Consider the following 108,268-nt stretch of genomic DNA (forward strand, 5'->3'; position numbering starts at 1 on the left):
CAAATATATTCAGTTTAACCCACCAGGTCAGTGGTATTTCATTCACTGGTAGTACACAGGCTTCTATTACTAGGATTACATATGCAGCAGTGGGCTGCTGCGGTACTTATGTCTGGGTGCCTTGGTTAGTGTGAAAACCATACTTCCATGCACAACCTGACATTTTGCATTTTAACAAGGGTGAATTCTACTAAAAGCTTCGACCCCTCTCCACTCAGTGTGGATGTGAGACGGTCCTTGATGCCAAGATTGGTGTAACTCTTTTAAGATCCCACTTTCAGAGCACCAAACTCTAATGCTGTTCTTGCCTTAATAGAATAGAAGGAAAAAGAAAAAACCCCACAAACTCAGAAGCAGCAGCATTATAGCAAATTCCAAGACAAAGAGTAGTGAAAAATAGTCCCATTTATTTGGAGATCTGTCAATAACAGGTACACATTAAGAAGCAAACCAAGCCCTAGCACAAGTTGGAATAAAAACAACGATTACTTGAAGGCTGAACTTGACCCTAGAAACATTCCTGTAAAAATCTGTGGCACTTCAGCTGCTTGCCTGGGAAACGTAGAGGGCATTCACAAACAATTTAAAAAAAAATAGTTGCATTTCTTCAACTCAGTTCCACTCTTATGTACAAAATAGAACAAGATGACTTAACTAAGTTGTTAGGAAAACTCTACGAATCTAAGTGTTTTGCCAAGCCAATAGAGAATTCTGTCAGTTGAGGTATAAGGTTGTTTTTCTTCATTGGTTTGACTCATCTATTCTCCTTCGACAGAACGGACAACAATTATGCTGGAGTACGAGAAGCTCATAGTCTTCTGTGTGAAACATCTGTTAATTAGGAACAGATTTAGGGACAAGTTAGCCTGTGACTAGCTCAAAGAAAATGCAAACTGAGCTCAACGGCTTCTCCATGGCACAGACATTCTGAAGCTACCATTACAAGAGAATCGTTCCTCTTACTTCCAATTGCCTCAGCGTGCTGTAACCTGAGGCAGAGCAGCAAACATTTCACAGACCGCTGCCAATGTTGCCAAAAAGGCACAAACCAATTAATTAGTTTTGCAGAAGGAAGGACAAAAGTTACAGTTTCTGTGTAAGCAAACCTGACCGAATCCCAGTATTTCCAAAAGCCATGCCTGAGAGAGGGAAGCAGAGGGAGAGGGACTGAACCACAAGCTGAGTTACTGACTGATCTTCCCTGCTGGACCAGGCTGAAAGGCAGAGGGGCAGAGCACAAGGAAATAAATACAAATCGGCATTTGTTGCTCAGCCAAGGTTTGCTTGAGGCTCTGACTTGCTGTCAGTGCAACTTCTCAAATTCAGCTACCTCAAAGTTTCAGAAGGCAGCTGCTCCTCTGTGCATCGCACAGATTTTTTGTTTTCACTGCTTTCTCTGTCTCTACACCATTCAGGAATTTGTTGAATACATTTTAAAGTATGAGGCTTGAATGATTAGAATTGTTTCGGGTGCAGGGTTCCCAGTAGGGTTTGTTTGTTTGTTTTTTAAGCTCTCCATGAAAACACTACCTGAAAACATGACGGACACATGGTAATGGAGGCATCTGGTAGCAGGGAGCGGTAGTACTGCCACCGCAATGGCTTCGGCCAGCGTTTGATCAGGACGTCCCTCCGGCTCATTGACTGGAGAACAGCACGATTCACAATCACTGGAACAAATTCTGAGCCTCCTTGCTGCAGGAGAGCAGGTTTAGAAAGAATTACTGTTACCAACTGCAAAGCCCTCTGAGGATTAATAAGATCTTGTAGGAAGCAAAGTAAAATTCAGTAGAAAAAGCTAATATAGCATTGGCCTGAGTCTAGTCCCACCAAACTCAGTCAGTTTTATCAGTACCTTCAGTGACAGCAGCATCTCTAACTTGGTTTCAGTGAGCTTCCATTATTCATTTTAACACAATTCCTTGTAAATAACACCCATGCCCACAGCTTTTATTAAAAACTCACAGTAACGACTCTTTTATAGGTTTACTGCCTAGACAGAAATACCCTGGGGGGCAGGTCCATGGTATCATTTTATTATGATAAAACCAAATTCCAGGTATGTTTACTTTAAGATCTTTGTTGTTTTGTGTGAGGTTTTTGTTTGTTTGTTTTTGGCGGGTTTTGTTGGGTTTAAAAAAAAAAAAGGAAAATAAAAAAGAGAGGCATTAACTGGTAAATCCCTTTCTGTCTCAGGTTCCATCCCTCTCTTCCAGTCCCCTGCTTTGTAACTCTCTTGTGGTAGTCTTTGTGACACATTCACACCAGGCTCTTACCTCAAAGCTCAGTTTTGCTGTAAAGGGATCATCATCTTCAATATCTGCATTGTCATCAAGCCTCAAACTCTGTGCATCTAGACGCATTAAGGATGAAACAGAGTTCCTACAAAACCAGCTGTCCTCACAGTGGCTAGCACTCACAGAACAAATATGAACGCATACCAGCAGGACTGGTGGTATCCTTGCTGCTCCAGAGGGCCGAAGTACTCCCAAACTGCCACACTGCCTAGATTATTATAGAAGGTACTAGAGAAGGGCTTGCTGTGATTCACAGTGACTGGGGAAATTTACCATTGCAGCTGCTGTACAATGGCAAAACTGACCACAACCAAGCATGACATCAGCTCTGCCTTTCCCTCTCTGCCCCCTTCTGACAGATGACAAAAAGCAAATGAAGGAACCTGTGTAAATTACATTTTTAGCAGGTTTGGTCAGAGATTGTGCTTTCTTATGCATTACGTGGCACCTAATATTATATGGTCCCCCCAGCAACTCGGAGCTCTGGATGCCAAAGCATTATGAAACAGTTTCCAACAGGAATGGTTGTGATGAACGGCAACACTGGCTTCCCTTGGCTAAGAGAAGGCAGGCTCTGACGCATGCTGTTATTGGAAGCAAATAACACAGTTCAGATTCTCCCCATTCTTTACAGAAAGCAGCTAAAACAGAATAGGTGAAGTGTGGTATTCCATTGTTAAAAAGAAATATTTTACAGGATTAGAAGCAAATTTTCCTGATGAAAAAGCTTTATGAAAATATTAGGTTTAGTTAGTTAAAACATCACTTTGGTTGTTATACTAACTTGAAAAGGAAACACGATGCAATTGTACTCACACCAGTCATAGGACAAAAAGAAAATTTTAAACCTAAGGGGGGAACATTTAAAATTGTTGCTTTTTTCCCCCTAAGAAAAGGGCTGGAATCCAATTTTAATAGAAAGGATACGGTCACTCATCATCTCTTGCCATTTACTCTCTCTTTTATTCAACCTTGGAGCTTCAAGATCAATGAGAGCTACAGCTTCTTCATCTGTGATGCCATCTTCCAAGTAGAACTCAACCAGATGCAGTACTTCTACAGGGTGTGAAAAGCAAGGAGCGTTTGACCTGCAAGAACTCAGAAAATGCCTCCTACAAGACCCCGTGCCCCTTCAGAAATGATCACCCTCTGGCTTCTAGGACAGTGGTGTTCTGCCCACGTGTTCTCATGAAGCAAGTAAATAAAATAAAATAAAAACAAACCCAAGCCTCCTCAGCTTCTCAAAGGACTGCACCTGTGTTTATGAAACACTTTATACAATCCATGCCTCACAATAACACAACGCTTTACGACTACTATCTTGCCATGAAACCCAGCTATCCCCGGGACAAGAAGCAGCCGCTTGGTCAAATCAAACAACAGTAAAAGGAAAGATTTTTTTGTCCAAATAACATTGCAGAGAGAACAAATTATGTACTAACTTACTCTATTCAGTTAACATTTATCTACTTGAAAAGCACAACCAAATGTGATGTTCCAACGCACCATAGGAAGAAGCAGAGAAGACGAAAGGTTGTCTGCAGTTAACACAGACGTTCCCCAGGTTATTTAGCAGAGGGTTGTTGGTAGAGCACCTGTAACACAAGGGCACAAGCTCCTGCAAGAACACATACAGAGCACGGTAATCGTAAACAGATCAGCACATCCTGAACTCTTTGTTTTCAATTAAATATGGGCTCCTTGGGTTTAGACCACTGATATTACATCACTGCTAATCTGGAGAAATACTGCTGTGAAATCAGATCCTTTGACATCTGAAAATGCTTTCTCTTTTTAATAAAACAGCAAGTTTTCACATTAAAAATAGCCATCTTCACCATTCTAACAATAAAATTCTCACCTTGTCTTTGCAGTAACAGAAGCAGAATTCTGCATAAAGTACAGAGTGACAAAAGAAGTCGAAGAGAAGGTTACCAAAGCAAAGTTTTTTTGCTCTAAGGTTTGGCCAAATTCAAGTTCTCCAATTAATTCATCTCTCCTTTTCAAGAGCACAGTTATTTTAGGCAGTTCTTAAGATTGTATTTCTATTATTACAGGTGGCCAGGTGCATGTTCACTTGCACAATGCAATTTATTTTTAGTGAGTACTCCATAAGACATAGCTTTATAGAGCACTGCAGAAAGTCAGGCTTCAGTTAAAGAAGAAAAGGTGTTAAAATAAGACTTAAGGAAGGAAGGTCATTCAAGGGATAGGAGGAGGAGGGAAGGAGTGCTAGGAGTGGAACAAATGCAAGTGACCTCCAGCTGGAGAGAGAGAGAAAGACTGCGGAGTAATTGCATGTGGATCGGAGAGAAAAAGGCTTGAAAGAACTAATAGGCAGAGAGGAAGGTAGATGCAAGACAGGAGAGGGAGGACGGAATCTGCCCATAAAGAAAGGACTGATTTTAATTTGTTCTCGGGAGCAAAGGGAAGTCTGACCTGAAGAATGACAATATAAGAACTGTGTTTACAGCAGAAATGCAATTATATCACAGAGCTATGCATAATGTATTTCAGATTTTTTTGTGCATACAGCAACTCAGATTCTTGGATTAGGCCACATATTAGTGATTGACATGAAAGACATCACAGCTTACTTCACTGTCATGGAATGGCTTGGATCGGATTGTCAGGCTGCCCAGCTCAATTGATTTCTGGAACCTCGCTGGGATCTGCAGTCCCTGTAACTTGTCATAGGCATGACGAGCCAGTTTATATGCACCAAGAGCTTTACTCTGTTTTGCCAGGGCAAATAATGTATTGCTACGATTTAATTAAGGAATAAAAATACAAACAGCATTTAGGAAAAAACTGCAGTACTCTTTCTAATCAGAGAAGTTGTGCAATGAAGCATATCCTACACCGCTACCTCAAACAGGGTTTAACAAGAGAAATCTATTTGCATAACTCCATTTAAAAACAGTGTGAAAGAACTATCAAAGTGTCTGTGGGCAATTATTAGCAAGGTAAGGAACTGACCCTACATAAACATTACCTTGGTTAAATATCCTGACTCCATTTACAAAATTTCAGTAATTTTAGGGTGAATGGATTTTCCCAAAAACACCCTACCTCCCCCGCCACCCCCCAAAAAAAAAGATCTTAACCCACCAGCAACCCACGGACACCAACTACATACACATGACCTTACTGGAAATAAAGCATATGCTCTGCATCGTTGACCAAGAGTTGTCTTTCCTTTCATCAGTGTATAACAGTAACAGCTGTTTAGAAAGTCACCGATCACAAGGCACGTTATGAAAGACTTTATGAAAGATTATACATTTATAAGTGAGGAAGTTGCAAAAAGGAAAGCTACCATCCCATCCGAAGCCATCAATGAAGTGAAAACAAGAAAATTAAGCCTCCCTGTGGCACCCAGTAACCCTTCTTGCTTTCTCTTACAGATAGCTGCCTTTCCACAGGGTTCGCACAGGGTGCTTATGAAGTACTCTCCAAAGACGCAGTACGTTCTAACAAAGCTGTGCAAATGTTAGCCTGACAGACACTACACAGCTACACCAGCCTCATGCGAAGCAAAAGCTCCTGGTTTTTTTTTACCCCTGCTCCTGTCTCAGCTCAGCCTCCTTACAACAACACTGTCAAGATTCAGAGCCAACATCCTGTTGCAGTGACTGATATCCTAGAACCTACTTCTCTGACAAAGGTGATGCACCAGACTGGGTGGGTGGTTTTCAGAATTACATGTTAGTTGATTTGTACAGCTCTCCAAAACTATTAAAAAAAAAGGTAGCACAGTTAAAACACACAACGGTTTGAAGATGCTGATTGTTTCCTTAGGGACAAAAGTCAGTTCCCATTAACTATAACCAACAGCTGAAACTGAAGATACCCTATACAGGAGATCTCTGCACTGCGGATCAACATCAATTATTCCTTTCATGTATCTCACCAGATAAGTTCTAGATTTTATACTGTATTGGAAGGATACACTTTTGAGATCCCCAAAGGAGTTTCCTTTGTTAAGCTGTGAAGCAGAAACCTGGAGATATTGAAGAGTGTTTCAGGCAAGTGGAAACTGAACGGCTCCTCCTGCAGTATTAAAAATACAGACACATATTTCTAAGCTGGAAAATCAACAACTCTTATCACTAAGCATCACAGCACTAGGCATCTCAAGTACTGTGTTTCTTTCATACAGTTGCAAAAAGAAGAGGTGCTGACAGAATATAGCGAGTGGATTTTGCATGTCTTTATCACCAAAGCTCATGCCTGCTACACGCAGAAAGAGAGAGAGAGAGAATATCTATGTAGCTAAAACAGAATCTTTAACAGGCTATTTAAAAATGAGGCAGCCTGGCCAGCAGTAGTGTAGAGTTTCCACCCCATAAGGTCTGAAGCATTCTGACCAGCAAAGATCTCCATAGCACAGAGTCTTCTTTTGGGCAAGGGCACGAATCAAGGGTTCTCAGATGTTTTACAAAAGGTATTTTCATCAACGGTGGCAGCAACATTACTCTAATTGCTGGAAGTAGCAGGAGCTCCTCACTCATGACTGCTTATCATTTTGGAGTAGTTTACACACATCAGTACTGATACACGTAGCACACTGGGAATCCCTAAGCTAGGTTCAGTCTTGTTTTCCCGTGATTAAAGGAAAAGCCGACCGTAGCCTGTGCAGGACCAGAGGTTCAGGTCGCTGTGGAACCAAACCAATATAGCTAGCAAAAAAGGGCTGGGGGTGGGAAGTCAGTCATCATCATATTTTCTACCCACACTGAGACAAGCACAGACTGCACTGCAGTTTTTAGGAACTATGACAACAGAAGTTCTTGCACAGTACAGCAGAAGGCTGTATAATAAAGTTAAAGAAATAAAGTCATTATACAGTATCACTAATCTACACTCAATATTTAATTGCCTGAAAAGTCATTAATTATTCCTAGTTATTTCTGGACTCCCTAAGGAAAAATGCCCAGGAAGCATAAATACACAACTTCTGAAGTGAATATCTTACAGTGTATCTTTGAATAGAGTGATAGACATGGTAAACTTCTGCCAAATGCTGGAAGTGATGAAACTTCTGCAACATTTCAGTCTTCTGTTGTTCATTCTCTGCGGGAGGCAAAGGCATTAGTGTAAGTCTCCAAGACAAGTCTATGAGACTCAGCTGGAAGAAAACAGCATATTATGATTTTAGTGCCAGCACTTCCCGAAGAGGTATGTCCCAGTCCAAGTGTGTCCCATCTACCTGTGCAAACCACATGTTATACAGACTCGCCATTTTCCTGAGCAAATTTATGGTCTAAAATAAGCATGGTGAAACAAAACAGTTAAGGCAATGGCTTTAACACAGCCAGAAGCTATACCTTAATTAAAGGTAGAAAATAGTAGGCGTGCATCACTGGAAGCCTCATCCATAACTTCAGAGTTTACAAGTAAAATGAGCTTTGAATGATTTATTTCATAAATATTAAATACACTGCTAGGCCAATTGGAAAAGTTTGCACCTCAATAAAATACCTGAGGGGGTAACAGGTCAGCACTATTGTGCATCAACTGAACTAAAACCAAAAGGCAGTATTGTCAGTCTTTTGTATTCATTATTACTAAATTACACCTATTAACTACTGGCTCCACCTCTCTCCCAGTGAAATGCATTCAGAAGACAAGATGACAGCTACAATCAATCAGTTTTAGCTCTGTTGACAGAAATAATTTGTAAAGTACCTCTGCAACCTATGTTCAAATACTAGACATAGCTTACACTCCAATATCATCTTATTTATTAGTATTTTAACCCTCCAATCACGTCCCTAGTTAAAGGGCGCTGTGGGAAGGTACATGAGGATACGTGGCCCCAGGAGACACGATTTTGATTCTAGGCAGATTTCAAGAGGAGGCCTATGCATGCTGCTGTTGCCGTTTTGCTTATTTGTTTTAAATAAGCACATGGGAAAACCAGGGGGACTACAAAAATAGCACAAGCCAGTTATGCACAGCATTAAAAAAACAAACACAAAGCCACACAACAGTGAAATGGTTGCAGCAACGCTATCACAATTCAGTAGTTGTTTGTCTACATGCAGAAGAAGGTAACAAACATCCTTTCCATTACTCACCTTGGGCTATATCTAAACACTGCATGGAAAGCATCCAATAATAATAGGCTGCATCGTTAAATCGGCTTTCAACCACAGCATTGTGTGTTAGCTGCTCCAGCACTCTTACAGCTTCACTCTGCCTGCCAGCCTTGTGAAATGCTACAAAGGAGGCCAAAACAAAGAGGATTTTACAGTGCGATTATATCAATTAACTGAAATTAATGTTTTTAAATTAAGAGCAGCCTATTCAGCCAATATCAATAGCGGCACTAATGGAACATAAGAAGCATCTGTAGGTATTTTGTGGCTTTTGCACTGTCTCAGCAGCTCTTGAGCTCATAGACTTTGTACAACACTGGATGCTTTTTTTTAAATACAGAAAAGAGCAAAAACGCTATGATGATTAGATCTCTATACAAATAATGGCAATCTAAACACTGCAAATCACAGCCTCATTCAACACGACAATAAATTAATGTTTGAAGATAGTGCTCTGGTTTGTAATGCTGAGTATTTTGAAAGAGTACAGAATTTACTATATCCTTCTGTTATTTAACAGCATTTATTTATCTGATGCTCAGAAGCCAGTATAAAGTAAGGTCCTGAATTCTCACTTGGTAAACATGAATTTGGCAAACACAGTCTTCACATTGGGTAATTGGGATGGGAGGGAAACCAACCCCAAAAAACCTAACCCCACAGCACATTGCCTCCTGACTTGAGCCAGCTCAGGTGTAACTGAATCCTCACACTGCTACCTGATGACCTCCAGCTCACCCAGTTCTGGGGCACTGACATTTGCCAAGCCACAGCAGCGGAGCTTCGTGGCACAAACTGGAAACACCACACCTATATTCAGAGAGTTCTGTGTGCGAGCTACCAAACTGCCCTAGCACCAGGTGCTCAAAGGTTTGGCGCCGAGACGCACAAGCTACTTTTGTGTGGAGACAGATCATGCCTGGCATGTTGACTAGCTTGGCCCTTATAAGCAAATGCAGTTATACACTGAGATCTGAGCTGGCTCTGGAAACAGCAGATGCAACAGTCACACGGAGCTGCACCTGAGAAAAGTAACTGTTCTAAAAACCTGCTGGCTCCACATGGAGCTTGCCTCTACATCTCCTTGTCCCTGGAACAGTTTATGAATTAAATTTTAAGCTTGTCCACATGATGGAAAGTTGACAGTTCTCTTTAAAGGTGATTTTATAAGCCTAACAAAATACATGAAATTTCTTAAAGAAACAGGAAAATTTTACTTGTACAAACCCACCATTACCTAAATATAAGGAAAAACTATGCTTTTTACTCGGGTTTATAAGGTGGATTCTGTGATACTGTGGATACTGTGAATTATACTGTGATAAAAATATTAATAAAGACAGTTCAGATTATATGCTACATGCTGTTGCCGTGTGCCACACTTGGATACAGAATGTGATGGAATATCTGGACCTGTATTTAGATGCCATCATTTTTGGTAGACCCATCACATTTTCATCAAATAAGGAGACCTCCAGCTACTTCAAGAACAGTATGAAAACTCAGATTCTATTTCGGTTTGAATCCCACTGATAAGAAACCCTGCAGGGCAGAGACCACATATTCTGTATTGGAAAATATGCATGAAAAATAGAAAATACTGGAAAAGTATGGAGTAAATTTTGAGTGACCAGTGATCTGTCACCGGCATTCTTACCTTTTTGGGCTTCTTCAAATCTATCATTCTCTGCCAGCCACTGAGCATAAGGGACATAGACATCATCTTTGAATTCAGGGTGCTTTTCACTCAAAGCAAATGCCTGAGGTAAATAAAAAAATTCATTTTTAGAATTCTGCATGGTTTAAACGGTTAAAGGGTTTAGAATATTCCATGGGACCAATCCTTTAGCTCTATGTAAATTCACAATAAAATACATACACAGAGAGTGTAATCCATATTTTCTCCAGTATGAAACTAATGTATTTTAAGACAAAATGCAATCAACAACAAAAGAGAAGAAACTAAGCATAGTAACAGCCTGGTTGTTGAAACAGGGAAACTTGAAAGTGATTATGCAGGAAATTTAGTAGATTTCACATCAAGAGCCAAAAAATATTTTTATTTTTACTAAATATATCTTCTAAAGAAATTGAAGTAACACTACAAATGCAGCTTAGATTCACTTTCTAAACTTGCTAACTAGTCAATATAGGACTAAGTCTACAATCTTCCAGAGCACCCATATAATTGGGGGAGGGAGGTCGTCAACTGCAGCAGCACTTTGAAAACATTTCCTGAAGAAACTACACCTGTCAAAAACTTAATGTGAAGGAACAAGACCAAATTAATGGTGCTCCCAGCTGTGAAGCAGGTGGTACTGGCAGATCCATGATTTTATGGAAAAACACAGTGAAGTCAGAACTTTACCTAATCAGAAGCATAAATCCAGTTATAGAGTGGGGTCCACACTAACACAGCTCACATTCATCAGATCTAAATTATGTGCACAGTGTTCTCGCTCAAGTGTGTCCAAATCATAAATAATAGAGTTCAAAACAGATCTTCCCATGATATAATAACTATTTATTCTTTCTGATGGACCAGAAGCATCCCATGGATTACCATAGGAAGTGGGCAACTACTCATCAGGCAAAAAAAGTGCTCAGAAGTGAGAGCATGAAATATTCAGCCAGGAAACTTAAACAAACAAACAAAAAAAAAAAACCCATACCACTCCAAACCAAACCACAAAACCCCAAAACTACCACCAGGCAAACACTGAGCATACAAAATTAACTTAAATACTCTGAATCACATGCTGCAGAAGCCCCCCTCCCTGCCTCCCCCTTCACTGCAGTGGTGGTGGGGGGAGCCAGGTATTTGTCTCTCTTTCTTGAAACCGGTAAGAAGCAATGTTTTAAACACAGGCATCAAGAGCACACTTACTTCTTCCCAGCGATGAGTCTCCACATGGAGATGGACCAATGCTTTCAGGTCACCGACCTTCATGTAGGTTTCTGCTGCATAGCCAGGGTTATCAAGTTTCTTAAAATAGAAGGCACATTTTGACAAAGGCTCACGCTCAGCTTTATCCAGTTTTCGAGCAATTTCAATTAACCTAGACCCAACAAAAAGAAGCCAGATGTTTCAGGTTCTGCCTAGTTTTGCTTTTTGTTTGATTATTGTAACAACTTCATCTTTAATCAGTTATTATTTAATAAATATCATAATAGTAGTACCATGCAATACTGTTTAAAGAGTTTTCAGTAAACATTCCAAATTCTTTTTTTTCCCTTTTACAAGCTGGAAACCTGTTCCTTCAATCTTTACTCCTGTGTGCAACTCCCTATCTCAGACTCCGCACAGCCATGAATATGGAGGGAGGGAGTAGGTCCTATGTGACTGAGTGACATGGGACACTCTTCCTCAACCCTGACCTAAACAAAAGACTCCCGAACAAACATTACCCCCTTTGCCACACAGCAAAACTGAGGGAAGGCAGAGTGACCTGTCCAAGATCTTATGGCAACTCCACAAACAACCCAAAGTGTCACCTATCACAAATCAAGGAGAATTTGACCAGTGGCAGGAGTAGCCCCAGAATTTCTAGGGATTCTGTGCTCCAGTTGTCTTCTCTACCCACTACATGATTACCCTTAACAGCTTAAAACAACAGAAGTAGGCTATCACATATAAGCACTGCTGTGATGATTACCCTGAAAAGCTTAAGGCATGCATATCTTAGAAGACAGTTTCATACTACAGATGAACCCATTCATTCTCTTTACTGTTGTAATCCATTTGTTCTCGTAACATATTTATGTCCCTACCCCCTAAACATATGTAACTTTAAAAATATTTTTAATTGTAGATGTGCTTCAAATACTCAATCTGATATAAAGGCACAACAAATTTTGTCTTATTTTAAAACTATTCAGAATTCATAACAACTGATTTAAGTTTTCATTATATATTATTTCTAAGATGGAACTAAAACCTACATGTCAACCCAGCCATGGTCCCCGCTGATCTCTATGGCCTTCATGTGCTCGCCTGCAGAGAGGTACATCTCCACTGCTGCTTTTGGTTCATTGATATTCTTGGCCCAATCTGCTTGTTTTTTTATGAGCATCTTTGTGTCTTTGGGGTCCCCAGATCCCAGAAAATCCTGAAACAGTGCAACACAAAAGTTTGCGTTACCTTCTAGTCACAAACGTTGTTATAGTCCAAATTCTGAAATACATAAAGGCTTTTTAAATTACTCGCGTTATGCCTCTCAAGAAAAGAAATACTGCATATGGAGCAACGTGAACTGATCCAGCAGTCAGCAACTAATCATCAAGATCCAACATTTGGTAGGAAACAAGTCTCCCATTTAGACAGTTTTCAATTTAAAAAAAAAATAAGTGTGAGATTCTGGGAGGGCCAGAAGAAGGACGATACAGATGCCTCAGAGGTAACAAATATGTCCCCACTTTACTTCTTGGAAAACCTGCGCTCCGTTGAGCCTGTTTAAGTGGATACAAATTATGATTTCTGCAGGTTTTTCAGGAACATGCCTTTCCAAAACAAAGCAGTACTAATCTCAAAAACTGTAATAGATCAATTGCAAAAGTTTCAGATTTTCTTTTGCAAGCCAAGAAGGCAGGGTTTCATTCTCAAAGATGACCCAGCCCCACCCCGTGCTTAGCTAACGATAGTATAGCCACTTAATCATACGTTAGCATCAGGATGCCCAGCCACAAATCAATTAAAGGCTGAAATTTTGTTTTCTGCAAAGACACTTGATAATTATATTGCAATATATCAAAGAAGTTCTTTTATAAGGATGGAATGACAGCTGCTCAAAAGTGAGAGTGACTCTGAACTACTGGTTGGACTTCTGCAAGGAATCAAACACCAAGCTGCGATGATGACCCATTTGGAAATATTTCTAATGGTTTGTTCAGCTTCTTCTGCCAATACCAAAGCCCTGGCACCATACGGTTCACATCTGTTGACATCGTATGCCAAGGGGGAAAAAAAGTATGTCAACAGCAGAAGATCGATTAAGGGCAATTTTGTCTGCTAACAGAACAGGCTACTGTCTGTTGAAACAGCTTCTACCAAACGCAAAATTAGAACAGAGGAGAAATGGAAAAGTGAGAAGAGTGGAAAATTACCTTATCGCCTGTGTTTCTGGTAAATTCCGATTGAGGTTTAAAAACCAAACCAAAACAATGAACAGGCAAAAAACCCCCACAAAAAAGCACCCACACAACAGATCTGTTCCACTACCACAATTCACCAGTTTCCCTGATGCAGCTAGCTGACAGGTACAGAACCATACCCCATCTCTACGTCAGCTCTCAGATCAGCTCTATGTAGGGTTTTGCTCTAGCATTATCTGCTGCAACACAGCCCTGATTCAAGTGAATAACTATAAAGATGTCATTATAATCTTTGAATATGAAAAAGTGAAGCAAAAGAATCCATTTGAACAATATCTTTGACACAACTTGTCTTCCATCTTAGGTCACCAAAACAAGCCCAAAATAAAAAGCTCAGCTTCTTACAGTATAAAGAGTTTTTTGTGAGTTCTCAGTGATCTGTGAGATATATATATCTGGTATATAATATCTGGTACTGCGATAACAAGCCTATGACCAGATAACAAAGGACTTCCTGACCTCTGCCTCCAGTCTGGGCTCTCTAGTCAGAGCTAATCAAAGTCAAGCACAAGCAATTAGATTCTGTAAGGGTCCCTTTGTGTAATTCTGGCAGCATTAAAAAAACAACAACAAAAAAACAACAACAAAAACCAACCCAACACAAAACCACCCACACACCCCCATATATTTTTCCTTGGACAAAAAACTGCCAAACAAGGGGTTTTACATATCCTTCCATGTATTGTGCACTCCCTGCACAAGAAGCTTCCTTCATATGCTACGAAGCACCTTTATTTCCTCTGCATGGAGTTACTCTCAAGGATAGGAGACACAAGACCTTATGCTCTCTGCTAGTTAAATATAGACATGACTACGGCCAAGAATTAAAAGATTCTTATGAAGACTTATGGGAAAATTTTCATCTATGAATTACATTTATGTTCAAGAGGAGCCAAAACACTGAGGCTAACAGACTCATCAGCCAAAAATAGTGGAAGTCAGGCTTACATCAGCAAAGCCCCGAAGTATTTATATTAAGCTCTTGGAAGAAAAAGGTCTCTCTGTAGCACAGTTTGTGGAATCTGTGCTAAAACAGTTTATATGCATGTCATGGTAAGTCTTTGTCCTGTATTGGGCAGATGAGTGGCGAATGAGACTGAACAGTGCATGCATTCTCAGGGATTTTGATAAGAAAACACCACAGAAGGCTTAAAAGCCAAGTAATGCTTTCTTATCACCATATAGAAACATCACTGTTAAAAACCATATTCAATTTATTTCTACATGGAATCAGAGTTAAAAAAAAAATATCAGACACAGTGAATCTTGGGAAGAAAATTCTCTAGTAAACAAAAACATACCAGGTTAGTACATTATATACTTTATAAAATACATTAATGTAGAAGTAACATACCTATTTAAGTTCAAAGTCTGAAAAATAATGTTTTTATTATAATACAGAAGTGAATTAAATGCATGGTGCACTCGCCTCCACTTTGCATGTGTACTACCTTATCAGCTTTGGAAGACAAACGAAATAAAAAGGGACTCTTGAGCAAGACAAGGGGGAGGAAAAAGTTGTAAAATTGAGATTTTTAGTTTTTAAAAAAAGGAAAATTACTATGAATATTACAGTATAATCACAACAGAAGAGTCACCTTTGGTGATGTCCAACAAAAAAATCCACTGAAAAGCCTGAATTCCATGAACACATTTGAGACTATACAAAACACAAGCTGCTACCTCCGTAGCAGGCTGAAGAAAAAGGCTGCCACTACATCTAGACACAGAGGACAGCCATTTTTCCCCTTATCAGCCAAACAAACTTCCCCAATTAACCAAGAAAATAAAGTTGGAGTTCAAAGCCCACATTTCATCCAATCCTTTTGTAGGGTCATTCCTTGAAAACAGTTATAGGTACATTAACATTTCTGCATTTGAATATTCAGTTGCAAACTATTTACCTTTGCATAGTCAAACATGCGTAAATCAGAGTACATATCAAGAGCGAGGTTTTCATGTCCACTCTTTTTGTACAACTTTGCTGCCTCATGGAATTTTCCCTGGTAGGCATAGACATCTGCTAGGAACAGTTCATTATTGTTTTCTCCATGCTTCTTCCGCTCCTGGGGAAAAAACCCAAAGAGAGATGCAGAAAATATTCTAGATGATCAGGACCTAGGTGAGAAATAGCCATTGACGAATTAGATTTTCAGGCTTAGATTTTAACTGTTACTAAAAACCTGTAACAAGATATGATAATTATGCCTCTCCTACATTTCGGGTGAATTTTAAATTAAAGGCTTAAATCCCTTCTTAATTAAAATTAGGAAGAGCAAAATTAAATGTCACTATACAAACCAAAGTGATGAAAAATCACTTCTCTTGATTTCACACAGGAAAATGAACACACGCTATCATTATGCTATGCTATTTTAAAAAAAGCATCTGATGGTTCCTTATTTGCTCCTGTAGAAACTCACTAGCATATAATTTGGCTAAATTAACAATATGTGCGGTGGGATGACAAACATGGAAATAATTGCTAGCAACAAGCAGATTCAGGAAGTACGTTAACCTGCGTCTGAACAGAAAAGAGAGTCACCACCACTGTCCCCACGAGCAAGAGCTCATGATTTCAGGTAGGCAGCAGTTGCTTCCAGAGCACCTGCACACCCTCCCCTGCTAACTGGAACTGCTCACTCTGTGTGGGAAGGGCGCAGAGGGCAGAGCGTGTGCAGTGCCCCAGAGCAACCCTTCACGTGGATCAGGCCCACAGAGCTACGCCGACTTCAAGAGACCAATGCCATCCATACACACGCGTACCCATGTGCATGCGCATGCATGCGTTTTAACGTGTATGTTTATATTTATCTTACATCTTGGAAACATATTACTACCCTGCTTTGGATAAAAATTATTACTGCTATTAGCCCACCTCAGATGGAAATGATTAGGAGTGAACTGAATTTAAAGATGACTGCACAGAAGGGGGAAAAGCATTCCACGAGCACACAAATTCAGTTCGCTACCGCCAAAGGAGGCAGCCATCGCTCCTTCTGGTCACACTTATTGACTAGGCTGATACTGGACTGGTGTGGAACGTTCCCTTTAAAAACTTGTTAAAAGAATAATCAGAGGAATTGTTACACCATTTTTTAAAGACTTCACGGAATCTTGCCAGATATAGAGATCTGGCAGTTATGTTTCCTGCTGTCATCAATTAGAAAACAAATGTGTCATTACTGAGAGAAAACCATCATATTAATGGCACATGTGTGCTTAGTTACAACCGTACAAGCCTTAAAAGGAATCCAGCACACCACAAGCAAGAGTAAGCAGCGATGTAGAACTCTCACTTCAGAAGCAGCATTTTCAAGAAGTCTGAAAGTAAGTTCATGCCTATTTACAAAGGCAATCTTTCTCACTGAACAGAATATAACATGACAGTTCCAGAATACCCTCACAATAGACACAGATCTGGAGAAGCATGCGTGGAAGAGGAAGGTTAGTAGTGGCCAGAGAAGGCTCTCATCCACCTATCTACTCTTTAAAGGAGAAAAAAAAGGGAGTATGCGTGTCCTAATGCAGAACTTTGCCCCACGTTAGACACCCAGAAAAGTTAACTGCAACCAGCCGCCGTTTGACAGAACCAGGACAGCTCTGTGGAAATGGAAGGCAAGGAACGTATTCTTTGAGAGAAGGAGTAAATCTAATTAGCGTGAGAAAGAGGAATCCCCTTTATGCCATCTCAACACAGATCTTTAAACTAAGCATTATCATGCAGTCTTTGTGGAAGGACAGGGTGATACCATGTCTTTTAATGTGCTCATGACAGACAGTTATTGTCTAGTGAAATTCTATCACGAAGTGTGAAGAGAGTAAGAACTAGTGATTAGAGCACAGTATGGAAGCAAGGAATCCCAAATTCTATTTCCAGTTGCCACAGACTTGTCATGAGACGTTGAGTTTGTCATGTTATTTCTCTGGGCCTGTTTCTGGATCTGCAAAGAGGAGATAATAGTAATACCTACCTCCAGGGGGTAAGGAAAGGCTTAATTAACTCATGTTTATGAATTATTCTGTACTAGGCTCTGTTAGCACGGTAGTATTCTACCAATTATTAATTGAATATTGAACATTTTCCAGTTTTCCTGAAAATAGTTTCATAAGTTCTCGTTGTCCCACATCCTCATTTTTTTTCCCGCAAAGTTTCAGTCCTGTGACTAGAACTTAAGTCATCTCTGCTAATCAGGATTTTTCACTCTAAACATATGTCCAACTGTCAGAAGTACTATCTGCACAAAAGTCCCTCCAAAATAGAAAGTACTGATTTTGGTATAGTACTAAGTGTAAGATATCTCTAATATTCTCTTACCTCTATGCTGCTGATCAATTCTAAATATCTAAGGTCTCGTACCCTCGTAAATGCCTATTGAAAAGAAAAAAAAAAAAAAAAGGCACAAAAATAATTAACTTGAAAAGCCAGAAAAATCAACAGAGTATCGTTACGCATAAATCAAGCTGTCTCCATGCAAACCGGACAGGCAGAAATACACTGAGGTGTATGTAGTCCTTAACCTGATGGGCTCTGACCACAACTGGGCCCCTGAGGCGTTACGGTAAATAAGACAAGGGTACGATCCAAAGAGCTTATCACTGAAAATAAACAGCAAAGGCAGGCACTCGCAGGTGTACGTATGTCAGTCGCTCAAGAAATACAAAATGCCATTTAAAATACTACATACTTTTATTCTCGGTATTTTATAGCTTTTCCATTTTGATGTGAGGCATGAGGCAGACAAGGAAATTTAAGGAAACTATTACAAGGTAGAACATAAAATCGATCGTGTTGCCAAAGCATACGGTATATGCTTATAGTTTTTATACCATTCTGAAAATTCAGTATTAAAGTAGCTCAGGGAGAGGAAAGGAAGTAAAAAGATGATAACAGTACTGCAAGACAGCGTAATATCTTTTGCAAATGGAAATAAATGTGCAGCCCAAAGTCTCAAGTGGCAAAGTCACGTGCAAGTTACCGCAGCTTAGCACTTATTCTTGACATGCATCAAAAAATAGGAATTTAACTCTTTGGACCACACGTTCAAGACTTCTAACCAAACTAATGCTTAAGAGGGCGCAGAATACTCTGCTTACACCAGATCAGACTAGGAACTATGAGAGCCTTTAATGTCAAGAAGCTGCTTTTGTTCAAATTAATCCGCTCTAATTCTAAGAGGGCACTACTTTAAAATTCCAAGGAGGCACTGGAAACTTCTTTTTAAGAATACCCATTTGCATAAAGCCATCTATGAAACTGGAATTATTCTGATGCCTCCACTTAAGAAAAAGAAGAAAAATAAAGCATTTCATTTCCTTTTTAAAAAAATGTGTTATTAAAAGATGCCTATCATTACAGGCCATTCCCTGCGTATTTTTAGAATGTTTTGTCTTTCATACAATATTCACAACATTGAACTCAGTTCACCCTCTCTTATTTGAGAAAAGGTGGTGAAAGAAAATAGGGAAGATTTTATGCCGGAGGAAAAAAAAAAACCCAACTCTGTTCTTCAGTATATGCCCATTTATAAACCACTCCAAAACCCGAGGCATTCCAGATAGAAAATGACTAAAATGACGACATCCCATCACCACTGCCTCCAAAGAACAGTGTGTAAATAACAAAGAATATGAAGCCTCCACATTTGAATTGAGGTTATATTAAATACTTCGGGGAAAAAAGTTTATAGCATTGCAGAAGGGGAGGGGAAATCAGCTAAGGCATTCTTTGCTGCCACCTGCTGGTCACAGCAGCACCACTGAACAACTCTCCAGTTCCATTTCTCTCGAATTCATTAATGCATTTTTCCAGCAGAAGAAAGAAACCATTTTCTTTGCATTTAACTCGAGTATAGGACATGGCATTTGTATAGAGATAAATTCGATTTCAGTTTAAAACCTCATCTCAATATACTGAGTATCAAGAGAAGCCTGAGGAGGGATCTCATCAATGCCTATAAATATCTGAAGGGTGGGTGTCAGGAGGATGGGGCTGGGCTCTTTTCAGCGGTGCCCAACGCCAGGCCAAGGGGCAACGGCCACAAGCTGGAACACGGGAAGTTCCACCTGAACATGAGGACAAACCCCTTCCCTGTGCGGGTGCCAGAGCAGGGGCACAGGCTGCCCAGAGAGGCTGTGGGGTCCCTTCCCTGGAGACATTCACACCCACCTGGACGCGGTCCTGTGCCCCTGCTCTGGGTGTGCCTGCTCAAGCAGGGGGTGGGATGGGATGAGCTCCAGAGGGCCCTTCCAACCCCTGCCAGTCTGGGATTCTGTATATAACAAACCAACATTTTCTTTGGTATGTGGAATAACATATACACACTAAAGACAAGCAAGATAGTAACCCAGGAACACCACTCTATTCCGACCATAAAACATACATCATACAGACCCTATATATATCTCTTTATATAAAAAAATAAAAAACAAGCTTTCTGCTAAATAAGTAAATATCTGCTTTACCTTTTTAGCAGTTTCAAACTCCAGCCCTTCTAAGGCTTCCATGGCCAGTTCTTTCCAGTCAGTATCAGTTACTCCTAAACACGCAATTTGATAGGCCTCTTTAAACATTTTTCGGTCCAGATATTGATACATGGGTGCAGACTGAGGATTTCCATTGAAAAACATGTATTAGAAAGCATAATACTGAGATATATTGGTGAAATTCTCTACATACACTGGGGGAAAATAAATATATTCCAACCACAGCCATTACAAGCTCCACATAGAATAAATGTATGGGGTTTTTGTATAATAGCAGAACAACATTCTGGGGTGATTAGTATTGTGTCTTTTAGACAAGCTGGGTTAATCATGTTCCAAACTCATCCATCCTGAAATCTTCAGTTCCTTGTATATTAGGAAGTAGTTAAAAATGTGAATTCTTCTGAGCATTGTACATGCTAAATATTATGTACAATGAGCTTTTGGGGTTTTTTAATACTATGGAAGCAGGACAAAGGAGGGGGTAGCACGTTCTCAAAGGCTAAAAGCATGAAAAGTGGCACAACAGCCTGGCGTGAAGCATCCCTGGAAATATTCAGACACAGCAGGAAGAGGTATCATGAGGAAGTAACCCTTATGTGCCAACCCTGATGACAAAGCTGTTTTATCAAGGCTGTAACTATTAAGCCCAAAAGACACGGACCTCAAGGACCTGCACTGAAAGGGAGTTAAAAAGAGAAGCTGTCAACTGCAGACTGACACAGATAGACTAAGGCTCAGGATCTGCAGCTATAGATCGAACCCTTTGGATGAACAGGGGGCACTGCAGCTAGATTATCTTCAGCTCTGGGTTTGCAATCAACCTAAAAATTGTATACTTTTTGGTACGTCCTCCCTCCAAAAGCGTAGCTTTGAAAAAGCTGCCTGTGTGACACTTCACAATAATTTTGTGGCATATTGGTGCCTACAGCATGCCACAGAGCCAGATGAAGAGTGTCCCAGCCCTGGTCAATCTCATGGGTGTCTGCCACATGGGACAACCCAGAGCCTAATTAGGGATCAGCATAATGCCTCAGGGGAACAGGCAGGGGTCTGCAACACAGGTATCCATTAGTTAGGAAAAGCACACGGCACTTCTGCCTTCTTCACTGACTCTCAGTTTCAAATCCTGCCCACACTTGGGTATGTAAGTCAGAAATTTTTTTTCTCCCTTTTCTTTTTCTCATTTTGTTTCTTGGACTGTTTTAGACTCTTTCATTACTTCCCATAGTGCAGAAAATAGCACTTTGTGGAAGGCAATCTCTAAATTTAGGATGTAATGACTACACATACACTATACATTCAGACTAAAATATGCAGCTTAAATATTGCTGAAACACATCTAGATGAAGCAACAATAAGAGTATTTGATGTACTCATAAGAAAACTGAAATTACAATTTGAGAAAAGGTACAGACTTCCTATTTGTGTTTAGATTGCGTGCCATTTGCAAGCAGAAAGGGAGAATTAGAAACAATCAACAACAGCAAAAAGTAAGTTAGCTTAATTAATGCCAAATAAACAAAAATAAAATAGATCATGTTATATATAACTTAAATATCAATGAAGAAAGTGTGAACTGCAATCATTCTGGTACTGGAATACGAGTAAATCTCAGAAAAGCTTCTTCACTTCTTAAACATTGATGTTTATGAAATGTAAAGCAACACTTAATGAGATTAAAGGATTACCTGCGGAACTTCAACAGCTGACATAGAAAAAACGTGAAGACAGAAGATCTTGGAGCCGTTGTAACCCACAACAAAGCCTTGAAGCTTTTGCTGATGGACAGGGAAGTTACTAGCTTTGATATTGAGGTAACCCCCTCCAGAGAAGCAAAGCATATCCTCACACTGTGTATTCCAAGCCACACTATTAGCATTGGGTTCCTAAGGAGCAAAATAACTGATGAGTACAACAGATGCGATCACATCATCTTTCCTAAGAGATATGCATGCTTCAGCTAGAACATCTGACCTATTACAGCCTGGGTGTACACACACACACTTACTGTTTATGTTTGTAATATTCTAAAGCCTAGTATACTCCTAAACAGATTTACAGGGAAATTATTTTACATTTTCATAAACAGCTGTAATTGTCTTTGTTTTGTATTTACTGATGAACTATACTATCAAACTGTAGAACATAATAAAAAATTCCACAGTAATACGCTGTTAGTTAGCTAGCACATTTAACTGATCATCTTTCTGCCCGTAACAAAAAGAAAGTTACAGACCCTATCTTTGTCGTACTTCATACTTTCTATCCAGCATTCTCTTAAAACATTTCATCAGCATTAATGAGCGAACCCTTAGAGTGACTGCTAAACTGTCAATGATGAGAGAATTATCATTATTCATTTTATAGTCTGGGAATACATGATGAAGAAGTTTAGGCTTTAATTCTGTTCGTACTAATGATAAAGCCAAAATGCTCATTAACTCTAATGCTTCAAAGGGAGCCAGAACAGAGCTCTCAATTAAACTGAAAAGGTCACATGTTTAAGTGCTCTTTATTCAGCTGTTGCTCACATACATCTCCTGTCTTCTAATTCCTGGCCTACCATCTCCAAAAGGGTAGTTTCGATAGAGAAATAGATCACAGTTAAACCCTACAAAATGTGATTAATGGCTTAAATGACAGTTATATGAATTCCTGCACAGCAACGCTTTTGGTATGTTCCGTGGTCCAAAGCACTTCCTGACTCCCCCCCCCATTTTTAAAGTGGAATTTTACCTGAAACAACAGCTCTTTGGTATGAATATCATATACTAGGCAGGTATCATTTTCATCAACCACTGCCAGCTTGTTTCGGGATGCACTCATATCCAGACAGCGCACAGCTGTGGACTGCTTCAACAGGACGATCGCGAAGACATTATCGACAAATATCTTCAGAATCTAGACATATTTGAAACCAAAGTCAGTCCATCCATTTTTGTTCCTAAAACTAGAAATAGCATAGCAGGTACAAGCTTCGGTGCTGTTTAAAGCATGTGATTGCAAATTTTTTCAGAGATAAACTGTGCATTAAGATTAAGGAAATGCTTTCAGTTTCAGGTATCTTGAAAAGACTTGTTTCCACAACACCTCTAGGTTGCAAGCCTATACAAATAAATCATATGCTATAAATCCTGGATTTTTCAATGTTCCACTAGTTAATTACATCAATATAATACTACAGGAATATACAGCATAGATACAAAAGACACAAAGGATCTCAACTTCCACTCTATTTCTGTTCTCTGTATCAATTCCTCTGGGCTCCAGATCGGAATTTTCAGCTGCTACCTGGCTTGTGAAAGAGATGGCCATTTCACCTCTAGAACATCCACACCTTCACAAGTGGTCGTCAGGAGAAGTGTACACCCCTCCCCACCCCCCACTAGAGACAAACCCTCTCTCAGTTCACCAAGAACTCCATTTTTGTCAGTTCCTCCTAACTACTTATGGACTTTAGAGGGTTAAACACGTTTGTATGAAATTTACAGCCAGAGAATGTGAAAGATAGAAGTAATTAGTTTTTAATCACAAAAGGAGACTGGCAAATAAAATTCTAGGTTGTAAAAGAGCATGCTGCTCCCAAGGTCTCCCCCTAAGCGCACGGAACAGATTTTATTTGCAGTAAAAAGACACATACCAGACATTATGTGTTACCTGACCATTCTTTAGACCAACTAAGAGGCCTTCTCTTCCTGGAGGTCCTCCAATTACTTTAATATAACGAATAAGAGATTCCATCAGCCATTCTCGTTCTTTAACGCCACTAAATGAGAGGCATTGCAACCTTTTCTCCTAAAGACACAATAACAAGACAAAATACTGCACAGATGTAAAGATAAAATCCCGTGTCTCTGATGTGCTATGTTCTTAGCTACACTAGCATGTGTGCCTACTTTTACATATAAAATCATGAAGCCAAATAGTCAATTTAACAGGATGAATTATTTAAGGTTTTTCCAACCCTGTGAACAAACAAATAAAAACAGAACCCCCCCACCTTTTTCCACTAATTCACCCCCACCCAAAAGTTCCCCTGGACTATCTGCTAATTTATCAAATTCACTACAGTGACTGTTCTACCAAAACAGAGCCACCTGTGGCACGCACAGCTCTTGCTTAGAAGTATGCCAGCGCTGCACGGTACAACAGCACGACACATTGGTACTGTGGGGAAAAACGGTACTAGATTATACAGTACAATTTTTTCCTACCAGCCATCTTAAAGTCTGAATGCACCCCAAGACTACTCTGGATTTTAAGGCACATACCTGGCATAAAATAATGTGATTTGAGCATACAACCAGCAAGTTGCATTCAAATTTTTTTGCTATCTTTTCCTTCACCCGATAATACATATCTGAAGAATCATCCGAGTATAACTCATAAATCAAGATTTTCTCTGGCATCTGGATTGCTAATCTGTTTTTGTAGATGGCAATTTTCTTTACAAGCTCTCTGCCTTTTATTCTAACTAGAGGGAAAAACACAAAAACAACACAGCATAGGCTGACATGAAGATAACGGATACAGAAATCAGGAAACTTACTAATACGTTAACACTGAATCTTTCTAAAGCACCTCTAAAATTAAAACCAGGTTCCTGCTCAGATATGTTTGTTGTTCTGCATCTACGTAATCTACTATCCCCGTGACAATTTATCACCCTCTATTATTTGTCAACAGCACATCCTGGAGCAATACTTTGATTCCTTGCCATAAAAAAGCCAGTGGATGCAAAGAGACAGCACAAACCCGTGAGGCTGCAAGTAAGGTAAAAAAACCCCAAACCTAAATATGATGTACAGTATTTTTATCTCATTTGCAGAGATTAAAACCTTATCCTAAAAGCCTTTGCCCCTCCCAATGCCCTTTCAAATCCCCACATCTTTCCTTAAGCTTGTCAGCACTGATCCTCCAGAATCCAAGTTTGCACTCTCATCCTGCAAATGGTATTCCTCAGTTTTACTGTCAAAGTGACTACAATCTGTCTGGCACATGCAGCATATATTCCAAGTATGCTGGACATATTCTGATGGATATTAATTAAAAAAAAAACACCAAAACCAAAACAAGACAGAGTAAGAGTGAAGCTTTGGCCTGACTGCAAGTATGAAATTACCTTTTTGTTCAGTGATGAGGTGCTGGACGATAACGTCAGTCATGCTGTCTCTGTAAGCATAGCGATCTTTGTAAAGGCCATGAACGGTGCTGAAAATCAGCTGATAAAAGGATATTGTTCCATCTTGGCACCCTACTGCCTGAACACAAGAAGAAAATAATTTTAGTTAGTTGGTACATTTAGGTGAGAATTGGCAAAATGTGTAGTATTTATATGAACATTATGCTCCTCTTCCTGCATAATGTATAGATTGGTACCAATTATAGCCTACTTGTACTTAAACAGTGGTAAAAATGCAACACAAAATGAGGACTGAGCTCATCATAGACCATGGAGACCACCACGCTGGGTCGGGGGGGCTGGTTTTGTTTTGCTTTTTGGATTTTTTTCCTGGGGGGTGGGGGAGGTGCGTGTTTGTTTTAAAACTCCCTCTGTATCTCTTCATATTTGTACAGTAACACAGAGGGCAGCATTTACGGCTAACAGTTGCCTTGTAGGCATTTTGCACAAGGTGTGATGCTAGAAACTCAAACAGATCTGAACATTTTCTTCCAATCACGGAATTACATTTGGTCAACCTACAAGTTATTAGCTGCCATTTTAAATCCTTTTTCCCTCCTCTTTTTTAATCACAATGCAGCAAATGCCTTACCATCTGAAAACAGCAGTTACACTCGTTTACAGCCTCTTACAGCCCAAGTTTTACTTCTGCAGGACATTTTTAATTTTGGTGGTAGTTCTAGGACCTCACTAGACACTGCTTAGGGTCTCCTGCCTCAGTAAGGATCTCTAGACTAAGCAACTGAGTGTGAAATTTATGGCCTTACCTTATATGGCAAATTGTCTGTGAAAATGTCAGAGAAATGTTCCTACTCACGACATAGTTGGAGTCTGGTTTAACTTTGCACGTCCACACCCAACTGCTTTGCTCTCCTATGGCACCAAGACGCACACCATCCTTCGTGAAGAGGGAAACTTGTTTATCTGAACCTCCCAGTACAATATACTCTCCTTTAGTAAAATAGCTAACACAGCAAGGATCAAAATTGAGGATCCTGTCCTTCCCAATCTGCAAGGGAAAATTTAAAAAAAATTCAAAATAAAAAACATTAACAAAAGGATCATTTCACATTTTCCCAAGGCAACAAGTGCCATCACCAATGCCATTCTTCTCACCTCTCCAGCCATGCACAACTTTTAAATACACCAGAGTCACTGGCTATATTAAAGGTTCCTAAAGGCAGGTCCAAGATGCATCGAAGAATCCCTCCAGTCCCAAACCAGTCTACTCAGAATGCAAGCAACTCAGAAAACCCCCTTTAACCAGTCAAAAAAAAAAAGCAAATATGTCCTCTATGGACCAGTAAACTGTATCACAAAAGTCAGCAAAGTTGTAAGGGCTTTAATACAATAATTGTAAGACAGCAGCTGAGTTGCCATGGGAGAAACAAGAGCTGAAAGAAAAGATGGTTAGAAAAAAGTAGACTCATAAAAGGCTGGGAAAACAGAATACATTTAATGTAGCTAATAAAGCACTAGTATACAAACACTTTGAACACGGGACACAAGACAGAATCAGAAATACCCTGCTGCTCTTGAACGCACTTTCTGAAACCTACCTGTTTGCCACTAAGCTGGTAAAAGGAAAGCTTCTGACCCCAGTCTGCCACAGCTAAAACATCATTGCGTTCATCTCTAACAAAAAAGAAAAAAAAATGTAGTAATTCTACAGTGACTATTATTAACAGATTTCTTAGAGCAACAGAACCAAGTAATAGGTTAGCAGAATTTACTTCATATTACTCTTAAAAACCACAAACTGAAAGGATAGCAGATACATCCTGCCATTTAAAACTGAGGACGATCAGTTGGAGACACAAAAGAAAAATCGTTCTCCTTTACAGGAATAACTGCAAAGCTTGATGTGTCACTTCACATACAGCTGCATACGCCGTGGGTTCAGGGAAGCTAATGGTCCCTTAAACAGATGAAGCACCTGGGGCCGGATTCTGGTCTTAGCTACAGTAGTACAAAGCCACCATAACATCAAAGCCAATACAGCTGAGCAAGAGCGGACTACAATCATCAGTGTAAGGCAGGAAAAAAAGAAAAAAATTGTTTGTGTGAGACCAGCAGCAGGCTGAGGAAAGGCTTCAGGTCTCAAATTTGTTTACTTTCATACTCTGACATGATCTGTTCAGCTTGGAGCAAAACATGAGAGTCACCTTCTCCACAGCTTCTTCTAGGAAGAAGGGAGATGGTAATCTGAACATTCTTCTGGAAATAATGCCTCTAGCCATAAACTGAATAAAAATGAAACAGACAAAAAACCTAATTAAAAGCTAACTGTTTAGTAAGCACCCTCCCTTTGCTCAATGCCTGATCCAGGCACCTGTGGGGAAAAGCAACATACAAACATATACTTAAGAACTATCTCAAAATGAACACATACTATCAGAGTAAATTAAGACCATACAGGCAACTATTAATCTAGAATTTCCTAACTTCTGAATATCTGATTTTGCACCCTGCATAATACTCTCTGCCCTTGCTCCTTTTTGTGAATTGCTGTTCTAGATAATATAGATATGTATGTTCCTTTGAAGTTTCACTCACAAGTTGAAATCCATAGAGGTCTCTTCTTCCTCGTGGTCGTCTTCTCCCTCTGTCTGACTATCCTGCCTACTGCCAGGCCTGGATTTCAGTACTGGTATCTCATCTAAATAGCTGTGAACTGACTCCTCTTGTTCATCTGCTCTACTCCAAAAATTCTCCCACCTTCTGCAATAGCAATTGTTTATTCACATATTTGGGACCACATTCCCCCTGAACTGAAGTGAAAACACAGCCCCCCTTTCTCTCCCCCAACCCAAACAGAACCTGCCCCCCCCGCCAAAAAAAAAAAAAAAAAAAAAGGAAAAAAATGTTTCCTGAGATCTGGCAAGGTCCCTCCTTGAATGCTGGGCTCACGTTTGGGCCCCTCAGGACAAGAAGGCCCTGGAGGGGCTGGAGCGTGTCCAGAGAAGGGCAGCGGGGCTGGGGCAGGGTCTGGAGCACAAGTGTGCTGGGGGGCGGCTGAGGGGGCTGGGGCGGTTTAGCCTGGAGAAGAGGAGGCTGAGGGGAGACCTTTTCGCTCTCTGCAGCTGCCTGAGAGGGGCTGGAGTGTGGGAGTGGGGGGGTTGGTTGGTCTCTTCTCCCAAGTTACTAGTGATAGAATAAGAGGAAATGGCCTCAAGTTGCATCAGGGGAGATTTAGATTGGATATTAGGAAGAATTTCTTTACCAAAAGGGTTATCAAGCATTGGAACAGGCTGCCAAGGGAAAGGGTTGAGTCACCATCCCTGGAGGTATTTAAAAGATGTGCAGATGTGGCCCTTGGGGACATGGTTTAGTGGTACACTTGGCAGTGCTAGTTAATGGTTGGACTTGATGATCTTAAAGTTCTTTTCCAACCTAAACGATTCAATGATTGTATGATCTAAGTGGAACTTGTTCCCAGTTTCTCTGTTCCATTAAAGACTGGCAGCAAAGCCAAAACCCCAATACATAATCACTTAAAAAAAGGTAACATACTTGGCATTAATCGGTTTCAGCAGGGATAAAAGTCAAGCCTTTCTGCAATCAATAAGCCAAGGATTATCTATTCAGCACGAAAAGAGGAAGGATGAAATTATTTACCTGGATGGATTCCAACAAATTGACCATATTGGAGATGAAGCACCCCCAGTACGCTCTATTTTAACTTTCTCTTCGCCATTTTTATTCCTTATGCTGACAATGCCATTGAACATCCCCAAAGCAAGGTACTGGCCATCATTTGTCCAGCTGATAAAACACAGACATACTGAAGAGAAAACTACTAAAAACAAGCAGCAGGAAGGTAGGATGGTACAGCATACTCAAATAGGGATGATAGATTGAAATATACTTCTAAGAGGGAGTTCTGGGAGGTAGCCAGTAATCCTACAGTTTGTTTATGCATCTAAATCCACATTTATGGCAACAGCATGCACTACAGCAAGAACATTTTATTATGTACACAGAAATAAAAAGAAATGTAGAAATAAATAAAAAAAAAAGGGATCATCTGCTTGCAATACTTCAAACATGTGCTAAGTAACAGATACATTTTTGGGAATGGCAGGGTTGGCAGTAGACCAGACTGTTTTAAAAGCCACATTTGGAACACTGATCAGATAAAATTGCATGATGCTGGGACACAGGAGACCTGGTTTCTATTCTCGTCCCTACTGTAGTTGGATGGGTGACTTTACGCAAATTAATGTACCCTTGCTTCAGGTGCCATAATGGTAATATCTCCTCCTACCAAAATACCAATGACACAGGGGATGAATAGCTCTACAAACCAAAAGTGTAATTATTTTTCCTCATTTTATTGTTATTGCACAAGATGGCTAAACAGAGGGAGAGAAGTTAAGACACTTGCTCAAGACCAGAATACCTCTCTGACTTTCAGAAAAACTCAGTTACAAGCAGTATCAAACAAAAATTAAAAAAGAAAGAAGAAAAAAAAGCTCTCTCTGGAAAGACTACACAAGAAAGAACAAATAATCTTTGATAAACATTAGTCATATTCCTACTGAAGCATTATAGACACTACTCAGGTATTTTCATGATGAGACTGGTGAAGCAGTACGACACAACGCTATCGAACAGCAAGGTGGGAGAGCCTATCTCATACTACTAGGGACCATCTCTGTATACATTGAACCACTGTAATTTTTTTCCCTTAAGCTTGCATATTATTTGGAATTGTTTGTATTGAAACTAACTTAAATGACACAAATAATCCTTAAAACTTACCTACAGCAAGTAATCTTACTGCTAGTTTTATGTTTAGAGACCGACTTCTGTTCAGGAGACCACAAGCCTTGATTAAAGCAAAGAAAAAGCCAAAACAAATTACAAGTAAGCATCTACCAGCATTCAGATTAGAAACTAACATTGTCAGAAAACTCAGTTAGGACTTCAGAGGGATCAAAGTCTCACCCACTACTAGAAGGGCTTTTAAATACATATTATTTATGAGTAAATGGGGGTGCGTGTGTGAGTGACTCCATCTAAATAATAGAGGGGGTGTTCCTCCGCAACAAAAATCACAGTAACAAAGTAGCACATTTTACCCTGTGGCACCTCACTACATAGTCCTTTCCAACTGAGTTCAAATGATGCAAGTATCTAATATTATTTAACTTTAGGTAGCTTTATATCTCATCTCTTCTGGATATAAGGAACGGTACCTATGTGCAAGTTTGCTTAGCTATACAACCTCAATAGAATTTACTGGCCTAATGGAAGAGTCACAAGGAAGAAGACATACCAAAATCACTGGAGGAGCAGGATGCCAACTGATGAGTAAGAGGATTGTATGAAACGCACTGTATGGAGTCATTATGCCTAGAATGAAGTTACAATAATATTTCAATAAATCATTCCTAAATGCCCCCTTTTCTGACTTTCAGCAAGATAGCCAAAAGGTTTACCAGATGCCAGAAATAATTAGATCAGCTTACATTACATCAAATTAATCTGCAATTACTGTAAACTAAATCAGTAATAAACCTTAAAAAAATTTGTGTCTAAGTGCCAGGATTCACTGTATTTCATCAAGAATAGCTAAAAAAATCTATGCAGATGGTGGTTTGTGAAATATGATTACAGGTTATATCCAAATTCTAAAATAAGCATGCTGGTGTGTGCTCCTAGTGGTACACCAGCTTGTGCATACTAACTAGTAATAAATGTACACGCCCATTCAGAAACAGAATTTGAAGATGCTGCTTAAGAGAGATGACGTTAAAGCAAAGCCAGAAGAAAGATGGAAATACACCAAAAGTACCAAACCTCATCTCTAGTTTGCTCTTTGAACTAGAATTTTGTTAATTTTATTATACACCGCCAGAGTCACATTGTGTTTAGTTTTATTTCAATCTATACAGTTTCCCCAGTCCTCTGCCAGCCCTCTAAATTCAGAGACTTATCTAGACTTCCCACCCTCTTTTATGCCTTTAATTGCTTTCCTGCCTCATTCAGATACTTTGACTGTTCTTTTCCTCTTCCCTCTCCTATTACCCGCTCACTAGCATTTCCTCTGACCTTAGTCAACCTTCTTCCAAATCTAACAGCACATACTCTTTGACAGCAGAAGTGCATAATCAAAGTCTGTCTGAGAGGCACAGAACTGAAAGGCGCCACTTACGTGTATTTCAGAATTCCCTCTAACTTTGAAGTCCAAATTATCACACTTTTATCAGCCGAGCCAGATGCGAAACGTTTGCCTAGGAATTAAACATAATTTAAATCCCACATATACAAGAATCACTTTAACTCCAAATAATCAAAGAGGGAGCAAGAAGTGCTTGAACTTGACAAGGCTCAAGTAATAAAGGGCCTAACACTGCAAGTGTCTCGAGGTGACTGCGCTTCTCCAACTAGGAGAGATGCCGATGGCTTTATTTTGTTACCCCCATGAGAGTGCCTCACTAAAGCCCAGCCACGCAAGCAGGTAGCCAGTCTTTCCAACACTGTCAGTCACAGGCTGGAGATTTATGTTGACAGTGTCAAGGGAAAATCGGTACGTTTTCACAGGTATCCCCTGTATCTTAAACAGTAGTGTTTGCGAGGAAGTCCTGTAACTCCCCACACAGTTGAGTCCTGGCAGAATCGGGGACAGCAGGAATCGGGGCAGTGAAAGAATCTGTAGCAGAAAAAGGCCTGTAGCATGCGCAGCAATGTGTGAAGGATTGGAAGATTAGGAAGGTTTGGGATACAGGAACTACGGCAATAAAAGTCAGAGGCAGGTGGAGCACTAGAAAGAGGGATCTCCAGGGTAAGCCTCTCCTCACATCACCCCACAAATACAAACTTAACCATGGCTGAAGTAGAAGGGGAGGGGGAGCGGGGACTACGGTTCTTGGATTGACATGTAGCCTTACATGTAAGAATGCAGTACTTCTGCATGTAGTGTTTGTATGGCAGTTCAAACTCTCCATTAAAAAAGAAACAAACAAAACACCAGCACTCACACATGTGTTTAAAATACTGTTACTGGAACAACCCTTATTTCCCTATTTATCAACTGGCTATAAGAAACAGGAGATACGCACTTTACAAACTAGACTAACAAAGCTCCCCCAAAGGCATATTTACCATCTTTAGCATAAGCCACACAGTATACCGTGTCCTTATGTCCTTTCAAAGGCTGAATTAAGGTTCCATCAGAAGTATCGTATACCTATTTAAACGGGGAAAACAAAAACATACAAAGAAACATACGTAAGAATCCTCCAGTGAAGACTAGGATATAAAATCACAGAAGGCCAAGATTATACACTTTCTTTTGCATTTGGTTTTTTGCATAGCACACAGTCCATGCAAGACAAAATGTTTTGAAGCATAGAAGCAGCTTTCCTTAACCTAATACTGCTGGGAATGAAAGAAGACTCAGTATTAGAAAGCGACATGCACAAAACCGATTTCCAAACACCTCATCTGGACAGCTTGTTTTACTTCTTTCCCTTCTTTCCCTGCATTAGATGCTTAAATGTAATAAATTACTGGAAGGGACCTTCACTAAATATACCATTCTGTGAGCACTGAAAATAATAAAGCCTGCTGTCCTGAGCTACATCTCTATAATCACGCCATCCATCCATCCATCCCTGCAGTTTCCACACCTGCCCCATCTGAAAGCTTTGCAGGAACCGTGAGCAGCGTGGTCTTGAGCTGTTCTTGCTGATGGCTTAACTGCAGGCAAGCAGACCCAGGGAACCGCAAAAAGTTATAGCTGAAGCTTCCCACAAAGTAGGGACATCAATTTGAGTTTTTTTCCCCTTTCCATGAAGATTTGCATGAAACTTGTAACAACACAGTATTTGTATACCGTGCTACTGTGCTGACTTTGGATGCAGGTTAATGGATTTCAAACCACTGGGTGAGGTACGATAGGACGAGATGATGCAAGTAACTTAAATCTCATTACTTTTGGAAATAGAGCTTAAAACTTGGTAAGAAGCATTGAAAAGCTTCAGAACACTTCACAGTTAGGCTGCATTAATATGTATGCAGATATGAGGCTGGACTAATAGAGATAAGAGGATTTTTGATAGGTTATATTCATAAGTTAATGTGAAAGAAATCACATTCATACAGCTGTAAATGCAAGGGGGGAAAAAAAAAGTTTCCCTACCAGCAGTCTATTTCCAGCAGCAATTATCAATTGAGTCCCATCCGGTTTGAATGCAAGATCATAAATACTAGAAAAAAAAAACAAACAAAAAGCCAAGAAAACCTCATATTAGTAGGCATAAAATATATTTCTTTTAATGTCAAAGATGCCACGTAACAAGAAATGTTAATTGTATACTTGAGAGCTTATCCGAGCCCTGAGACGACTCCCCGGCCGACAGGAGCCCCCGCGACCGCCTCCCGGGCTGCTGGCCCCCGGGCAAACGCGGCGCGAAGAGAAGCAAAAACAACCCCAAAAAAGCCTCCGCGTCGCTGCATCACCGGTATCGCCCGAGCCCACAGCAACGCAGCTGCCCCGGCCCGCCCAGGGGAAGGGGCGCCGCTGGGGAGGGGACACCCAGCTCAGGACCCCCCTCGCCTCAGAGCCGGGGCAGGGGCCGCCACCGCGCCCGGTGCTTGGGGGGGTTGGTGGGGGGAAAGGGGGCAACAGCCAGGCCGCAGCCGCCCGGCCTGCTCCGGCCCGTAGCCACGCCAGCGGGCGGCAGCGCGGCTCCCGCACGGGGGCCGCCTCACTGCGGGGCCGCTCACCAGTGCTCGGCCCTGTCGCGCCAGGTGAGCGCGGCCCGCATCCCCCAGGCCGGGCCGGGCCGGGCCCCGCAGCGCGGCCCGTCCCGCCTCAGCGCCGCCGCCGCCGCCGCCTCGCGCCTGTTTACAGCCGCCCCGCCGGCGCCACGGGCAACGCGCGTGCTCCTGGAGGGGGGTGGGGGGTGGGGGCTGCCGGCCCGCCGCCGCGCCAGGGGGCGCCCGCTGCTGGGGCCGGGATGCGCCTGCGCAGGGCGGGAGGCGGGAGCGGCGGCGGGGCGCGCGCACACGTGGGGGGCGGTGCCGCGGGGCGTCATGTGACGGAGGCGGGTAGCATGGCGGCGGCGGCGGTGACCGGCGGGTAGGCGGTGGAGCCGTGTGGGGGTGGAGAGCCGCGCTCGCTAGCGGGGCGGTCCCGGTCTCCGGAGCCCTGTGGGGGCCCGGGCCCGTTCGCGCCGCGGAGCCCTCCGCTCCCAGCAGGGCCCTACCCGGGCGTCTCCTTCCCCTTGCAGGCTCCCGGGCCGCAGCCGAGACGGGCTGGCGGTGGAGGCGGCGGGGAGCCCCGACCCCAGCGGCGGGGGCACCGATGCCGCGGCGGAGAGGTGCCCTGCGAGGGAAGGAGCGGCGGCCGGGCCCTGTGCCGCCCCCGGGGGCTGGCAGAAGGCGAGCAGGCGGCGGCGGTCGGGCCGGACGGCGGGCAGGATCGACGTGTACTTCGTCAGGTGAGGCCGGGTGCGGCGGCGGCGGGCCGGTCCCGGGGGGGCCCCCGAAGCGAAAGGCCGCCCGCCCCCGGGCACCCCGCTCCTCGCCCGCCCGGTGCCGCGGGCCCTGCCGTACCGGGGCTCCGGAGGGGGCGCGCCCAGCACCTGCAGGGGGCGGGCTGGCAGCTCGGGGGGGAGGGCGCAGAAACTTGGCATCGCTGTGTCAGCTTTTCCTGTCGTTTGGGGGTTTTAAACACTAGAACAGTTTTTGAAGTGAAGAGTGAGAGAATGAGTAAGTCATCACTAATTTGCTTTTCCTTCTTGCCACAGTCCTGAAGGAAATAAGATAAGGTCAAAGCGTGCACTTGCGGAGTATTTTCAGAAAACTGGGGAGGCGACACTAAAGGTAGAAGATTTTGATTTTACAGCTCCTCACCAGCAGAGTACCCGCTCGAGGACGAAAAGGTGCAGCACAAGCGCTGCGGGAACTGTTTTAGAGGGTGAGGAGGGTCACAGTCGTGTGCGAGGCTGCAGTGCACCAAGTGGTGAAGGGGATGGAATTGGAAACATCCAGGCTGGAAGCGAACACCTGGGCCGTGTTACGTCCACTCTGGAGAGCGAAGATTTGATCGTGAGAGGCATAAACGCAGAGGACTGTTTGAAAACCAGAAAAAAGGGGGCAGGTGAAAAAAGTGCTCGGAATAAGAAAACCGGCAAGAGCTCAGAAAAGAGGAATCGAGATAATGCCCAAAACAAAAGACAGAGAACACTGTGTAGCAAACAGGAAACTGAGGGCATTCAAACCAAGAAAGTCTGTAGCAAGGCAGACATGTGTGTCGCTGTCGGCCGGCACGTGGGTGACCAGAATGCAGCCCCTGCGGATGCAGGAAGAACTCTGTCACGAGTGTCCAGGGCACGGTCAGACACACCGCTAAGGTCAGTGACGGCTCGCTCGCAGAGGGACTTGGAGAGCCGAGCAGAGGTGGAGCGTGTGGAGACGGGTTCTAATGGCGCGTCCTCTGCAACATCTGAGGAGAAAACCAATGGATTGAAAGTAGGGAAGGAGACAGGTCGAGGGAATCCAGGTAACCAGGATTTAAAATCTGACACTGAAACAGATGCTAACGTCTTGCAGCCATGTGACAAGAAAAGCTTCACAGCACTTAAAGTGCCACCAGGTACTTGTGTGGTTTTGAGCAGAATATTATCCTAACGTTCTGCCGGGGCTTCTCCTAACCGTACAAGCAAAGTATTCTGTTTCAGGTCAAGCTGCTTTGATGCCTGAATCTGTCTCATTTCTTGATCCAACAGCATTTAACTTAATGCAGATTTATTCACCACTGGAACTTACTCTACTGATCTCTTTAGCTGTACAGTGTAAAACAGTGCTCGTTACCTTCGCTGCACTAACTCGTGTATTGTTTTTGCGCGGTTGGTCAGTTTGTTTCATAAAAAAAGCTAGTTTTAGCTTGTTTCGGGTGCTCGGATCTGTTTTCTCAGACTGTGGCAAAGTAACAGCTTATCTTCTGAAGATATTTTTTGTAGAGTTAAAGCACAGAGGAGTACTGGAGTGAATCTAAAGCATGTTTATGTTCTGTACACCTGCAAGAAATCCTAGTATTTCCGTCACAACATAAAGTGGAAATGGGGTATGAAATGTGACAGCAAAATACATGTTTTTTTTCAATGCTAAAGTTTTATTTATTTACAGAAGAGTCTATCCCACGAACACAAGTGGATAGGAGGAAAACAAGTCCATATTTTTCAAGTAAATACAGTAAAGAAGGTATAATATTCTTTAGGGGAATACATCTTTTTTTATGGGGGGGAGGAGTAGGATGGCTCAAGATCAAGTGATATTATGGAAAATTTCTTCCCATTTTGGACTGGCCATGCTTAGGTGGCATCAGAGAGCTCGGCTTCCTGCACCAGTGCTGATCTTGTCCTGTTTTAAACCTCGGTGGTTTGTATCTTGCAAACAGCCATTCAGGCTGGATTCGAATGCCTCGGCAGCTCTTTCGGCAGCTGGGGGGTGATGGGGTGAATGGGCTTTGGGGAGGTTCTCTTCAGACCACTGAGGTGTCCCCTGTCGGGGGAAGCCCTGTACCTGTGGCTGCTGCTCTGCACTTGGAGAGGAGCGTGGCGGTGGCTGGGGAGGGCGCCTCTCCTCAGAAAATACTAACATGGAACATGGGGGCACACGCAGGCAGCCTTGGCTCTTGCTGCAGTCTGTGCCGGGGACGTGTAGTCCCTTGCAGTTCTGTAATCTTTGTGGGGGCGCTATATGTGGATGGAGCAATGAAAATTCACCCAAAAATTTTAATCTGCTTCAAAAGGTTTTATTTTTAAATTATTTTCGTCTAAATAGGTAAATCCATCCTTTTTTGCCCAATAAATGTTCCTGTATTGCCTCTGTGTACAGCTCCCAGCCCGCCCAGACGGAAGGCCTATAGAAAATGGACTCCTCCACGTTCTCCATTTAATTTGGTCCAAGAAACGCTTTTCCATGATCCATGGAAACTTCTCATTGCAACCATATTTCTCAATAAAACTTCAGGTAAATGGAGTAATACAATTTTATGTAGTATAAATGTTGGGGTGATGTTATAGGGTCAGAACAGCTGCCATTTTATAATGGTATTAATGAATGAATAAATTAACTTGTCTCAGTGTAAAAAAAAAAAAAAAATCCCAAGCAAAACTAAAAAACCACACAAAAACCACACCCACCTTTAATTTGTAACTCTTGCCTCAGAAGAAGCCCACTTCAGAAAGCATTCATAGATAATCAGAAAAGAGAATTACCTCCACAGTCTTCTGTTCATGATTTCTCTCACTAGGTAAAATGGCAATTCCTGTGCTCTGGGAGTTCCTTAAGAAGTATCCTTCTCCTGAAATAGCCAGGACTGCAGACTGGAAAGAAATGTCAGAGCTGCTCAAACCTCTCGGCCTCTATGAGCTCAGGGCAAAAACGATCATCAAGTTCTCAGGTAGGTTTCCCTGAATGTCTGCGGAACGGCCTAACTGGCGTTAGCAAGGCCAGCGGCGTTGCTGTCAAACACTGCTCTGCGACTTTTCCTTCTCTTTGCAAATATTCGTGGTGGTTTGTTTTATGCAACTTTGGGATATGTTTGTCTTATATATGCAAACCTGCCGGTCCTGTTGTCTTAACTGAGAATGAAATAACACACCTAGTGAGTTCTGCAAGAGACCTTTGTCGGGGAGACTTCTTTGAGCAAAAAGATATCCAAACACCTGCAAGACTGATTTAGTGTTTTGCAGCACTATGATGAGGTGGCTCCGCTCTGTTTCCCATCGGGTGACCTCCAGAGGGCCCTTCCAGCCAGAATTTTTCTTATGACTCTGATATTTTCTATACTTGGAATGAAAGCATTCCTTGGTGTGTTCTGAGGAGAGATTCAGTTAAAACTCACCCTAAGTGATTTGTTTAAAAGGTGTTTAAGATATACCCTATAGGGATTCATCACCTACTTTCACCAGGAAATAGCTAAAACCTGTGTTTTTCATTTCAAATGTTCCAAAGCAGAGATGTGTTACAGCAGCAGAGAATCAGGATTTTGTCCAGAGTCGCTTTCTGCGACCTGCCTGCCTGCAGGCAGTGAAGCCTGTGACTGTACGTTGCAGATGAGTACCTGAGCAAGCAGTGGAAGTACCCCATCGAGCTGCATGGGATCGGGAAGTACGGGAACGACTCCTACAGAATCTTCTGTGTCAACGAATGGAAGGAGGTGGGTGGTGCAGCCGCGCTCCAGGGCTTGGTCCACAGCGCGCTGCCAGCAGCAGGGCTCTGTCCTTTGGGGGTGTTGGGCTCGTACCTATCGACTCCCTTGGATTAAAATAAAAAGATAGCAAATTTTATATCTTTAGAAGGCTGAATTCCCAGAATGTGCCTTTTACAAGTCCAAACCTGTAATGAATACTTGTCATCTTGATTTTTTTTTTCCTGTAATTTTCCACTTTCACCATGTTCTTGTTTCCCTGATGTGGGGATGGGAGTCTCTCCCCCGCTCCAGTTAAGAACCGAGTTCCCTACGTTTGCTGCTGGCCAGATTCCCGTCATCACGCCGAGAGCAGCGTTGGTGGGCCCGTTGCTGTGCTGGGCCCGTTGCTGTGCTGGGCCCTCTTGTGGGACGGCCCCGGGGCAGGCGAGGGGCTGCTTTGCTCTCTGGCGTGGGACCCCCTCGTGGTTCATGGCAGGGGTGGTTCCAGTGCTGACCAAGTGCCGCACTCCCTGGCTCATGCCAGCCTCAGCCCGCTGCCGCGCGGTGCTTGGCTGCTCCGGCGGGGTGTCAGAGCGGCGAGGTGTTGTAACGGGCATTTCAGTGGACGTTAAACACTGTCGCTGTGTTTTAGGTGCAGCCGCAGGACCACAAGTTAAATGTGTACCACACGTGGCTCTGGGAGAACCGGGAGAGGCTGAGCATTGACTGAAAAAGCCCTCACCGGCTCAGCTCTGTGCAGCGGCCATCTGGGCGGCAGCCTTCCCAGCGTCGAGTGCTTCCTTCGAACCGTAACCTGCTCCGGTCGTGGTTGTGATGAAGTGTTCAAAATCTCTGTATTCTTTTAATAAATGTAGCCTGGTTTTTGTAGCATTTTCTCATTCCAGGCTGTGACTAGGTGGGGCTGCACTGTTGTCATGGTGACGCTCGGGTGTGGGTCAAGGGCTGGGACAGGCTGTCTGTCCCCGGGGCTGCCAGTGCCTGCCACGGCCAGAGCCCTGCGGGGCACAGCCGTCTGCCCGAGCCGTCACCACCCGGCCAGGGTCTGGCCAGTGTCATGCGGGAGGGGGCCCTGCGGCTTTGCTTCAAGCCACGTCATCCAACACAGCCATATGGATCTCTGCTCTCGGTCTAAAGCAAGCACCTACCTGAATCCAGCTGTTCCAGCTCTGGCAAAAGCAGCTGCATTCGGACCCACACCTTTGCTCAGCAGTGCGTGATGGGAGCACGGCTTTGTGACCCCTCAGTCAGGTCATGGGGCCTGGGCCCTGCTGGGGGGGAGCCGAGGGGCTCAAACCGTGCGGTCGGGTTGAAGGTGGAGGGGCTGGACAGGCAAAAAATACACTTCTCGGCTGGCCCAGTGGGAGCCCGGGTGTTTTGTGCAAGGCAGCGATCCCGGTGCTCCCCGGGCACAAGCCAAGAGCCAGAGCTGAGGAGTGTGGGGGCCGGAGGGGTGCGCGGTGTGGGTGTCGGGGCGGAGGGAGACCCCGGCGTCCGGGCCCTGCCGGGGACTCCAGTCGCGGGCAGAAGCAGGCCGGCGCCCTCCCTCCCGCTGCCCCGGGCCCGGCACGCCCCGGGGGGCAGCGTGTGCCCGGGCCGCGGCGCCCGGGGCCGGGCGGGGCGCGCCGCCGAGCCGCCAGGTGGCGCCCGCACGCCCAGCGGGACTGGCGGAAGCAGTGCCTACGGGGGCACAGCCTGGCGGAAGTGACGTGAGCAGGTCCTGGCAGGCTCGTGTCGGCCGCGCGGCTCGGGGCGGGGGGAAACACCGATCCGTTCCCTCGGGGCGACACGGCCGGTCGGACCCCCCACCCCCGGCGCCACCTCCCGGCGGCGGCCCGGTGCCCCGCGCGGGCCCGGTGCTCGCTCTGCGCAGCCGCGGCGGCGCGGGCGCCCGGCAGGACCGCCCGCTGTCCCCATCAGCCCCTGCGCGCGGCGCCGCCTCCCTCTCTCGGCCGGGCCTGTGGCGGACGGCGCCGTCGCGCAACCGGTGAGTCCTATCCGCCTCCATCCGCCCCCTGCGGCCGCTGCCCCGGCCTCGTCGCCCCCCGCGGCCGCCCCCCCTTCCCATCCCTTCACTTCTCTCAGCCGCCCGCTTTCCCCGGGGCGCGGGGAGGCGGCCCCCTACGGGCCGCAGGGCCGGGCGGCCCTCGGCGAGGCGGCGGTCCGGGGGCTGCCCGCCGCGGGGAGCGGGGCCCGGCCCGGGCGGGCGCGGGGCCTCTCTCCCGCGGGGCCGTGCGTGGGCTGGGGGCGGTGGGGGCGGGCCGTACTCCCGGCGCTGGTCTTCGGCCGCGGGGCGATGGCGGGGCGGCGCTGAAGCGGCGAGCGTAGGCCAAACCCCCGGTGGCGGAGGGCTGCCACGGCCGGCGCGGCGCCCCCCGGGGGCGGGCGCGGCTCGGGCTGCCGGAGGATTGCCTTCGGTGAGTCCCGGTCAGCTGAGCTTTAAGAACAAACCTTGCGCGTCTGTCGGTCTGTCCGTCCGCGCTGGCGTCGGGCAGTTGGGAGGGCAGCAGAGTAACGGGTGGGGAACGCAGCGGCTGCGAACGCGGCGGCGTGTGGAAGTCTGAGCAACGCGCGACCTCCCAGGATCGCATCTGGAGAGCTTTCAGTGCTCTTCCAGCTTCGGAGGCGGGAGGGAGAGCCACTGCAGATGAATACCCATTCCCTCGCTAGCCTCCAGAGTGGCCAGCGAGCGGAAGATAGTCTGCTACACGCGCTCTAAGCGCAGTTACATGTCGCCTGTGTCTTGGGTTTCCCTTCTCATACCGGTTCTGTTTGTCGTAGGCACCATGCCTGCCCTCCGACCTCTCGTGAAACCTAAAATCGTCAAGAAGAGGACCAAGAAGTTCATCCGCCATCAGTCGGATCGCTATGTCAAGATCAAGGTAAAAAGTCACTGGAGATTTGTTAGAGAATGAATTCTGGGACAGATGGACACAGTTGTCCTGAGGGTTGATGGTGAATTAAAGCATAAAGGGTCAGTGTTGAGGCAGTGGGCCGTGCTGCTGGAACAGCCTGGCATGGTAGATCTTTCTGGAGGTGGGTTTTGGCTAGAGCTGTTACCTTGGGGCAGGTGTTTTCAGGCCTGTCTCGTTTTGTAACCGTTAAATGTTTTCTGCATTTCTTCAGCGCAACTGGCGTAAACCGAGAGGTATTGATAACAGAGTTCGCAGGCGGTTCAAGGGTCAGATCCTGATGCCCAACATTGGCTACGGCAGCAATAAGAAGACAAAGCACATGCTGCCCACGGGGTTCAGAAAGTTCCTGGTCCACAACGTCAAAGAGCTGGAAGTGCTCATGATGAGCAACAGGTAAGTCCACAGGGCCTGCATGCCGCCTGCCTCGTGCTCTGCCGCCCCCGACGGGCTGCCCGTCCCCTCAGCGCGGGGTCAGGGCACAAACAGGCAGTGCAGTTAGGGTGAGATGTAGGAAATAGAGTAATAATTAGCACCATTAAAAACTACCTCATACTGGCTCTTCCTTCGCAAGAAAGCAAGCGGAAGGGCTGAGTGGCTCTGGAGGGGAGCTCCTGCTGCAGGCCAGCACGGTCGGGCTTGGCGGCGGGAGTCGTGCGGTGACGCTTCTGTGCTCGGCTGTGTCTGGGCGCTGCCAGCGGGATGGCCCTGGAGCGCTTTGCCTTGTCTGCCGTGAGTGCCGCTGCAGCCGAGCCTGACACGCCCGCGTGCTTTCCCGCAGGTCGTACTGCGCAGAGATTGCTCACAACGTCTCTTCTAAGAACCGGAAGATAATCGTGGAGAGAGCGGCTCAGCTCGCCATCAAGATCACCAATCCCAACGCCAGGCTGCGCAGCGAGGAGAACGAATAAACTGCCTTTGCACCTGAGCTGTATTTAATAAAGTGTAAGACCAAACTCTGGTGGATGTTTTGAATGGCCAAAGGGAAAGACTCAGGGAGGGGGGTGGGGGGCAGCTGCCACTGCTGGGGTTCCACAGACGGCGCGGCTCCGCTGGGACCGCGCTGTGAGCCCGGCTGTCCGCGGTGCACTCGCAGCAGCGCGCTTCCTCATGGTGGTCACTTGTGACACGTATTGAGTTCAGGAGTGCACACAGCTTCACAAGTGTGATTTTATTTTTTACACCACTCGAACAGAATGGATGTTGTTTTACACAGCACTATAAATATTTTTCACATCAAACACTCTAACAAAAAAGGAGAAAGGAAAGCTTATTGCAGCTCCATGGCTATAAAAGTGCAGCATGGTGGCCTCGTCCCCTACATTCGCTGTTACATCCTCTCTGTCTTTTAAGGCTTTTTTTTTCCCCCCCTATGCAGAGCAGGATTTGAACACAACAGCTGCTAGGGAGTAAGTTTTCAAATGACAGAAGGGTGAGCGTGGGCTGCTCGTGTGCTTGCACCTCTGGCGAGTGACTCCCAACGCTTCCCTGACATTGAAGTACTGAATCCCGGCCTTCCTGCAACTGTCTGGGCACTGGCAGCAGCAGAGCTCGGCCTAGATCAGCGCCCCCGGGGCTGCTCACTCAACCCAAGCACCGAGCTGCTCCAAGGGGGACAGATAAGCCAGTGGTAAATGCAAAGAAAAGCTTAGTGTAAGGTTTGATGCTGTAACAATCGCGTAACCCTTCTGGAAGACGGCTGGTTGAGGTGTTTTGCAGTTGAAACTGCAAAGATGGAAGTCGAGCGACGTGGCTTCGTGCTGCCCAAATGCCGCAAAACCACTAAGCTGCAGGTGCCCGGTGTGAGCTGCACCGGGTGGGAGGCCTGGGTCGCTGGGTAACGGCCGCCCCTGCGCAGCTCCTGCAGCTGGGCTGGCACACGGCTCCTCTCCAAACCAGGGCCTATGGTTATGATGCTCAACCCTAATCAAAGACGTGACTTCTAGCTTTTAGCCATGTTATTTAGTGAAACAATATACAAATACATTCTTCAGGCAATTTGGGGTAGAAAGTGCATGTGCAGTGGTTAAAACAGTTTTAAACTATTTTTCTTTGTACTGAAGTAAGGAAGTATTTCAGGCAGTAGCTTCCATTTCTCATGGAACCACAGTAAATTTCGATTGCTTTGTACGCACCTTAAAAACTTGCCAAAAAGTCTGAATCCTCATTGTCCGACCCCTCCCCCGCGTCAGGACGCATCTCCCTTATCTCACGCATCCCGCTGCAGTTCAGCGAGGCCTCCGGAACCAGCCGTTTTCTCCTGTTGGCGCCCCGTGCCTTGCAAGTGGCTGTTGCAGCAGAGACCCGCTCGATGGCGTTCCTCCTCGGCCTGCCTGCGGCGGCTCCGCTCGGTTAATGCGTTGCGAGGGCAGGAAGGTGGCGGAGTGAACAGGCGGGTCATCTTAGCTCATGTCCATCGACTCTGAGGTGGGTAGGGTAGCAGAATCTTTCTGAATGCTCTCAAAAAGTGATGCCATTTCAGGATTGGATCTGATCTGAGATGAAAACTCAGCCATCACTGGACTTTTCTCTACTTCAGGGATGGTCAGGAGAGCAGCCACTGCTCTCATGGCGGATCGCTTCAGTTCATCCTGCTTCTCAAACTCCTGTTTCACAGAACCAGCTTTTACCTGCAAATCCAGAGTGCCGGTTTTAGTTGGCATTTAGAAAAGGGAGTGGAGGCACAAAGAATCGGGCACGCCAGCAGAGACATAGGCAAGTAGATCATTCTCTAACCAGAGGAGTGTGGGGAGCAGGCTGCTCAGAAGCAGCGAGAGGCGGCCGACAGCGTGTCACACACTGCCTCGTCTTACCTTTGTGGAGCAAGTTGCCCGGAGTGGCTCGATCAGTCGCTCCAGCCGCTGCAGCACGGCGTTGGGACAGAGCGTGGACAGCCGAGCCAGCATTATGAAAGTCAGCATCTAGACAAAGGAGGAAAGAAAACGGGCGCTGTCTCACTGCACCCTCCGATCCCCCGGGCTTTGGGCGTGGATCCTCTCTGCTGAAGCCCGTGGGGCCGTTCTCCCTGTGGGGCTGTGCTGTACCCATACCGTGGGGGGCTTCCTAAGAGCTCTGGTTGTATCAGAAAGGCCCCGCTGGCAGCCAATGTACACGAGCGGCCTGGCGGGTCCCAGGTGCGCGGGGTGCCCTGCGTGCGGGCGTCTGTAAGGGGCCGACAGCCTTGGAGAGAAACAGCGGCGCTCAGCACAGGGATGGTGCCATTCCTGCACCCACGTCTAAGCGGAGGTAAATCAAGCAGTAGCGTGAAAAGGATGTAGCACTTCCTATTAAGCCACGAGGCCATCAACAATCGCAATGATTATTTTTTTTAATATAGTGTCACTGGCCACGCCAAGCAAGGGACAATCGTAAACTGAAAGGCAGAAGAAACTTACTTTAGGCTGAAGTAAAATTCCTATAAAACCAGCTGCACCAGGGCTGCATTTTCAAGGCCACCACGGTCAAACTAGAGCTAGACAATGCCAGCTGGAAGGCTGCAGCAGCTGCAGGGCACTCTGTGCTGTGGTGACACACCAGCTCAGTTCAAGGCCAGGCCCCCCGGGAACAAGGAACACCAGTGAGGTCACCGCCCTCCGGCAGTTAAGGCACAGCACGTACCCGAATGTCGTAGTGATCCTTCAGCCCATCCTCCACGTGGTTCAGGTACTCGTAGATATCCAGCCGGTCAAGGCAGCTTTCCAGCAGCGTATACATGCATTCAAAAGCAGCCTTCCTCACGTCAAGGCCATCATCCACCGTGTGCTTGAATGGCCCCATTTCTACCTTGAACAAGGGGAAAAATACAGCTGTCACCTGATAGCAGACAGGGTGACAGCTTCGCACGCGCCGAGTCACTGCCGTACTGCACCCAAGCTGAGCTAATGACATACCTCCCGGATGAGCTCCCTTCTGACCTTCGTTTCGTTATACAGGCTGGGCAGAACCGCGTTCAGTAAATCTCGGATTAAAGAAGGTTTGTTGTGAGCAGCAGAATTAAACATGGCTAAAGCCACACGTCGAACGTTCAGGTCTGGATCCTGAAGAGTTTTTAAGAAGTCACCTGTGGGGTAAGATCACACCAGTCAGTCCTGCTGCAGTGTTTTAAAAGTATTCTAGAAGTATGTCACATGTATTTCAAGGAGCCTAGTTACGAAAGCACCTGTACTAAAATAACTCCAGAGGCGCAGCCTAAGAGAGACGTTAGAGATGCTTTCCCTCCTTTTTTTGGGATATAGCAGATGGAAGAAACACGACTTTTGTGCATTTGGGCATGAAAACAAACTGCACGATTCTAGCTACCTCATCCTAAAGTCAAATCAGCAGCTTTGGTACTCAAGGAAGTTGGGTTTGGTTTTTTTTCTTGCTCAGCTCTCATCTGCTCAGACTTCTCTGAAACAGGAGGCCCAGTTTTATACAACATATCTGAGATGCAGGCTGCCTAGATATAAGAGCCTTTTAATGTAGGTTATATTACACAAGATCCTTGTTGTGAGATGCTTGAATCATAAGTTCAAATGCAGAAGAAACTTATGCTCCCTAAAAAACTCCGCCACCAATGGAACATGGCAAGAGCAGGGTATCGGAGCATTTAACAAGGACTCACATGGCAGTGTTGCTCTATAATCCCAAAAGCAGAGAAACACAAGATGACAGCTAAGTGGATTAGATGAGGTTCACATAGGTGTGAAAATTCCCCGAGCTGCTGGTGACGCCTAACACGTCTCGTGTCCCCAGCTCACGCTGCTATTTGTGCTAGCTTACCTATGCAGCCTTTCAGGAGAGCATCAATAGGCTGAGGCTGGTCTGCAATTGTGAATTTGACTGCAGTTACCACTGTGCTCCGGGCGTGTGGAGAGCCTGTGATGAAGGTGGAAAGAAAAAACAGTGGAAGATCAAGAGACAAAATCATTGCTGTAATTTTGAAGTGCATATTCTGCTCTTGGTTACATTACACATGCATTCAAGAGGTAAGAGAACAGAGGATTTGTCTTAACCTCCTCGTTTAGTTCCTGCCCCAGCAAAGCCTCCAAGCATGGTCCCTGTTCCTAACACTCTCCTGCACCCTGTGCAACCCAGTGCACCTCTGATCCCGCCTTGCAGAGATCCCTCTTGTTCCCTTCTCGCCTCTGTGGACTGGCTTTGCTCCCCGCTGAACCCACCAGCAGTTTACAAGAGGACTTTCCAGCAAAACAAGGCACTTCCCCACTCTCACCATTACCCTCCCCATTACCTGATGACAGCTGTTTCTTCAGCTGGGGCAGCAGCTCAGTGGGATTCACCAAAGTCAGCTTCCCCAAGCATTCCGCCACCACATTGCGCGTCCCTTCCTCTGTGCACTCACAGTGCTTGAAAAGCAGAGCCCAAATATCCTCCACGTACGGTTTGAGCCCATCAGTTGGGGAGGAGCTGATGACTTCTTTTAGAGAGTGCAGCAGGAGGTACTGTCTCTTGGGCTGGCTTCCGATCTCTTTCAGCATGAAGGGAAGATACTCCTTAAGATTGCCAACACTGATGTTCCCCAGTGCGTAGGAAGCAGCGGATTTCACCTCTTCGCTGGGGGAAGCGAACGCTTCCAGGATGACAGTTTTGAGCTCTCTCTGAGCACTGAGGTTCATGGTGCGCCCCATCTCTGCCAGCGAGAGGAAAGCTAGCACTTTAACAGCAGAGCTGGACTTGGGGTTTTTCACGTCCTGGATAAACTGGTTCACTATGGCAGGGGCTTCCTTCGGGCAGGCTGAGGACAGGGCTGCCACGCACTTGGCGACAGAGTAATACGCCTGTTTGTGCAGCGTCACTGAGGCCCCGGTGGAACCCGAGGAGTGAACAGGCGCGGTCAGCTGCCTCATCAGCTCCGAGTAACCCATGGTGGGCGTCTTTGTCAGAACCAGAGCTTGGAAGAAGTCTATGATAGCGTTCAGCGTCCCTCCCTGGAGCAAAGGTGAGTGGACAAGCTGAAAGATTTCAGCCAGAACTGAACCGCTGATCTTAGAGACGCAGGATGGATAAGCCTTAGCTAATGTAGTAAGGAACGTGGTAGCCACCTGGGAAACATGCATGTCATTCTCAGTAATTAGAGCGGGGAGCTCCGTTAGGACGGACTCTATCATGGCAGGCTTGAGGCTGTCACTGTAGTTCTTCACCAGGATGTCCAGAGCAGTCAGAGTGCTCAGTTTCAAGGCACGTTGATTCTTTCTCAAGAAGGAAGCTAGAATGGGGAAACCTTCCCCTAGAATGGGTCTTAAATCTATTTTAAGTGGAGAACTAGCAATTAAGGTTAACGCTTTGACTGTTGTCAATCTGGTGATTTCATTTTTGAGCCTCTCCAGAAATATCTTCAAGGTTGGCTGGAGGTCAGTGCTTAAATGGTCTCCCAGGTTGTAAATGATTTGTCCCATGCAGGAGATAGCGCGCTCTTTCACCTCCTGGTCTATGTCAGCTGCCTTCAGTCGCTTCAGAGTACCAGGAAAAAGGTCCTTCACATAGGGCTTGGCATCAAAAGTGCAAGGTTTGTCCAAAGGCCTGATAACTTTCACAAGTTGCTGAGTAACCAGCAGAGCTTCTGAAGTGATCTTATAAAAGGGGTCTCCAATACAGGTCACCACAGGAGGTAGCAAGCTTTTGATATGAGGATGAAACACCTCCGGCTGGTGGTTGCAGAGAAGAACATGAAGGAAAGACAGTGTATCAATCCTCATGTTGGAGGAGCTGGATTTATCGGCCAAGGAGAAAACAATACCTGTGCAGAAGAGACAAGAATGATTGCTGTCTTATTTCATCAAGTGGTCTTTATCAAACCCGCTTCCCCCTCAAAAAATGGACACAATCAGAATCTGTCTTCTTTCTTTCCTCTCCCCACCCAGAAGACACATGCCATTAAAGAGAGCTACTCTCCTTACTGTGCTGCCGCTTTCCAGGAAGTGGCAATTCAGACAAAACTGCTCTTTGTGGCAGCCCTGGATGGATGGCTACGAAAACTTTTTAAAAAGTTAATTCAAAAAGTCATCCTGGGCTGAGATGAGAAGGGATGGTTAGTCAAGTGCAAGTAAGTATGACAAAATGGCGCGGCATTAAGACTGAGAAAGCTTAGTCTCAGCGCCAGGCACTCCAGGCAGCAGGAATGCCCCTTCAGGAGTTATTCCTTCATACTTCTGCGGGAAGTCTTTAAAAAAAAGAAAAAAACAAAACAAAAAAAAGAAAAGCAAAGAAGCAGGGGCTCTTATGTTTATCTTGTTTTTACAACTTCTGTTAATACTGTTTGGAACATAAGTGTGGACCATTAAAGATGGACTGCCTTTGTAGAAGGGAGGTACTTCCAAGTCCAATTTCTGTGGCACATATTTGTGCTTCCCAGAAGACTTAATGAGAAACATTTACAACAATTCTGTTTGCCACCCCTGGAGTCATACCCGACTCTTGGTTTGAATGGTTTTTTCCAATCTATTAATTCATAAGAGGGAGGCGCAAGGATCACGCCCAGAGACAAAACAGGAGACTGGTTTTTTATTTACTGTACGGTCACACCAAAAGCAAAGGCAGGACCGTAGTATCACAAGCCTTCAGCAGTGTGGGATGCTTCATTGAACCTATAGGCAGGAAGGCTCAGAGAGAAAGGTGGCAGTGCAAATGAAACAGTCGATACAAATAATTTTTAAAAAGGCCACTACATTTTGTAAAAGAAAATGTCACTTGTGTCTCAGCAGGCTAGCAGCATAATCCCAGCGAGTTTCAAAGGAGGCTGGAACAGGCCCTCCTAAAAGCATCTCTTCAGGGCACTGTAGAAACAAACTTGATTTTCTTATCCTGGGCTTCAGTGGTAGACAGAAACCAGGACTGATCTGGGAGCTGCTCAGCACATCAACATGGAGCAGAACTTCATGTGTATGTCCTGATGCTGAGCAGAGATAATATACAGGAATACACCTGGAACGTGCAGGCAAGGAGCATACATGTCAGGAATGGATTGATCCAGCCCTGCTCCTTCACCCCCAGACCACAGAAGAGTTTACCAGGGACTAGTGCAGGGATGTGAGCTGCCAGGCAACCAGGAAGAACATTGGCCAGTTCTGTCAGGAGGCTGAAACAACCCTGTCTTGATTTGATGCTCTTTTCTTTGAGCTGCTTGTGCAAGGCCTTCACGATGTTGGGGACCTGCAGTTTGGAAACAAAAACCAGAAGGAAACACATCAGTCATGCCAGCTTCCAGCGCACAGAGCTGCGCTACCAAAGCAGCTTGCTCAGCTGAGCCACTCACAGGGAGGCAGCAAGGAGCAGTGCACCTGCTCACCGGAGGAGAACGGACTGGGACAGACTACAGGACAGTGCACGTGAAGAAAAGATACACAAAGAGAAGACCCGGAGGGGACTATATTCTTCCTTTCCATATTCTACGAACAGACTCCTAAGCAGCCCTTCCCGAAGCTGGTGTTATCCCCTAACACAGAAGCAGCGTGTCAGACCAGGACACACGGCTAACAGAGCTTAGAATTCTACGATTCCTTCCTGCTCTACTGTATAGGATCTAGTCCCATCACTACATTTACACTTGGATGCCCTGCCGGTGTTCCAGTGAAGTCAAAAAACAAATCACAGGGCTGAGGTGCAAGTTACTGAAATAAATATCTTGTACATATGATTTATCAGTGATGTAATTATATTTTGGCAGGGATTTTCATCCCTCCTGCTTCAGGGACTTACCAGTCAGCAGTAACATCGGCCAGAAAAAGCTGCTCTCATGGTCATGCTACTCTATAACTACATGGTTATTTCCTACATTTGTCTTCTAAAACGGCACGTGTGGACCACAGCGTTAGCAAAGATCCTGGGACAGGCCGATCAGCACGCGTGGCTAAATTATTCTGACTGTAATTACTCCAGCATATTTCTGAATTAAAGCAGTGTGTCAGAAAAATTGCTTCCACTATTGTTTGTCTGATCAGCAGTGATGTGCAGCCTGCGTGCACCACCGCAGCAAGCTACCCTGGAAGCCACCGGCCATTTTCCCACAATGAACTGAGTTGCATGCTCTCATACACCTGCTGACCAGATCCAAACCTTACTGAGCTTCCAGTGGCTTGCTCTGGTATGCTTCTGCCACGATGTGTTCAGTGGCCGCTCCGAGCAGCAGCTGGAGTAACCGTCAGGCAACAGACTGACACCTCACCCGAAGGCTGACCTGCCTCATACAGTTTCGCACGTGCCAGAGGCTAGCGGAGGGGGGCAATGCAGGTTCACCTCAGTGCTCCTGCACTGGTTCGGCGCTCTCGCCCTGGGAATGGTGGGAGACAAACAGTAAAGGGTCAGCCCTCAGGATTTGGTCCCCTCTGGCGGCATGCCCAAGGGCTCCTTCAGCTAGCTGTGTTCTCAAGCTTCACTACTAGGCATATTAATCGGTGGCATGGCATGTACTTCATTGCTTTCCGATTTAATCCAGCCCCCCATCCCATCACACACCTGGTTCTGAAGCATTGTCAGGGGAATATCATCTTTGCCAGAGGCATCTGAAGTATGCAGCCAGCTCTGAATGGGCAGCGTTTGCTTCAGCAAGGAGATATAAACACTGAAGATGTCAGCTTTGACGTTCTCCTCCCTCTCTTTGAATCTGCTTATCAAGACCGGGGAAAGAGTTTTGTAGAAGTCCTGAAGGAGATCATGCCTGCTGCTGACAATGGCCTCCAGGCACTTCGCTGCAGACCTGCGGACTTTCCAGCTGATGTCATCATCGTCGCTGTACTCATCATCGCTTTCTGGAAAGAAGACAAGGGAAAACAAGGTGCACCGTTACGACAAAACTGGAGCTAGAGGATCACTTGTTCCTCAGAGCTTCCCCATGCAGCTGATCAAAGAGATGCCAGTAACTCACACACACCTGGGAACATGAAACTGTCCAGAATAGCCCGTCCCACAGACGTCACTTCCAGCCAATATGCTGCCAATATTACCAGGGCTGCCCTGCATCAGATTATTCTGTTCCAAGTAAGAGCTGATGGAGAATAAACCGTACCCCTACTGGCCACTTCAGCTCAGGCATCAAGGCTTTTGTTTCGAAGGGAGAATGAGGTTCCCAGATTTTAAAACCAGAAATATGTAAATATTTGTCTTAGCAATTCCTGAACGGCACAAAACAGCTTAACAATTTACTATGCTACTGGCAGAACATGTAAGATATTCTCCAGAAAGCCAGCCAGGATCTTACTCCAATTAGTATGAAAGTAAACAAAAATGCCTTTCTTCCAGGGATCTTGTTCTAACTTCTGCTCTTAGCTGCCACACTGTGTGCAACTATAAACAGAGACATGGTGAAATGTTGTCTACAGCTAACAGGCATTAACCCCTCCTATCTGACCAAGGCTCAACACCCACCTCAGAGTAAACACGATTCAGAAAATAAGTGAAAGGTCTCTTCTGAAGACAGTATCAGATTGCTTTCACTGATGACCAAGACTTTTTAGTGGTGGACCAAGATGTTTTTAATGGTGGCACTTCTGAGTGTTCAGGCTGGTAGCTTTGCTCTCTTCTGCTAAAAAGTAGTAAAAATAGCTACCTTATAGTAAAAATATAATTGCATGGCTACTATGTTTGTAGGCTGAGTTAAGTTGCCTTGAAACCATTACATCAAAATTGCAGGCTTTCATTTAAAATAGCAGTTAAGCACATACCTCTTCCTGAAAAAAGGGGGAAAAAAAAGCAACCAGCGTCTCACAAAGAGGGGCACAAGTGCAGAAGTACCAGCTCTGCAGCCTCTCGGTGACTGCAAAGACGAGCTCTGGCTGGCTGTTATGCCCGGGAACAGTGCGTATGTGTGGAAAACAGCCCAGCAGGCAGAGAGATAAGAGGAAGCAACGCAGAAAACAAGAAAAAGCTGCAGCCTGACAAAGCAGCGTGGTTCTGACAAACCCCGTCAGGGGCGCTGGCTGCGACAGCCTGAAGTGCTGCTTCCTTGCCTGACCTCTCCTGCGACCAGGGAGAACAGGAGTTCGTCCAGCCTTGTAAGTAAGTGAGACCACATCAAAGAGTTCTGATTCCTTTTCTAACCAGAGTAAGCTACAAGTGCTGGCTGCTGCCTGGCTAAAAAGGGTAACACGGCGCAATACCCCAGTAGATGCAGTAAGCACATTTCTAGATCTGCCTGTAACAGTGCTTCCTTGGCCTAACTCTCCACTAAGCTAGTTCAGAGGTCAAGTTTCAGTGCTTTCACTGTCGCCTAAGGCAGGCAGAGACCTGAGACTTTGTCAGAAAGAAGTAAAACTAACAAACTCGGAGTTACTGCTGGAACCTTGCACATGCAGCTATATTATTACCACTGGTAAAGTGAAATAACCCATTTAAAAGAGCTGACTGTCTTGAAACAGATCTGAAAAGTAGCGCCACAGGGGGTGAGAAAGCAGGAAGGGGAGAAATGTCAACCCAGTGTTCTGCCGAGCACAGTCATCCTCACAAGCAGGCACCTTGCTCTTCATCCTCCCCATTTTCAGTTTCCATCATCTCCTCCTCTTCCTCCTCCTCATTATCATAGTTGTAGTTTGGGTCAAAGGTGATGTACTTCAAACATAACCCCATCACATTAGGGATGTGAGGGTCAATTTCCTTTGGGCACCTATCACAACAGACAAAAATCCCAAGAGTTAGTAAATTAAAGACTAAGCAATTTTAAATACCCAAATAACAATATTCATCTCAAAAGGATCCCAAAATGCTTCGCAGACTACATGAACATTTTGTTAACATGAGTTAAACCAGAGCCACTCCTTCCTGCTGTGCACAAAGCAAGACCACATTCCCCTGGGGAGGATTTCTGTAAGGAAAAAAACATTGCCTTCACTACCTGGTGGAACCCTCCCTTCATGCTGAGAAAACCTCAGCAGCTCTGCAGGAATCCTTTTCCAAGACAAGCAGTAAACGTTTGATCAAACAACAGGAGAGCTGCTGAGCTGCAGCTCTTCTGCCTGAGCCCCCCTTCCTGCCTCCCACTCCCTCCACACATGAGGAGCGAGGCAGTTCCCTCTTGACGAGGAATGCACCAAGGACAAGGAAAACTCCCGCTCCCCCAGAACCAATCCAGAAACGCACTCTCACACATTGAAGTAAGAGAGCTCATAACTCAAGCCCAGTTCTACATGTAAAGAAGGGATTTCATTTGTGAACTGCCTTTCCCAACAGGAATGCGTATAGGAAGGTACTCGACCCTGGATGCTGAATGTATAGGTATTTACACTAGAGGACACTGATGCACAGGATGGTACACAGTTGTTCCTCAAAGGCACACACCTTCTCACGAAAGACTCAAAGGCCTGAAAGCAGTACTCTCTCAGCTCGTCATCTTCCACGTTACAGTACTGAACAATCAGAGGAATTATCTTCTCCAGATGTTCTCCTGGGAAAGACAAAGTAAGCAGCAGTGAAAAATCATTCCAGCCTTCATTCATCCAAGCAGCTACCAGTTCAGCCATCTGCCGCTTCCTTCGTGTGCCTGGCAGAGCATTCCTCCCCTGGACCTCGTGCTCCAGCCTTGCAGGGACTTTCAGCAGATGACCCCCTGCTCCCTGTCTTCAGCCCCTTGCTGGCGTTTCAGTCATGGAAAGAGCTGTGATTAGAAATCTTCCAGGACCTGACTGCAGCTCTGGCACAACTTTTAGACAAGTAATACAACATGCTGCTCTCTATTTCTCCTCTCATTTAAAATCGGGTGAATCCACTGACCTAATTTGCAGAGGTGTTAATTCAGACCAGGGAAGCGCTGCAAGACCTTGAGATGAAATCACTACAGAAGGGCAACCAGAGCGTTACTCTGGTGTCTCCTCCCTTCCAAGTGGAGATCAGAGAGCCAGGTCAGGACCACAGAGGGAATCAGGAAGCACAAGCCACTAATATGTTAGAAAGAGAGTGAGCACACTTCTTTTACCACTAAAAGGAGCTGCTCTAAAACACATGCATGTTTCCCAGCGTCATTTCAAGCTACTTGTCCTACCTATGCGGTGTCCAGCCTGCCTACTGATGCCAGCGACACACTGAATGTACGTCCTGGTAGTAGAAGTAGACTCATTCCTCTTCAGCTCAGCAAGCAGATGCTCTGTGAGCTCTGAGAAGATGTTTCCGCTGCAGGTCAAGACAAGATGACCCAAGGCAATGATGGCCCTTTTACGTACTGCCAGCCTGGGGCTTGTCAGCTGGGGAAGGAGGCAGTTCAGAATGGAGGAATGGAAAGAGTAGAGTGTTCCCCCTAGTCTGCAACCAACAGCACAAGACAGAAGTTGAAAGTCAAAGCCTCAGAGGAAAAGCCTTCTTGTCAGCAAAAAATGTAAAAATCCTTCAGCTATGAAGACTCCATGCATGTGGTGGGGAGAGAGAGGAAAAGGGAGGGTTTGGCGTTTTGGTCCGAACACCGACTCATTCTGTGTAACACAGGGAGAGGTTATTCGTCTCCATCATGGAGGACCTTGATTCTGACTGTGTCCTTCTGGATGACCTGGGGATTTGTCAATAATTTCCTGCATGCAGTTGACATATGACACTGTCACTCTGACTTATGTAACGAGAGAAAGAGGCAGCCAGGAAAAAAAAAACGCGTGTGTGATCAGATCACAGGGCTAAAATAAACTTCCCTAATTTGCCCTCTCCCTCCCTGCATTTGTTTGAACTGAGCCTTTGTGGGACCCATCACCAATTACTGCTATTCCCAAGCACTGAAGGGCTCAGCATGTCGTCTCTCATCTCTGCTGGGAATCTGCTCTGCTGAGATATTCCCCAGTGGCAAGCAACCCAAATCCTTCATTTTTAAGTCCTCGTAGTAGGATTAGGAAAATACAGAAATCAAAAGCAAACACATATGCAGCCCCCCGCCGTACACAGCTGCCAGAAGGAAACCCTTTGGTACCTGCTCAGCATATCTGACAGGATGTCAAGAGCCTCCAGCTGCACAGATACATCCTCCTGCTTGCCAATGGCTCCTGTCAGCTGGGCCGTGATCTTTTTGCACACATTTGCTGTCATAGTGGAGCCTGCAAGAGAGCGATTTTTCCCCACTGTCAGTTATAAAGAAGTCTTTTTACTGGTATGAACCATTTAATCCCTCCTGCATTTAAAAAAAAAAAAAAAAAAAGAAACCACTGCTGGGAGACCTAACGAGAAAGGAGTCAACTAGCTTTTGCTTGGGATGGTGGATACACACTGCAAACAGCGAGGTATCTCCCTCTGCGGTATGACGTGTTAACTATTTGGAAGAAACTTCTCTTCTTGGAGAGTGTCTTTTACCCTAAAATGGCCTGGCTGTCTCACAAGCAGCTCCCAGGCCCGTGCAATGCAGGGAGCAGGGATGGGTGGGAAGGTTCTGGCATGGCTATTTTCCCCATTTTTAACTTGAAAATGGTCAGTTTCAACATATTGAGGCTTTTTCCATAGGAATAGCAGTCTTGACAGAAACTGTTTCTCAGCTCCACGATGAAATTCAAGGGTAGAACTAGACAAATCTGTCACAAAATAATATATAACCCAGGTTCAAGAAGCTGTTGAGATTACAGCCACAGTCTAGAATCTCAACCTCCCACAGATCAATGTCTAGATACAAGTTTAGCCTTCATGCTGGGGTGTGCTGTCCCAACACCAGTTTTGGTTGTGGCTTTTTCTCAGCTGGTTCAGCGCAAAGCATAAGCAGCTTCAAATTCCAGAAACCTTTCAAAGGAAGGGACAATTGCTTCCCACCCCATTCTGAACAGCCTCCGTGATGCAACAGAGACAAAGCAGAAGCGGAATGTCCTTGGAGCATCGTTAACTGCCGTACAACACTGAGAAAGGAGCCTGCCTCAGGCACAGGCTGTTTCTTGGACTACTATTTCAAACCTTCCCTTTGCTCTGGACAACACTACAGCAACAGCAACCACATGGAGCGGGGCTTAGGGTGAAGAAAGCACAGGAGGGTATGTCCAACCCCTCCATTTTGCAGCAAACCCACACTGCTTCTCCTGCCTTCTACCCACGCAGTGTCAATCCCGTCCCTGAAGCAGGCGACTTATCTGTTGCTACCCTCAGTTTCAGTTCATGTGACGTATGTTAAAGAGTTCTGAAAAGATGGCTCACAAGAGCTTAACATTCTGCAGAAATTGGAAGACGAGTTCAGCAAGTATTTGCACACTAATTCTAGTTCTCCTCCCAACCTAAAATCCAGCCGCCTGGCAGCAGTGCCACGGCCACCCGCTGTGAAGGAATAACAGATACATGGCTGCAGAGGAAACTGAAATCTCTGGGAGCCTCAGGTGTCTCCTGAATAGCTGCCGCATTTCTGGGACACGTAGTACCGAACGCAGGAGAAGCAGCCAGGGTAGCGGTGGCAGCTGGAAGACTCAGTCCAGCCAGGCTGTGGACAGGAGGTGGTGCAGTGCTGGCACTGCTGAGACCACGCAGGGCAGTGGCATTGCTGATGTGGAGACCAACAGCCCTGCAAGACTGCCCGCACAGCAATACCTTGACGCACACTGAATGCTTTAGGATTGCTGTAAACAAAAATGGATTTCCCCAAGAACTCAGATGCAGTTTCAGACTAAAGTATCCTCGGGGTCACCAGCTCAAGTTTTCATTTCATCCCATCTTTAATTACCTCGGTGTCTCAACTTCTTCTATCTCTCCTCATTACTTCATTACTAGTCCTCTAGCAGGTAAATAAGGAATCTGTAACTTTTAGGCCCTGCAGTACACATTTTCCTCTGTTTCCCAGAGGCTGTGACTCCCAATTGCCTCAGTCTGAGAAACAGGGACAGACAATTTACCTGTAGAAGCTGGTGGCAGCTCGGAGATGACTGTTTTCAGTCCAATGCTGGAGATATCCCGCAGCTGTTCCTTGTCGGATAACATGTTTGTACACAGCGTATCCACGATGGTTTCCACCTGGTACTCCTTCACTTTGCCAACCAGTGGGCCCAGACTGTGGGAGGAGAGGCCAGTAAGAATGAATGGGAAGAGGGGTGTTTTCCACCATCAAAAGGGATGCTCAGGCTCACTCCTCCTTAAAGACAGCTCAGCCCTAAGTGCAAATATTACCAAAACATCAGTATCGAGTACTGATGTCTTGCAGCATGTCATGTCCCTAGGATTACATACCCTGGATTGTTGCCTCAGTTAACTCTCTACCAGACTTCAGTGAATTTTAGATCAGATTTGTAGGAGGACACTTCACATCAACTACTGCAAATGTGAGGCCAGTTAATATCTTACTCGAAGGAGCAGCTCAGAAATTATGACACAATTAATTTGAACCAAAGCAAGCATGTTACACAGTGTAATGGTCAAATCTACAGTCAGATTTTGGAAAGAAAAACCAAAACAACCATCAAAAACTGACTTACAGGAGGAAACCCCAAGTGGGTTTTCAGAAAAAATTAGCTGCCTGTTGCCCTCTACCATGCATGTGAAAACCTCTACCTGAGCCAAGGCTCAGAATTACAACCGAGGGAAGACCACTCTCTTTCCCCTGCATTTTTTAGAAATTATTATATTAGAAAAACTTTCTGTTAATAACCTGTGTTTCCTGCTGGTAAGTTTGTATTCCAAATTGTACATACAGTGTTTGTCGGCATTTGTTTGCAACTATTTATTTTTGTATCTTTACAAGGTAACTAGCTAAAATGTGAAGTATTAACTGTATTTCAGCAGGTCATGTCACGGCTTTCCATCCCTGACCAGCTGCACGTAACTCTTTGAATTAAGGTAATAAATTCAAAATGCACTTTTTCCCTGAATAGCCTGTATCCCTTACTAAGAAATTGCTGTTTCACAGACAGAAAATCTGGTGGTTAGAATTTTCAAGAGAAGCAAACACAGATGAGTGGAAACTTGATACTGAATAGAAAGTTCCATCTTCTTGTTTTAGTGAACATCCACAGAAAACGCTTTGAGCCCAGCCTCAACCGTAACAGCACACCACTTTTCTGCAGGCGGAGTGAGCATGCCCACGGCCCCATGACCCACCAGCGGCAGCGATCCATGCCCCAGGCCCCCGCGGCTATGCCACCCCTCCTCTCCCACTGAATGGTCTGCCCAGATGAAGAACCGGGGCCCAAGCCTGCAGGTTAACACCACTAGGCAATTCTTCATGCCCGGATATAGAAGCGCCTTTGGAGGGTTTGGGCCTGAGCAGAGGGACTAGAGCATGCTAGGGCTCCCTATGCTGCATAATGCTGGGGCAAAGCCACTGATCCCTGGGGACCACCATCGATGCGACATGTCCACAGGGCTCAAAAGGAAAGGCTACCAATTGCCTACAGAGTACAAAAAGAGACAGAGAGACCTGTAGGGCTTTCAGCATACCCTTCTTTCACTGAAGCTTACAGGCAGAAGAGGTTCTGCTCCCGACAGTCACTGGTAAAAATCCCTGACTGCAGTGGGAGCTGAAGAGCACTGTCAAAACATTGGCCTTGATGATTTACATTTTCTTAAGAGCTTGTACGAGAAGACATAGTACTAGTGCTCTACAACATTTATCGCTGGACAGAGTTTATAAAATCCTGGTACAAAAATGCATCTTCTGTCTTCTTTTTCTCTCTTCCTTTTGGCATAGCTCCAGTAATGCAAACTGTACGGAACACCTATGCACAGGTAGTTATCTCCCTGCTGGCACACCAGAATCACCCAACAGCATGCTTAACAAACGCTGTATGTGCAGCGTTTCCCAGAGTACACAAAGCTAACTCACACGCAGCCTGCTGTATATTAGACTGTTCCTAAGTTCAATAATTGGGACAATAACGGCTGTTTACAGTCTGAGTAGCTACTCTGAAATACAAGAACTAGAAAAGAAATACTAAATAATAATAAGCTTTGTGCACGTCCAGATAGTGTTCAATCTCACACTTCAACACACAGAAAAGAACCGATGGTTATCCCTGTTTTACAGACAGAGACACTGAGGCACAGAGAAGCTAAGGAACTCGCCTAATCTGGAAAAAAAAAAAATCACAGAAACAGAGCAAGTTTTTGTATGGATTTCAAATTTGTGAGATTTTTGGGTGTGAAATGTGATTTCAGCATTCCTCTGAAGAAATAAGATCATGGTTCTAGATGATAAAATCAACCGCAAGACCTCTCAGTAGTTTTCCAACTTACTCCTGAATCCTGATGCGGTCTGCACAGATCCACGCTTGGGCCTAATCCAACTGCCACTGTCCTTCAAACCATCACATTTCTCCTTCTTAGGGATCCCTGCCACCTGGCTGGGAATAACTGACTGGACGTTAACTGCTTTAAATACCTCCTTAAGTACAAAAAAGAAATATTACCGGTTCCATCTTGAGGCCTTCTCATTATCACATTCTGGATGAATTAGAGATCGTAACGAGTACGGACTTATGCCTAATGCAACCACAGATAACCAGGCAAAGAAATGTGGATGCTGAAAAGTGCCCAACCATTTTGCTTTAAAAAAAAAAATAAACAAACCCAAAGCAGACAGAGACAGGAAGAGGGCCAGACAAAGTCAGGACAGTGGGAATCAGAAAGGGCCAAAGGTCACAGGGGAAGTACAGGGATAGAAGCAATATGTAGTTAAAAAGAAGGGAGTATGAATAAGATCCACAGTAGGAAAAAATACAGGAACCCAAAGCTGTCTTTAAATGGCCCACCTTTCTGGAGCCCTGTGCGTGAACTGACCCATTCAGTTTCATTTCTAGAACGAACACTCCCATTTAGACACGCTGGGGCAAAGAGACAGGAAAGAACACGTCAGCAGTAAGATCACTTCATCAGTTGGTTCAGTATTAAAGGAACCTTCTGCCTTTTTCATTTGGATTAAAAAAGCATGGAAGCGGTCAAAGGCAAAGCAACAGCACAGGCTACACTTGGAGTCAAAGCAGGGAAAAAACCCAAGCGCATTATAAACTCTAATGAAATTGCCCTTGAAGAGCCAGATTCGGACCTGAAATTCAGATGCCAGTTTGGAAGGGCTATACACATTTAGTACCACCTCTATCAAAGACACGACCACTAGGAGATTCAGCACTGGATTTCAAAGCCTGAGAAAGGAGAGGAACTTGATGACCCAAATCTTAAACTCAGCTTCTCTCTGAAGAAATAAAATCTTAGGCATGCTACTTTTATTATGGTAAGATTCATAATATAAACACTGAACTACTTCCAAAATTACCTAACACTTCTACAAAGGTATCCGTGTGCTCACCCTTCCTCAATATCAACAGAGAAAGAGACTGCTGTGCCCAGCATGGGCAGGAAAGCCCCTGCAAAGGGAGGTTTGAGGAAGGTGCCGACGCTGCAGGGCCAGGCTCCCCTCTAACGCACTCTCTGCAGTCTGTGACAGCTTCATTATTGCCAAGGAAGATGTAATTACTGCCGAGGCTCTTACCACTTGACAGCAAGGTTCTGTACTTCTCCATTTTTGTCCTCCAGCAATTTCAAAAGCATTTTCACAACTTTTTTCTCGCTGTCTTCATCTAGTTTTATCGAATCTTTCTGCAGTTCCATCATCAGGTCGTTGGTGGCCATAAACCTGAAAGAACATACAGAAGTGGAGTGGCTGATATACAGACATAAACGCATCGCCTTTGCATCACTTCGGACAACGAAACTTGACAACGAGTGCTGTATGAAACACTTCCCGAGTAACTTACAACCATTTACACCGTCCTGAGCAATAAGGTACAAAGAATTATTACTGTCCTGCAAGTGGAAAACTCTGGTAGAGGCAGCGGTGAAAAGGCTTTAGCTAAGGAATCTGTGAAAATAAGAAATATACCTCCTCTCCTTAAATACATAACAGAGATGGGGTAAACTAAAAGCCTAAAATTGGCACCCAGTTTGTGTATCTTTTTTCTGTGACTAAATAAAGATGGTTAATGATGCTAGAAAAAAATCATGGTAGTTTTTTTCACCAATTGCCAGGCCTCGGAAAACCAGCCTAGGGTCTAAGAACGCACCTGGCTGTGTTCTTTGTGGCTTTTTTAGCACTGATAGTATGATCCCACACATGGAGAAGGGAATCAAGTTATCAAGCTCAAAAATGAAAAATGAAGTCATGACTCCACACAAACTGTACCTTAGAAGTTCCCTAGGCTATATGTAGATTGCTATTGTTCAGCCCAGCCAGTTTGTTTGTATCCTTCTGCTCCTGGGAGCCCTTACTAATCCAAACAGTTGTGTTATCCGCTCTCACCCTCCTTCCTTGCTTAACTCCCTCCCAAAGTTTTGGGTTGGTCTTTTGTTTCTGTTCTAGAGAAAAGACACTAAACAACTTGATACGCTGAGGCATCACTGGTGATGGATGCAGTGCTGTCAATGGTGTGTGAGTCTTTTTTATCACTGGGGTCCAAAACAAATCGTAGCTGCTACACCTCTGCCACAGCTTCCATTGCTGAAAACACTTCTTCAAAAGCTACTTTTTTCCGGGATATGTGCAACTTTGACCACCCCAGTTCCTACTTCTGATTCTCTGGTGTCCCTTTAAGAAGCACTTATCTGCTCTTCAATCCTTACCCACTGTCCAATTAATTATACTCACTCGATTAACAATGTAAGATAATGTTTTGCACAAAGGAACATTTCTGATTGCACTTTTTTCTCCCACGAGCAAAACCAAGCCAGTATCCATCATTCCAGCTCAGAAGGAAAAACAAAATCCCAGCTGACTGTTAGTCAGTATAATTTTCTGTCAAGGACAATGTCAAAATGGATATTGAGAAGTTCTGGAAAGTATCTATTTTCCTGGGAGCTGGAAACATAAAAGATGCTAGTATAGAAGTCTGAGGTTCTGAGAAATTTAAGTGTGGTTATCGTATATTAGCTCCTTTCTAATGTTAGCCCCAGCACTGGGATGGACATCTTAAAGGAACCACAGAGAAGCTCTTCCCTCTTGTTTACCAAATGACACCTCAATTTTAAATTAGGCTCTGATGTAATCCATTCAGCATGTAAGAGCCCTCACGTACCAGGGCAGCATTCATGCCGCCAATCTGCGAGCCTGCTCCTGAGCAGCACCTTGGTACCTCTGGGACGAGGGAGTGCTGTGGTGTTAGATCGCCAGCCTGAAACCCAAAATGAGGACAACAGAGGGACTCTGACCTAGAACATTAACAACACGCAATCTGGTTTTGATTCTGCAAGAGCTATTAAGCTGCACTTGCAGTTCAACGTCTGCGTAGAACAAGCATGACCAATTATGGCCACAGGCTGAGCAGAGTCTTCTGTGGCACCACATCCAGCTTTTGACTCTCTACCTTCTGCTGTCCTGCCCACAGGGCCTCGGAAACGGGCACACGGATCCATTTATGAGAGGGAAGCACGTGAAACCTGGTCCTATAACTGGTCGTGCCACTGAAGACAGGCAACGGGCTCACGTTGACCATGTGCTGGGAAGAAACGGCCCTGGAATATCTCTACAACGTGACACATGCCCCGTGTTGGGCACATCTTTTTTGGAGTATTAACCGTAAATTCTCTGAATAAACTGTGCAACCATTCCATCACTGACTTCTTTAAAATGTACCTATTTTAACAGCAGGAAAAACTCAGCAGCCTCTGCAAAAATCAACCTAATTTTAGGATATTACTAACCCCTCTCTGCTAAAAGACCTCATAACATCAAGTCTGGCAGAAACATTACCTTCCAGGCTGATACTGAGAGAATGATACGCTCATGGGTGAAATCTTTCATATTTGTTAGTTTTAGCAATTTTTTATTAAATACCAAGCCACTGGCTCCACCCTAAAAAGATGTCACTTTTTTCTGCCGACATAAACAAAGCAAATACAAGAATCTCAGTCGTGTTCGGGCGGCATATTTTCCAACGGCACAGAAATAGTTCTTAAAGCAACCTGAGCACAGCCAATATCTGCAGCATCCATCACCGGGTGACATGGCTGCTTGGGCTGGTGTCTCTCAGCCTTTTTATTGCACTGACCATGTAACCTTCTAGCGGAAAAACAAAGTAGTATGTCAGCATTTTTCCTACAATGTTCCTCATTTGCAAAACAAATAAAAATTTGAAGTCTAGCTGTTAAGGCTTTTGTTCCCCCTTCCACTCTGCTTCCTCACTTCCACTACGCAGCAACCTAGGTGAGGGAGGGGAACGCTGGTGGTTTCCGCACAGCCTCCCCCAGCCAGAACAACACAGCTGGCGTGAAATATTGTCAATAAACCTGATTAATTCGTCTGATGTAGAAACACCCAGCACACCTTCAGTCAGGCTTTCCCATCAGCAGGGTCAGGGACACCCTGCCTGCTCCTGACGCAGAGGGTCCCCTGGTGCGAGGGGGATCCCATGGGAAGGGCCTCCCGGTGCGAGGGGGATCCCATGGGAAGAGCCCCCCCGGTGCGCAGGGGACCCCGTGGGAAGGGCCTCCGGGTGCGAGGGGGACCCCGTGGGAAGGGCCCCCCCGGTGCGAGGGGGATCCCGAGGGAGGGACCCCCAGTACGCAGCGCCCCCCACTCCCCCGCGGGAAGCCCCCCGCCGCGCAGCCCCCCCCGGGCGCTGTCCCGGGTGGCCGCTGTCCGCACGGCCCTGCCCGCCCCGTACCGCGTCCCGCACCTGAAGTCCTTGTCCGTGGAGGTCATCTTCTCCAGCAGGCTGGAGATGTGGTAGGAGACGCTGGCCATGGCGGCGGCGGGGCTGCGCGGGAAGATGGCGGCGGGCGCAGGGGCCGGGGTCGCGCCGCCGCCGCCGCCCGCCCGCTCCCCTCAGCGCCGCCGGCCGGGCGGGCGCCCCCCCGAGGCGGCGGGGCGGGACGGGGTGCGGCGGCGGCCTCCAGGGGACCCGCGGCGGCAGCGGGGCGGGGCCCGCGGCGGCGCCCGGTTGTTTCTCGGTGCTCGGCCGGCGCCCGCCGCCGCCGGGGCGGGCCAGGGCCGACCCCCGCTCTTCGCCCGGGCCCCGCTCGGTGGCTTAGAGCTGACACTCGGGGAAGGGTCGAGGCAGCCACAGGTGCTGGTCCGGGCGCCGCGGGCGGGAGCGGACCACCAGGGAGGACCGGGGCAGAGCCCCGCACGCCGCGGCGGGTCCTCGCAGAGCACCCGGTGGCAGTCGCCGGAGTGCGGACGCCCCGTCCCGCTGCCGGCGGAGCGAGGGCAGCGCTCGCGGGTCCCAACGCCTCCCCCACCCGGAACCTCGGCGCCGGCGGAACCTCAGCGCGCAGGCGGGCGGGGCGCGCGGCGCGGCGGGGCCGTTTGTGTGTGGGACCGCCGTGCCACGTCTGAGGAGCGCGGCCGGAGGTCAGGCAGGGCCGCTCGCCGCCGGGCCCGCTGCTGCCGCCGCCATGGTAGGTCCGGGGCGGGGGCGACCGTCCAGCTCCGCGGCGCCCGTGGGAGCCGGGGGGGGGCGGCGGGGGCAGCGCAGTGGAGGGCCGGGGTGTGCCCGGCGCCCGGCCCGGGCGCAGCGGGCTGGGCCTCCCGGTCCGGGGAGCCCCGGCACACGGCGCAGCTCGCCCGGCTGCAGCGTACCGGCAGCCCCGTCCGCGCCCGGGGCCTGGGGGGTTCGCGCCGGGCGGGGGCGGCCTGGGGGCTGCGGGGCCCGGAGCTGGCCCGCCGTGAGGCAGGCTGGCCGCCCTCCGCTGCCGGGGCAGCTCCGGGCCTTGCGGGGCGGCGTGCTTCACCCCCCTTCTCCTCCTTCTCCCCGCAGGTCTCGGTCATTAACACCGTGGACACCTCCCACGAGGACATGATCGTAAGTGTGCTGGGGCCGCCGCTCCTTGCGAAGGCACCGCCGGGCCCTGACGGAGCTGCCCCGCGGCTCTGCCCGCCGGGCCCGGACCGCGGCCTGCCTGCCCGGGGGAAGGAGGAATGATGTAAAACACTAATTTTCGTGCCTAGGCTCGTTTCTATGAAAGAACACGTACGTGTGTGCTAAGTGGTACAAAACTTCAGCAGATTAAACTGACTTTCCTTTATGCGGATGTTTCCGGGAACAGATGTGTAAGTGCGGGTAGGAGGAAGCGTCTCAGAGTAACTGGTAGAAGCGAGGAGCCCAGTTAGATAATGACGCTTCAGACATAAGCAAGAGAGGTTAGTATGCTTACATCCACCTCACATATTAACAAAAATACATAACTGGTCAAGACTTTGCAGTCAGCGGCACCGATTTCCCATCCTCTCCCGAAAATGCTGTGTGTCACTGCTCTGAATTCCCTCAGTTACATCTGCATAACATTTGTGTGGTTAGTTGGAGAAATAATGACTTTCAGAGGATGGTTTCATTTCTTTCCTTTAAAAATACTTTTTAACCTGCCACGCTGGGACTCGGTCACCTGCTCACAACTCTTCCAGCGACCTTTAAACTGTTATAAGATTTGTTAACAAAGCTGAACTAGGAGGCACTGACAGCAGCTTTTCCATCGCCTTGCAGCATGATGCTCAGATGGATTACTACGGCACTCGGTTAGCGACCTGTTCTTCAGACAGATCCGTGAAAATCTTTGATGTTCGGAACGGAGGGCAAATCCTCATTGCGGACCTGAGAGGGTAAAGTGTCTCTTTCTAAACAGAAGATTTTAATCTGTGAGAATCTTTAGTCTTGCCATTTTGCCTCTTGGTAGCTTAAGATAGGCGGTAAATCCTACCAAGGTAATAATTACCATGGCTGGTTGTTGCTAAACTTCCCCTCAGTCTGTGAGGGGGGACAGAGAGCCGGTTAGAAGTAACACTGGCACTTTTTCATTCATTAAATACTTGACACCTCAAATTTTTAAGAAGTAAACTCAAAATCTTAATTGCTAATACAAGGATAGATGTTTGGAGCTGTTTTCAACTGCAAGGGCTTTGTCTGACAGTGCTGTGTGCTGTCTCTTATCCTGGCATTACTCCCGTTCTTCAGGTCACTGCACTAATCACTCAGAACGCTGATTTACAATCGCGATAGCAGTGAAGCAGCCGCGGCTGGAATGGGGCTCGCTCAGCCTTTCCAAATAGCTTTGTTTCTTGCAGGCATGAAGGTCCTGTCTGGCAGGTGGCCTGGGCTCATCCTATGTACGGAAATATCTTGGCTTCCTGTTCCTACGACAGGAAGGTTATTATCTGGAAGGAGGAAAATGGCACTTGGGAAAAGACATATGAGTACACGGGGCACGATTCCTCAGGTATGTGGGGTCTGGAGCTGGGAAGCGAGACTGGGGATACGAGAGGATTCAGAAAGGTTGGAATAAATCCGTCGGTGCAGGGGAAGAAAGTCTCTATCAAACAGATGGGGATAAATTAATGGAGAGATAGTAAGTGTATTCAGCATGAACGGAACATTTGCGTAGTGTCATATTGCTGGGTAGCCTCCTGTCCTGATTGTTTATGTAGGAGCTGTTCTACAAATAAATCAGCTTTCCAACAACCAAGGTGGTAGGGTGCTGAATTCTTGAGGGAAATAACTGTGTGCATCCACTACGGGAAGAAAGGAAAAAGGTGCATTTTAGCATGCTGCATTTTGTTTTACAACAGGAACTGTCTTGTTCTGGTGACTGGTCCTCCTACATGCAGATCCGGGAAGTCTCCAGCTTTGTTATGTTGCTCCTCTAGACTTCAAATACTGTGCCTGCCGTTCAGCTCTTGTTCTAGAGCCAGCAATAAGCTTTGCTGTTGCAGGGGACAGTCAGAGTTTTTAATCGCTCGTTAAGAGTGCTCTTTTGGTGCTCTCATTCTACAAGGGTGCCAAAAGTAAAGGCAGTTTTCTGTCTTTCAGTGAACAATGTTAAGTGACTGGCTTTGCTGAAGTTCAGGAGTGCTGAGACTCTTGCTCCTTCAGCTTTCAGAGCTGCTCCCTTTCAGTGACTGTTTCTAGTCAGTGACTTGGTTAGTCAGTTTTAGGTAGTCGCTGTGTTGTAATACAGTCTGTCTCACGCTTCGCAGTGAATTCTGTCTGCTGGGCACCGCATGACTACGGATTGATCCTGGCCTGCGGGAGCTCTGATGGGGCCATTTCGTTACTGAGCTACACGGGTGACGGGCAATGGGAAGTCAAAAAGATCAGCAATGCACACACAGTAAGTCTGTTCCTTTGGAGCAGTACAGGGTTCTTGGAGCTACAGATAAACACCGAGCTGATGCCTCAAAGAACCTGTAGACTGGATAAATACGGACATACAATTAAATCGTATGGAACACTTTCCAGAATTGAGAATAACTTGTTGTAAATTAATCCAGAGTGGGAAGGTGTGCTTTGTACTCACTAAAATGAAGCAGAAGACAAGACACGTGAAGGTTACTAAACAGCACTGATAATACTTGTTTATTAGACATTATTATTAAACCTGGTGCTGAAAGTTACCTGGTGGGAAATGGCTTTGGTACTAAGAACACCTGTACAAAGTGACTGGAAATAAACTGAAGCTGGAAAGATTGCAGGAGTCATGTTTTTCCCAAAACAGTGGAGATTTTTGCTTAAGCAGAACTTGATAAGCTAATGGCAGTGGCTCTCAATAAAAGGAAACTGGGCTCTGCACCCTCATGTTTCTGCTATTCCTGCATTCCTAGATCTTAGCAACTGCATATGTCTTTTCTCTTTTCAGTTTGTATCTCTGTCTCCACTGTTTACATATCCAAGATGGTATTTGCACATAAACCGGTTACTTAGCTACCTAAGGCTTTCTGAATAAGTGCCTTACTGATACTAGACTGTATCTGGATTTCTTATTCATCCTACATCCATCCAGCATTGTGCAAGACTCCTATTTTCCAAAGAGGGGCTTATTCTGCCCCCCTGCAATAGAATAGGCTAGGTGTCCTTTGCCCCCTCAGCAGCTTTTATTTATTTTACTTAAAGTAAGCAATTTTTAATAATGGTATTTTTTCATTAAATAGATTGGCTGCAATGCCGTTAGCTGGGCTCCTGCCGTCGTACCAGGAAGCCTTATAGAACAACCATCTGGTCAAAAGCCAAACTACATCAAAAGATTTGCATCTGGTGGCTGTGACAACCTTGTCAAGATCTGGAAGTAAGTGCTCTGTTGCCAGACTTAAGAACTTACAAAACTGGATATCCTTTATAGTCTGTGAATATCCCTGTTGGCATGTCAAGTAATATTTTCAGCACCTCTGTGCTTTCATCTGTGAATTACTGTTTCAGAGAAGTGCTTTAGAAATGGAAACAACGTAGAGAAGTGCCATCTTCCACGTGGTTATAGCCGTTTGTGTCAGCCCTGTTTAATCTTACCTTGGAAAGTGGCTTTCTAATTGTCTTTGATTACCTCTGTCACTTGGACAATAGCAGGTTTCTGTACAGTGACTGAAGATCAAATACTCTTTGCCTATGCTGCTTTCTGTCCCCTGGAAGGGATTTTTGTCAGTTTAAGCTGTAAAGCTTTTTGGAGAAGAGGGGGGAACACTTGTATGCTATATTGTCTGTGTAAACCAGGAGCCCGAAAGCTACAAAGCCAAAGCCTTCCAGAACAGGAGATGAGAAATATGACTGGCAGCTGCTGCCACCCTTCTGACTGTATAAATGTGTGTTCAGGGAAGAAGATGGTCAGTGGAAAGAAGAGCAGAAGCTGGAGGCTCACAGCGACTGGGTTCGAGATGTGGCCTGGGCTCCATCCATAGGTTTGCCGACGAGTACCATTGCTAGCTGCTCACAGGTGAGGCTACTCCTGGAGTGACAGAGGCAGGCTCTCGATGCCCTCGAAGGGCAGGAAGGGGAAGGAAGTAAACAAATAGCAAGGACAGAACTGCTGTAACAGGTCCTTTTGGCAATCCTTGGCTGTATCTGGGTCTGTGCATAAAAGCCTTTCATTCCTGTTCCTCCCAAGCTCAGGAGCCCAGTGGAAGCATGTGGCTCTGTACCAGAGACTGTCTTGTATCTTGAAAATCATAAGCAGGATGGTCTTGCTGTGAGGAAGACCTTCAAACTAAAGGTGTATTGTAGTGGATCAAATTCACTGAACTTCCAGCTAAAAACACTGTTCTCTAATAACTGGCATTCTTAAATCAGCTCTAATGTCCTCAACCTTCCTATTGGCTGCAGTGTTCTTGCTGCTAATAATTCTGTAAATACTTTTTTTTTTTTAATAGCAAGAAGGCTATTCAGTAAGCTGTTAACTTGCTGTTGTGCGACGGGAAAGCAAAATCCCATTCTAGGATAAAACCCAGCTGACAAATATATTGTATATATGTATGTATATATCGATTTTGGGAGCTTTTATCTGGTGTTTGCAAGTCACCTTTTGCATGTGGTTTTTCTCATCAGAAAGACGTACTCCTGACTTGCTTTTAACTATAGTAAGAAAACAGCCCCTTTGCTGTATTGAGCAAAAATGCCTGTGAACACATCTAGGGTTCATGTGGGAGCTGTGATTTGGAAGTGTAGCCGTAAGTGCAGTCAAGGTTGTTTTTTCCGTGTTATAACTAGTGCTCCAACTGCCTCGGTCTGCTTGCTTTTGTAGGATGGCAGAGTGTTTATCTGGACATGTGATGATGCCTCTGGAAATTCATGGTCGCCAAAGCTGCTGCACAAGTTCAATGATGTTGTCTGGCACGTGAGTTGGTCCATTACTGCAAATATTCTTGCAGTGTCTGGAGGAGACAATAAAGTGAGTACTGCTGCCTCGGCTTTTACTGCTGCATGTTGTATTTTTAGAAGAGCTGGGGTGAGACAGGCTATTGTCACTTTAAGTTAAGACTGTTGCAGATTCTTTGCTGCAATGGTGATTTTTTTTTTTCTTTTGACTTATCAAAAGGGGAGGAAGACCCTAACTCTTGGCAAACTACTTGGTTGCATTTGTAGTCCTTATTGGAGATTAGAAATGCAGGCTTAACTTTATTTTGCAGAGTACTAACAACAGAATTCACATACTCTTCTTGTACCACAGATGATTATTCGGTATACAGCAACAAATAACTTGATATAGAAGTCAAGTGTTGCAGCATTGTTCTACATAACTGTAGGCTGTCACCAAACTAGTGATGTGATGGTTGCGAGGAAATGGGAAACTGAGAATGTATTAAGGCTGAAACTTCTCCCCGATCTGTTTTTGAGGTCACGCTATGGAAGGAATCGGTAGACGGACTGTGGGCATGTATCAGCGATGTCAACAAGGGCCAAGGAGGGGTGTCTGCCGTTACAGAGGGGCAGCAGAACGAGCAGTGATGCATCAGTGAATGTTCTAGCTGCAACAAGTGATCACTATACCTGATTTGCAATGTTTTTTGAAGCGGATGAACTGATTTTATCTAAACTGGACACGAACATGGGAAACAACAATTATCCAATTTTATGAGCACTCTATAACTATTACTGGGAGGCTACAATATGTTGATAATCGGCCTTAACTAACATTCCCTTAAATTTAAGGTAAAGAGCATAGCAAAGTACTGTGCCTTATACTACTCCTTGATGCTGCAGAAATTGTACCCTGCTTTTCTGGGTCAGGGATCAAATTGAATTGGATATGCTGTAGTCAGACTTCAAGCACTTGAGTAGGAACAGGAAGAGGCCATCATTGTGAGGTGTGAAACCCTTTGTGCCAGGGGACAAATACTCTGTGCCTTCAAAGGCCAGAACTTTGTTTCAAGCGAGGGGAAGGGCTGGTAGATTTCTCAGCATTAAATGACAGCACGCTAGCTAGCCCTTCTGGTGGTAGTGAGGTGGTGCTTAGATCTTCCTGAAAGTAATGTGCTTGGATATGCAAAAGTCTCTGTGCTTTCCTGAAGATGAAGAGGAGTAGTGGAATGCATATGTCTTTTGCTTTACAATAATCTCAAACTTGGTTATTTAACCATCATCAACAAATCAAACCATAATTTGAAGATTTTAAGCCACGCTTCTGTACTGTACCTCAGATTTGGGTTTTTTTTGTCAAGATACCAACAGAATAAAGTCCTATTGGTTAAAGCCTGGTGCACTGTATTTAATATTCTTTTCATGAGGGCCTTGTCAAGGCTGTCTACAGTCTACCTTCAGTCAAGCCACAGTCACGCTGTCCTCCCACCCATAGTATTAGCTTTGTAATAGCTGCAAAGCTATTGGTTCACCAGAGACTAACGTTGTATATCGTGTAAGAAAGAACAAATTTTTGCCTTCAGTTAAAGTTATGTGCCATTGCACTTCAGGCAAGTGTGTTAGGCTGGAACAAACCACATTTCAGTATGCCTTCAGCTAAAAGCTGAAGCACTCTTCCCCTCCAAGAGGGAAAGGACTTAAAGGTCACATTTTCCTTTTATTCTTCAGTTACACGGAAGCAACACAAGTGAGCTATTCACAGCCTTCATCCTTCTCCAAGGTAATGGTTCCTAGGCACTGTCTTTGTTTTGGCATAGTCAAGATAATATATCCCCTTTTCTAGAGAAACAAACCTCATTTTATGATAGTTATCTATACTAGCCAAATAATATCCTAGTTGCTGTCATAGAAACACATACACGAGTTATCTTTCTGTATACCAACCAAAGTATGCAACATTCCTGTTATTGTTTAAATGCACCATAGCCTTACCCAAAAAAAATGAACTCATCTAGAAATGAGCATTACATTCAAATGGTTCCATTTCAAATTATACAGCAAAGCAATATTTTATTTCAAGCTGTTTTCCATTTCTACTAAGACCATAACAATAGCTGCTAAGCTGAACACTTGTTCTTCTTTGATAGAGTGTACCTGGTCATCTAGGAGGCTTTTGGGTTGGCTTTAATGGCTGTGGAAACTAAACAAACTTGAAATCAAGCATACTGCCTCCAATAAAAAGGCTTAGAAGTTAAACCTCATTCCTAGTTAGCTTTCCCCACACTTCATTCAAAGGAAAAAGAACACAGAGAAGTTTTTGCCTGTGGGTATATTAGGTTCCACAATTCACCCTATTATTAAAAGTTATCCTTATATTTTTATGAGTTTTAGTACTTAAGCATTCAAACCTCCTTAGCAGCAAGGCCCAGTTCAGCTATCCCTTCATACTTAAGGTGAAATGTATTAAAATTGTTTCAAGTAATGATCAAAGTATCCGCAACAATTACAACTGCTTGTAAATTATTATTTGAAAATTGAAATTGAAAATTGAAGATTATTTAAAAGTTACACAGTTCATTCATTGCAAATATAAGCATTAGGTAAAAGTTTTTCAGTTGCTCTTTAGGATAAGCTTCATGGTTTTGGATCTCTATTCCCCTCCTTCTCATACTTGGGGTCAGGAATGGAGAAAAGCAAGAGAAAAAGAATATATTCAACACAGGTTTCACACTGGAGAGCTTAAAGTTGCTACTCAGTCTCATGAACACCAGTGTGGTCTCTCCTGCGCCCACAGTGCACCATCGTTCTTCCCTTTCACTGTCTAGCCTGAGAAGAAGAAAAGTTTGTGTCTTGTGATGACTGAAAGGAGTTTCCACATAAGAAATAAAGTTCTGTCATTCCATCTGCATTGTTAAGTTTATGCCATTTCTGGCTTGTCTCCTACTAATACAGGGGTGACAAGGCTGTCTTTAATGGCAGTGAGGTCACTTGAAACTCAGAAAACAAACAAAACCCACAGGAGTTAGTTACCACTCCTGATTTCTCTTCCTGCGTTTTTTCTAGACCCTCAGCCTTTGCTACTAAACTTCACTGAAGTTTTAAAAATTTGTTACTATTCTGGTTTTAGAGTAACAGAAGCCAAGTTTCCCAGGTATCGTTTTCAGTTTCAGTCTTCCAGAAGAGACAACAAAATGTGATAAAACAGAGCCTGGGAGAGAATGCAGAAGAGAAGGGATGTACTTAAAGGCAAAAATGAGAAACACAGCTGTCACCGCAGGTCAGGAATAAAGCTCAACTTCTCCATTTCTCTTACACCAGCTCAGATAATTAAAAGGGTTTGGGGCTTTTCCTTTTTGAAAAATACATGTTATAGCTGTTAAGTAATTTTTAAAAGCAACAATGTTAATGCCACAGGAAAAAAGGAAACTTGCTTCATTCCTCGCTCTATTTCATGATACATAAAAATAAACTCAGCAACAGATCTATGCACTCCTTTCACTTTTTTTGTTGATTTTGTTATCTTACAAGCAGGCCAGGTTTCCAAGGAATTTAAATACGTATCAGACTGCATTTCCAGGAATATTGTAGCACAGAACAAATATTCCAGTCAATATATAAAGCGTTTCAGAAAGCAGGAGTTTGGTGAAGCCAAGAAACTAACCAGGTAAAGTTTCACAGCATTTTCAGCTTTTGCTCCTTTTCCTGTGTAATTTCTCTCAACTAACCTGTCCCAGTTACTATAATCTTAGCTACAGAAGAAAAAACTGTAAGCAATAATCTCTTTTGGACAGGATATTTTTACATTTAGCATATAAAAATTCTGTTTCCTTTATACATCTACATTTAGAAATAATTTCAAGTCAGGTGAAAGATTTTCACCGGATCTGGATTCAATGAAATACAGAGATTGTAAAATATTTTTGATTTTTCAACCTATGCTTTCAGGTTTGACGCCCTGCCTCACAAAGATAATCATGTTTCTCAGAGGTACTCTGCTGGGAATTGTTCTTTACAGCATCCTCTGGACAGAAACTACTCTGGCTGGCTCTAGTTTTTTAAGCCCTGAATATAAAAAAATACAGGTAAAAAAATTCAGAAAAATACTTCCTCAAGATTGTCCTCATCTGTAAGTCCTTAAAACCAATGTTCTTTACAGAGGTCAGAAAAGCTTTAAGATATATTTTCTGGAAGAGGAAGAAGTTATTCCAGAGAAATTCTGTAACAAACCATTATCATTGTATTTGTGATTTGTGCTATGAGAATATGTATCTAATCCCACCCACTAAGAATTAATAACCTGAAAAAAAAAGAGAGCAATTGAAGAGAAAGCATTCACTTAAATAATTTGTTGGCATCTTCTTTGGCAATTAACTGTAAGGTGCTCGTTCTTTAAGGAACCCTTAAACCAAATTCTTACACAGTGGTAGTTCAATTATTAGAGACCTACATATCATACATACATAAGTACATAATGCCTTCAGCTAATTTGCTGCATAAGTGTAATTATCGGTTCTAATTTCCCCACTACAAACTAGTATGAGTATGGAAAGAATATATAGATGTTGTTTTGCTTGCTTTCTAGCAACAAAAGCATCAGAAAACACCCCCAGCACAATTACATCGTCGAGGCACAGAAGGCTTTTGGGATACGGATAAAGCAGGGGCAGAAGATGACGGTAACAGTATTGAAATTAAGGTTTGTTTTTTTCCTTCTGGCTCACATACAAGTTTAAGGGGTGGGGATGGGTAACAATTTCTGTCACAGGAGGCAGTACAAATTAAAACTACGATCGTTCTTAACTTGAAAGGCAAAAAGGAAAGGGCACTGCCAGCACTGATGGTATGAAATGATTTAAAATTAGCAGCAGTAATTCAGATCACGATCTCATATTTAGGGCTCACTTGCATTTCAGAACTAACATATAATCCCGTGAGTTTCTTGCAACGTTTTATTTCCTCCAGTTTACTGTGCAACTTGGTCTGCAGTAGCTATCCAGCCTGTTTCTGAGACTTCGATTACAGCACTAAGCAAAGAGATGCAATAACTTTTTATGCCTCTTGCTTACCATTATTCCCATGAATAAGATTAACTTGCAGTGTCCTTGTCTAGAACTTGTCTGTTAAACTCTGTCTTTTAATGTTTTTTTATAGTTTAATGTTCCCTTTGAAATTGGAGTCAAGATAACAGAAGAAGAGTATCAAGAATATGGACAAGCACTGGAGAAGATGCTAGGGGACATGCTTCAAGACAGTGCTAAAGGTACTGCCAACCAGGTCATCGGCAACACCATAAACCAAACAACTCGTCATCTAATTTGTCATGTAAGACATTCAGCACAGCATTTCAGAAGTGACTGGGACTAAGTTACCACTAAGAGAACCACTAAGGCATCTGATGTTCAGAAACTGCTAGGTGACCTTTGAAGAATCACATTAAAGTAGATTAGGCAGAAGGGGAAGGCTTCCTTCCCTTACACTGCCCATCCTTTTTCCCCCCCTTGCCCTCAAATCTCAGCATTTCCCTGTTTTCTCAGCTAAGACCATCACAATTTTCATGGTGAAAAGTACTAAAACCATTATTATAACTGAGATAGCTCTAGCAGATTCACTGATGTCTAAAGTTCTAATGACCAACTCCCACCACATGCTGCCTGGTTTTTACCTTTACAGCCTGACATACTTTATTTGCACTCACCCGTGCTAAGCTGATCTTTATGAATCTTCTGGTTTAATATTTATGTCAGTCTTAATATCTGCTTTACACATTCCAGCTACAAATCACTTCATGCTTCTGCTTTCGCCCTGCTTTTCAGGCTCCCAAGACTTCCCCCAAGCTCCTCTCTCCATTTCCCTCTGAATTCCCCCTGAAGGGCTACTTCTATGGCCATTACACAAATAAGACAGTGCATAGATGCACTTAGAATGTAACTATGGGAAAGCCACCTCATCTTCTGCCTTTGATTTAGCACTTGCAGAACTTCTAGACAGATTATCAAAACAGAATTTTCAGGAAAATATTAACACTATCAAAATAATCTTTGTCTTTTGTCTTTTTAGAAACTCAGATGAAAAACTGAGGCAAGATGAAGGACAGAGAACACTAGATGGCCTGATTTGTTTTAAATTTTACTTTAAAATTAAATTATTACTGATTTCACAACTCTAAAGACAGACATTATTCTAAATTATGTTTGAAGGCTATATGAATCCTTTCTAAAACTGGTGGAAACCTTCTTACACTTCTATACACATCTATAACAGAGAATAAAGCTTATGCTGAAACCGCAAGTACTTGTGGGGTTGTTTTTTGTTTGTTTGTTTAAGAGTAGCTCAAACTAGACAGTTCATGTAAAAAACTACACAAACTAGATGGACAAGGACTCAACTTTCCGTTGCCAAATTAGCTTAATTGACAAGGGATTTGTTAATATGGATCTTAGCAAGGAAACCATCTGATATCTCTTCCAGTTTAAAAAAAAATAATCATGTTTCCAGTTAGCTTGCTTGAATTCAGAACCGTATCTGTACCAGTGCACGCATCAGAGGTACAAGGTAATTTTTCATGCCTTCAAATGCATAAACCAGTATGCTCCAGCATAGCAGATGTTCTTTGTACCTCAGCCCAGACGGGCATCTGATAATCCATGAACATTTACTAGAATTTCCTCCTGAAGACATTCTGTAGAGTACTCGTTAACAGGCTAATGTGATAAATGTAAATACAGCTGCAATTTTTATTAGACATGTTCTTTTCCTGTCACAGAATTAATCACCTAAATGAAGTGATCCCTTTGATGCCACTAGCACAGTCTTGTTCTACACTCTGCCAGAAGGTGAATGAGAAGCGAAAGGGGAAGTGGATTAAAAAGGAGCAAACATTCTAGATTAAAACAAGACTAGCCCAGGGTAAGGACGTGGACATATGCTTTTTGAAACCTGCAGAAGAAGGGGAAGAGTCAGAAAGAGCACTTAAGTTGCATTTATTACAGTGAACTCTAATCATCACTTCCACAATTGATCTACTGCTTTTGTTATTTTCATAATTCATGTTTTCAAGCATATGCCATGGAAACAGTCAGCCAACAAGCTGCCCAACAGAACATGAAGGAAACTGTCAGCCAGACTGACATGCGGAAAATGGACTCCACAATCTATAAGATTGTAAAGTAGGTATGTTCATACAGCGCTAGGCAGCATGGGGGGTGGTCCCACCAAAGTCGTGCGCGCCCGCGTGATAGTTTGTCTTGGATTTATACAGTAAAGCATTACATATACATAAGATTTCCCAACATGCCTATAGATATGCATGACCTTTCCCCGCCTTGTATTAAAATTAGCCTAAAAGTTATTTCCATAAATCCCAACTGCGCTTGCGCAGTGCCTCCTGGTGGTGGTCGCAGGGGTTCTTGGGGATGAAGGCTGACGATTCCTCTTCGTCAACGCTAGTAACCCCTTGTTTTTGCGCAGACTCAGTTACTCTTGTCGCTTGTCCAAACTGCAAAGTTGGTTTTAGCTGGTTCTTGACACAAGTTTCTGTCCTTATCAAGAACTCGTCCTTCGCTGGGGGATTCCGGGCCTCCTTGCTAATCATTTTACACAGCAGCCAGATAAGCGTTCCGCAACAGTTAACTTTCAGCTAGATAAGCGTTCAACAACAGAACAGTTAACTTTTGGTTTTGCCTCCTAAAAGCCCCTTCTCCCTTTCAAGACACTGCATAAATCTTTTCTTAAAATAAGAAGCACTGTAGTTAGGATCACTGTTTCTAGAATTCTGACAGAACTGTGCAGGATAGTCTACTCACCAAAAAGAAAAAAGATGGCTAAGCTACTCTACAGAATAAAAACTGAGGCACGGGCTGTTATGCTGTGCTGTTTATCCAGCTTACGAGCAGAACATTCTGAGGTTCTCGTAAAAAAAAAAAAAAAAAAAAAGCAATACAAAACCCTCACAAGGTTTCCTGGTGATCTGGAGAAAAAACTTTGTCCTGTAAATGTATGAAATGTGAGCAGTTTTCTCCTTTGCAAGTATGACATCATCCTCAAGAGGGTAGCATAACCTAGTAGTGCACAACAATCAGAAGGACAAAACAGCTCTCGGGTGCTTTCTAACCTGCCTAGTAGAAACTGCTGCTCCCTATTTTCTTCCAAGTATTCCACTCAGACAGACTTTTTGTACAGTCTCTCTTGCTTTGGAGGCAGAAGAACGAGTAAGCAAAGCAGGGAATTCCATAGAAGTGCTCCAGGAATGGTTCTACGACACTGTAGCTGCCAGTAAAGCAATGCCCGAAGAGCAAAGCACTGGGCTAGCATGATTACAGCTTCTCTGGGCAACCTGCTGCAGTGTCTCACCACCCTCATCATAAAAAATTTCTTCCTTGTATCTCATGTAAATCTACCCTCTTTTAGTTCAAAGCCATTACCCCTTGTCCTGTTACCACATCCACAGAAGGCAGTTAGCACCTGACTCCTAATTTCAACAGTTTAAACTGTCTAATATATTAAGGGTCCTTGCATACTGAAGCAGAAGTGATTTAGTTCAGTATTTCTGGTGTATAATTATTTGTCCGTCTCTAGACTTCCCTTAAAAGGATGTGTACATCATGGAATATGTGCCATTTTCAATGCAAAACTCATTCTTAAGTACCAACTATTCAGGAGACTTATTTCAATTAAAACTTTATAACAGATTTGATTCACTCTAGCATCTCTTTCCATTTGAGTTGCAAACCGTATGGAAAAAAGAACCAAAATTTCAATAGAAGACTTTCAAGAACAGTAAGTTACATGATCATCAGAATTAGCTGGCACACAGGTATTTGGGTTGGTATCAGTGAACTACATCAGCACCAATCACTGAAAAATTCCTAAAATTCTTCTTTTGCCCATATTGACATGAGTTTAAAAAAGATAAGGGCAATCTCAGCTCTCACTGTGATTCTATTGCTCACAAAGCGCTCATATAGTACAATTTGCACTGCTACAGAAAAATAAGATATCCTGTGTTACTCCGACGGCATCTGCTCTAGGATTTTTCCAAAACAAGTATGCAATCTATTTGAAGAAATAAGCTAGATCTCTACACTCCAACACAGTACAGGTAATTCCAGAACTGGCATTCTCGTTATCTTATGAGCAATGACACTGAGGTAAAAAACATCTAGCAGAAGCCAGGTAATTACCTGTGTATTCACTACAACTCGTTGTCCTAACCCAAATACTGCATACAACAAATGCCAAGAAAGGGAGGTAGCCAAGGTGCAAGGAGTTATTTAACAACAACAAAAGCCCACAATCAAAAGCCAAAGTAAAAGCATGGGTTTTTTTCTTTGCCAACCCAGATCCACTTTCTATTCACTTGGTAATAACGTTTCCAGTCAAGTCAAGAACTTCACCAAACTCATCTTCCTCCTCAGATTTCAGCAGCCAAAGGAATGGATTCTTGCAGGGTTGAAAGGCAAAACAACCCCTAGAGCAATACTCCTTTACCCACTTGGTGACAGTACGACAAACCACTCTTATGTGACCTGGAGACATCCACAACATTACACAAATATTTTATTATGTCCTGAAGTATTATTTGGACAGGGGGGCAACAAGGGAAGGGGAAGGGAAGAGTGCACTTCTGTGTTAGTCCCAAGTCATTTGCCCAGACTCGCCTAACCAGAAGCTATTTTGGGATCCATCACCATTCCAGTATTACTTAAATGCCCACAATTAAGATTTGTTTCATGCTGCAGCTGTATATAATTAGTTCTTTGTGGCTCATTCTTACTAATGATTTGAGATAATGAATTAAATTAATATATCAAATATTAATATATTTATTATTATTACATTTTAATACATATTTTTAAAAAAGAAAAAAAGGAAAAGGTAAACGCAACCACCACAGGACTCACCTTCAGCTATAATCAATCTCCCTAAATTGAAGAGTATGCAGTGTCACTTTTGTTTTCCAAAACCCCTAAGACAAGTATAAGTTGTCTTTTTCCACTAACTTGAGATGATTATTCAGTTGTGAAAATAAAATAAGGTAATTAATTAAGCTATAATCAACCCAGTTCCTATTAAAATAATTGATAGTAACATCACATTAAAGAAATAACAAGAGTCCCTCAAAATAAGTAGCTAGTATTTTATAATTACTTTAAGCGTTTAATTCTTTATAGATTAGGGAAATGAAAAATATCCAGTCACTTCCATTGCAATAGCTCCCCAATCTAAAGAATGATCTAGTGTTTGGGGTTTTTTTCCTGTAACGGTACATCACTAGAATGGGCTTTACAAAACCGGGAAATTCCTAAAGTAAGAAATGGACTAAAAACATTTCATACTTTTAATATAAATTTTTTCAAAATTATTCTAACCATTACGATCCAAAAACTGTTTCAACACATCCATTCAACAAAGAAATACTCACCACTTTGTTTTTTTATACTCAGACTTGTTTCATCCACACACGCAGACTTTGGAGAGGCTTCTTCAGTGACTGCTTCAGCCAGCCACAGGGTGCCCTTTAGAGTCACTCTGAACCACAACTGGACAGCCGCTGGCGCTTTCACCTGCTTTTGTTTCCTGTCTGTCTCAATGCAGTTGCAACTGCTGGCCTTCTTCAAGTGTTGGAATGGCACAGATGCTTCCTGAGGTGCACCCTGGCTTACTCGACTCCCACGCTGCAGGCTCCCTGCCTGGACTTCACCCGGTGGAGGTACCTCCTGCCTGGCCATTCCCCTCCTGACTTCCTGAACGCTCCGGAGCACCTTAAGGCACGTCACTGTGGGTCACTGATGCTTTGGTGTCTCCTTCCTGTGATCCTCAGCCTGTTGTTCTCTCAAGTCACACTTATTTTCTCTTCTTTGCACAATATTTACCTCATCACGTTCAGGTTTATTTCAACAAATGAAAAAGTACATTTGTCAGTAACATGCTTAAGGAGTTATGACCAACTAAACAGCCAGTATGTGAGCCAGGGGAGAACAGCAACCTAAAGGATGAGAATTTTCCCTCCCTCCCATGAAAGGGGAAGGAGCTATAAAGCTCTGCATCTAGCCAGGACGATAGCTGGAAATGGAGTAGTCTCATTCCCTGCAACTTTGCTTACGCTTACAACCAAACACATCAGTATTTGTCTACCTGAATGGAAGTAATAAATGACCATTAGACATTACAGGATACTAAATGAGGTTCGGACAACATGACTGAATTATACAGATTTAAAAAAAGAGTAATTAATTAAAGAGAATACAGCTGGTTTTGGCCAAGGCAAAACACAAACTCGACGTACATTATGGTTTCATTGCCTCCCCTGTTAAGATAAAAATCTGCCTTTTAGAAAGCCTGAGGGTCTACAGAAAGCAACCAACTACAGTAAGTGAAGCAAAAAATAAAGTAGCTCTGCTGCAACAAAGGATTTTTACATCAGCTTTGTGATTAAAGTGAAGTACTTTCTCAATCCAGTATGCTCATTCTTGCACTTTCTTACAAGAACAGGATGTCAAGATTTGAAAGACTTCCACAAAGAGATATTACTTCATTACCAACAACAGGGGTGACAGGAACAACACTAGACGTCTTTAAAGTAAGTGAACAAAGGACGTCAGATTGCTCTCCGAGTTACTAACTGGTGAAGAAGGAAATGATGACAGAAACCTGAAATTTTCATTTACACTTGCATCTACAGGCTTGTTTTCAGTAACAGGACTCAAGACTACAAGAGATCACCGATAATAAAGTTTTACAGGGCTAACGATGGCAAACAATGACACTACATGGTGATATACACATATATATTTAAAGACTATGACACAGGTAACCATTAATTGATAGGCTTTAGCAAAAGTTCAAGTTACAGACAAGAATTGAAAGCATTAGGGTTGTTTGCTGTTGGCATGAGGATGTCGGGCAAGCCAGATCTGTCCATGGCTCCTCCTTTGGCCTTAGAAATTCCCAGGGAGAACATAAGCAGTGTCACATTTGCTTCTCTGGTCTTACAGAAACAACTTTATTCACCATAAAGGAAAAAAGGTGATCCCATTCCCACACTTCACAAGTTGTTTTTAGAATGAGCACTTGCCAGCATTTAAGAAGTACTTGAAACATGACAGCCACACATATGAAGTGGTCTCGTGAAACAGGATGCAAACAACTTTCATTTGCTTTCTACACATCCCACTTCAGACCACTGAACACTGCCCATAAACAGCATATTGTTACAGGGCAAACGTTTATCACTCCATCCTAGACCAAGCCTGGGGAAAAACCAAAAACCAGCTACTTTTACTGATGCCATTGCGGCAGTATTCCTGCACTCGCCTCCTGAACTCTGGCTCTTCCAGCCACGAAGAGCATTTGCCTTTCAAAGCGACTCTCCCTCTCATCCAGAAACCCTACCTGTGCTCCTGGAAGCAGCCCTTCAGGCCGGCCACCCTCGCCCCCCAGAGCGGCGGAGGCAGAGGGACGCCCCACGTGTGGCGGCACGCAGCCCGCGGTTGTTGACGGCTGGACGGGGTGACCTTAGGGGACTTCCCCAACCTTAACGGTGCGATAAGGCCGGGCCCTGCCCCAAGGCTCGCTGGGCTGCCCCGAGGGTGCCCGGCACCGGCTCTGGCGGAGCACGACGGCGCCCCCGAGCCGCCCGAAACCCCCTACCAGACGCCCCGGGGGCAGCCGCGCCTCAGGGGCGACGGGCGGAGAGGCCGCCCGTCAGGGACGGCCCCGCCCCCGAAGGCGGAACCTTGGGGCCAGCCCTGGCGCTGATTGGGCCGCTCTCAGCCGCCGCTGTCGTCGATTGGCTGTGGCGGGCACGCCGGGAAGGGCGGGAAGAGCGCCCCGCCCCGCCGCTGGCCGATGTCAGCCCCGTCAGGGCGGACCGCGGGCAGCCGCGGAGCTTTTCGCTCCCCTCTCAGGCCGCTCCGGGGGGGGGGTGTCGGGGCCTGGACGGGCGGGAACACGGTGCGGGGAGGCCTGCGGGAGCCAGCGCTCGCCCCCCTGAGGAGTCCGGCCCGACCCGCAGCTGTGAGGGCGCGGCCTCCCGCCTCTGCCGCGGGGCGGGAAGCACAGAGAGGGCACCTGAGGAGCGGCCCCGGCTCTCCTGTGGGCCTCGGTACCAAGGCTTTTCTCAGCAGGACAGGCCTCGTTAATTAGAGAACTTAATGAGAGAAAAAAAAGATATTTGTGTCGTTGGGGATGCTGCAAAAGCCACGTGGATGGTGCTGTATGAATTACAGCAGCTGAAAGGCATCACTTTGGGTGAGGGCATTGTGCGGCACAGCGCACAAAACATGAAATACGCATTTGATTGCGTGCAGGCTGGTGCATGGGGGTGAGCGTGTTATCAGTGAGGATTGTTATTATCGACTTAGCTATGCAGCCGTGCTATTTTCTCTTCTACTTGCTTCTCGCCTCTGCCAGCCTGCTGAACGCGCCCTCCCGCAGGTGCAAACACCAGATTTTCTGTGGGGCTCAACAGCTCCTTCCTCCCGCTCTGACGCGCCTCCCGCACGGCGCGGCGTTAGGGTTACTCGCCTCTGGGTGAACACATGGGAAGTACGCTCTGAGTACCTTATGGTTTTCTAAGGAGTCAGCAGCTTTGCATAGATAACAGGGTAGTTGTTTTCTCTGAATGATGCTATTCTCCTGTAGGAATTATATTTTGAAATACTTTTTTGAGTTTTTCAACTGCAGGTTCAAGTTGTAAACACAAAAAGAGTCTGCTTAATAATAATGTGCATAGATCAGTCCCGTGTGTGGTTGAGTTGTCCTTGTGCACTCGCTTCCCTGGAATGCCTGAAGGTGCGAAAGGACTAAACCCCTGACAGTCCCTGACTCAGACCCTATTGTAAGCATCCTTGTTCTCTTGTGGTTTCCTCCCTTGCAAAGATAGTTTTAGGTATTTGAAGAATGCAGCTTGGTGCCAGATAGGATTAAAAAGACCTTGAATAAGCTCATAAATTCATTGATAACATAGACTCGAGACATCAGTGCCGAGATAAGCACTCGAGGAACTAGTTTAAATCAGCCCCTTGTGATAGTCCAAGGCCAAAGGACTGAGGAGCTAATTCAATGACTATATATGGGCAAAGGAAACCCAAAGTTCAACCAGTGGACAGGTGAGGAAGACCATCAGAGACCACTGGAGGACCCCCAAAGACCACTAAGGAAGCCAACTGTGCACGCAGATTGAACTTTTACATATGTTAATGAATCCTCGGGAACCCTATGACTATGTATGCCTTTATAGCGTATAATCTTTAGAAGTTTACCGAATCACTGGAGCACTCATGGTGGAGCAATCCCCAGCACCATAATAAAGGATGCCTGCTTAACAGTGACTTTGTTGCTATTGAGTTTTATTTTGGGAACTTTCTGGATACTCCGCTTCCTCTTATGGGGAGGTTCGGACTTTGAAGGATAGTGTCTGCGAATTTTGGTATCAGGTGTAGCCCAGTCTTTCAGTTCAGGGAAATTTACCATTTACTTTAACAAATGGCAGCAACTGTGTAAGAAACAGCACCAGGAAATACAATTCATCAAATGTGAGGAAATACATCTATTTCACTGTTGCCTGAAAAAAACCCCAACCCTATCACATGTTGGGAACGGTGTATTTTATAGCAAGGACCTTTCATTTTTAGACAGAAGGATGTTCTAGTGCAAAGGATACATAAGATGCAGCCAACGGTTGCAGAAAAATTTGCTAGTTTGTTACGTAACAATTAGCAACCTCGAACACTGTGTAATGCAGCTTTCTTCACACTCTACATATTTAAATGCGGAGATTTGCTAGTAGGCATGACGCTTCCATGTTGGTATTTATTCACATTAATAAACATACAAGAAAAAATAGAATAATGTGTCAACGAATTTATAATTCATTATAAATCATTAATCAACAATATAGGGTGATGTTCAGCCTCTAGGTCTTTTGGGAGGTGTTAATCTCCAAATTAGTTTTACCTGCGCAGTTCTACATCTCTGTAACAAATGTATTTTTACAGAATTTGTATTCTGTGCCTTTATTTGAGTGTTCATGGATTAAAAAAAGCAGAGTTGTCCTTTATTTTTGACAAAGAGCTACGATGTCTTAAGGATAAAAGATGCTATAGACTGTGTGTCTAAACAACAGTAAATGTCAGTTGTACGTCAGTAATCCTTGTAACTTTTAGAGTGAAATTTTTCTCTAGGGCCACCTCAAAGGAAAAAATCAGCTATTTAACAGTGAATGAAGCCTGAATAAACATCTCTGTACTAATAATGACTAACAAGCGTGTACAATGAGACCTTGAGCTGCGTCCCTGCAAACACATTTACCTAAACAGGGAGGATTGCGACATGTTTTTCTGTGCCATAAATAATGAAAAAGCAGACAATAAAGAAAGGATTTTTTTTCAGTTTTTTTTTATTCACAAAGGCATTAGTAAATGGTAATGTATAAATTTGCCAAGTTGAGATTAAAACACACATTATACTGAATAGCCAAGTTGTGTAGCGGAGTGCCATTATTGTCAGACTACGCAGTGTCTTATGTACGTTACATTATATTCTGTATATATTCTGTAACTCTATGAGACCGTGTACGTCACCTCAGAATATTTTAAAACTAACATGGAACAAGGCAAAGAATAACAATTTCATTTTGTGACTACAGGAGAACAAAGCCTGTAAAGAGTTTTCGTAAGACAGAACCGTGTCTAGAATATGTTTCTCAGTTTAAAAAACTTGGGGTTTGCATCGGCCCTGGGGCGTGTCTGTACGCATTTCTTCCTGGAGGAGACCAAGGTATTGACCACGGACCTCCCAAAATATGCCCATGAAAAACAACAAATATTAAATTTTCAGCACCACAAAGTATCTCAATTAAATCTCATGTAGAATTAAGCAGTTATTGACCAATCTGAACATACTCAATGTGTCTTGTGTCAGTACCGATGTTTTCTCGGTTTGGTTCTGGTAAAATAAAAAAATTGACACTGTAAGTATATAGACAGTATCCAAGGCACTTATAATTACGGAATTTTACCAGTTTTTTATGTAGAAATCGATTTGATGGAGGCGTAGATGATTTAATACTCAGGTCTTTAGTTAAAATACTTTTACTTGCTCATAATAGTACCTACAGTGAACGAGGTACTGCACGAAGGTAGAAGATATGAGGCCTTACTTGGAGCCCTTCATGCAAAGCCAGGAAAACTACAGTAATGAAAAGTATTACATAGACATTAATATTCTTTAAAGTATTCCCTGAACTCCATTGTGAATTTTAGCCACGTCTGTACCCCCAGCCCTATTACCTGTGCTAAGGAGGCAGCAGCCACCCGTCTGTAAGCTGAGCTACACGTTCTGGTAGTTTTTTGTTTACAATAAACCCATATTTCCTTAGGCTGCACAAGAGCGGCATATGCCAACACCATTACAAATAATAAATAGTCATAGCAATTAAAGTGACACTTCCTTAAGGGGCCTTTCACTTGATAATAAATACGACAGCATACAAGTTTCTGTGTTTGTTCTTTAAGCGTGGTCGCTGAGGCTGGCCCTGCGGCTGCTAACGCCGGATGAGCCGAGACACGGGCAACACAGTGCCCCTCGGGGAAGGCGTGGGAGTGTGGCACCGTGAACGGGTCCACTCACTAGCTTCTCTTTCACTGATCCTTCAACCCATTGCCAAAATAAATATAACAAATCAAATTTCAAGTGACCTATAACAAAATTAAAGATATTTTAAATTAAAAACGTCCCTAATGCAAAACATACAGCAGTTACTATGTGAAACACAACTAGAAACCTTAACAACATGTAAAGGACACTTAGAAAAAATTACCTTCCAAAAAGACTCTTATGAAATATTAAATACTGTGTAGAGCTCCTGACAGTGAAATTTAAAGGTCAGACTTCAGATGGTGTCATATGCATATATGTAGTAGAGCAGCTCGCAGAGCAGACTCACACGGCTCAAGTTATTACAGCTACGTTCAGTGCGATCCACGTCGAGCTTGAGTCACGTAGAATATATCTGAGAACTTGCACAAAAATTCCCTCTCTGGTAATGCAGTGTTTCTGAGCATGCGGACCAAGATCCTGTGGGATAAGACGGATTCATTTGAAAACTGAAACCTGCTCCAGCCTCTCGATTTCTGTCTGCTTGTACACAGTGGGATAACAGTAAGGGGCACCGCAACTGGCTACTCATCGGTGCTTGCCCCATAGCTTCTAGGGCTGTGGTTTTCAATACGACATACATTCTATGTAGACGCTTTCCGAAATACACTGCAAAAGGATGGTGAATTATTTTGGCAGTTGTGTCTGTCGTGTCTGTTTACACTGCAGATGAAAAGGAAGAAGGCATTTCTGTTTACAGGGTGGCACTGTGCTTTAATCTGCTTCAGAACAGGTATTTTCAGTTTCTTCTCAGTGTGATCACCTTTGTTTTCCTCAGTCAGGGCTAATGTTTCTGACCCAAATATGCTACTTAACCTTACATGAAAGGTACACTTTTACCACCCTTCTAATGAGGAGACGGTCCTTGTTTCTTCCCCTGAGCTGGCCGCTGCTAACAAATCCATCCACTTTATGATTCAAAAAGTTCAGAACTGTTTAATTTGTCTTCTTCATACAGCAGAATATTTTCCATGAGCTTCTTTTTTTGGTCATTTATCTTTATTTTCCAAGATGTCTCTCTGGCTAATGCTGAAAAACAAAAAAAAAGCCCAAATATTGAGAAAAGACTCCACCTATTGTCTAAGGAATAGACAATATTTTTAAATTAAAAAAGAAACCAAACCAACAAACCTGACTTAGGAAAAAAATCTGGTAGAAAAGGAGAGAACATTTTGTACATTTACTGGCAAAATCATAACCGAGGAGAAGGATTTACTGAAATGTGTTTAGGAGTAGGAAGAAGAAGATAAGCGGTTCTGGAGAAGAGAGCGATTTGTCCCTACAATACTAGAGCGCTTTTACAAAGAGTTCAGTTATCGTAACAGGAGCGTGGGCCGTTCAGCCAAAGCAGCTTGAAGATCGTACGCTTTTGAGTGTTCTGCGAGTGCCCTTCAGGGTTATCTCGGTTTACCTGGGGAAGAACATGAAGAGTCAAGGTCTGCACCTTCCTGTTGAAAGGTGCTCTGTGCAGTAGCCGCTCTCTCCAAGACGCCATCACTTTTGGTGCACGTCGCGTTTCTTTCCTGGAGCCTGTTTGCAGGATTTTCCTGCTCGACCCTGTAATCGGCAGCTGCCGCATTTTCTGACTTGCTACAGCTCTTGCTGGGTAGCTCACCCATAGAACTTTCCGAAGGGTTCCATACAAAACTACTCGACTCATCTGATTCACAAGGGACCCTTGACGTCTGTCCGCAGTAAATGTCAGGTGACAGCACTCCTGTTAAAGGTGTGCATGGGTCGGCACTCGTCAGGATCGCTGGCTGCGTGCTGTCCTCTCTGTTCTCTCCCGCAGAAGGCACGTCCATGCTGACACCAGTCGTCTCGTCATCAGTTTCTTCTGGAGTGTTCATGGAGAATCCAGAAGTGCTGCCTTCACAGATGTAATGCTCTCTTAATTTGTTTTCAGCTATTTCCATAATTTTAATCACCTGTTTTTAACAACAAAATCTGTGAATGCAGAATAATTCCTGTGCCCCTGCTTACACGTATTCTCCTATGTCAACACTCTCAAAAATAGGTAAGGCATGAATGTTGTGGCTTAAGACCTTGCTGTCAAGAAGACTAAAATCTTGGTCGTGTATCTGAAATATTACCTCTGCTATGTTAGAATTCTTCTTTCTCAGACAAAGGCAGATGGCTGAGGCAAAAGCAATAGCAACCTCTTCCAGCAAGTGTCCCGCTTTCCTGTCTAGGTATTTACAGCATATTTCCTTGGCAGCTAGCTTTTCAAAATTCTTCACTTTAGGGTATGAGCTTTCTTTCACTAATTGGATTTCATCAGCAATCATATCTTTCTGTTGAAAGGAAAGAGACACATTAGTGAAGGCAGAATTAACATAAACACTAATTTCTGGCTGAATCACTGAGAATGTGAGTCTTGCCATATATTTGTTATTATTGCTCCTTAATGGCTGGTTTACAGACCTAAAAGCTTTAAGAATCACCATCCATGCAACTGACAGAAGTGTTTGTTTTCAGAGGAGAGAAAAGGCCAGAGGTTTTCTCTGCATGTGTCTAGTGCCACATTCACTAAAGCAGACCCAGCTCTTCCAGGCTTCTGCCCGTTTATAGGAATGAAGAATAATCAACGCTGTATTTAGCAGCCTTCTTGCACCAGACTTTTCAAACATTTGTTAAATCTGAAACCTAGGACCCTTCATTTTCTGAACCCACTTGAACATTGCTGAATTGCTTGGAAACAGTGAGAAAGAATACCGTCGTTTTCCCCTCAAAGGCTTCAACAAGCTGGCAAAGCAGAAGGAGCATAGCCCATAGAAGGAATACAGGTAGAGGCTGCTTTCCCGAAGGTGGTGTTAATGGCATTCAGTGAGCCCGGCCAGTTCTGGTTGCTTGTGAAAGCAGTTTGTGTAACTCTAATCACAGCTTGGGCAAATTGGCCAGGATATAAATTCCAGACACTGGTGCAATACATAAACGCCTGATAAACACGATCATGAGCAACTGCAGTTACCGCCTACTCATGTTTCCCCATTCGGTTCGGCTCATAACACCTCTTTCTGGCAGATAAAAACCATGCAGCAGCATTTCAGCACAAAGCCTTGTCTCTTAAATAAGCGTTTATCTGAACACCAGTTATTCTGGAGTATCTCCTAATGTAATCAGGCCAGGGTGTGGTGTGTGAAATGGGAATCTATATTCTGCTTCTGTCTACAGGCAGGTAGGCTACTGCTGTTAATGGAACCAGGATACGGCTCCTAAACATCCCTTCTTCAGGACGTGTACAGCAGACTGCAAATAACAAACTATTCATGTAAAATGAAAATTCATTTTATGACAGCAACCCCATTCACGTGTGTCGGTATTCATTATTCCTGCATTTTCTTACCAGATAAATAGGGTGTCTTCCTTCATCCAGTGCCTTAATCCCTGTCAGTATCTCTGCTAAGACCTAGAAAGAATATTTGAAAGATAAAACAATTCATTCAGAATTAATTCTATTTTTAAAAATGAGTTTTGTAACTATGAAATATTGAACTGCCAGGGCATTTTCAATTTGTATTTTTACTTCACATGGCTTAACAATGCCAGATCTGGGCAACCTTTATGACACTTTAGATCCAGCCCCAGAGCCAAATCAATTTTATAGTTAGATACAATAGATATTGCTGAAACAAAGGATGAGAAGAAAGTAATTCTAAATCTAGATAAGAAATCCCACTGAACAGAGTAGCTTCCTATTTAAATGGAAACACCTGGAGACAGGTGACATCACAGATTATCAATTATTTTAGTTGAAATTCCAGATTAACTGGTGATGTTTGTAGCAGTTCATGTGGCAAATCTGCAGAACTCTGAGAACCTAACTGTGGTCTTTCTGCTGCTGCTCTTTTTTTTATTTTATTTTAAATGATCAGCAGTAATAATTTTTTTTGCAACAAGAAAAATTTTGTTTCTGTTATTCAAAAGATTCACCTCACTTTGCTACAAACTGAAGTATATTTGGAGTGTGAACATAACTAAAAGCCGGATTTCGACACATTATATAGCCAGCAGCTATGACGTGAAATTACCAGCAAAACAACCATATGAGGCACACGCTCTTATATCCAATTTCCTATCTACAAGCACCAGAGGATGCAACAGAACATGGAAAAAAGGCAACCTACCACGCCACAGGCAAATATATCAACTTTTGCTGCTAACTGCCCATGTCTGATAAAATCTTCTGGTAGATAAGTAAGAGAAGCTTGTAGGACTTTGGTTTTCACCATAGCATATTCTGATTTTTTATCAGCAGAATACAGTCGCAGACCTGAATGTCCAAGCTTGGGTGTAAAGTTTTCATCCAACAAGACATTTGAGCTGTGATAAAGAAAGACAAATAGCATTATTGGTCAGGTAATTACTTTAACCTGAGCTAAAGAATTACAGTTTTACACTTATAAATTTAAGCGCTGAAAGTTTCCAGCGTTTGGCGATGCTGTGTATGAATGAAAGGTCGAGGAATGGTAGAGAGAGGGGGAAGAACAAGCCCTCCAAAAATTACTTCAGAAGAATATACTTCCATCTTTCAGAAAAGAGAGACAGATTAAACGTAAAACGGCAAACCCCCTACAGAACAAGAGACAGCAGAAAGATACTGCAAAGGGATTTCAAAGCTGCATGAACTTTCAGCCACTATTGTTAAAGAAATCCTGGAATTAACAGGTGACCAAGGAAGTGCTGATATGCCAAACCCTCACCTTTTGATATTCCCGTGGAGAATTCCAAAATTATGTAAATACTCCACTGCTCGGATGAGTCCTGTGGAAATGCTAATTCGCGTCTCCCAGGTCAGTGGAGCAGAATCAGCCTGCAAGGAAGTGACGAAAAATCGGTATTTTACAGACTAAAAACCGGTAAGACATTAGTAGTTTTGAAAACCACAGACCTAGTTTTAGTCCCAATCAAAACTCCTGCTGACCTAAATCAAAAGTTTGGTCCAAGGCAGAAAGAGATGATTTCCAGGCCAAGGAAGGAACCTACCCTTACATAGTGTGCTGCCTATTCTGCCTGCCGTGCTTGTCCGAAGCACCGTACTGGCCACGACTGAGGCACAGTGCTGCTTTTGATCGACTGCTTTTCTGGTGTTTCTCTGCCTTACGGTCCCCTCTGCAAACGCCCTTTCTGTAGGTGTGAACATCTCAAACTGTTGCCTTTTACGCCCTTGTAAAACCTCATAGCACATCATGCCAATGAATAAGATGGATTCTACAGAAACATAATTCCAAATCCAATGAAATATTACAATATGAATAGAGACATGCTGCTGACTCCTTATTACTTTAAAAATTTAAAGGCTGCACAGCAGAACCTTCCTGCTGACCCGATCTGCTTTGCAGTAGAACAACAGGAAAAGGGCTGCAGCCTGCCCGGCACTTGCAGTCAAAATATGTGCAAATTTTTTTTTTTTCTTTTTTTTTGCTGTTTCTCAGAATTCAAAGAGGTATAATTGCTTTTCACACATTAACAGGACAAGACTTGTAATCACAGATAGATAAGAGACCCGGATTATTTGCTTACTGGACACTGAAGTTTGTTCTGTAGTGATCCGTTGGGCAGGTACGGGTATATCAGACAGTGCAGTCCCGTTTCTACTGAGAAGCCCAGCAGCTGCAAAATGTTGACGTGACAACACCTGTGGGCACAGATCAACAATGGTTTGCAAATGAAATAAGAGCAACACAGAAAAATACATTCCTGAGCTGGACTAAATTCCTGAACTCAGGGCAGCTGGAAGCCCAGAATGGCCCCAAGCAGTACCGCAGAGGGCTAAGTAACCTAGCAGCAAAGAGAGGGATCGTTAGAGCGCAGCCCCGTCCTGAGCAAGTAGGAGGGATACAGAGCTCTGGGAAGCACCGCTTCCTCCCCATCTCAGGGACTGGCAGAGCGCCTGGTGGCCCAGCAGGGACTGCAGCATTGCCGGGAGGACTGCTGCGTCCCCAGGGCTCCCGCCAGGGTGGCGCGTAGCCCCGCTCTCCCCAGAAGAGCACCGCGCCTGGAGGTGGGCACGTCGATCCAACAACCACGTACCGGAAGCAAATCTGTACTTCTGTATGAAAGAACCTTTGGATGGAGTTCGGGCTTGTGCATTCCGCCTGAAACATGAAAACATGCAATAGACCGTCAATAGTAAGTACTAAGATGTTTCATTTATAACGATCTTTTAGTCTCTAGATGACAAGTTACTTGAGAAAATAGGCAAGTGTCACTGGCGGCAACTTTTGTCAAAATTAATTGAAAATTAGAACAAAAGCCAGTGTAAAGACACCTCTGATCCAATCATCAACACAGGTAGCTACGTTGCAGGCTACTCCCATGGACAGAGTTAATAGAACTACTCACATGAGCAAAGTGTCTCTCGTACGTGTTTGCTGAATGTGGGTTTATTTTACATCATTCCCTTTTTACCTCTCCTCTTGTGTAGCCATTCTGGTTCCTTGCCCAAACAATATTAAACAACAACATACGCCCTTCAAAGAAAAAGAAAAGGTGGAGTACTTGCCTCTTTCAGCCTTTTGATGACATATGCTACGTTGTTCCTCTGACCTTTGTAGACATCCGCAAAAGTACCTTCACAAATTCTGCTCTTCTCGCTGAAACCATTTGTGGCATTAGCAACTTCCCTCTGGGTCCACAAAAGGCTCCCACTGGGGAGGTCAGTCATTGTCTCCTGCTGAGGAGTAGAAGAGCTGCAAGGCTACAAATTTGTAGAACAAACAAGTTTATCTCATGAAAATTGGTGTGCTTGTTCCTTCTTTCAGGTGTCATATTTTCTTTTCCATGATTTAAGCAATCACTGTGATTGTTGAAAGAAACTGTGAAAGGTACTGTGCAATCACTCATTAGGGTTTCGCTTTGTAATACCTGCCTTGGTGTGTTTTGCTGAGGTAAAAAGTTTGCATAGCAGACAAGACTTGAAAACAGTAACCAATTTGCATTTACACCTTTCCCAGGAAACAGACATAGTTTGTTTAAAAGTCCATATATTTATTTGGAGTGATGTTAGTTTAAGTTAAAAAACTTACTAATCTTTATGGCTGGGGCATATATTAGGAAACAGTTGGATCAGAAAGTAGGTTCCCTCATAATGTATTTATGTCTGATGGGAATTTCACATCTACTTCTGAAGCATCTGGCACTGGTTGCACAATAATTTGTTGCTTCCGGCATGGCAAGTCCTAATGGCAATTGTTATCAGCGTTCCACTGCAGCACGCAGCTTTCACAACCTTAATGTGCTCCAGACTTGAGAAAACAAAACATTAACTCCCTCTCAAACTCTGAAACTACAGCATTCTTTGTAGCAATCTTCTCTTCTGGCTGATGCTCTCAAACCATGTTATTTTGGAAGAGTTTGAAGTCTTAAAACAAATCTTTAAAAAAAACTCAAACAAAATAAACCAAAGAAAACAGGCCAAGACAGAACCATGGTGGGACCAGAGTGTGCGCATGGATCTGGGAAGCACTCTGAGAACGCACAGGACAGATCTGGCTAGACTTCCTTAAAGGCAGGAGAGCTATAGGTGTAACCAGAGCGATAGAATTAACCAACCATGGATGTCGCTATACTCCTTGTACAGCCCAATCCAACTGGACGTTAAGTCTGGGGACATGGAGTATACCAATCAGTGTATTCTTTGATCTGCATTTTAGTCCCTCGGTAATCGTTAATGAGAACGAAACAATAGACAATGTGCTTCTGTCAGAAAAGGATGACAAAATGTGGTTTCATGTAGTGGACTGAGAAAACTGGCCAGGACTGCCGGGACTGAGAGCCAAAAAGGTAAAAGGTAATTCCGGCAGGGGGAGATCGCGACCACTGACTCATGGACCACCACCGACCCAAGTAACACCACCTACTCAGAAGAGAGCAATAGAAGAAGACAACTGAGTTTAGGCAGTAATCTACATGTGGAACGAGCAAGTTTGTACCAATCAGTAGAAAGGACAATAATGAATATGTTTGAATAGGTAAATTTTTGAACTATAAATTGTATGGCAAAGGTGTGTGAGGTATGCACGCCAGGAGGAGCGATCCCCCGTGCATCTGGCGCCGTGAATAAAGAATGCCTGCTCTTTAATACTAAATTGGTGTTAAAGGGTTGTTTCTGATTTTACCGTGTTTTTCGGTAACATAGGGACGAAGGAACAGGAGACTCTGTGCTGAAATCATGAGGAATATGAGAAAAACTCCTCACAGTGAGATGGTTGAGCATTGGAACAGGGGCTCAGAGAGGCGGCAGAACCTCCATCCTTGGGAAATTTTCGATTGTCAGCTACACAAGGCTCTGGGCAACCTGACTTAAACTTGATACTAGCCCAGAGTTGAGTGGAAACCCCATTTTAAGTATAAAATTAAACCAAAAGACCCATGCCATTCTGACTAGTCAGTGGTATATATTGCACTGTCCTATGGCCACCCCAGAAATGTTAAGTACTCTATAAAATCTATACTGGAAATTCCTTCAAAATTAATTGCTATTTGCGGGCCCATTATCCATGCTGAGCTATGCAGTATTGTGAATCTTTTCCCTCACTGGTCCTTCACTGGCAAAAAAAGTGATGTAAACCGTCAGTAATCTAACTGAAGCGTTAGTATTACATTCAGTCCGAACAAACCGTAATCAAGCCCCGCTTTTTCACTAGATCTATATTTATACAAGTAGAGGGGTAAACTTTAATTTAAAAAAACACAGAATGTCATAAAGACAATTCTGATGGCTATAATCAATGCATGCTAACGGGATTTACCTTCACACTTGACGAGACAGGAGGATTTGACTCTAAGGATTTCAAAAGGTCTCTTGGAGGAGGTGGTGGAGAAGGGAGTGAATACAAGACTCCTTCAGAAACCGCACCTGAAATCGAAAATATGCCTTACTTTTGTAATACCACAGCCTGTGACTAATCATGAAGGTCTGGGGCATTTTGTTGAATTTCCTAACCAGGGATAATCTGTGGCAAGCCGCCAAAATGTGAAACACACTGAAAACAGGGAGCCGTTTTCCTGGTTCCTCTTTGCAAGATGACTATGCAGATCTCCGGTGCTGGCTCGGGGGCACAGAGCTCCCCGTGTCAACACCGTTGGTCAGATGCTGTCCTCAGCATGTCCCGTGGTCCCGCTCCCTCCCCTTCCCGGTGAGGGGCCTGCCGACCCGACCCGCGCACGGCGCTCTTCTGGCCTAGGGTTATTTTGCACCTAGAGAGGGACACGGGGCAGGAAATGTACGCGCTGATCTAGTCTTTGTATGGAGCCAGGGTGGGACCAGGGTGTTCATGGAGACCTGGGAAGCGTCTTGAGATCCCACAGGTCAGATACAGCCAGCGTCTCTCAAGGCCGAGAGAGCTCCGGGAAGGAGGAACAGGAGGCCGTGTGCTGAAGTTAGGAATAAAGAGCTCAGGTGACAACAGGGCTGGGAAAAAGGCAAATGTTCAAACGTGACCATTCTGAAGAGCAATATATTCATTACGCTACACTGAGCGCGAACGGGGAGCAGTCTTGTCTATATGGTCATTTCAACGTGAGAGCAAATTCAGAATCTATTACTGTACTTACTACCAGCTGGGGATACTGCCAGATGTGAAGAGTCTGGTGATGGCAGCAGGCTTATCTCATTTTCTCTATCTCTATTTTTGTTTTCTGTGGGAGTTAAAGATATGTTCTCCTGTTTGGGCGGCTCTACCAGCTCTTCTTTTTCGGAGCTGGTAATATTAGAGGCTGATGTCCCTTCAAAAGAGAACAAAGGAAAGATGAAGATTGCCAGGGAAAACAGTCTGACTCTAATCAGTTATCAGGAAATAATCCTAGTCAGGAAAACAGACTGTAAGTTAACATGAACATTAAAATTAACATTCAAGCAATTTATTGTTAAATTACTGGAATACTATTGGTATTTAAATTCAGACCATATTAATGACATTAACTACTACTGGAAAATAATAAGAAGTGATAGCTTCAAACAAATACCAGCGATGACTATGCAAAAGTTATATAGCCTCTCACAATAAGAAATTAGCTCTAAACTTTTGTTTCTCCTTGGCACCTTTTATCAGCAATCCATTTAGCATTTTCTTAAAAATCAAAACTAATGTTTTATTTTTATATAAAAGAAAATAAGCACAAGTATTAACACAAAGGGGTTTTTATCATGCTGTTTATCAGCTTTGTATCCTAAGCATGGTGGTGATCTTGGCATCAAAAGCCGCAGGCCTCTGTTTGCGTTTTAAACCAGATAATAGCTTTGTGCTCCTTTTTTGTACAAACAAAGCATTGTGAGTATCTGAAACAAGCAGGAAGCCGTATGTTTCATTTATAATCTGTGCTCCTGATAAAAAACCGAGGTTCAGTAGAACCATTTAGGAGAAGACAAGCTATGGCACTTTCAGCGTGCTCAGGTTTGAAGAGTAGGCGTATATGAAAGGCAGTAATGGTAGAAGTGGGCACGTTCATGTCAGGCAAGTGTTTTCCTTTGATCTCGGGTTGGGGTTTGTCTCCATTTTCTTCAATGTCACCTACGAATGCAGGCTTGAAGGAAACTAGGTCTTAAAATTAAAACTCAGAAAAATCAGGTATGCTTCTCTATTACTGTGTCAGAATTCTATGAAATCCTAAATTTTACAGGTTTTTGGAACTAGCTATTGAACAGCCTGCAGGTCTTTAGTCAAAACTGACAGTCCCTCTATTCTGCAGTTGTTGGCTTTTTCCTGCTGTACTTTGACCTAGAAGTCTCTAAAATTAGAATCACTTCCCTCTTTCAACCTATTTTTTCAGCGTTTTTCATGAATTTTGCAACTTCCTGCACATCAAACAGGTCACCACTGAAGCTGAAGAACTGACATAAGAAAAAAATTACTATTATGGACATTCAGAAGAGTAGAGTAGTACAAGAAATGGTTGAAGGGAGGTAGAACGCTCCTGGAAGTAATCTGCCAGCAAAGCATCTACCTGTGTGTTGGGTCTGATTCCTTTAAGTCAGGCTGCATAGAATTACGGTGATGTAAGGACCACTTAGTTTTCTAAAGTGCCCAATGGAACAAGCAATGTATTCTCCATAGGTGCTCAGGAGGAATCTCCTGAGTAAGCATATTCTGATATAGATAAAAAATCAGAAGTAGAGGGTAAAATCTTCAAGGATTTGTCTAAACCTGAAAGGATCCTGCTAGAAATCACTTCTGCTTATGACTAAGTGGGATGCCTGTATTGGGTTAGTTCCAGAAAAAATTATCTACTTCCACATGGCAGAACAACAAAATAATCCAGACTTTCTGCCACTTAAATTAATATAAAGTTCTGCTATGGGCTTCAATATAGAAGGCAACTATAAGTAGTTTTTTTAAAAAGATCATTTCATTGCATTTGAATTGATCTGGGACAAAAATTAATATTGATCACCCAGAAGCATACCTAAAAATTGATCACTCCACAGGATTAGTCCCTTCCATCCTCTTTTAAACCCTCTTTATATAGCCTTCTGTCCTGGTTTCAGCTGGGATGGGATTAGTTTTCTTCCTAGGAGCTGGTGCAGTGCTGTGTTTTGGATTTAGGATGAGAATAACGTTGATAACACACTGATGTTTTAGTTGTTGCTAAGCAGTGCTTACACAAGTCAGGGACTTTTCAGCTCCCTGTGCCCCGCTGGGTGCGCAAGAAGCCGGGAGAGGAGAGGGCACAGCCGGGACAGCTGATCCAAACCAGCCACAGGGATATTCCACGCCACATGATGTCACGCCCAGTATATTAACTGGGAGGAGTTGGCCGGGGGGCGGCAATTGTGGCTCGGGGACGGGCTGGGCGTTGGTCAGTGGGTGGTGAGAAATTGCACTGTGTATCACTTGTTTTGCATATTCTTTTATTATTATTATTATCATTATTATAATTTTCTCTTCCTTTGCCATCCTATTAAACTGTCTTTATCTCAACCCATGGGTTTAACTTTAACAACTAAACCGTCAGTGTGTTATCAACATTATTCTCATCTGAAATCCAAAACTCAGCACTCTACCAGCTACTAGGAAGAAAATTAACTCTGTCGCAGTTGAAACCAGGACACCTGCATACTGCTTTACAGAATTCGGAGTCAAAGCCAAAATCACTCCTGACTCCTTATGAAGCCGTTCATGGAACAGTCCAATACTGTAGTTCACACCTTGTCATAAAGGAAATCAGAGAAACAAAGGTATGTTAGATCTATTAATCAGTTCAGTGTCTTAATGAGCTGAATTGAGTACGTTCATTTCTTGCCATGATCTCTTAATATTTTCTTTCCCTATTTACTATCTAGCCCGCAGAAATCATTATAAAGATCCCTGTTTACTTGCACCAGCCAACTACAATTTTTAGAAACCAAGCTCCTCCAGCCTGGCGGAAGTTGATTGGGTGTTATTTTTAACAGGAAAAACCCTCAGTTTTTGCAGCCTGTGGCAAGAGAAGTCCAGAAAGTCTCAAAAATGTTTTTGAGTAAGCTCAAAATAAAAAATAAAGTAGGTCACAGAAGCACAAGCGAGAGCAGGTAGTCCCCTCTTGTACCAGAGGCTGACTCAGGTGCGTATTGCACGAGCTACGGTGATAAGGACATACCTCTTAAAAGCAATCCAGTCAGACAAACAGAAGGATGATGAATATTTCTGTGCAGTGATGATGACTATTGTTGTCTGCATTGTATCTTTATTTTTAACAGCAATGTCGCTGGAAGCTGCTCTTGGATTGGAAGCCTGATCCTTTGCATTTTACATAATCAGAGAGACAAACCTTGGCTCCTGTGTAACCAATCTTGTCGGGGGCTTTAAAATGCTGCCTCCCGGGATTTGATCCAGTGCCATATTCTGGCCTTGGCACGCAGGACCAGGCCTAATGATCAGAGATGCTCTGAGCAGCCTCTGGGTTTCCAGGGGCTCGTTTTACCGACGGCACTGTACATCAGACTGAATCCAACAATGTCGTGGTTTGCAACCAACAGCTCTCTGACATTAAATACATGATGCTTCTCTTGGAGTGATTCCCCACGGCAGTGTCCTGAACTAATCTCAGTTTAAATCTACTCATGGTCTTGTTTTAAAGGCCTGTAAGAGAAGAGAAAACCCTCTACCTTGGGGTAAGAGCAGCAGCATCTCAGTTGTTATAACAAGTAACTTTTCTAAGGTCTTTGAACTGAGCTTTTGCAAAAATGGCAATATTAATCCACCAGGGAAAGAAAAGGCATCATACCTAACTGAATAAAACCAGCCTTCTCCATGACAGAGGAAAAATATGTTGAAAATTGCTGTCACTATTATGTAATGGTAAAAACATTCAGTAATTTTTCAGATTCAACTTTCATGTTTCTCAGAAGGAGAATGCAGGTTTGTTTTTTTTTTATATTAAATCACAATATAAAAAGTGCAATTACAGAAATGTCAATGAACTCTGTAAAGGAATACACTGAAATGAGCCAGCTGTCCGAACGTGCTCTGACAGGGAAAGGCGGCGAGGACTGTGACTAATTAGAGTTCAAGGTGTGGTAGGTTACACCACGTTATATAAGAGCACCCAGAAACTCCCTGTATGGACCAGGAATCAGCTCTGTTAAATGCTGAGCAGGCACAGGGCGAAAGTGTCATCACATCATGGACGTCACCCTCTGCTCCAGAGTATTCATGAAAATACCATTATGAGGGAGCCGGGCTTATTGCATTGGTGATATCTAGATCAAATTTATGCAATTTATAGATTAAAAAAAACACAAACCACCAAGATTTTGTTTTCAGTGCTGGTCACTGAGACTGGACGCTCAGAGTGAGTCGCTGTGACTAAATGAACAATGGGGTCACTGGTACACAAGTTAAAACCGATTCGGATTCACTTTCCTGTAGCTTGCTGGGCTTTGCTGAGGAACAAGGAGTAACAATTGTTAGAGACTCCTAAGCCGAATGCTGTGACTGAGTTCAGTCAGAAAGAGGATCTGCTGAAAGAAAAGGCTGTGTATGGTGATGCCAAGATCAGCAACATTAACTGAGCAACGCTCCCGTTAGGGTCTGCAGTTATTGCGCTTGATGTACTAAGACAGAATTTGCTTGAAGGGTGTTTGTGCTGTAGTACTTAATATTCCTTTAAAAACAAAAAGGAAATAGAAATTTAGAATACCGTTATTAAAGATCTTTTTCTGCCACACCAGAACGAGGGTTAAAAGTCACGCTAACGCCAGGAAACTCCAGAAAACCGGCAGTGCCACACAAAGAAACGCTGTGTCAAGAAACCCATGATGCATTATTGGAGTTTCCATGAGAACTGCCTGTAGCTGGTGCGCAGCGAGTGCTGGCTGGCAGCCCTGCCCTGTGCAGGCGCACGGCTCTGTCGCAACCGCCGCTCGCGGTGTCACTGCAAACCACCTGCGCGCTCGCACCGCCCGCCGCAGGCTGAGGAGCAGCGGGTGTCCTGCACGCTTTCCACCTACGGAAGGGATCGCCTTCACAAGCTCTGAGCGTTTCCCACATGCGCCTGGGAGGGACTCCTCTAAGCATTTTTGGCCACATAACAAAAAACTGTAATTTTTCTGTCTCGTAATTTTCCGTGGAGAACTGGCAGAATTCATACAACCCTCTGACTTCCAGGAAGTGTGAAAAGGGGAATGTGGTCCACGCCCAACTTTTTGGGGCAACTCAATACAGAAGGACAGTATGTTGTCCAGGGTTCAACAGATTTCGTGGTAGAACTGGATTAGGGTACAATTTGGCTTACAAAAACAGACAGCTGCGATTTAAACATAGTTTTCAATGGAGAAAAATGCAAAGGAAAATTGTATTTAAAAGTGTTGTGATTTCTGTAAGGCAGTTGTTTACCTTAACTAGGCACACTGAGCTCAGACTCTGATCATCCTACCTCAAAAAGATAAATCTGAAATAGAGAAAACTGGAGATAGGTGAGAGGAATTACATGCAAAGAGTTAGAAAAGACTACGCTTGTTTAATTTATGGAGAGCTCGAGGAGAACACATGACAGGAATAGAGAAAATATGGAGCAGGATACAGAAATAGTCACGGAGGTAGTCGATAAACCATGTCTGTTTTTCATAACCTTTTTCATGTGCTGCAGGAAAGGGGGCTGCAGAGGCAAACCTCATTGTATGTTTTTCTACCCTGAGCTTGCTGACAATTAGAGTATAATGACAAAATTCCACGGGGAAAGAATAATATATGAAAAATTAAAACATGCATAATTAAGCTCTGTTTTGAAACCCTGTCTGATGCACGGAAGCACCACGCCTGGTTCAGAGCACAGCCTGTCTTTCTTTGGTACCTCTCAAAGCACCTGAGAGGGCCTCTACAAAGGTGGGACGGCGAACTAGAGGGACCCGCCATTCCTCTTCTATGTCACCTGTTCCTTTCCCGCGGCAAATTTCATTCGAGAAAGATGAGAATCAGTGGAGAAATTTTAGAATATGAGCGTGAGGCTCACAGCAAAAAGTTCCTTCAGCTGTCAAGACAGATTTACTGGGTTGGGTGCAGGTGCTCTGAGCAGCACAGACTCGCCGCGGGGGGAAGGGAGGGCTACTCACAGTCCAGAATGACTTGAGCCGCTCGGTAGAGCTGCAGGCCTTGCAGCAGGTCCAGGAGCTGCTGCACTGTCGCCAGCCTCACTCCCCACCACCACATGAGCTCTCTTGTTATGCTGATCCCTGTCTTCTCCATGGACTTGATTTTCCGTAGCTCTGTTTGATCAGTTATCACGTAGGAGGCTAGTGGGAGACAACAGGCATTTCTGTTTAAAAATTAGAAAAAAAAGAAGCAAGTGCAAGCAGGGAGAGCAAAAGGTGCGAGACAGGCTTTGCTTTTTGATTTGCATGCTTTTAAAAGGAAAGATCACAATAAATGAGCTGTGCGGACATGAAGAAAGCTCAGTTCCTGAATTAAGATATTCCTTTTGTTCCTTTGACTATTCTGGAAAAAATGTTATATCAGAGACCCAAAAAGAAAACCCAGTCACACTTTTCAGCCTATTTTCCCCATAATCTTCCTTCACCTTAATACTTTGTACAAAAATAAGTTCAGATTCAATTCCTGGTGGGATTCTCCCCAGGTAGGTAACAGAAGCCAGTGGTGAGACTGCACTCCTGTTTACCTTACTAAACACCAATATTATGGTACGCCAAATAGTAACTGAATCATCTCGGTGTTATTTACAGCCAGATAAGCCTATTGGTGATATGCAGCTATTTTTAAGAGCAGGAGGTACTGCACTAAAGCTGACCCTACATAAAGCTGACCCGATTCCTGAGTGCGCAGTGTGCTGGTACCCGCTCTGTGCTCGCCTCGCTTACCAACACGCCATCCTCTGCCCTGCTTAGCTCCCGCCAAAGCCGATGCACGGCCACAGCGTAGGCATCGGAGGTACCGCGCCGTGGGCTAGAGGAGGGTGACGTGGCAAGAGCGGTAAAGCAACAAACGTGTCCAAGAATGCCCCTGTGTTTGGGATGGGGTTATGCCACAGCCTTCCCGGTCGGCGTGCTTCGGCCTGCGGGACGGGGCGGCAGCCCCAGCGCCCGGGGGCAGAGCGCCCGGGGAGCCAGGCCAGGACGAACTGTGCTGAAACAGCGGTTGGTGACACACATTGTCGCTCCGTCCTGGGGTTTTGTGTAAATTCAGCTGCGCTCATCTGAGGTCTCTGGGGGCTGGTGGAGGCACCCACCGAAGGTGCCTGTCTGACTCAGCCCCCCTCAGCTGACCCGCACTGGATGTGCTTCTTGCTCAGCCTGAAGGAGGGAGGTTTGGGGGCCGGGGTGGGCGTGTGGAAACACAGGTTCATGAGTTCACACCTCAGCTGGCTTCAGAAGGCTGCCAGACATACAGCTTTATGCATCTGGAGATAGCGGAGATGGATCCCACCCTAGGTCAGCAAGTTTAACTGGGGTAAGAGTTTACTCGGCAGAGAGAGTTAGTAAAGTCTTGAATGAAATTAAATCAACTTAAATAAAGGAAAATAGGCCAACTAAGAAAAGATTCAGGTTAGAATTTTTTTTGGACTAGGATACAGAAAAAAGAATAAAAAATTCAGGGACTACATTTTCTGTACTTGTTAACTGGACGCAGCCAGGACCAAGAAAAACAGGCAGTAAATATGAGTGAAGGAAGACAGACAAAAATAGGACATCTAGCACACGTGAGGGATGTTGTGAAAACAGGCAAGCAGTGAGAAGCAGCAAAAGATAAAGTGAGAACGGAGAGCGGAGGGCGAAAGACAGCGGGCAGCGAGGGGAGGGAGCCTGGCTGCCCGGGGGAAGCCGAGGGAACGCACAAGTCTGGAATTCCACCTATTAATCAGAGGTTTCGCTTGATCCCGAAAACAGCTTGATGCATGGCAATTCCCTGGGTGCAGGACGCGCTCTCCTGAGCGCTGTACAACGACTCGGCCAGGGGCCCCGCGTGGGGACGGCTGCGCACCTCGCCCCAACCTCGCGCCCCCACGGCCCTGCCGCTCGTGTGCCCCATGGCCGCCCCATCGGCTTGGGCAGCGCCAGCCCTGCTGCCGGCCCCCCCACGCCCCCATTCCCCTCGCACCGAATCGCATCCAGTCGTAGTCACTCAGGCAGTCCATCTTCTGGCAGAAATCCTCCAGCACCCAGGCAGGCATGCTGTGAACGTACAGAGCCGGCGGGGAGCCCCCTTTCAGGGCTAGGGGCGGCTGCGGCAGGGTCATGGCTTCGCAGTCGCTCTCCGGAGAGTCTTTTGTCCCCACCGTGGCCATCAGCGGCGGCTACGCATGGTGCACGCCTAGGGCAGGGACCACGGCCTCAGGCCGTGACGCTCGCCCGTCTGCTTCCTCTGTGTGCCGTGCAGTGTTAATTTTCCCCAAATGCTTCCTCTTCTCAAAGGGGCTGACCTGGACAGCGTGTCCCCACCCTGGCCCGACTCGCTCTCCGCTGGGGGAAGAGCGGAGTGACACAGGCGTGTGTTTCTTGGCAGGGCCAGACCACACTCCGCTGCTTCCTGCTCTGGCTGACGTCAGGCCCCGGCCCCAAATGCAAATCAGATTTTCCTTTCCATGAGCGCTTATTGCTCCAGCCCGATTGCCAAACTGCGTGTTTCACGTGTTGGAGGTGGAGGGTGCCTTCCTCCACGTTACAGCAGCTGGCATTGCTGGCAGGCTGCGCAGCAGCTGCTGGCAGGCACGGCGAGATGGATGTGGGTCAGCAGCGGCGCCCGGCAGGGCCGGCGTGCCTGCTCAGCCCAGACTTCAGCCAGGTCCCCAGGGCAGCCGGCTAGGGGTTTGTTCACCCATATCGGGGTGGGTGTGGGGTGTGCGGGGTGTGCGAGGTTCTTTTTTAAACGTAGATCCCCCTAAAAGCTACATCAACGCACTGCGTTGGGTGCTGCGCAACCGGGGACTGAAAAGTTTCAAAGACCTCACGAGATCTAAGAAAGAAACACGTACCGAGAGAGAGGGCAGTGAAAAGCACCGCCGGCTAACACTGCGCCGCGGTCCTGCTGCCAGGCTGACGGGTGTTACAATCACTGCAGCACACAGGATTTCATTATATGTAGTTCGGGAGCAGATGCAGGGAGCGGGAAATGAAAGAACATCAGGAGCGGTCACACAGCCAGGTCTCACTAGTCAGGGAGTAGGTTCAAAATATGTTCTTAAAGTCAACAGTTTTTCTAAATGTTTAGTCTTCCCCTTTTTTGTATGTAACCTGCTTTTGATAAAAATGTATAATTAATTAATTAGTCAGTGTACACGCTACAAATACTTCTGGAGACATGATCTACTTGGGGAGCCTCATAGCCGCACCTCTGCCACCGCGGGACAGTTCGCAATATGTAACTGTAACCCTTTCCTCTTTCTGTCCTTTTTGTTCACGTGCAGCCCTAGGTCCTTTGTATTAACTGCAAACAGTACCATAAATTTTGAGAACTTTTAATTTACTATTTCTTTATAATCTGCATATATTTTACAGTACAGCTAACTCTCGTTTTCAGTATCAAACTTCCAAATTTTGGCAGTTTTCTGTACTTCTTGCCTCAGAAATCATGAACCTTTCAAGTACCGTTAAAGTAACAATGAATTTCTTATCCCCACTGTGGCAAGGAAAAGCTGAAAAATGTGGTATTAATGTAGCTACAAAGTCAAAAGACAGAAAAAAAACCTTAACAAAAATATCCAAAGCACATGATTATCTAAAATACCACAATTAAAGGAATGCCTTGGGACCTAATTGCTTTAGCAGTAGCACTATTTCACCAATCATAGTTACATTTGTGGTTTTTCCTCCTCCCTTTTCCCTGCTTACTGTCCTTCAGACACATACCTAAACTCTGTCATGAGAAGATGATCGGTGTCTCTGAAAGGCACGTAAAACAAGATTGCAACGTGCGCTGCAAAGAATTGGATAAAAGCAGAACGGAAGGGCACGTCTGTCCCTTGGGAAGGAACGCCTCTAGCTGTGCGTACGGCTTCAGTTTCACACTAAACGTTGCGTGTAGTGAAAGGTTTTACAAGGGAACCAAAATTGACTTTTCTAAACGGAGACTAGAACGATCCTCTCCATTCCTGTTGTTCAGCTTTCACTTTCAAACACCACTTTACATCAGGCAGGGCTCTGCGTGCTCTCCTGCAGCCCTTGGACTCTAGACCGGTGTCAGAAGAATTGGTTATTTCTGTGGTGTTTTTCACGCCCCGCCGTGACTCGCCACTTCCCGCAGCAGCACGTTCCCACCGCAGCGCGCTCGGCAGCCGCCTCGTGCAGGAACTTTCAGCCTGGTCCTGACCTCTCTCGCTCAAACGAGACAGTGCGATGACTCCGACTGAAAACTACCCACATTTTTCATGTATTTGTCACACGTAAATGACAACTTTCACTCATTACTAATCTAGCTGAGTAATAGGAGGAGGCTGTTTTCCAATGTTCGTATTTCAGAGCCAGCTGGCGTTTTCTTTAGCCTTTCTTTATTCTGTCCCAAAGGAGCACTCCAGAACAGAAGAAATACACTTCCTTGAATATGTTGAGCATTTCTCCAGAAGTTTACCTATCTATAACATCTGGGTTTCGTTGGTGGTTTTTTTTAAACGTATTTTATCACTAAGAGTTCTTTAATCACCAAAAATTTCTAGTATAGCATTTATGCACCTGCTTTAACAATTCTAACTGGACTGGCTTTTATGTCAGTTACTTCCTTACGTCTGTCACCGCCCTGCACTTTGCATAAATATTCAAGGCATGGCTTTGGCTGAAGAATGAAAACCAAATGGTATCAGAAGTATTATGAACTTTTGCATTCCAATGGCAAACGATACGCGCTTTGGTTTTGTGCCAGGATGCCTCTAAGGAAAAAAACTAAGAGACACATCTGGGCTGATGTTATTCCCAGGCTAGCCCATGGTAGGGTCATGTGAGGATTTGATAACGGGGTGCCTACAACTAGCCCAGCTAAAAGAAGGTGTTATTTAACATGCTCACCATCGCTGCATGTTGCTTAAAAAGCCGAGACAGAACCCGCAAGACCTGTAACACGACTGCCAGAGCGCGTGGCAAGAGGATCAAATGTGACATCAGGTGTGACTCAGTGGTCTGTAAAAACAAAACCTTATCAGCTATTCAAGAGAGATGTTTTTAAGTGCTTCTCACCTCAGAGAGAAAGTTGCTAAATTTCTAAACCTGATGTATGGAAAAAAATACCCAGGTATTTCATGATTTGTCAACAGGAAAATCAACACTTAGACGATATGTGACAGCTAAAATTAGCTAAGTAGTTACAGAATTAATTTCACAAGAAAATATATCCACATTGCAAGAAAACAGCTGTGGGAGGAACAGGGGAGGCAGCTGCGTGAACGGGGTTCGCCATCAACTTTGTATTTGGGTTCGGTTCCTTCCTCTCCCAGACTTCTTGCATAACTTTGGAAAACTCAATTTCATCTGCAAAATGGAAGTGGAATTTCCTTTGTTATCTTGCTGAGGGAAAGTATAGGATTTCAAGCATGGATTGCTATACATTAAGCAAGAGACAATCATGATTCTAAAAATAAAGTACTTCCTACTCCTAGTGGCTGTGCAAAGAGTAGTCAGCTGCTGCTGGCAGAATGAAATAATACATGAAGTTGTGAAGCTACACCCAAATAATGTACTTTGGTACTAAAAATCAGGTGCTAGCTTTGAGACAGCTAGCAGTCCCTGATGAGGGACAGGCGATAGAGGGACTGTGTAGATATGTGACTGTAGATGACAGCACATAGTTAAGGATGATCTCTACCGTGACAATTTTTCCTGCATTTTTATGTAATTTAAATCGAACAGTCACTGAGGAACTTTGGGTGTACCCTCATGAACCAGGCTGTCCAGGGACTGACGGGTCTTTGGTTTATTTCTACAGGGTAACAAACTGCCCTCAAGTCAATCTTTGAAAGAGAGAACAGAAAATGTCCCTTAGAAAATGGCTGTGGCTGAACCACAGCAAATTAACACAAATCATCCACAACTAATTGTTGCCTCTCAGGAGCTGCTCTTTAGCTAAGGATTTGAGTTGCCTTGGAATCCGGTAGAGGTAACTAGAAGTTAAGCAAAGACAGGACACTCCTGTGAGTGATGAGATCATGAGGTCGTTTTTGTATGTTTGTTTTTGGCAAGTCATGGATGCTTGCATGCTTTTCTGCCTGCTAACATGCAGAAATCCAAGGAATCTGACCCATTAGCAGTGACAAACATTGTACTAGGGAAGTATCACCGACTGGATGTATGCCAGAAGCCACAGAATAACGGAATAAATGTAAATTATTCTAATAAGCAACACGAGATCACAGACCCCATATGAATCAGAAATATACAGAATGTTTGTGATACATAGAGATCTGTCAAACCTAAGACCTAATACCTACTACATTAAAACTACAGGGTCAAGCAGGCCAGTTTTCTGCGCCTGGCTGGCGGTACTGCCACATTCATCG

At 44.5% G+C, this 108,268-nt stretch overlaps 6 protein-coding genes and 1 non-coding gene across 21 annotated transcripts; 4 read left to right on the forward strand and 3 right to left on the reverse strand.

The window, feature by feature from the left end:
* Positions 1-387: 387 nt before the first annotated feature.
* IFT122 (intraflagellar transport 122) lies at positions 388-34,114 on the reverse strand. 4 transcript variants are annotated; one of them, XM_075095560.1, is made up of 30 exons: positions 33,960-34,114; positions 33,373-33,439; positions 32,334-32,418; positions 31,384-31,462; positions 30,505-30,581; positions 29,988-30,054; positions 28,842-28,988; positions 27,780-27,944; positions 26,783-26,858; positions 26,041-26,232; positions 25,164-25,302; positions 24,313-24,515; positions 23,699-23,836; positions 22,778-22,942; positions 21,730-21,927; positions 20,018-20,158; positions 17,871-17,924; positions 15,457-15,618; positions 12,344-12,510; positions 11,289-11,460; positions 10,059-10,161; positions 8,381-8,521; positions 7,276-7,373; positions 6,250-6,350; positions 4,895-5,060; positions 3,804-3,915; positions 3,225-3,353; positions 2,277-2,353; positions 1,531-1,695; positions 388-831 (listed from the first exon to the last, which is right to left on the reverse strand). In XM_075095560.1, the coding sequence occupies exons 1-30, from the start codon at positions 33,998-34,000 to the stop codon at positions 742-744; spliced, it is 3,717 nt and encodes a 1,238-aa protein (XP_074951661.1). In that variant the 5' UTR covers positions 34,001-34,114; the 3' UTR covers positions 388-741. The 4 variants fall into 4 exon arrangements, 3 of the variants coding, with proteins under 3 accessions (XP_074951661.1, XP_074951659.1, XP_074951660.1); XR_012660971.1 differs by lacking the exon at positions 27,780-27,944 and having other exon boundaries at positions 3,804-3,892; XM_075095558.1 differs by lacking the exon at positions 27,780-27,944.
* A 143-nt stretch (positions 34,115-34,257) lies between these two features.
* On the forward strand, positions 34,258-39,264 carry MBD4 (methyl-CpG binding domain 4, DNA glycosylase). 11 transcript variants are annotated; one of them, XM_075095561.1, is made up of 8 exons: positions 34,258-34,314; positions 34,466-34,675; positions 34,985-35,832; positions 36,366-36,440; positions 37,077-37,211; positions 37,495-37,644; positions 38,300-38,403; positions 39,029-39,264. In XM_075095561.1, the coding sequence occupies exons 1-8, from the start codon at positions 34,289-34,291 to the stop codon at positions 39,104-39,106; spliced, it is 1,626 nt and encodes a 541-aa protein (XP_074951662.1). In that variant the 5' UTR covers positions 34,258-34,288; the 3' UTR covers positions 39,107-39,264. The 11 variants fall into 11 exon arrangements, 6 of the variants coding, with proteins under 6 accessions (XP_074951662.1, XP_074951663.1, XP_074951665.1 ...); XR_012660972.1 differs by having other exon boundaries at positions 34,274-34,314; positions 38,199-38,403; XR_012660973.1 differs by having other exon boundaries at positions 34,274-34,314; positions 38,202-38,403.
* An 836-nt stretch (positions 39,265-40,100) lies between these two features.
* RPL32 (ribosomal protein L32) lies at positions 40,101-42,262 on the forward strand. Its single transcript, XM_075095568.1, has 4 exons — positions 40,101-40,381; positions 41,176-41,276; positions 41,521-41,702; positions 42,088-42,262. The coding sequence occupies exons 2-4, from the start codon at positions 41,181-41,183 to the stop codon at positions 42,215-42,217; spliced, it is 408 nt and encodes a 135-aa protein (XP_074951669.1). The 5' UTR covers positions 40,101-40,381; positions 41,176-41,180; the 3' UTR covers positions 42,218-42,262.
* Positions 40,968-41,106, forward strand: LOC142059462 (small nucleolar RNA SNORA7). The gene has a single exon (XR_012661361.1). It is a non-coding gene; the product is annotated as a small nucleolar RNA SNORA7 (small nucleolar RNA).
* Positions 42,263-42,462: 200 nt separating the features above from the next.
* Positions 42,463-64,021, reverse strand: LOC142058423 (cullin-associated NEDD8-dissociated protein 1-like). Of its 2 annotated transcripts, none has more exons than XR_012660977.1 (15): positions 63,824-64,021; positions 60,646-60,789; positions 57,062-57,216; positions 55,177-55,300; positions 54,271-54,527; positions 53,571-53,676; positions 52,751-52,899; positions 50,757-51,049; positions 49,313-49,454; positions 46,537-48,042; positions 46,068-46,163; positions 45,197-45,366; positions 44,925-45,085; positions 44,120-44,227; positions 42,463-43,936 (listed from the first exon to the last, which is right to left on the reverse strand). XR_012660977.1 is itself a non-coding variant. In XM_075095569.1 (15 exons), exons 1-15 carry the CDS (start codon positions 63,889-63,891, stop codon positions 43,709-43,711), a joined length of 3,711 nt encoding a protein of 1,236 aa, XP_074951670.1. In that variant the 5' UTR covers positions 63,892-64,021; the 3' UTR covers positions 42,463-43,708. The 2 variants fall into 2 exon arrangements, 1 of the variants encoding a protein (XP_074951670.1); XM_075095569.1 differs by having other exon boundaries at positions 44,925-45,089.
* Positions 64,022-64,066: 45 nt separating this feature from the next.
* On the forward strand, positions 64,067-71,092 carry SEC13 (SEC13 homolog, nuclear pore and COPII component). The gene is made up of 9 exons (XM_075095570.1): positions 64,067-64,547; positions 64,907-64,951; positions 65,630-65,745; positions 66,208-66,359; positions 67,117-67,250; positions 68,068-68,201; positions 68,720-68,840; positions 69,645-69,791; positions 70,238-71,092. The coding sequence occupies exons 1-9, from the start codon at positions 64,545-64,547 to the stop codon at positions 70,346-70,348; spliced, it is 963 nt and encodes a 320-aa protein (XP_074951671.1). The 5' UTR covers positions 64,067-64,544; the 3' UTR covers positions 70,349-71,092.
* Positions 71,093-85,102: 14,010 nt separating this feature from the next.
* IRAK2 (interleukin 1 receptor associated kinase 2) lies at positions 85,103-104,333 on the reverse strand. Its single transcript, XM_075095571.1, has 13 exons — positions 103,888-104,333; positions 101,889-102,068; positions 95,915-96,085; positions 95,110-95,216; positions 92,862-93,056; positions 92,390-92,454; positions 91,880-91,994; positions 91,060-91,169; positions 90,484-90,679; positions 89,703-89,765; positions 88,450-88,650; positions 87,768-88,284; positions 85,103-87,385 (listed from the first exon to the last, which is right to left on the reverse strand). Exons 1-13 carry the CDS (start codon positions 104,072-104,074, stop codon positions 87,267-87,269), a joined length of 2,226 nt encoding a protein of 741 aa, XP_074951672.1. The 5' UTR covers positions 104,075-104,333; the 3' UTR covers positions 85,103-87,266.
* Positions 104,334-108,268: the final 3,935 nt, after the last annotated feature.

This window comes from Phalacrocorax aristotelis, chromosome 6, assembly GCF_949628215.1.
Source record: "Phalacrocorax aristotelis chromosome 6, bGulAri2.1, whole genome shotgun sequence".
Lineage (NCBI taxonomy): Eukaryota > Metazoa > Chordata > Aves > Suliformes > Phalacrocoracidae > Phalacrocorax > Phalacrocorax aristotelis.

Excerpts from the sequence above, each read along its gene's own strand:
- IFT122 (XM_075095560.1), bottom strand. The coding sequence starts at position 34,000 with ATGCGGGCCGCGCTCACCTGGCGCGACAGGGCCGAGCACTG. Across the intron at positions 30,582-31,383 it reads GAGGGAATTCTGAAATACAC|GCATAATGACTCCATACAGT; the intron begins GTAAGTGGCGCC and ends ACTTCATTCTAG. Across the intron at positions 22,943-23,698 it reads TTGGTCTAAAGAATGGTCAG|ATTCTGAAGATATTTGTCGA; the intron begins GTAACACATAAT and ends AAATATGTCTAG.
- MBD4 (XM_075095561.1), top strand. The coding sequence starts at position 34,289 with ATGGCGGCGGCGGCGGTGACCGGCGG. Across the intron at positions 36,441-37,076 it reads AAGTAAATACAGTAAAGAAG|CTCCCAGCCCGCCCAGACGG; the intron begins GTATAATATTCT and ends CTCTGTGTACAG. Across the intron at positions 37,212-37,494 it reads ATTTCTCAATAAAACTTCAG|GTAAAATGGCAATTCCTGTG; the intron begins GTAAATGGAGTA and ends TTCTCTCACTAG.
- RPL32 (XM_075095568.1), top strand. The coding sequence starts at position 41,181 with ATGCCTGCCCTCCGACCTCTCGTGAAACCTAAAATCGTCAAGAAGAGG. Across the intron at positions 41,277-41,520 it reads ATCGCTATGTCAAGATCAAG|CGCAACTGGCGTAAACCGAG; the intron begins GTAAAAAGTCAC and ends GCATTTCTTCAG. Across the intron at positions 41,703-42,087 it reads GTGCTCATGATGAGCAACAG|GTCGTACTGCGCAGAGATTG; the intron begins GTAAGTCCACAG and ends GCTTTCCCGCAG.
- LOC142058423 (XM_075095569.1), bottom strand. The coding sequence starts at position 63,891 with ATGGCCAGCGTCTCCTACCACATCTCCAGCCTGCTGGAGAAGATGACC. Across the intron at positions 53,677-54,270 it reads GCAGGCTGGACACCGCATAG|GAGAACATCTGGAGAAGATA; the intron begins GTAGGACAAGTA and ends TGTCTTTCCCAG. Across the intron at positions 45,367-46,067 it reads TCTCCTGAAAGGCTGCATAG|GTGACTTCTTAAAAACTCTT; the intron begins GTAAGCTAGCAC and ends CTTACCCCACAG.
- SEC13 (XM_075095570.1), top strand. Across the intron at positions 66,360-67,116 it reads CACGGGGCACGATTCCTCAG|TGAATTCTGTCTGCTGGGCA; the intron begins GTATGTGGGGTC and ends CACGCTTCGCAG. Across the intron at positions 69,792-70,237 it reads TGTCTGGAGGAGACAATAAA|GTCACGCTATGGAAGGAATC; the intron begins GTGAGTACTGCT and ends TCTGTTTTTGAG.
- IRAK2 (XM_075095571.1), bottom strand. The coding sequence starts at position 104,074 with ATGGCCACGGTGGGGACAAAAGACTCTCCGGAGAGCGACTGCGAAGCC. Across the intron at positions 95,217-95,914 it reads GGCAGTATCCCCAGCTGGTA|GTGCGGTTTCTGAAGGAGTC; the intron begins GTAAGTACAGTA and ends TTTCGATTTCAG. Across the intron at positions 88,285-88,449 it reads AGAATTCTAACATAGCAGAG|GTGATTAAAATTATGGAAAT; the intron begins GTAATATTTCAG and ends TGTTAAAAACAG.